Raw genomic sequence first — 144,179 nt, 5'->3', positions numbered from 1 at the left:
ACCACATTAAACATACATTTTGAATGGAATTATGTGGGAAACTGTTTAAAACTACATTAAAAAATACATCCGCTTACTACCACACACAAGCAAGACTTTACATTATTTCATAATTCAAATAAGGTTATATATAGCAAACAGGATTATTTTCTATACAGTGTTTCAAACATGTAAAATTACAAAGCAAACATTTGTTAAAAGTCAAACAAAATAAGAGTTAATAAAATAAATGTGCCGATTATGAGTCAAATATCCCTTTGACTGCATTTCTTACATTAAAAAAAAAAAATACTATTTTTTTGTGATGTGGGCAATACAAAAAAAGTATTTATTTGCAATATTTAACTTAAGGTTCAATATATTTTTTTGCCGTTGGTTAAGCAGTAAAATTGTAGATTATGCTAGCGCAGTGTACCTATAATCTTAATTTTATTAAGGACAGGAGGCGAGTATTTTGCATAATCTTTCTTTACTAAAACTCCAGCAGCACAGGTTTAACAATAAAGTTTAGTGAAAAAAAAACATTGCCATAGGGTATAAAAGGCCCTTCCTCTTGCATCATTTCCTCTTTCTTTGGTGCGAGATAATCATAAACATATCCTGCTATTACAATAAATAATGATAACGACGAAGAATCAGACTGTAAATGATCCAAATCCCAACTGGAAGATTGTCGTAGTGTGCGAAGACGATCCCATGTATTGATCCATGAAGAAGAATCAAACTGAAAAGAAACAAAAGACGTGAAAGGGATTTGGAAATGAACGGTTTGTCCTCATTATTATTATTATTAGCATAATCAATATTACTGTTTATAAAACGCCAGTTTATTCCGTAGTACTTTACGTAAAAGGAATTTATCAGATGAGACAAGAATATTTTAACCGAAATAGGTAGCTATGATAGAGACATTAATATAGTCAAATTGTATGTATTAGGAAATCATAACAGATAGCAGTCGTGATATGAAATAAACCACATAATAAAGAGATAACCATACCCCCTGAATTCAAATCTTTTATTGAAGTACAACCCAAGGAATGATAATTAGGGAGGGAAAAAGCAGGGTGGGAAAATACTCGCCTCCTGTCCTTAATAAAATTAAGATTATAGGTACACTGCGCTAGCATAATCTACAATTTTATAACAGGACAGGAGGCTTCATATTTTGCATTTTTAACGCTATGGAACAACACAGGGTGTGTGAAGAGTCCGAGGAAGTAGAACACCCTGAAATTCTCTTCTCGTGACCCGGCCAATGAACATCGGCGAAGGAAGATACGTCGTGGATGTCTAAGACGCATCCATGACCCGAATGACTGATAACCAATTGATCACCACAACCATATGAGCAATGGTCAACTCGGTAAGGTGGTGGCCATAACTGGTGTGAAAGGTATAGTATACAAAGGGGGAGAGAGAGGCTGTCTCGATTGTGAGATTCCTCGAGGGTTAGTTGGAGTGAGTATCCAAATACATAGGACAAACCCGTAGGAATAGAGAGAACCACAACTAAGACCCATAACCGAGTGTATTCCGATACTGGTTCTGGAGCGTATGACGCCTCGCAGCATACGAAAAGTCCTGTCGTGGAGTATGAGCCGCCAAAGTCTCCGATGGTATCTTGTGGGTTGTCCATAAAATGGGAGACGCGGAAGGGCAGTGGATAGCCCAGAATGGAGTCAATAGGATCGGGAGCCCCTTCGATTCTGCTGTAGTGGCAAGGTGCGTGTCACCCAGATCTCCATGATGCGATGGTGACCAAGGAGTCCCGTTGTCAGTTGTTGTCACGAAACCCAGTTCATGATATAGGTAATCTTCTGAGGGAACCCTAGTCGTAGGGTAACCTTGCGTGTAATTTAGAAATGGTAAATGTCCTCCGATATTATTAGAGTCCGATACCAGACTCCGTCCAGGTGTTTTGTGTAGTCGGTTGCCGAGATATTGTCCAAATGTAGGAGAATACAACTATCGGATCTGTCTTAGGCTAGCTGTAGGTTGTCGGTAATCTCGACGCCGGCCGTCTCTTCTCCAGATCATGGTTCTCTGGTAGGGGTATGTGCAGCGAGCCTTCCAGCCCTAGAGCAGAGAAATGGGATACGGCTATACAGTCTATAGAGGGAACATACAAAGAAAAAAATAGTGTGATACAGTATATACAGTGAATTGTGCGCTTAATTGGATGCACTCACGAGATTATAGAGATAGAAGAGCATTCAAGGTGCCTCCCCAGGAAATATGGGGGGATATTGGTATCCTTTGCCAATGTCGAGCAGCCAATGGGACACAGGACTCCAGGTGAGTAGTAGTAGAAAAATTCGAGATTTTATTCTTTTTTAAAAGGTGATACAACACCATAAAGATAAAATATAAAAGTGCAGCAATAGGGACGTCTGGAGCGAATGCCCAGCGCTTCTTGGAAATAAGTAAGTTTCCTCATATGTGAGATTTGTGGTCCTCCAGTATCCGTAGAGGGGTGGTATTGGAAGATGTGGACTTCGACCCCCAATGGTGGACCAGGTATCCAGATTAAGCATTAGTTCATGGAGTTACCTTAATGGGTCGTTTGGCCATCCGGAGTAATCTAGCCTACCTACTCGAGTAGAGGTAGCTTCCTTATTTCATAACAAGGTAGACCGCTGCCCATGGTTACACCATGAGAGCGTTGAAACCGGAGAAATGTAAGAGTATAGCTGTTTCTCAGTAATATTCTGTTGTTGGGGTGAAGTGAGTGAGGGCGTGCGACCCGGAGTCGAACACACAGTCTCCTTGTCCTCGGTTTTGTGGCTACAATTGTATGGATCGTGGATGAAGGCCTGGCAACCCCCATTTCGTCGATCTCTGTGTGTTGACTGACCGTGCAGCGGTCAAATCCGTGGAGTCTCCGGAGATTTCCTTAATATGTTGTTTGGATAACTTTCCGGCACATCGAGGTTCTGTTCCCAGGCTTGATGTAATTATTTGGAGGGTCCGTGATGGAATACTTGCACTTGTCCTTTGTATATGGGTGCTTGGCCCCGGGCCTAGTAGCTCATGAATTCATAGGCAGATGGGGTACCATGGTTCACAGTCTCTACAAGACCCTGACCCAGCCTATTGGTGATTGTTGTCTGCATTGAGGTTGCCACTGCAATTAACCTAGGCTGAAAGTCTTGAGTGAGAGGTCATATGTTGACCTTTCCGTCTGTTGAGTATATATATATATATATATATATATATATATATATATATATATATATATCTATATATATGGACTAGGTACATGTGTAAATGTGTTAGGACACCTAGAGCACCTCCGGCCATAGTTCCATGTGGAATGCGCATCTGCGAGTGGGGGAATAACCCCAGTAGTAAAGGGGTTCATCCCAATAATAAAGTGCACAGAAGTCCGCAGACGAGTGTTGGAGCCTGATTACTGCAACATTTTTCCCCTTCCTCAGTGAGGAGTATGTGGATCACCCTAGTCGTATTGTGGGTACCATGCATTGAGTCATATATACATATGATATAGCAGGGGGTGAGCCTGCATGCACTGCGACTCTTAATGATATAGCAGGGGATGAGCCTGCTTGCACTGTGACTCTTAATGATATAGCAGGGGATGAGCCTGCTTGCACTGTGACTCTTAATGATATAGCAGGGGATGAGCCTGCTTGCACTGTGACTCTTAATGATATAGCAGGGGATGAGCCTGCTTGCACTGTGACTCTTAATTGTATAGCAGGGGATGAGCCTGCTTGCACTGTGACTCTTAATGATGTAGCAGGGGATGAGCCTGCTTGCACTGTGACTCTTAATGATGTAGCAGGGGATGAGCCTGCTTGCACTGTGACTCTTAATGATATAGCAGGGGATGAGCCTGCTTGTACTGTGACTCTTAATTGTATAGCAGGGGATGAGCCTGCTTACACTGTGACACTTGAGCCTGTGGGGGTCGCCTCCTATAAAGGGGTCACCCCAATAAAAAAAAAAGTGCACAGTAATCCATTGGTGAATGCACATCTTTGAGTGTGGGGGTCACCCCAGTAGTAAGGGGAGTCGCCCCAATAATAAAGTGCACAGAAAATAACGTTTGGATAGTTTTATTCTGGGGACTTCTCTAAGGAAGTCAGTGTCTTCCGTTTCAGTGGCCGTTGCGGTGTCGGTGTCTGTTTTCGGGATCTGCACCAGTGGCAATAGCCTTCTCCACTGAGGCAGCCACCGCCGAATTTATCATTGATTGGAAGTCAGATGGTGGTGATTGTGGTGAGTCACTTAACATGAAGTAGTGGAGTATTCCTCTCTGTGAAAGACAGGAAAATGTCAGGTACTGAAGTACATGAGTAGTAGTACAGTCGGCTTCCACTAATGACTGGGGGTCACCCAGTGTTATCTGACCCGAGACCCTCAGGTCGCAGGGGTTCGAGTGGCCTGAAGAGGGGGTCACCCTCTGTGCGACCGGGATGAGCGGTCGTATAAGTGGGCCGCACCCGTCAAGGGTGGAGGGCCTGTTTGGTTTGGTTTGGGTTCACCCAACAATATATGAATTGTGGAGCCTGTACATTTGCAATTTCCTCACTCCTTGGTAAGGAGGTGCGTGGATCACCCCAGTCGTAGTGTGGGTGTCCGATATTCACTGCATAGAGTCATCTTGTTAGTGTATGGCAGGATGTTGAACCTGCATGCACTGTGTCTCTTTGAGCCTGTGGGGGGTCACCCCATCTGAAAGGGGGTCACCCCTGAATAAATCCTGCACCAAGTGCTGTATGGCTCCGCTTGGGGGTCACCCAGCATAGGGGGTCACTCCTGTTATGGTATTGGCAGGAGCGTGAGTGGGGTTCACCCCCAACTGAGAGGGGTCACCTCTGTATAGACACTCTGCAGCAGTGTAATGGTTAATGTACAGTGCAGTTTGTTATCAGCAATGTTCCACAGTAAATTATTGTTTAATGGAAATACTTAACTATACATATCCAACGTGTGAGTCATAACCGCTAGGGTCGCAAATGGCAGTCGTGGGTCTCGCAGGTGCGAGATCTAAGATGGCCACCGTTCGCGCCAAAACGACAGCGCGGCTAGCAGTTGCGGCCCGCCAGCGTGGATACGAAAAATACACAGAAATTAATAGATCACAAGATATAAAATCGTGAACACATTCTCTGGTTACCAAAATAGGTGATTCCTATTTTATCTAGTTCAGTGGGGATAGAACCTGTGAACCATAAGATATGGACAGTGTACTGCTAGTGTATTAGCCCATTGAGCTAACCTAATGCATGAAATACATTGTGAAACATCTATATATACACACACATACATACATACATACATACATATATATATATATACACACACACATACATATATATATACACATACATACATACATACATACACACATATACATACACACACACACACATATACATACATATATATATATACACACACACACACATATACACATGGTGCTTTGTATATCACAGCTCCTGACAGGCATTGAAAAACCCTGTAGGAGAAATGAGAGCATTCCAGACCGTGTGAATCACGGTCAGGGAAGGTGGCTGGCCTCACTGGATCTCGCGGTCTGCGATACCCAAAATGGCCGCCGTTCGCGTGCAAATCTTAATGCCGGTAACGCGGATTCCCACACTCCCCCTCCCGCTGACCCTAACCAATGCCCCAGTCCCTGGTTTGATAAGCGCGATCATGGTAACTTGCCGCGATCGCGAAATGAATACAGGGAGATAGTGAGAGGGAAGCAAAGGTAGTACAGGTGGGGATATAGGGGAGAAAGGGAAAAATTTAAGAAAATAAATAGTGATAATCAAATATAGAGACAATCCATCAAACCCAGTGTGAATGTAAAACCATAGTAAGAATGGGCAGAGAATACAAGATTCTGACAGAGTAAATATAAATTCCATAGTAAGAATAAGCAGAGAAAGGAAGCTCTGACAGAGTAAATGTAAATTCCATGGTAAGAATGAGGAGAGAAAGGAAGCTCTGACAGAGTAAATGTAAATTCCATAGTAAGAATGAGCAGAGAAAGGAAGCTCTGACAGTGTAAATGTAAATTCCATAGTAAGAATGAGCAGAGAAATGAAGCTCTGACAGTGTAAATGTAAATTCAGTAGTATGTATGAGCAGAGAAAGGAAGCTCTGACAGAGTAAATGTAAATTCAGTAGTAAGAATGAGCAGAGAAAAGAAGCTCTGACAGTGTAAATGTAAATTCAATAGTAAGTATGAGCAGAGAAAGGACACTCTGACAGAGTAAATGTAAATTCAATAGCAGAGAATAAAATACTCTGACCTGTCTGACTGGAGCAGCAAAGAAAGAGGAAATGATGCAAGAGGAAGGGCCTTTTATACCCTATGGCAATGTTTTTTTTCACTAAACTTTATTGTTAAACCTGTGCTGCTGGAGTTTTAGTAAAGAAAGATTATGCAAAATATGAAGCCTCCTGTCCTGTTATAAAATTGGGAGTTTGCAGCTGACTTGCAAAATCTAGACTGGAATAACCAAGGAAAAAATATATATAATTTTTTGATATTAGTTGGAAACATTTTTGCAATTTACCTATATTAGCCTATATTTTGAATACATTTTTTACATACTTACACAGTAATAAAGGCAGAAAAAAAAATCTTTATTGACTTCAAAAAGGCAGTTAGATTTATTACCAATTACATTACATAAACATAAGACAGACAGACAGAAAAATCAATGTATATACAGAGTAAACCAGATGACTGGAATGCAATACCCTATTCTACATGTTAGAATCATTTCATCATTATCATTTAAAGGGACACTATAGCCACCAGAACAACTACAGCTTAATGTAGTTGTTCTGGTAAGTATAGTCTTTACCTGCAGGTATTTTCATGCAAACAATGCATTTTCACAGCATGGAGCACTGCCATTCAGCGTGTCTCTACGCTCTGCTTGGAAACGCTGAACTTTCCTCATAGAGATTTATTGATTTATGCTTCTATTTGAGGAGGTGCAGTTTGGCCCCGCTCCCTTCCCATCTCCTTGCCGGTGTCAGCCAATCCAATGCTTTATCTGTTGGAAAGCATTGGATTGGCTGATATATTTTAATTCTGATGATGTCAGCAAGGAAGCGGACTGGGGGAGGGGCCAGCACCGGCAGACCTGCACAGCACCGGAAATAATACAATTTTCTGCCTTTGAAAGGGTTAGGGGGAGGGAGGGGGCAAGCCACCTGCATGGTTGGTTTAACACTATAGAGTCAGGAATACATGTTTGTGTTCCTGACCCTAAAGTGTTCCTTTATGCATCATATAGCTATTTCTGTGGATCAAGCTCACCCAGTAGTTAATGAATCTTGATGTATTATAAATCATTTTACATAATTAAAATTTAGTTTAAATGGGTATTACTACCATGTTGAATCTGAGCAAAAAAAAATTCTTAAAATAACATGTATATTTTACCCTAAAGTATATTTCATATCCTATACTGCATGCATAAAGTTAAATGTGAAATTTAGTCAGAAATGTTTCTCGTCATCACTATTATGAAGGTAATCAAAAGCAATGATAAAAAGAAGCTTCTGTCTTATCAGGCTAATGCTGCTGCTGGAGGTGGAGTTAAATCAGTAAAGGGGATAATCTCTATAGATGCAGCATTTCAAATGAAAAGACTGCACATAGAGTAATCCTGTAACTCAAATCACTTCAGGTATAAGTCATTTTAAGTATGCATTTTATTATTGGGGTATATCTAAAACCAGCTTGCAAAAGCTGTAGCACTCTGGTCTCCTGCCTTTGCAAGCCCTCCCCTCCTCTTCTTCCCCACCCCACATTTTATGTGCTGTCCATTCACAGACTTTCCAATGCAACTCAATGAGAAGTATTTGCAAGGCAAGTGCTCTGGGAAGTTGCTACCTATTTTGTTAACTAGGAAGTAACAGCCAGTGAGTGCAACCAGATTAATTTATACAAGTGTCAATTTCTATTGAATCTGCACTTTTGTATACTCTTAATACATGCTAAACTTCTTTAGGGGTCTGGAGTGTCCCTTTAAGATGGTACTCTCTGCTCCATCACCTATGCTTTTCACCTATAGAGATTGGAGTGGCATTTAAAGTATTTTCTTTTACCCAGAGTGCTTCCTAAGCAGGTTATCTGCTGACTTTGTCATATTTAATGATTCCATTAATTTGTTTAAATTTGTATTCTTCGACTAAAGTGTTCAACCAATGTCTAAGCAATGTTGAATGTTGACTAATTGACCTGTTTGAGATAAAACTTAATTCTTTGTGAATATTATCTGTAGACAGTGAATAGAATTTATTTAATAATTAGGTATGCTGTATTCAGTTCTTATGATTAGCTTGAAACACACTGATTACACATTCTTTCCATCTCTTTTGTAGTTTCTTGGATACAAAGAAAAATGGACTGGATTAACAAGTTTCATGGCAACAGCAAAGTAAAATATTAAGGCCTGTGGTCTTTTTTATTAAAATAATTTGGCTGCTCACATGTGTTGAAAGGCTCAAACTGTAATGTTTCATCTGTAGAAAAGTCAAATGTTCTTATTGCAAATGTTGACATTAAGAAATTATATCGCAACTTAAGTAAGCATGATTTGTTTTTTTCAAATATCTGAAACAAAAGAAAATAAAAAAAAATAATAGTAACTAAAAAAACCTAGAATGACAAGTTAAACAAAGCAACAAGTTTGTCTGGCTACCCTTTAGCACTTGCATCCCCAAGATTTTGGTAATCTAAGGAAAACAATAACAATGCAAACCAAACAATGTTACGGGCAGGGCTCGAGTCCTGCAGGAACGCGTGGGAACGGTGTTCCTGCACTTTTTTTTACAGCAAGAACACTGCTCCCGTTGCTCCTGCAGGCACTCAAATGCCCCCTCATGTTCCCTCTGTCATGGGAGGGCCCAAGAGGTGGCCTGATGGCCACCTGATGGACCCCCCCTGGCAGGCGCCTATCTCCCTGTTAGACATGGCGAGGGAGCTGTGTTCACCCAGCTCTGCTCCCTTGCGCGCTGTTTGCTGATGCCGGGAGCCGGAATATGACATCATCTCCCAGCATCAGTAGACAGCCCTTCACCGCATCTAACAGGGAGACAAGTGCCCGCCGCACTGAAGCCCCACTGGACCCCAGGGACAGGTCCACACCAGCTATCCAGGTAAGGAGGCTGAGTGGACATTTTTAAATTTTCAAAAATAATAATTGGTGTGTTTTTGTATGTCTGTGAGTGTGTGTGAGTATATGTGTGTGTGTCTGTCTGTGTGTGTGTATGTGTGTCTGTGAGTGTATGTGAGTGTGTGTATCTGTGTGAGTGTGTGTGTGTGTGTGTGTCTGTGAGTGTGTGTGTGTCTGTGAGTGTGTGTCTGTGAGTGTATGTGTGTCTCTGAGTGTGTGTGTGTGTGTGTGTGTGTGTTTATATATGCATACGAGTGTATATTATTTTTTTTGGGGGGGTGATCTTGGGTGAGTTCCCACACTTTATTCCCCATGACGTGACCCCTGGTTACGGGCATTGCTTTGACTAATTTACTGGTTTAGGATCTCCACCTCACCCTTATTAGGTATTCCTTATAAATCAGGTATTTTTATCTTAATGTTGCCAATTAATCTACTTGTCACAGCTCAGTCATTAAACCCCTTAGTGATGTATGAACACTTAAGTACACTATAAGAACAGTAGGTATAGCAAGTTTTCAGGTACTGGAATATATTTTTTGTCTTTGGTATAAGAGGTCTCGTGCAGCATTACGATGTAGTAGAGGCTATTTTTTTCATTACATTTATTGAAACACACTCAATACTGGCTTAATGTAATCAAACAATTGCTTCTTCAGCTTCTGCTATGCATTTGTTTTTCTACATGTAACTATTCATGGAAATCTTTAATTGCACATTCAAGGCCAGCGGCCATATATAGTCTACTTTTGTTCAACCTCATTTTACTGTAGTGGATGTGTATTGCTATGAATCTTTTAGGTTTGATTTTCCTGACCATCAATAAGAATGAATAAAAAAAAAAAAAAAAAAGTAAATTATCAATAAAATTTGCAGCCAATATATAAGTAAAATATTGATTTTTAACATTAACTTTTTAGTCACTTTGGAATAAATAAAAATATAAATATTGCAATGTTCATTTATTAAGTTGGTTTATAATGTGCACAGCATAATATGTAAAAAAATATTAGATGCATTTTATGTAGTGCTGCAATATTGGATAGAAAATATAAACATTCATAGCCCCAGCCTTAGGCCTGTTAGGCGATTGCCTAAGGCCTTGTGAAGTCTCACTCTGGATCAAGAACCGAGGGCCCTCGGGTGTTTGTGGTTGATGGAAGCGGCAGAAAATGTTATAATTTTGTCAGGAGCTTTTTTGGGAGGCTTTTATTCAGTGGGGGTTGCAGAAGCTTTGTAAATATCTGCTGATTCCTATGATACAGGAAAGAGTTGAGGGCTTTAGGGATCTTCTACTATCCACCTATATTCCCTCTTACTGAATAGAGGGCACTCATCACTGTATTTGCATTGGATCATTAACGCTGATAGGTACTTTTGATCCTAATAATAGTCAGAATTATCAGTTAAAGTCCAGATATATTATACAGGTTAAGTGACTGGGGTCTTCTGTTGGTACCGCAATTGGAGCTTATAACTTATAGATAAAACAATTTAGACTGGTTTCATTACAGTGCTTAACACAATCAGTCATATACGTAAGTAGAGAACTGATTATCGTTTTCTGGCAACATTGCATTAATAATGAGATGGCAGTCTCCTGCTGAAGCTAGTTTATTATTGCTTTTTGTGCTGTTTTGGCAACACTGTACAAATAGCAGTAACAGTGAAAACTAAGTTTTATTTGTCTCTCTGGGTTATGACATCCAGACATTGTAACTCACGTAGTGTGTAGCATCTACTGGAATAGCATTGAGAGTCTCTGCCAATTTACCATTTATCCAACCACTGCTTAAATAAATAGTTTAGTTGAGTTGGTAATTTTAATAAATAAGAATAAAACAATTTTTTTTAGTAATTAATATTTGACATCTACTTTGCTTAGTTTTGGAGGTGTGATGTTTTTATTTAGGGGTTAAGTTTATACCCCTGGTTTTGTCTGTATATGTGTCTGAAGCTTTTCTATTGTGCACCAAAAATAACAGTGGTTTAAATTGTTCATATACTGAGTCTGACCCCACACATGTCTTTAAATTTGGAATGTCACCACTATCATTCATGGAATGATAGCAAATTGAGCCCAGTGCATGCTTGCTTTTTCAACGGGTATTGTACCAGCAAATATTTTCCTCAGTGTCAATGAATATTTTTTCATTGCTTATTTTATAACTAGACAAAAAGATTATTCAGACGTCACTAATTCTAAGAGCCTCAAGGTTTTATTGAGCTAAGGTGACCTTGAATCTTGCTCAGACGTACAAACTTTGTAAACAGAGAAACAATTGTTGACTTGTGTAATTGAAAAACACATATATTCAGAACACATGGGAAATGCCATTAGGGGATTAAAATATTGTTTAAGAAAAGTCTGATGAGAGTGACAGTAGAAAGTCAGAATAAAATAAACTGCTACATAGAATACATTTAACATAGAATAAGCCAAGTCATTATGCCATATAATCGAAGATTTCTGACTAACCTGAAAACAAGACAAGTTTATTAACCCTTGTTTTTTTGTTTCTGTTTTTGTTTTATATTTAATTCAGAGCATGTTGTCTCAATGCCCATTTCCATTTTTTCATTATTTGTTTTCACAGAAAGACACACTGGTGACTGCCAACAAATATTAATGTGTTAGTACCTAATTTTATCAGAGAAAACAAATCTATGGTCTTTATTTATGGATACCAAATTTAAAGTTGTTGACTTTTTCTTCAGGATGAAGAGATTGAAATTGGATTGTAAATGACATGTTAATATTTTGTACATTTTATTTTACACTGGAGGATAGTTTATTTTCCCATAGATTAAACACATCAGTAGACTGCACCTGCAAAATTAAGGACACGGTACATTTGTTATAAGACAAATCTGCTGGGACTACTTCTGCATGTTACATGGAGACGTTCAAATCAACCACATCTAAATGTTTCCAATTTATACAATTCTCCTAAACTTAACAGCTGCACCATTTTAAAAATGAGTCTCCTAAGACCTATCAGTGAGCAAAAACTTAGGCTATCCATCCATTATCTATAGCAGAAACCTGGCATGAAATATTTTCACAAGACAGGCAAAAATAGATGAGTGTATGAAAATAATGTTTAAGATTGATATTACAATGATATTCTGTTGAGCTGCAAAAAGGCACTTTGCAGAAAAAGAGATATTAAACTCAAGGAAAGGATAGATACTCAAACTGTAAAAAAGGCCGTTCATTTAAGTAAATTGCAACATGGCTATTCTGTTTCATGACTGATAATATATCAGATAATAACAATTAGATTAATTTTCATTGCATCCTTGTTTTGGAATATCTTACTTTCATGGAACATTTTGAGAGAATTTAATTAATTTCTAAAAATAGTTTTTAAATCTCACAACTTGTACACTTGTAGGGACTTTTACTGCATATTTGTGTAGAAAATGTTAGTCATCAAATTGTCTACCAATTGACTTACATGAAGGGGGTAAATTATACTCTTTTCAGAAATGTTAATATTTTTTGCATGTTTCATTATATGGTATGCAAGGAAAGTCTGAAAAGAGATTCAAATCTAATTAATTTTAGGTCGTTTTCAGTCAAGTTCTAGCTACAGCAGGACAAAAGTAATCACAACCTTCTGTTCCGCCTTTTGTCTGAAAATGTTGTCGCTCTCTAGTCCTGAGCTTTGACTTCTCTGCATATTCCAATCACTGTGATTTGAAATTTCTGAGAAATTCACTCAAGTTCAACTTTGAACACTATTCATACACATTTTTATAGACAGAGTCTAAAATGTTTGTGATAAACATTTGGCAATCATGAGAAAATAGAAATGCTCATCTATAGTGAGCGTTTAAAAACTTTGCAAGAAGGCAGAGCAGCTTGACCGAGCATTGTGAGCTTTTTTTTTTGTGTGATTACCATACATAAATTATACATGCTTTAATATTCTGCATTGACAATAGGAACAAAAGAAATTAAAATAAACAAGTTCAGTCTATTATCTGTCTGAAGGGCTACCAGAGGTTATTCTCTACTTATTATTATTATTATTATTATTATTATTATTTATAAAGCGCCAACAAGTTCCATAACAATAACATTATACAAATATATCCGGGGCCAATACAAAACATTGTGTGAAAATCTAGTCCCCAACAAGGCTATACATAGGATAAGAGGTCATGTGTTTAGACTGGAAGAAAGAAGATTTAGTCTAAGGCAACGGAAAGGTTTTTTTTGTTACCATAAGAACTATAAGGATGTGGAATTCTCTGCCTGAAGAAGTGGTTTTATCTGAGACTGTACCGATGTTAAACAGCAACTAGATACATACTTGCAAAAACATAATTTTCAGTGATATAATTTTTCATTTGTAGGGTAATAGCTTCTTGAACCAAGGATAAAATTAACTGCCATTCTGGGTTGAAGAATTATTATTTTTTCCTAGTTTGTTGCAAAATTGGAAGTGCTTCAAACTGTTTTTTGGGTTTTTTTTTCCTTCTTTTGGATCAACAGCAAAAAACAGATGTGAGGAAGGCTGAACTTGATGGAAACGCGTCTCTTTTCAGCCTATGTCACTATGTAACAAAAAACAACTTAAAATATCAACTGCAAAGTCCAGATGGTAAAACACATTTTCAGAAATACCTCGAATTGTGTGAATGCAGCTGATCTGAATGCCCAACTTCTATTGCATTTCCAAGCATGACAGTAGGCTTCATATTTCCAAAGAAAGAAAAAAGTATTCACCTTTCATTATTAAAATTAAGATCATTTATACACCAAGGCTATAATAATCTACAATTTGCCACAGTTTGCCTGCAAATGTAATTCAGTTGCATTTACAAAATTCAGTAGAACTAAATTTGCAGGCAGATAGTTGCTAATTCTAGAACAAGCTAATAGATTACAAAAATCTAATTTGCACCATTTAGATACCTTTATACAGAGTGAATCTGGTTATGGTGTGTGATAAATATTCAAATCCTATGTTGTAAATATGATTTACAATTGAGAATTACTGATTTCTTGACCAAATTCATTTATTGGTGAATAACTCTGAACCTTTCAATTTTAATTTGTTAGCCATAATATTGTACAGTATCATGTTTTATGGAAGAGCAAAGTTGTAAAGAAGTTCTAGATATGAGAAACGAATATATATATATATATATATATATATATATATGTATATATATATATATATATATATATATATATATATATATATATTCCCGTCAGCTGTGACGTAAATACAGCAAGAAGGCAGATGGATTATTGTAACGCAGTCGTAAGAATAAAATCTTACCATGAACAATGCTTCTACGGTTTCTTTTGTGCTGATAATCATTGAATACATAGGGGAATTGAAAAGGAAGATTTAAGACTGCTGCCTGTGTATGTTGTTTCCTGAACTATGTCTAGAAGCAGATCAAATGTTCCTAGCAGTTAATCTGTGCTGCATCACCCTCTTAAAGTACAAGTCATTAAAAAAAGAATGGTGCTAGATCACTACTTCCACTTTATTTGCCCCATCTTTGCTTTTCTAAATGTATTGGGTTGTTTTCAGTAAGTTTCTCCATTAATAAAGAAAAGTTATTTAAAACAAACTAAAAATGTAGTCAATAATGATGCCTTCAGCAATGGAAACGACAGGGATAGTGATATTTTCACATAAAGATAGTTTGAGCAAAATGTCTAATAATCAGAAAATTGGAAAATGCACTTAATATAATTATTTTTTTTTATTATATTTTTACATTATTAGAAAAAAGAAGCTTCAAAATGTTGGTGATGTTAGTCATAGATAAAATTCACTTCTTTAGGTTCCAGGATTCTCTTAACCCCTTAAGGACACATGACATGTGGGACATATCACGATTCCCTTTTATTCCAGAAGTTTGGTCCTTAAGGGGTTAAAGAACATTAATGAAAATGACTTTGTATCTGAAAGATGGCAAAGATTCTCTGTTGCCATAGAACTCTTGTAGCATCCAGTGTCTGCAACTCTCATTTACAAAAAGTAATGTTACACAGATGAGGTAATTGGCCATAGTGGAGACCCATGGACAACTAACTACAAAATGTATGTGAATTATCATATTTTGCGATTGCTTCTAAAGAAACTAAAACAATGAACCGTGCTTTTCTGGCAAAACACAGATCCAATGCTTGTCCCAATGGAATTTACATTGTCTCTATTTTGCCTCATAGACATGAATAATCTAAGTATGATGGGCATAATAGTGAGAGTTATTTGATTTGACACACTGATATAATTTTCCATTGACTGTATGATGTTAGGTAGTGTTTAGATGTTTGATTGTATTTCACAGATTATGTTTTGTTTCAGGTGATATTGTTTCAGTAGAAATCACATTTTTGTATTCTTGTCAGTGTATTAATTTTTTCCCATTGCATCACTGTGCGATGTGGGATTCTTGGCATGTATTCACCGAATACGACTTTTTGTTAAATAGCATGATACTTTTTTCACAGAATCATTTCATCTTAACAGTTTGTACTGTTGATATTCCTGTTATAAGCTATGGTTTTCTGAGTAAAGCATTTATTTTGTTTATTTTTTTTGTATATCGTGTTTTCCATTAGCAGATCTTTGCAGTCTCTAGCATCAATGCAGAATTTATGTAGTTCAAAGAGGTCATTTCCAGTGTTCCAATCCATGATATAGCATCTTTGCAACTGCAGGCACTTCCAGCATTTGCTTTTCATGGTTTCACATGTCTTATGAATCTATCAAATCACAAAGCAGTGCATTATGATTGGAAAAAGAAAGATAGATAGACAGATGGATAGACAGACAAACGGATAGACAGAGAAACAGACGGATAGATAGACTAATCGATCAGTGGATTGATAGACAGAATGATTAATAGAGAAAACAAAAAACATCCATGATCAATCTTTCTGCTTTAATAAAAATAATAATTATAATGAAAAACAAAAAAAAAATACAGAAGTTAACAGTTAATGAGAAAATGGAATGGGGATAATAGATAGATAGATAGATAGATAGAATAAGAAATGACTAGATCACTCTGGATTTGATGAAAAATGTTTTCAGTGTATTCAAATTCGCATGAAAAAAGTAAATCAACCGACCACTATATGGTCTTTATCAAGATAGATAGGTAGGTAGGTAGATAGATAATAAGTAGATATGTAGGTTGGTAGTTCGATTGATCTTGTGGTTTTATATCTACCATTGATGAGCTTAATCTAATAAATACTTATCAAAACAGATCTAAACGATTTATCTGCATTATTTCCTGTTGTGCTGTAATATTTGCAACACTGACTATATAATTTAGTCATTATTACTACTAAACTTGGACATCTGTATGCTTTGAATTATGTTTCATAGAATGTCAAGGTCTTCTTGTCAGACCATTTCTGTGTGCCAGATGGTCACTTTATTAAAATGCATTTTGAGATGCATTCTAACAACATGGGAAGCAAAAGTTGCCAAGATGTTTAATTTTGTATGGAAATCTGGCAGGTGGTTCTAACATTGCATATGGGTTAAGAAATTGTCAGGGCAATTTATCATTGTGGCAGCTTGCAAACAGACTGCCTGAACACAAATACATTCTTATATGTAATAGAAAAAGCTACACCCTACAATCATATTTGACACTGGCACTGTAATATATGTTGGGTACATCATGCCAATCTCTCAATTCATAGAAATACAAGTTCATGCAAACAAGGTGTGTTCATTTGTTAACTAAAGCCACAGATTTTTTCAAACTGTTTAACACCATTGGTGTCTACCACCAATACTGGAGAGCTATGCATACATCTACAGTTATTTATTTAAGGAATAATTTAATGATGCTATCACTAAATATGTCCTCTTTCAATGCACACCACCCTAGACTTTTCCCTGGTTGTAGTCCTTTAAGAAATCTTTAAAATAACACTTCTTCAAGAAAACCTATCAAGTAATTGTTGACCTCTCTCCCATCCTTTTTCTCTCCATTTTTCACTAATCCTGGCTTAAACTTTTGCTGTTTTTTAAGTCACAAATGCTTAAAAACTCTTCTAAAAATTATTACATATAGCAATCTAAATTGGAACAGAATTGTTTTATCATGGGTGCGGGGCCTGGCTGCCAAACGGAATGGTAGCATGCAAAGTGTGCTACGCGCAAGCAACTCATGAAGTGCCTTAATCTGGACTTTTGCCTCACCAAACCCAGCCAACTATAAGCTGGCAATAATCTGCAGCCACTTCTGCTCCAATTTGAAGCTTCCCTGACGCACAATGTGCAGCCTGAGCCCGAAATGCAAATGTGGCCTACACGTGGGTGCCAGCATGCAGGAAGTGGCTGATCTTCCTGCTCGCGATCCTACTGGATTAAGTGGACACAGCAGGGTTTCCCATTCCCCTCCCTTGCCGGTGGGGGTTGTCCTGGCCCCAGCACTCACACTCTACTCATCAGCCCCTGGTGGCCCTGCGACCCAGCACGCGCTCCTGCTAGACGAATTGGTGGGAGCCAAGATGGTGGACGCAAGCCTAGGGCCAGTAGAGTGGTCCACTACCTGTTGTTTGGACTCAGTCACGATATGAGACTCTTGTAGCAAACATTGGTATAGGGTGAACCCAAAAAAGCCAAGTCGCATGTGGTGAATGAAGTTGCTTGATCCCTTGTATGCCCCCTATAACGTGCCATTGTTCATATGTAAACCTGCTCACTTACCAGTGATAACCTTTGCTGGGACAACATTATTACTGTCCACAGCCTAGTGTAAGCCTGAATATTATCTTGCAGGGAGCCGGTGTTTGCTATTAAACAGCTGGGAATAATCTCATATTGTATTTCCTAGCCACTCAGTGCATATGTTTTACTTGGTGCTTTTCCTTTTCACACACGAATGGCACTTACACGCACAATACAATTGTTGTGATACATTTTACTGTTTTGAAACACTAATATTTGTGTTCAGCAAAGTCTCCTGAGTATAACAGTCCCCGCATGTACAGGCTTTATGGTGTTTTCAAAAGTGTTTCAGCTTTTTCACATTGAAATTCACCAAATTGGTTACGTTGCCTTTGAGACTGGATAGTAGCCCAGGAATGAAAATTACCCCCATGATGGCATACCATTTGCAATAGTAGACAACCCAAGGTATTACAAATGATATATGTTCAGTCTTTTTTGGACCACCAGGGAGGAAGAGACACCCCCCTCCCCAGCATTCCCAAAGGTAAGGAGGCTGGTGGGGGGGGGTGTTAAATAAAAAAAAAATGTGTTAAAAATAAATTAAAAAAAACGTGTTAAAAAATAAATAAAAAATGTGTTAATGTGGGTGGGTAAGTGTGTGTCTGTGTCTGTTGGTGTGTGTGTCTGTTAGTGTGTGTCTGTGTCTGTGTCTGTTAGTGTGTGTGTCTGTTAGTGTGTGTGTCTGTTAGTGTGTGTGTCTGTGTCTGTTAGTGTGTGTGTCTGTGTCTGTTAGTGTGTGTGTCTGTGTCTGTTAGTGTGTGTGTGTGTGTGTGTCAGTGTGTGTGTCTGTTAGTGTGTGTGTGTGTGTGTGTGTGTCTGTTAGTGTGTGTGTGTGTGTGTGTCTGTTAGTGTGTGTGTGTGTCTGTGTCTGTTAGTGTGTGTGTGTGTCTGTGTCTGTTAGTGTGTGTGTCTGTTAGTGTGTGACTGTGTGTGTCTGTTAGTGTGTGTTTGCCTGTGAGTGTGTGTGTATGTCAGTGAGTGTGTGTGTCTGCTAGTTTGTGTCTGCTAGTGAGTGAGTGTGTGTCTGTTAGTGAGTGTGTTTGTCTGTTAGTGAGTGTGTCTATTAGTGTGTGTGTGTTTCTGTTAGCGAGTGTGTGTGTGTGTGTATTTAGAATGCGGGGCGGGGGGAAACCAGGATACACCACTGCTTATGAGTAAAATAATATTACATAGTTACATAGTTACATAGTTAGATAGCTGAAAAGAGACTTGCGTCCATCAAGTTCAGCCTTCCTCACATTTGTTTTTTGCTGTTGATCAAAAAGAAGGCAAAAAAAAAAACACCTAGCTTGAAGCACAATTTTGCAACAAGCAACAAAAAATTCCTTATTGACCCCAGAATGGCAGTCAGATTTATCCTTGGATCAAGCAGTTATTACCCTACATTGAAAGATTATATCCTTGAATATTATGACTTTGCAAGTATGCATCTAGTAGCTGTTTGAACATCTGTATGGACTCTGATAAAACCACTTCTTCAGGCAGAGAATTCCACATCCTGATTGTTCTTACAGTAAAAAAACCTTTCCTTTGCCTTAGACGAAATCTTCTTTCTTCTAGTCTAAACGCATGGCCTCGTGTCCTATGTAAAGTCCGGTTTGTGAATAGATTTCCACACAATGGTTTGTATTGGCCCCGAATATATTTGTATAATGTTATCATATCCCCTCTCAGGCGACGTTTTTCTAAACTAAATAGGTTTAAATTTGTTAACCTTTCTTCATAGCTGATATGTTCCATTCCTTTTATTAATTTTGTAGCCCGCCTCTGCACTTTTTCTAGTGCCATGATATCCTTCTTTAGAACAGGTGCCCAAAATTGCACAGCATATTCAATATGTGGTCTTACCAGTGATTTATAGAGAGTCAAAATGATATTCTCGTCCCGAGAATGAATGCCCTTTTTCATGCATGACAATACCTTACTGGCCTTGGCCACTGCTGATTGACATTGCACATTGTTGCAGAGTTTGTTATCTATAACAATTCCCAAGTCCTTTTCGTGTGTTGTTATCTCTAATTCACTTCCATTAAGGGTATACGTTGCTTGTGTATTCTTTACGCCGAAGTGCATAACTTTGCATTTTTCAACATTAAATTTCATCTGCCATTTGAGTGCCCAGTCCTCCAGTCTATCTAAATCCTTCTGCAGCAAAGTAATATCTTGCTCACATTGTATTATTTTACAAAGTTTTGTGTCATCTGCAAACACTGAAACATGACTTTCAATGCTGTCTTCAAGATCATTTATAAAAATGTTAAATAGAAGGGGTCCCAGAACAGACCCCTGAGGGACACCACTTGCCACCTCTGTCCAGCTTGAAAATTTACCATTAACGACAACTCTTTGTATTCTGTTTTTAAGCCAATGTTCTACCCAAGAACAAGCATTTTCATCGAGACCGATTTCCTTGAGTTTGAACACTAATCTTTTGTGTGGAACTGTATCAAATGCCTTGGCAAAATTCAAATAGATCACATCCACTGCAACACCCTGATCTATACTTCTACTTACTTCTTCGTAGAACGCAATCAAGTTAGTTTGACATGACCTGTGCTTCATAAAACCGTGCTGATTTTTGCTGATAACCATATTCTTCTCAAGGAATTCTTGAATATTATCCCTTAATAACCTTTCAAATATTTTACCAGCCACAGAAGTTAAGCTCACAGGTCTATAATTTCCAGGCAAGGATTTTTAACCCTTTTTGAATATAGGAACCACATCTGCCTTCCTCCAATCCTCCGGAACACTTCCTGAAAGAAAAGAATCTTGAAAGATTAAAAACAGAGGTTCACTTATTTCTACACTTAGTTCCTTAAGTACAAGTGGATGGATACTGTCAGGCCCTGGAGCTTTGTTTATATTAACTTTCTTTAGTTGCTGCAGCACATTGTCTTGAGATAACCAATTACAATTATTCTGCAAGTTTTTAGTAGCAATCATTTGCACATCTATTGCCATGGGTTCTTCTTTAATATATACCGAGGAGAAATAGTTATTTAGAATTCCTGCCTTTTCTTGGTCTTCATTAACTAACACCCCCGTTTCAGTTTTAAGTGCACCTATACTTAGATTTTTGGGTTTTTTAGAATTAATGTACTTAAAAAATGCTTTGGGGTTGGGTTTGCTCTCTTTAGCTATCATTTTTTCATTTTGAAGTTTAGCAAGTTTAATTGCCTTTTTGCACGCATTATTTGCTTTCTTATATCTTTTATAAGATGCATCTGATTTGTCTGATTTAAATGCTTTAAATGCCCTTTTCTTATTTTTAATCTCTTGTTTTACTTCTCTACTAAGCCACATTGGTTTTAATTAGTTTCTTTTATATTTATTTCCCAATGGTACATACTGAGAAATGTACCTTTCTAATATTTGTTGGAAGATGATCCATTTATCCTCAGTGTTCTTTTCACTAAAGAGTTTATGCCAGTCAATATGTTGTAAAGCTTCCCTTAACTTATTGAAATTGGCCTTTTTAAAATTATATGTTTTAGTATACCCCATGTGCTTTTGTTTTTTTGAGTTTATTTCAAAGGACACTATATTGTGATCACTATTTCCCAAGTGCTCACCTACTTGAATGTTGGTCAAAAGATCAACGTTGTTTGTTAAAACCAGGTCCAGACAAGCGTCCATTCTAGTTGGTGCTTGTACAAGTGCTTATATTCAATCAATATACATACAACTCAGCCATGAGCTGCAAAATTGTGAATTTATTGTGAATTTATTGTGAATAATGACAAGTCTGAATGGCCTTGTACATGATTGGTTTCGTCTTGTTCGGTACAGTACCATTCAGACTTTAGTGAATAATCCCATGAATGCAGATTCGCTTTGGCTGATGAACTTTCATCAGTATTTGGCTTTAGTAAATATGAGAATTGCCGTTACGATTGAAATTCAGTTATTTTCCCTTTTTTTTTTGTTCATATGGACAAAATATATTTTTTAATGACTCACAATATAATATCGAGGTCTAAGTTATTCCATTTCTCGTAATTACTGCTCTCGTGAGCTCTTTAGTGGTAGGGATTTTTACCTATCACTGCTACTAACTCCAACTTTTGAAATGGTGCTCTTACACCAGGCACTGTGCAATAATGCAATATGCTTACAGTGAGGGAAAAAAAGTATTCGTTCCCCTACTGATTTTGAACATTTGTCCACTAACATCGAAATGATCATTAATGGTATGTGTATTTTAACACTGAATAAAAATAAAAAAAATCCAGAACGCATGTCAAAAAAGTTATTAATTGATTTGCATGTCAATGACTTAAATAAGTATTTAATCAATCAGCATGATTTCGGGCTACCAGGTGTCTTTTATACAGGTAATGAGCTAAGATTAGGAGCACTCTCTTAAAGGGAGTGCACCTAATCTCAGCTTGTTACCTGTATAAAAGACACCTTTCCACAGAAGCAATAAATCAATCAGATTCCAAACTTTCCACCATGGCCAAGACCAAAGAGCTGTCCAAGGGATGTAAGGGACAAGATTGTAGACCTACACAAGGCTGGAATGGGCTATAAGACAATCTCCAAGAAGTTCGGTGACAACTTGTGGAGTTTCAATGATCATGAGAATGGTGAGGAATCAGCCCAGAACTACATGGGAGGATCTTGTTAATGATCTCAAGGCAGCTGGGACCATAGTCACCAAGAAAACAATTGGTAACACACTTCACTACGCTGTGAAGGACTGAAATCCTGTAGCGCCCGTAAGTTCCTCCTGCTCAAGAAAGCACATGTACAGGCCCGTCTGAAGTTTGCCAATGAACATCTGAATGATTCAGAGGAGAACTGGGTGAAAGTGTTGTAGTCAGATGAAACCTAAATCGAGCTCTTTGACATCAACTCAACACGCTGTGTTTGGAGGAGGAGGAATGCTGCCTATGACCGCAAGAACACCATCCCCACTGTCAAACATGGAGGTGGAAACATTATGCTTTGAGGGTGCACTGCATCAAAGGGACAATGGACGGGGACATGTATCGTCAAATCTTGTGTGAGAACCTCCTACCCTCAGCTAGGGCATTGAAAATGGGTATTCCAGCATGAGAATGACCCAAAACACACAGCCAGGGCAATAAAGGAGTGGCTCAAGAAGAAGCACATTAAGGTCCTGGAGTGGCCTAGCCAGTCTCCAGACCTTAATCCCATAGAAAATCTGTGGAGGGAGCTGAAGGTTCAAGTTGCCAAACTTCAGCCTCGATACCTTAATGACTTGGAGAGGATCTGTAATGACTTGGAGAGGAGTGGGAGAAAATTACTCCTGAGATGTGTGCACACCTTGTGACCAAATACAAGAAATGTCTGACCTGTGATTGTCAACAAGGGTTTTGCCACCAAGTACTAAGTCGAATGGGTCAAATAATGATTTCACTTATTGACATGCAAATCAATTTAGAACTTTTTTGACATGCGTTTTTCTGAATTTTTTTTTTTTTTATTCACTCTCTCTCACTGTTCAAATACACCTACTATTAAAATTATAGACGGAACATTTCTTTGCCATCATTGTACAAACGTTCAAAATCAGGGGAATATTTTTTCCCTCACTGTATGCTGCTTATATGGACCCTTTAAGTTATTAAATATTAAGTATTTAGATGCAGCCTCTAATAAAAGTAGTGGATGTAATCAAGCAAAACCCCAAATATTTTTTTCCATATTGTTTCCTTTTAAAAATATATTATATTCATATAACATTCTAAATATCTGTGTCACACTTTCATATTTCTCCCTCTAATATCTGATCAGTGACACCAAAGATGCACGAGGGCTGTGAGCTGTTTCATTTGCTAATAGGATTGAACTACCTAAGGATTTTTAAATGTCCCAGTCACATAGTCTGTATCTGGTGACCATCTGTCTGTTGGTTTGTTTATTATCACCTCTAGATATTCTTCAAATTTGATTATCTGCTTGAGCAATTCGATGGGTTCAATTTGTAAGGGTTCTCCAGTTGTGTTTCCCAGCAGGAGATATTATGACTCGTTGGTCAATGTTTTCAGTTCCTGAAAATCAAAATATCAGTATACTAAACCATGTGCAATGACTGCTACATTGTCGCTGTCCTCATATATTGAACATACCTTTTGAAAATGTGTTTCCTGTAAGAAATAATTCAACCTTTATGTTTCACTGAAGAGAACTAAAATTGATCACCCAAAATCACAACATATTAAGCATATGAAATCAATTAAAATTAATAATCAACGTTTACAAGATAACTATTTATGAAGTGTGTAATGTGTGATCGCAATAGCTCATAAATATTCATATAGCTTATAAAGAAACACCTTACTTAAAGCTACACTTTTTAATTATTGCAGTGTTATTGAAAAAAGTGAGAATTCAAAGTTAATTTCAACCTTAAGACCAAAGTAGCTGAACTGGAAGCATAGCTGACTTGGAGAATGTTTCCAGTTCAGCTATTTTGCTCTTGAATTTGAAATTCACTTTGAATTCTCAGTTTAGTGAATAATCCTGTTAAGATTTTAGGATGAATACATTAAGCAAGATGGGTGCTATCTTAAGAGGAGGTGGGAGAAGGTATAGGGAGATCAGGTGACTTATAAGAGAGATGGAGTAGCAAACCTTGCATCTACCCATCTATCCATTGACTGTCTGTCAGTCTGTCTGTCTGTCTAAGCTATTTATCTATTCCATTCTTTTTTGACCAATATGAAGTTGACACCTATTATATTATAAAAAATAGAGCGTATTCACTAAACAGTGAATTGTAGTAAAATAAAAACAGAATTTTAAAATGCAAGCTATCATAGTTAATCAGTAACGGTAACTGAGCTGAGACTGTTTCCAAATCAGTTCATTTGGCCTAAATTTTGCAATTCAATTGTCAATTTACTCCTTTACTGAATAATTCTTACAAATCTTCCATTTAAGAATTTTAGGGACATTTCTGAACATGCCTTCTATAGCATATGGTCCTTTGTCTGATCATCATGTTGTCTGCAATATGTCTAGTATTTTCTAATTCTTATTTGTCAGGTGTAATTGTTTTAGAACGTCTACTTGTTCTGCTGGAAAATTTGTCCTACCTGTCATGATGCTTTTAAAATTCAAAAGCAATCTGCAGTGGCTACCAATCTGTAGCTATGCTAAGGTGTGAAATCCCAATGCTAGCACTCAATGGTTACAACAGTAATTGTAACATATAGCTTCTAAAGGTCAACATAAATATTTCATGAAAGACTATTCACGACAGCTGTCATTTTTACTTCAATTTACAGAAAACTGTAGTCAAGGACACTGGGGAAATACATGGTACTTCAGCATCAAGGGTACACGTTGCTATTCTTATATGTCACTTCTATTTACAGAGTGGTAAATAGATAAATATTTACTTTATTTGAACTAAACTGACACCAACCAATACTTTTATTTAAAGTTTGAAACTCAATAACTTGTGATTAATGTAAGAGTGTTTCCTCAGCCTTTATACAGTAAGAAGCAAGGCCATACTTCTACAAAAGCATTCTGTTGTGTGATTAATTTCATTCAATGCCAAATGCAGGCTTTGTTACAATTCTGTTAGATGGGCAAATAATAAGATTCATTACTTTTGTATTTTAAAGTACTGATGTTCCAAAGTTTGCATATTTTTTTTTTACTTCAAACGTTCAAAAATGATTACTAACAAAATGTATTCTGTTTTTTTGTCAAAATTAAAAAAAAAAATCTTTTTATAATCCTAACTTTTAAAATTACAGTTTGCAAGTTTATAAATGTAAATGTACCTTTAGAATGTCCTTCGAATGGTATCCTTATGTAATCTTTTTTTTTAAATTCCTTAGTAACCAGACCATTTTTCAATTTTCTTTCCGTTAATTACCTGGGCGGTTTTTACATTTCTGCAGTGTTTGTGTTTAGCTGTAATTTTCCTCTTACTCATTTAGTGTACCCACACATATTATATACTGTTTTTTGCCATTAAATGGTCTTTCTAAAGATACCATTATTTTTTATCATATCATATAATTTACTATAAAAACAATTATAAAATATGATGATAACATTTGAAAAAAACCCAAAAAACTTTTTCTAACGCTGACCCCCAAAATCTGTTACGCATCTACATATGTGCTAAATAGTTTCTAAATGTTGTCATTAGTTTAGAAATAGCCAATGTTAACATGTGCCTAGCTTTTTTTTGCAAGTTAAAGGGCTATAAGTACAAGTAGGACATTGCTGTTTCAAAATATATTTTTTAAAATATATCAATAGAGACATTGTAACACTGCTATCTGTCATAAATCTCTGACTCACACATAACATGTACATATATTTTAAAGTAGAAAACCCAGGGTAATCAATATGGGTTATGTTCAGTCTTTTTTAGTAGCCACCTAGTCACAAACACTGGCCAAAGTTAGTATTTATATTTGTTTGTGTGTTAAAAATGCATTTTTTTTTATAAATGCTAACTTTGGCCAGTGTTTGTGACTAAGTGGCTACTAAAAAAGACTGAACATACCTATTTTGCAATACCTTGGATTGTCTTCTTTTGCAAATGGTATGTAATCATCTGGGTAATTATCATTCCTAGGCTACCATACGCTCTCAAAGGCAACATAACCAGTCTAGCAAATTTCAATGTGAAAAAAATGAAAATCAAGTATTATATTTGATCCTGTAACTTTCAAATACACTATAAATGGGGGGTACTGTACATGTTATACTCAGGATTTTTGCTCAACACAAATATTAGTGTTTCAAAACAGCAAAACGTATCACAACAATGATATCATCAGTGAGAGTGCCGTTTGTGTGTGAAAAATGCAATAAACTTCACTTTCACTGGCAATACCATTGCTTTGATAAGTTTTACTGTTTTGAAACACTAATATTTGTGTTCAGCAAAGTCACCTGAGTATAACAATACCCCCCACGTACAGGTTTTATGGTGATTTGGAAAGTTACAGGGTCATACATAAGATTTGCCAATTTCTATTTTTGTAAATTGCTATTTGCCAGATTGGCTATGTTGTCTTTGAGAAGGTATGGCAGCTCATAAATGAAAATTAACCCCACCATGACATACAATTTGAAAAAGTAGACAACCCAGGATATTCAAAATGGGGTATGTCCAGTCTTTTGTTGTAGCCAATTAGTCACAAACGCTGGTCAAAGTTAGCATTTTTTATTTGTTTTTTGCATTTTTATTTATTTAAAAACTGCATTTTTACTGGTGATATGATCGTAGTGATAAGTTTTACTTTTTAAAACACTCCTATTTGTGTTCAGCGAAGTCTCCCGAGTATAACAATACCCCCTATGTAAAGGTTTTTTGGTGTTTTGGAAAGTTACAGGGTTTAATATAGGGCTTGCCTATTAAATTCTCTGGGACTGAAACGTTGACATTACATGGCATCATAATTTGTACTTTTATGTGAGTAATAAAAGTTATGTTTTAACGGAGACAGTGAGTGCGGACCATTACTTTGATTTTTTGTATATGGATGACCTGGATCCGGCACCCGGATTTTAGTACACATCAAGACGTTAAGCCTGAAGTACAAGGAATCTTTGGATGTGTATCCAGCTTCCCGGCGTATCCATGACAACGTTAGGTTCGCCATATTCGTATTGTGGCTAATGGATGATTGCAGTCAGTGTTGTATCATAAAATAGTGATCTATTGAACAAAAAGAACATAGAATTAGATACCTTATACAAGATAGAAAGAAATTGCAACATATACAACGTGAATCTAACTAGAATTATAAAGTGCACAAAATATGATTATTAGAATGATATCCCAGTACGTACCAGGACTAGATTTAAAGTGCCAGTAAATGCTAGGGATATAAAGTGCTTTGTGTATATGCAAACTATGCATTATATAAAAGTGATTGCGTGCCAAAGTTCATATATAGGAGCCCACTCCTATATAAAAAAGTGTACAACTTCTATAAGCAACAAATTAGTCCTAAAGATGGGACACAAAATACATAGTAAATGTACCTTGATATTCCAAGTTGTAAATAAACATCAAATAGTAAAGGGGCGGGGCCTGACCACGGAGCCGAGCGGTTGACAATCTCCAGAGCTCCTGCAACGAACCGCATTAAATACCACCTTTCACCTCTTAAACGGCGACTAATCGGGCCACAAAGGCCGGCAAATGAAGGGGTACACTAAGCGGAACAGTAGGATACCTCCCAAGCGACAAAATGAGAGTCACCTCTCAGACAAGCGGACAGACGGCCGCGCTCCACTCACCACAACCAAGTGCCCCTGTGAAGAAAGGCCCTCGTTCCCCCCCTATGGACCGGCGGGGGTCATCCCGGTCTACCAGCCCATGGAGAACACTCACCTCTGGGACACCAGTGAAAGCAACTCCGACCAAACGGCCCTGCGAGGCCAAACCAAGATGGCCGACGGCAGCGCCGCGAACCCGCCACCTGAGACAGCCGAGGAATGGGCAGCGGCCTTCCAGGCCAAATTTGACGCCGTTTGCAGTAAATTCTGGGAGCAGCTAGAGAAGAGGGGCTTGCCTCCCACTCCAAAACCAGCCACAATGGCAGCACGGCACCGCGCTCCCGCTCACACACGCCCGTGGGGCACGATTAAAACATCAACTCCACGGGGGCGATTACCCGACACCACAACCAAGCGGAAGAAGCAACAAAGGGGCATTAATTGGCTGAAGTGGACAAGCAGCACCCAAACAAGTGCGATAAAGCCACCAACGAAAGGCTCATACAGACCCACCCCGACCCACAAGAGTCACCAAAGCTTACCACGAGTATGCCACCAAGGAGGCTCTACTGAGCACCATACTGCTATGCTGCCAGCTGCCCCTCCAGTTCCTGCCAAATCCACAATGGGACTCACCCCGCTGCAAAAGCCGCGACACAGGCGAACAGCACGGCACCGGAGACGCAGACCCCACCAGACACCCAAGCCTACTTGCTCTCTCCCGAACAGGAATATTGAGGCGCCTAGAGCTCTGCCAGCAAGCGGCAACATGAGACATACAGTCCCCCAGGTTTGGGAACGGGAGGTAGCAGCTCACCTACGACACAACAGCTGCAATCAACCAAGCTGGGGAACCTACAAACTGGGCTATCAAACAGACTATCTCTTGAAACACACCAAGGGCATCGGATGACGAGTTCCAGCTGCTCGCGTTCCTGCTATCAGTTCGCTCACAGTATGGGACTTAAATGGCTGAGCGCCAAGAACAACCGTACCTTCTCATTTAATTTGATATGTTCATTTGATGTGTTCACTTAATCTATTTCCAACACCCATATGTAGAATAGGCTTAGTTAGATTATTCTAATGATTACAACTATCTTAGTACTCCCACTAGCCATGTCTCCAGATAGCCGGTTACATACTGGCCTTAATACTGACCTGCTTGATTGCCTAACAATTACTCCCTCCCAACTCATATCTTATAAGCATGTTGCTAATCTAGTTTATTTCACCATTCACATGTCCAACTAACCCACACTGAGGGTAGAATCTATAGTACAATAAAACAGGACATACATGAATAGTCTGAACCCCAGTCACTTAACTAGAAATGTGTCCAATAACACTATACTGTTGCTTAAGCTAACATCTATATACTATACCTTAACACGCAGACTCACCCTGGATACTCACTTTGGCTACTCACTTCCATGCGGTCAGCTAGAGTTTTTAGAGCTTAGCCTATTGTCTTACTATTGTTTACTGACACATGTTTAATGTGTCATCTTCTCGCTATATACTTCAAAATTGTGTCAAGCCTGCTTCAACATAATAACTAAAAATGTGCAGATTCCAAGTGCCTATCTAAATGTTTATTACTTAATCTATGCGTGCTGTTGTGGCACTTCACAAATGCCTGTAAGTTTCTCGCACAGAAAAAATAAAGAATTAAAAAAAAAAACATCAAATAGTAAAAAATAAAAAAAAACAAATACTACATATTATATTGAAATGGAGACAAATAGGCGGGATAAAAAAATTAATCAAGACTATGGCTTCTTCCAAACATTGGGCTTACCAATACTAAACAGTGGTTCCATAGGGCCCAATATAGGACCTAACATAAAGGGAAACATAATATATTGAATGGAGCCTTAGAAATGGCAACTCTCTGATTACCAGAATGACTGTAAAGAATATGTTTTGCAAAATGGGACCATACTTTTCAGCCTAATGAAGCATACTAATTTTGGATCTTGAAAAAAACCTACTCTAGGGCCCAATGCATAAATCCAAAAAAGAGCTATATGTAAGCTTATAGTAAGCTATAGTATTAAGTTCATGGATCCAAAAGATTTAAAATATGCTTTGCTCTATCTCCAGCACGTCCTGATTCCGGAGCATGATCTAGATTCGTCACCGGCTTATCTGAGGTTCCATCACGTATGGCTAACCTGATGCTTGAACGATGTCCTCTAATACGCTCGCATAGCTGTGTCTCTGTTTTTCCAATATAAACCTGTTAACATGGACATGACAGTTTATATATATTAAAAGTGGATTTACAGGTGATGGTATATCGTATTTGGAATTCTTGCCTGTATAGGGATGATATAAGTAACGGCCTGGTGTCATATGTCCACAAGTTATGCGTCCAAGGCATTGTATACAGTCCCTGTTATGTGCTTCTGTCTTAAGAGGCATATAGCTCTTAATTGGGTCTGTGTGTACCAAGAGATCACATAGACTTTTCGCTTTCTTGAAGCACATTAGTGGAGGTTGTTTAAAAGATTGTGTCAATGTACCATCATGTTTCAACATGTTCCAATTCTTAGTTACAATTGTGGTCAACTTTGAAGATGCCACATTGTATATAGAAGGGAAAATTATTCTGTTTTGAGTTTTCTCAATGGAAGAGGATACATTCTGCCTTGCCATTAGTGAAGCCTTCTGTGGTAAATCCAATTGGTATCCTCTATTAATACATTTCTGGGTCAGAGCTTTAATTTGTTTTCTTCCATTACCTCTGGATTGCAATTGTTTCTAATATCTCGAATATATTGTGCCTTGGGGAGTGATTTTAAGAGTGCATCTGGATGTGCACTTGTGGCATGCAATATAGTGTTTTGATCACTAGGTTTAGTGTATAGGCTATACTGAATTGCACCATTTTTTATCGAGATCTCCAGATCCAAATAATGTACCTTATCCTTGCTTATAGTTGAAGTCATGCGGACCGGTGTGGGGAGGTGGTTAATGGTACTGATCATATCCAAGGCTTCTTGTTCCGTTCCTTGCCATAGAATTAATATGTCTTCAATATAGCGATAGTATCCCTTTATTAGGTGTCCATATTGTGACAAAATATTGTGTTGTTCATATTGGAACTGATGCTGGAGAAACTGACGGAAGCGAAGCACAGAGAGATGGACACAGGTTTCTTCAGGAAGGAAGAGATTCTTTATTGGATCACCGATCGGGACTCAGAGGGACTAACGTCACCAAAATACAGCAAGTTCTGAGCCCCGGACAATATTGCAGGCTCCTTATATAGGCACATAACTCCTCCCATATTAAGCTCCACCCACACATTCTCTTAACCAATCAACACAAATAAGAATTAACTTCCTGTTTGACCGCATGGCCTGTCCAGCACAATGGAGGAGGGGAATACTATATCCTGTATTCTTGCACATGCTCCGTACACTACTGATCGTATCTTGCCTCGTGCAACCAACTGATCGATACGTCAGCATATGCACGTACACATGCCACGTGGTAATCTCGGCCTACTAAATTTATTTTTACCGAGATTCCACCACATTCCCCCCTTTGATGCCTCTTGATATTTCACAATTACTTGAGGCATCACTTAACCTTAGTTTGCATACACCGCAAGTTACCTTGAACCAGACCAGACTTATCTTATGATGTGAATCTTCAACACTCATCTTCCTGCATTGGTTCTCCCTGATCTAGAGCCTCATATTTATAAATTGCCATTATCTGTGCAGCAGCCTTCCTCTCTGCTATATTTTCTATCAGGCTTTGCACAGACCTAACTACTAAGGGTATAAGACACGGCAGGAGTAGACACAACATTAAAATTAGTAGGACTCCTCCTACCACTGCCTTAAGCCCTCCAAACCACTCATACCAGCTACCAAACCAACTACTTGGATTGTACCCTTTCCATACCTGAGTAGGCACATGCGCTAGTTTAACCATATGGCTAGTAAGCTCAGCTATTGCTTGCCCTTTGTCATCTATTTGAAGACAGCAATTGCTCAGGTTAAACTTCCCACATACACCTCCCTCTACTGCCAAAAGGTAATCCAAGGCTAATCTATTCTGGTAGACTGCTGTCCTCATCCTGGTATTATGCTTCGCTAGAAGATTGAGCGCTTGTGATGTCTCGTTAGTAATAATCTCAACCACCGCCTGTAATCTTATAATACGGTTGAGCATATAAATAGGGGTTCTATAACCAAAGGTACCATCTTCTGCCCACGTGGCTGGCCCATAATAATCTATAATACGCTGGGGAGGCCATTCATTATCTTCCCAGGCGCCTATCTCTATGGGTCCCCTTTTCTTCCTATGATTCACATCATACACTTTAACACCTAAAGTCTCACCTGTTTCAATAGGTAACAAGAAGAAGGATGGTTTGAGCATACCCAACACACATGCCCCTTCCCAGTCCTGTGGCAACTCCGAATAGGCTTTCTTACCACAGATCCAGTACAAATTTGCTGGGGCTTTCCAGGTAGATGTGATGGATAGGTCAAACCACACATCTTTTAAATTGGCATATCTAGCAAACGGGTTAGATGGTTCTGAGACATTTGAAGCCGACCACCAAGTTGTATTCTTTGTATCATCATCATAAGCTTTTTGCCCTAGACAAGTTAATTCTCCTACAGAAGTATTATACATCATTCCTTTCCTTGCTATGCAAACATAACCTATGATGGAGGTCTTTAATCTCCACTCAGATTTACCTCTAACACTCATATGATAATCGGCTTGTGTAGATATTAGTTGGTCAACTGCCTCAGAACCGGACATTACCTCCTTTGCTTCCCAAGGCCATTGGTCTCCCATGTTAGTACCTCCACACACATAGCAGTTGGTAACATTAAGACTACCGGCAATACTTTCGGCTAAATCAATGAACAGGTTTTTAGCATTATGGGGGATCTTATTATCTATACTCATCTCTTCATAAAAGGAATGGTATACTTGATGAGTTTGGGAGGATACCGTATCAGTCTCTATCCCTATAAACAATACTGTCCCAGGATCTAAACCCGTCCCATATATTTGAAACCCAAATAAATTACCATACTTGTCTAAGAACTTGTCGGGGTTATTTATAAGTATATGGACTGGATTGCATTCCATAGACTTACAATATGGGCTGGTAGGCAACTTAGTCACTATCATGTCCTTGTCTACTGTCTGTCCCCAAGTTGCCCACCCCACACAAGACCAATATGGGCAAAAGTTATAATCTCTATTTGGGCATCTAGGACTCACATATTTATTTTTATTACTGGGACAAATATATTTATCGTTAGACCCATACGTCCTCTCCCATCTAAGATCCCCACATACATTCCACGGCTTTCTACCACTTGATATCGCCTTACATGCATCAAATAGCAGAACACCCGAAGAATGTACGGATTCTAACACTGTCTTGTTAATTAGGGTCCCCTGAGGATCTCCATTCCTGAGAGTCAACCAAATTGTACGAGGTTGATACTCCGGACTGAAGCACTTAGGTTCTCCTACTCCTAAATGGCACACACTATATTCTATATTAAGGTATCTACATCTGGATACATCTCCTTTACACTCGTATTGTGAATGCCAAATTAGGGTTTGGGAAATATGGTTACCTGTTCTCGTAGTCTTAATGCATACCTCACAGCTAGGAGTGTCGGTACCTCTACCTTCCTGAATATAAAAACACACATAAATAAACATTATCATAAACACATCTTTCGTCGTCATCCTCAGTCTTCGTCCGTGCGAAGGCACCTCAGCTTCCAGGTGGTAAGGGCTGCAGGGAATGGAGTTCTGCTCGTCTTCACAGGAGTCCCTTCGAGACTTTCCTGGCTTATATACTATATGTCGGTGAGCGGACAGGCTTTATTATGGCCGTCTAAACACTCACTTCACCAAATCTCTGTAACAATAAAATTTGTAATCCACAAAGTTCCTCGTTACTCCGACTGAGTAGTGCGTTTTAACCGGATCTTGCAGGGATTCTCTGGATCTGCTGTAACTTGCCAAGAATCGACTGCTGCTGGTTTAACCCTGGAGTGATGTATCCACGGAGTCACTTCGGCTACTTTTATCGCTGTAGGGGTAGACAAAAGAACAACATAAGGACCTCTCCACTTGGGCCCTAACGGTACATTATTCCACTCTTTAATCCACACTTGATCTCCTGGATGGTAACTATGAACTGGGGGATAAATATTCACAGGTAATCTATCTTGTACCCATTTCTGTACCTCCTCCATAGTCTTACCCAACTCTACAACCTGCTGCCGGGTAATTCCTTCTCCCAACTGACTCAAATCCCCCCTTAAGTTACCAAGTACGGGAGGTGGTCGCCCATACATGATTTCAAAAGGAGAGAGGCCCATCCTTCTGGTAGGGGTACTGCGGATTCGCAATAGAGCTATGGGTAAGAGAACGTTCCACTTAAGTTGGGTTTCCTGACACATTTTAGCCAACTGATTCTTAATAGTTCTATTCATTCTCCCTACCTTACCAGAGCTCTGGGGTCTATATGCAGTATGAAGCCTCCACTTTATACCAAGCATATGAGTCAGTTGTTGTAGGCACTGATGAACAAAAGCTGGACCATTGTCCGATCCTATAGAGCAGGGTAGTCCATATCGGGGTATTATTTCTCGTAGCAGGAATCTCACAACTTCTCCTGCTTTCTCTGTACGAGTAGGACATGCTTCTACCCAGCCTGAATAGGTGCACACAATTACCAGCAGGTAACGATGTCCACCCGATTTAGGCATCACTGTATAGTCAATTTGTAAATCGGACATGGGGAGTCCCCCCATAAACTGGACTCCTGGTGGCTTTACTGGTCCTTGTCTTGCATTATTTTTAGCACACGTTACACATCTTCGTACAATGGCCTGAGTCAAGTTGGACAATCTTGGTATGTAGAAATGTTTCCTGAGAGATTCTTCTGTGCTGTCTCTCCCAGAATGTGTCCCGTTGTGATAATTTTGGACAATTTCTACCGCTAGTGATGCTGGAATGACTATTCTTCCGTCTTCTAACTGATACCATTTGTTCTCCAAGTACTTTCCAGGTTCAGTCTTTAACCACTCCTCTTCTTGAGCTGTATAAACTGGAGTCCATTGAGACAGTGGAGTTGGTATAAGAGCAGCTATATGCCCCACATACTCCTGTCTTCCCGATTCAGCGGCACGCTTAGCTGTACTGTCTGCCATCCGATTTCCCTTGGTTACATCACCATCTCCTCTCAGATGCGCTCGACAATGTATAATACCGACTTCTTTCGGCTCCCACACTGCTTCCAATAGTTGTAGGATTTCAGCTGCATACTTGATTTCTTTGCCTTCTGAATTCAATAGTCCTCTTTCTTTATACAAAGCTCCGTGGGCATGAGTGGTTAAAAACGCATACTTGGAGTCCGTGTAGATGTTCACTCTTAAACCTTCAGCCAATTGTAACGCTCGTGTTAGTGCTATCAATTCTGCCTTTTGTGCTGATGTTCCTTTCGCCAGTGGCCGAGCTTCTATCACCTTGTCTATTGTTGTTACTGCATATCCTGCATAGCGGATCCCTTCTTTCACATAACTACTGCCGTCGGTGTAATATTGAACATCGGGGTTCTGGATGGGAAAATCACGAAGATCTGGTCTACTTGAAAATACTTAATCCATTACTTCCAAACAATCATGTTGACTTTCAGTAGGTTGTGGCAAAAGGGTAGCTGGATTTAAGGTGTTTACAGTCTCTAAATGCACTCTTGGGTTTTCACACAACATTGCTTGATACTTGGTCATACGGCTATTACTAAACCAATGATTTCCTTTGTAATCCAACAACGTCTGTACCGCATGTGGGACTCGTACATAAAGTTCTTGACCCAGAGTGAGTTTATCGGCTTCAGCTACTAGCAGGGCGGCTGCAGCTACAGCTCTTAGACAAGGTGGAAGTCCGCTGGCCACTGCATCCAGTTGCTTAGACATGTAGGCAACAGGTCTTTGCCATGATCCCAAGTACTGTGTCAATACTCCCACAGCCATTCTTCTTTGCTCATGTACATACAGGTAGAATGGTCGTGTGTGATCAGGTAGACCTAATGCTGGGGCACTCATCAAAGCCTTCTTCACATCTTCAAATGCCGTTTGCTGTTCTTGAGTCCATAAGAAGGGGTCGTGCTCTGTACCTTTGATAGCTGCATACAGAGGTTTTGCCAGTATCGCGTAGCTGGGAATCCATATCCTACAGAAGCCTGCTGCCCCCAAGAATTCTCGCACTTGTCTTCTATTCTTGGGTATCGGTATTTGGCACACAGCTTCTTTTCTCTCTGGCCCCATAATTCTTTGACCTTCAGAGATATGGAATCCCAGATATTTGACAGTTGGCAAACACAACTGAGCCTTCCTTCTAGACACCTTGTATCCTGCCTTCCAGAGAATGTGTAGTAGATCGTGCGTTGCTTGCTGACATATTTCCTTTGTAACTGCTGCTATCAACAAGTCATCTACATATTGTAACAATACACACTCTCCTGGGATAGACTCGAAATCCAGTAGATCTTGACTTAAAGCTGAACCAAATAGGGTAGGAACTTATCCAGATAAGATTGGATGTTCTTCTTAGCCTTCTGCGGGATGTGATATTGTCTTAGGCTCACTGGATAAACCCCAAGTTTTAGTTCAATTTTAATAGGTGGAATATTGCGGGCCAGTCCTGGTGGGTTGTTCTCTGCCCAAACTCCTGGTATGTTGAATAAGGACTCATCACTCCTAGGGTTTTGGCTAGTCAACGCTGTATAAAGTCGCCACTCTTCTTCCTTTGGTACGGATAATGTCATAATACCTGAAGGTCCATTAAACTTTAAGGATGTTGTTCCATTTGGTAGGAACGTAATCTGTGCTTGTAACTTAGATAGCATATCACGTCCCAGCAATTGGACTGGACATTCAGGCATATAAAGGAATTGATGTTTTACTACGTGGCCTCCCAATGTACAGAGTCGACTTTTAAGAACCGTTTTTTCAGCACTTCTTCCAGTTGCTCCTATCACAGTAATAGTCCTTCCAGATGGAGGAGCAACTAGGTTAGTCACCACTGAATGTTCAGCACCAGTGTCGATCATGAACGCACTCCTTTTTCCCCCTATTGATACATCGACCATAGGCTCCGCTCGACCAAGGGGGATGGAGCCCGGTCGGTATCAATAGTCCTCCATGACCGTGTCAGCCAATCCTACAAAGTCCCTACCTTCTCTATCGTGGGACCTTTGCGCTGCTGGGAAATACCTATCTTCCCTAACACTTCCTCTGTTCCCATTGCTCCCTCTATTACCATTACTCCCTCCGGGACCTCCTCTACCTCTCGCTCTGCCTCTAAAGTTCCCATAACCTGTCCTAGGTCTGTCTCTCTCATACTGTTCTCTTCGCGGACACTCATTTCTCCAATGCCCTTCTTCCCTACAGTAGGCGCACTGATTTCTACTTAGCGGTTCCTCATTCCACTTACTATCGCCTCTATCTGGGCCCCGTCTATCTACGCCTGCGATCGCTACCGCTAGCATATCTGCCTTTCTACGCATCTTGCGCTCTTCCTCTTTCTTACTTTCTGTTTCCCTGTTCATATATACTTTATTCGCTACCTCCATTAGTTGGGTGATTGACATACCTGCAAACCCTTCTAACTTTTGTAGCTTGCGCTTAATATGTCCGTAAGCTTGGCTGACAAAGGCGGAGTTCACCATTCGGGAATTACCTGCGTCTTCCGGATTAAAGGGGGTATACAAGCGGTATGCCTCCAATAATCGGTCATAAAAGACACTGGGCGCTTCATCACTTTTCTGAATCACCTCAACTATCTTCGACATATTAATGGCTTTCTTTCCTCCGGCTTTCATGCCAGCAATTATAGCGTCTCTATAGGCTCTGAGTTGAACCATATCAGCACCGTTTACATTCCAGTCGGGATCGGTGTTAGGATAATGTGTTGCGGCCCATGCTGATGGATTAGCTTGATTCAAAGCACGGGCTTTATCCTCTAGCGCTTTAATGGCTGCTTGATTAATTCTTGTCCTTTCCTCATTGTTAAACAAAGTCATTAATAGCTGCTGGCAATCAGCCCATGTCGGGTTATGTGTCTGAACTATTGAGGTGAACAGATCAGTCATAGCTTGTGGTTTCTCAGTATACGAGGAATTGTGGGTCTTCCAGTTTAAGAGATCGGTTGTCGTGAATGGGACATATACGAAGACTGGGTCAGCATGTGCCATTTGACCTGCGGCATCGATATAGGCTGACCCGGGATTCAGACGAAGAGGCATCTGGTAATGTTTTAATTGTTGGGTACCGGTCAGTTGTCGGGTTTGTATGGGGCTACGTGGTGGGGTGTCAGTCATGGGTTCCAGTCGGGGAGAGATAGGGCATGAGGATGTGGGAGCTTGGTTTTGGGAAAAGGTAGTGAATAAAACACTTTGAGTCGAGCTAGAAGAAGCTTGACCGGAAGTCTGAAGTGGCGCCAAATCAGGATATTCAGATCTAATGGGGGTTGGCTCTGATTCCGGAAGGGGAGATTTAGTACGAGAGGGGGTGGATTCTGTACTGGAGGAGGAAGCGGAAGTGGATGAGGGCAATGAGGGGAGGGTTGCAGGACTTCCTGCATTTGCGTCACTTCCTCTTAAAGGAAAGTAAGGGGCAAAGGGATCTCGGACTCAGGGGGCGTGTCCAAAATGGGCCTAACACCAGTCCTAGTGGACAAACAAGTCCTAGCCACCATGAGGCGACACTGCTCCTCGTGGCACGTCTGGATCCATTTTGGCGAGTCATTTACGGCCTGTCTCCAACAATCAATATAAGGAAACTGCCCGTAAAGTTCAGGCCTACCTGATACAGCCACGTGTAAGCGCTGTACCAGAGTTGGATCCAAACTGCCACGTGGCGGCCATGCCGCAACCAAAGTAGGCCACTCCCTAGTACACAAAGTGACCAAACGTACAGGAGACATTTTAACCCCAAAATCACATTTTGTAAATCCCTTTTTAAAATTCTTCACCATACAACCTAAGGGATCCGGAATCGTTGACTGCGACGCGCCCATACTTAACAATGGAACGTCGTCGACAACGAATACTATACACGCGTACTATTCAACAGTCACACCCGTTTCCTCTGGCAACAGCACCACGTGGTAGGTTACCAAGTGAAACGTACACAATAACACAATAAACACTCAGGGAATTCCCGTACACACACAGCTGTTACACCAGTCACTATATAATCAATATTATGCCCTTTGGCGAAACTATACAGTCACCCACGCTATAATTCTCTATATATGAATTACCCGTCTATAACACACCCCAGTAACATCGTCTTTTACAAATAGCGGTTACAGTACGGTTAGCATAGGTCAAAGCACAATTTAAGGTCACAATACAATTATTAGTGGTTATGGTGTTAAACATGCATTAGACGACAATGATTAGTACTTATATACAGTGTCAGTAAATATACAGGGTTATGGTACCGTGCACTATAATACAGCAACACACTATTAACACTCTCGCTAGACGGCTGAGCTCGCGCTATCTAACAAGATATACACTTTACTAACAATCTTTAACACATTTACAATTCCCAACTAAACTATTGGCCAGTACCTTGAATGGACTACCTAAAAACAATCTACATACGTTTTGGTTAGCCACACTGCCCAAGCACCACATATAGCGAGCTAGAGGACCGAATTTACACAGACGCCTCTTAGTCGATAACTATCAAAAATCTAGTGGGTTCCAAATTTACACGCCTTCCCACTTAGCCAAGATAGGTTGAGAGCTAGCGAACCGAATTTACACAGACGCCGCTTAGTCTCCTGGTCCCTCCGACCTAGCGAACAAAATATACACCCTAGAACGCTAGTCTAGACAAGACACCGGTGTCCGGCTAGGGCTATTTACACCAGAACCCCGCCTGACTAACAAAATCAAACGGTCTGACTAAATAGCGTTCGATCGAGCGGTGCGCCTTCGCTCCTTCCCTCCGACAGAGGGGGCAGATTCCATACACAAATAACCCCTTATGGGCCTACCGCACAATCGGTATACCCCTAGTGGGTCTGCCGTCTAAAACAGCAGTTGTCTTACCTCCTCGTTCCTGAACCTGAGTTCACACTCATCGACGGGGACACCCCAGCACTTCTTACGTAGAGGCCGATGATCTCCTGGACAACAGACCAGTGGCGCCGAGACGAAGGGAGGTCCACGCAGAAGTTCAGGGGTGCAGCCGTAGAGAACGTGGGCAAAGATAGACCGTCTCACGCCTCTGCCTCTCAGCTACCGTTGAACGATGAGTTTCCTGGCCAATGCACCAAATGATACCGGAGAAACTGACGGAAGCGAAGCACAGAGAGATGGACACAGGTTTCTTCAGGAAGGAAGAGATTCTTTATTGGATCACCGATCGGGACTCAGAGGGACTAACGTCACCAAAATACAGCAAGTTCTGAGCCCCGGACAATAGTGCAGGCTCCTTATATAGGCACATAACTCCTCCCATATTAAGCTCCACCCGCACATTCTCTTAACCAATCAACACAAATAAGAATTAACTTCCTGTTTGACCGCATGGCCTGTCCAGCACAATGGAGGAGGGGAATACTATATCCTGTATTCTTGCACATGCTCCGTACACTACTGATCGTATCTTGCCTCGTGCAACCAACTGATCGATACGTCAGCATATGCACGTACACATGCCACGTGGTAATCTCGGCCTACTAAATTTATTTTTACCGAGATTCCACCACAGAACATATAGGCATTGGCGTACATGGGCGCCATTGCTGCCCCCATAGATGTCCCTGATGATTGCTGATACCATTGGTTTTCGAACCTAAAGTAGTTATACTGTAGAGCCAGGGTTAAAAGTTCGAGTGTAAATTCCACGGGAAGTCCTTGATACAATGGGGAATGTGTGAGAATCTGTCTCATCGCTTCAATATCCTGATCATGGGGTATGATCGTATACAAGCTGCCAACATCCATGGTTATCAAAATCGGTTGATCCACGTCGAACTTTATTTCCTTAATTTTACTGAGTAACATTTTGGTGTCTTTGATGCACGTGGTGAGGCTTTCAATGGGATCCTTAACCCCTTAAGGACACATGACGTGTGTGACATGTCATGATTCAATTTTATTCCAGAAGTTTGGTCCTTAAGGGGTTAAATAGATGATCCAACCAACAAGCAAGCGGTTCAAGTACCCCCCTACAACTGAGGCTATAGGTCTCCCCGGTGGACATTCTGCATACTTGTGTATTTGTGGAATACTGTAAATGACTGGCGTCCTTGGATGTTGCTTTAAGAGGAACTGAGAAAGTGGTAGATCTATGTATCCAGACTTAACTCCAAAGCTCCCAATGTCCTCTATGATACCTAAAACAGCTTTTGTTGGATCATTGCTTAGAGGTGTATATACTGTACGGTCCTGTAATTGCATTTTTTTTGTTTTTTGTTTTTGAAATGGTACACAGTACAACATATACATATTTGATATTCCATTTTGTGTCTTCACGTATTGGTTCGTACAGACAATTCCTTATCATGGATAATGCATACATTCAGTCACTTATCATGGATAATTAACACACAGGTTTAGCAAACGAGTCTAACATTGTAACCGACTTTGGTATCTGACTGTATTTGCATCTTTAATTCATTGACATACGTTTGATAATCCATAATAACAATCCTGCCCCCTTTATCCGCGGGGTGAATGACTATACTGGAATAATTTGCCAGTTCCTTAATGATCTTTATTTCTCGTTTAGTGATATTTTGATATTTATTCTTATATTGTTGTATTGCCGTTCTGGTTTAATTTCCTGTTTTATTCAAAAAGGTTTTAATGGAAGCTTTCAAAGAAGGTGGATCAAATGTTGAAGGGACCCGAAATCTATGTTTATCATGAAAATAGGGTTCTTGTTGTAATGTATTCCTGCTTTCATAATGTTCCTTAAGTCTTAAGGACCTTCCCAGTCGGAAAAGTTCAGGTTTGTTCCTGGGGATATATGCGCCGCACCTTGTGGCTAGTGATGTTGCGAACATAAAATTTTCGGTTCGCGAACGGCGAACGCGAACTTCCGCAAATGTTCGCGAACGGGCTAACTGGGCGAACCGCCATAGACTTCAATAGGCAGGTGAATTTTAAAACCCACAGGGACTCTTTCTGGCCACAATAGTGATGGAAAAGTTGTTTCAAGGGGAATAACACCTGGACTGTGGCATGCCGGAGGGGGATCCATGGCAAAACTCCCATGGAAAATTACATAGTTGATGCAGAGTCTGGTTTTAATCCATGAAGGGCATAAATCACCTAACATTACTAAATTGTTTGGAATAACCTGCTTTAAAACATCAGGTATGATGTTGTATCGATCAGGTAGTGTAAGGGTTACGCCCGCTTCACAGTGACAGACCAAACTCCCCGTTTAACGCACCGCAAACAACCGCAAGCAGTCCATTTGCACAACCGCAATCTCCCCATTTGCACAAGGTTGGATATCAAGCTAGCCATGTCCCGTTCCTTGTCCTCACTGATGTCATTGAAGGTCTCTCTTCCTCCACCCAGGAAGCGGGAGATGGAAAAAGATGCTTGGTCGGTCCTCCTACTTCAAATTTGGGGCACTGCGCGTGCAATCTAATGTGCCAACAGATAGGAGTGGTGTGTTAAGTAGTACTATTCCTATCAGTTTAATCCCTGTTACGTCCCCTATCAGGGGATGTGCATATAAGGCATCGATTTTAGGAAGCGGGAGATGGAAAAACATGCTTGGTCGGTCCTCCTACTTGAAATTTGGGGCACTGCGCGTGCAATCTAATGTGCCACCAGATAGGAGTGGTGTGTTAAGTAGTAATATTCCTATCAGTTTTGTCACGATTTGGGGAACCCAACACGCTAACACACACACAGACACACACACAGAAAGTGTGCAGTACCGGTCCTTAGAGTGGCCGGGCTAAGCACACACAGAATAGTCAGGAGACAAGCCGAGTAAGGGGAACCAGAAAACAGAATAACGAGAAACAAGCCGAGGTCAAAGGGTAGGAGAAAGTCACAAAGTCAGTATAACAAGCCAGAGAGTACGTAACCAGAAATCACACGTTCAGAATCAATACTATAAAGCAAAGACCACAACAGGGCAGGGAGGAACAGGAAAGGTAAGTATTTAAACCATCAGGTTAATTCTGATTGGATAATTTCCAATCAGAATTAACAATCACACGTGGGAGATATCTAAACCTCCCACTGTGATTGAGGCACTGTGCCTTTAATGCCGGGTCAGGTGACTGACCCCGGCGTGACATATCTTGGGCAGTCTTCCAGCGTGCAGCGTCATGCATGCTGCCGCTGGGGGGCGTGGAGGAAGACGCGGACGGCATCCGAGGCTGGAGGGATGCCGCTCGCCGAGCCCACGTGGAGAAGGGGACCGCGGACGGCTGGAGGGTGAGTGCCGCGAGCGGACTGCAGCCTCCCCTTGCAGCCGCCCGCGGGATCCTGACAAGTTTAATCCCTGTTACGTCCCCTATCAGGGGACGTGTATAAGGCATCGATTTTAGGAAGTGGGAGATGGAAAAACATGCTTGGTCGGTCCTCCTACTTCAAATTTGGGGCACTGCGCGTGCAATCTAATGTGCCACCAGATAGGAGTGGTGTGTTAAGTAGTACTATTCCTATCAGTTTAATCCCTGTTATGTCCCCTATCAATGGACGTGTATATAAGGCATCGATTTTAGGAAGCGGGAGATGGAAAAAGATGCTTGGTCGGTCCTCCTACTTCAAATTTGGGGCACTGTGCGTGCAATCTAATGTGCCACCAGATAGGAGTGGTGTGTTAAGTAGTACTATTCCTATCAGTTTAATCCCTGTTATGTCCCCTATCAATGGACGTGTATATAAGGCATCGATTTTAGGAAGCGGGAGATGGAAAAAGATGCTTGGTCGGTCCTCCTACTTCAAATTTGGGGCACTGCGCATGCAATCTAATGTGCCACCAGATATGAGTGGTGGCACTGGGCAAGTGGGCACAGTATACGCTGCGAGCCTGACACACACGCTGGCAGACAACTAACTGCTATTCAATCTATTACAGTCAAATTTTTTTTTTTTTTTTAAATGTACACTGCTGTTACACCAGATATGAGTTGCACTGGTGTGACACTGTGCCCTGGCAGGCCCTGAAACGCACACGTGAAGGAAACTGACTGCTATTATATTACAGTCCAAAAAGTTTTTTTTTTTTTTAAATGCAAGCTATGGTGACACCAGTGAGTGAGTGGTGGCACTGGGCAGGCCCTGAAACGCACACTAGTGAAGGAAACTGACTGCTATTACATTACAGTAAAAAAAGTTTTGCTTTTGTTAAATGCAAGCTATTGGGACACCAGTGAGTGAGTGGTGGCACTAGGCACAGTATACGCTGTGAGCCTGACACACACGCTGGCAGACAACTAACTGCTATTCAATCTATTACAGTCAAAATTGTATTTTTTTTCTACACTACAAATGTACACTACTGTTACACCAGATATGAGTTGCACTGGTGTGAAACTGTGCCCTTGCAGGCCCTGAAACGCACACTAGTGAAGGAAACTGACTGCTATTATATTACAATCCAAAAAGTTTTTTTTCGTTAAATGCAAGCTATTGTGACACCAGATATTAGTGGTGGCAAGTGGGCACAGTATACGCTGTGAGCCTGACACACGCTGGCAGACAACTAACTGCTATTCAATCTATTACAGTCAAAATTTGATTATTATTTTTTTAAACTGTACACTACTGTTACACCAGATATGAGTTGCACTGGTGTGACACTGTGCCCTGGCATGCTATTATATTACAGTCCAAAAAGTTTTGTTTTTGTTAAATGCAAGCTATTGTGACACCAGTGAGTGAGTGGTGGCACTGGGCAGGCCCTGAAACGCACACTAGTGAAGGAAACTGACTGCTATTATATTACAGTCAAAAAAGTTTAGTTTTTTTTTAAAATGCAAGCCAGTGAGTGAGTTGCACTGGTGTGACACTGTGCCCTGGCAGACCCTGAAACGCACACTAGTGAAGGAAACTGACTGCTATTATATTACAGAAGTAGTTATGGTAGGGTGTGGAACTGCACTCTATCCCTTTAAGCAGTATGTAGCTGGGTGCAACTCAGACAGTCTCAGTACCAGAGACCAACATGCTGAAAAACAAAATAGAAGAAAAGTTGAGGCACTCCAAGGTACAAATCAGGCAATTTTATTGAACCCACTCCATCGCAACGTTTCGACCTACACAGTCTTTGTCAAGACCGTGTAGGTCGAAACGTTGCGATGGAGTGGGTTCAATAAAATTGCCTGATTTGTACCTTGGAGTGCCTCGACTTTCCTTCTATTTTGTTATTGCTATTATATTACAGTCCAAAAAGTTTTTTTGTTAAATGCAAGCTATTGTGACACCAGTGAGTGAGTGGTGGCACTGGGCAGGCCCTGAAACGTACACTAGTGAAGGAAACTGACTGCTATTATATTACAGTCAAAAAAGTTTTGTTTTTTTTAAATGCAAGCTATTGTGACACCAGTGAGTGAGTGGTGGCACTGGGCAAGTGGGCACAGTATATGCTGTGAGCCTGACACACAGACTGGCTGGCAGGCAGGCAACTGCAATTACATTACACAGAAAAAAAAAAGCAGACTGATGTTCTAGCCCTAAAAAGGGCTTTTTGGGGGTGCTGTCCTTACAGCAGAGATCAGATGAGTCCTTCAGGACTGTAGTGGACACTGAATACACTAGCCTAGCTATCAATTTCCCTATCAAATCAGCAGCAGCTACACTGTCCCTACTCTCACTAAGAATGCAGCTTCACAATGAATGTAAAATGGATGCTGTCCAGGAGGTGGGAGGGTCTGGGAGGGAGGGTCTGCTGCTGAATGGCTGGAATGTGTCTGCTGACTGTGAGGTACAGGCCAGGGTCAAAGTTTACTCAATGATGACAAATAGGGGGCGGACCGAACACCGCATGTGTTCGTCATCCGTGGCGAACGCGAACAAGCGATGTTCGCCAGGAACTATTCGCTAGCGAACAGTTCGGGACATCACTACTTGTGGCTTCTGTGAGTCCTCCGCTTTCTCCTTCTTTTTTCTTCTGTCGACTGCGTGTTAGTGTACCTGCTTGTGAGGTTCCTAAAAATAATCTTTCGGCTGTTCTCCCTGAGTTTCATTCTCAGGAGCTGATTCCCCAGAAGTAATATCAATAGTGGGATAGTGGGACGCTGAATCCTTCTCCTGGGTCTATGAGGTCTTTGCTTTGAATTCCCAAACAACCATCTATAATCCCGATGGTCCTGGTAGTCCTGTTTCACTCTTTCAAATGTTTGTCTTTTAAATTTTATAAACTCATCTTTATATTACAGTTCCCTCTTGTGTGGATAATAGTAATGCCTGTTCCTGCTCCAACTCCATGATTTTGCATTTGTGCATTTGGGGTCAATCAGGACTGATTTGATGTTCTTGATGATTATTAACATCAGGTCCAGTGAAGCACGATTTAGTACAAGTGTCCAATCCTTACATGCTGAGGGGTTTAGACGTCCAATGGTAGGGATATTAAGAATTCTAAACCCTCTTGGGATTTGTCTTGCCTTATAGTAGTCCGATAAATATATATATATATATATATATATATATATATATATATATATATATATATATATATATATATATATATATAGGGTGCTGCTGGGGGCCAATAAGTACAGTAAAAATAGAAATCCAGCGCACTCACTTATCCACTAAACAGCTACTTTGATGCTGACAGATTTGACTCGTTTTATTAAAAACACCTAATCTAGGCAAAAAATAATGGGGGTTTAGTTACACTATATGATCATACATTGCATAAGCCTGCCACAAACGTCAATGTACCTCATCTTTGGCAGGTCCTACTCTCACTGCCAACTGTCTACTAAATTAGCTACTCACTTGGGGAAATCCTTCCATCTCGAGTTCTCTGCAGTACAAGGCTTAAATAGGGTCCTGAGATGAGACATCTGTGACAGGGGGCGGTGCAAAAGCAAGGAGCTGGCTAGACTCCTAAATATATATGGGAAAACAAGGGACTGGCTGCACTCACCTAAACATGCTTAAATGGGGTGCTGCTGGGGGCCAATAAGTACAGTAAAAATAGAAATCCAGCGCACTCACTTAATAACTTAGTTTTAATAAAACTAGTCAAATCTGTCAGCATCAAAGTAGCTGTTTAGTGGATAAGTGAGTGCGCTGGATTTCTATTTTTACTGTACTTATTGGCCCCCAGCAGCACCCCATTTAAGCATGTTTAGGTGAGTGCAGCCAGTCCCTTGTTTTCCCATATATATTTAGGAGTCTAGCCAGCTCCTTGCTTTTGCACCGCCCCCTGTCACAGGTGTCTCATCTCAGGACCCTATTTAAGCCTTGTACTGCAGAGAACTCGAGATGGAAGGATTTCCCCAAGTGAGTAGCTCATTTAGTAGACAGTTGGCAGTGAGAGTAGGACCTGCCAAAGATGGGGTACATTGACGTTTGTGGCAGGCTTATGCAATGTATGATCATATAGTGTAACTAAACCCCCATTATTTTTTGCCTAGATTAGGTGTTTTTAATAAAACTAGTCAAATCTGTCAGCATCAAAGTAGCTGTTTAGTGGATAAGTGAGTGCGCTGGATTTCTATTTTTACTATATATATATATATATATATATATATATATATATATATATATATATATATCCAAAATAGAATGGCTTTTTCAAAACAAATTAAAAAAATTACCAACGTTTCAGTCCCTCTGACTTTCCTCAGAGTCAACAATAGGACAATAATCAATGTTGACCCTGAGGAAAGTCCCGAGCGGGGACTGAAACGTTGGTCGTTTTTTAAATTTGATTTAATAAAGTATTTGAGATTTTAAGACCAGAGAGCAGCCATTCTATTTTGGATTTCTATGCTTGGAGCTCAGGCTAATTCTTGCACCCAGCAGTGGAGAAGCTAAAGCGTTAAGTGCGGGGGATTTTTCCTTTTTTTAAATTTATATATATAATACGTGTGTACACTTTTATTTCCTATATATGTATAGTATATTATAAAATAATTAAAGCATTTTATAATATAGTATACATATATAATGCAAATATATAATTTCAATATGAGTGTATTTTGAGATATATGTGTATATATCTCAAGGTACACATATAATGCAATCATACATATGCATTATTTGTGTTCGGGGCCATTTCAGTACAGTATGAAATAGCTAGTGAGTTGAAACGGCTACCCAGGTAGTAAGGGGGTATCAGCCTTTGGAGAAGTCCTTTTCCTGACAAGCTGCTGTGTAGTAATGGAGCTCTTAATCCCATCCACGAAATCCAAGGGTAGAGTCAGGCATAACTGTAAACTGGAACAGAGTAATGGTACAATAGATCCCCTCCAAGAACGAGACAAGGCTATGTTTTGAAAGGTCAAGCAGAACTGAGATTTATTGACAGTGGTCTCTTTTTATGCAATACTGCCCTGGAAAGGGCTACACCTACATAATTACCACAATAACCAATCATATACATGGTACAACCCCCACGTCTCCTCCCCTCAGATAAACCTTTAACATAAATAACACACACACATTTTTACCCAAGTTCTGGATGTACCCCAAAAACAGGGGGTATCCCCAGATAGCCCTGGTTTAGGGGAACCACATATCCAAAATCCAGCTCATTCGGTTAAAGGGTTCGGGAGTTATGGATCTTTGAAGTTTTGACCGACCGCACAGACTTTCTAGCCGAAAATAGTTCCACAAGTTTTGGCCTTGCGGTCGGTCTCCATTCGTGCATTAAAACCCCACAAAACCCTTGCCATCCACAGCTATCTCGGTGTTCGCCGGAATCCCCATGTAAGGTGTAGTCTTTCTACCACCCGGCCGGTCAGTCGGTAGTTCCAGCACGAATCTACGTTGTCCTGGAGGTCTCAGCGGTGTTCGCCTGTTTGCGTATCCGTTTTTAGTTCCAGGTGATTGCTGGCAAACACCGCTGTTCGTGCGTAAGATGGCCGCGAGCAAGTCTAAAGTCCCGAAATGGCGGCCACCTATACTTAACACAAAGGATTCATGCTGAACCATACGAATGGTTGAAATAGAGCTGGGAGGTAAAATATCACTTAATTGCACACCAAGGTGGTCTGGTGTTCGGTGATTTGGATTCATTCTTGGGTAATAGTGATTCACATGTAACAAGCAATTCGGTCTTTTGTATGTCCAGCTGTATTATTATTAAGAGTGTCCAGGCAGAATCCATAGTTCCATCACATGAGTATACTTATTACAATAATAAAAAGTCGGTAGAGTTGTGCCGAAACCGACGTGTGTGGTAGGCCTGTAAAAAGTGGGCCTACCTTAAATAGTATATGAATAGAGGGAGAGGAGGGTCAGCCAAGAGTATGTCTGGACCAGTAGGTAAGTTGGGTAGGAGGGGGAGTCCCTTTTAAAGGGACATAGCCCCTCCCACAATTACAGGCCCCGCCTTCCAATTTGTGTTTGGGGTCATTTCAGTATAGTATGAAAGAGCTAGTGAATATTCTTATTACAATAACAAAAAGTCGGTAGAGGTGTGCCGAAACCGACGAGTGTGGTAGGCCTGTAAATAAGTGGGCACAAAGAAATACCCATATTGTGTTTATCAAAGATATTTATTAAGAAAACACAAGACATGGAGTTAGCGTATTACGATGACATTTCACCCATGCATTCTTTAATTCCTGTGTCGGCTGAGGTATGCGTTGTTGGTGGGGTAGTACTGAATAAGTACCTCGTGACACATCTGGCTGGTCTTAGTTGATGGTAAGCTTAATACGTAGTGATACTGTATTTGTACAGGTTAGAATACCATAGGCAAAGCATGGAATCGTGTTGCTCTGTGATGGTAAATTCTCTGGGTCATAGGAACCATCAAACCCAGTATATGGTGTTTCCTTAGAATGGTGTTTGTAACTGAAAACATGTGCTGTAAAAGGCCCGGGAGATATAACTTAATAGTGTTGTGTGATCTTTTATTGTGATATGGCAAAAAGTGGCGAAAGCCCCCAACGTTGTATTCTTGAACCAGTTTGTAAGGTGGTGATCTGACATGAACTTCGATATATGCAGTAAGCTCTGTCGTAGCAGTGTGCATATTCTTTGAGGGCCAACTGTGTGAATTCTTGCTGTGACTTAGCAACTCTTCTATTCCATCGGTAATTCTTGGTGATTGTGGCTTTTGGTAAGGCAGTTGTTAGGGATCGGAAATACACAATAGAAGGGAAAAGTGCGCTATACACAAAATAATACTGGTGCAGCTTAAAAACACCTCGGTGTACAGTCACTTATTACACCAAATGAGAGATATAGTGAACAGAAAAAAAGGTGAAAGCGCACAAACAGTGGAATATTTTACCTTTAAAATCTTGTATAGGTCCTATTTTCAGCAACAGATAGTAACTGTGGACCCTATATATTATATACAAGAAAACAACAAAGTGTATACTGTTAAAACCTATTTACAATATGTGGAAAATAAAAAAGGTTCACTCACACTTTCCAGAGCCACATAAGTGAGGCTCTGGACTGTAAAGGTATTTCATCCACCAAGGGATACACTGGATCTGACCCTCCTCTTTGATGTTTGCAATAAGTTTTTCTTAGCAGGAACTCAGGAACCAGGTAAGGTGAAGTGTTAAAATAAACATTTATTTGGTATAAAATAATAAAAGCAGAAATTGCTGACACAGCAGCTAGCACAACACGTTTCGACCCTCCAGGGTCTTTTTCAAGTGCAGTATATCCTCCCATATGCTGACCCACCTATATATGCCTCCAATTTACCATATTGGAGACTGGTGTAGCAGCAGGAAATGGTAATTGAATGTCCATATTTGGTCATTGCAGGAAACATCTCACCACCACTAAGATGGTGGTGCTTCCTGGTTTTGACATACATAAATAAAGAGAGGAAAAAAAATGCTTCCTGTTTTGACATATATAAATAAAGAGGGAAAAAAATAAAATAAAAAAAAATGCTTCCTGTTTTGACATATATAAATAAAGAGGGAAAAAATAAATAAATAAAAAAAATGCTTCCTGTTTTGACATATATAAATAAAGAGAGAAAAAAAAGCTTCCTGTTTTTACATATATAAATAAAGAGGAAAAAAAGGGAAGGGAAGGGGGGACGAAAGAAAACACATGTTCATTTATATGTGTTCATATATATGTTCATTTATATAATATGTGGGATTCCAAGATGGCGGTGACTTTACTTCCGGTGAGCATCTTCAGGTCGACTTGTTTTCCAAAAAAGCCATGCGCCTACTTCCGGTCGGCGTATTTTCATCACGTTTTTCCTAAGTAGTTGGCTCCTCCTTTCTTCAGACTCCACCTCTCCATAAATATTAGTTAAAAGAACGGCAGTCTTTTATGTAATATATATCTGCCAATGTGTATATCGTCCAGATCAAATGAATCTCCAATTAGATGCCAGATAGTCCACAGTATATGTTAATTTAACCATAAAAGAGAGAAAGAATATAGTAAAAATAATTTCATTAAAAAGACAATATATTAGCAGATACCTATTTTAATAAGAACTATATCCTTCACCCAAAATATGAAGTAAATAATAAATACATAAAAATATAAATACATAAAAAAAATCATAAAATACAGTTCATTTCAAAATCAATGTTGAGCCCTCTAGGTGTTAAAGTGCACATTTTGAAGATCCATTTGGTTTCTTGTAAACTTAATTTTTGGTTAAAATCCCCTCCTCTCCAATGCGTAGTAACTTTTTCTATAGCATGGCATTACAGTTTTTTTGGATCGGAGTTGTGTTTGTCAAGGAAGTGTTTGGATACACTATGGTTAATAAAACCCTTTTTAATATTTCTTATGTGCTCACTTATACGTATATTAAGTGCCCTAGTGGTTTTTCCTATATATTGTAATCCACATTTGCATATTAAAATATATATCACTCCTTTTGACTGGCACGTGATGGGGGTTTTTATCTTAAAAGATTTTCTAGTTACGTTTGATACAAAACTTTTTTTAGTTTTATTAGTGCAATCAGAGTTTTTGCATGCATTGCACATCCCACAATGGTAAAAACCTTTCTGTATTTCTGCCCAATTTGCTAAAAAAATATTTGGTTTCTCTTTATCAATATAGCTTTTTGTTAAGATCTGCTTAAAATTATTTGCTCCCCTAAAAACAAACCTAGGTTTTGACCCTATATGCTTTAAAATATCTTGGTCCTGTCTTAAAATATGCCAATTTTTCTTAATTATCCCATTTAAAGAGTTGACATTGGTCGCATAATTTAAAATAAGAGGTATTTCATCATTTGTTTTAGATGTATTTTTCTCTTTATATTTTAAAAGTTGGAACCTGTCTAAGTTTTGAACATAGTCAATATCTTTTAATAGAACTTTTTCAGAATATCCGTTTTCTTCAAATTGTTATTTTAAAACATTTGCTTGATCAGTAAAATATGTTAACTTTTAGCAGTTCCTACGCATTCTTAAAAATTTACCTTTCAGTATATTTTCTAACCAAGGATGATGGTGACAGCTATCCATTTGGATGTAGCTGTTCACGTCTACCTGTTTGAAATATGCTCTGGTCTTGATTGCGTTGTTTAAAATATATATTTCTAAATCTAAAAAATTAATATTCGTTTTACTGCTCTCTTTAGTCAGCGTGATACTCCATGTATTAGAATAAAAAAAAAAAAAAAAAAAAGTTCTATTGGTCCTCTCCAAATTAAAAAGATGTCATCAATATACCTCTTATAGAGGACCAAGTTCGCGCCGTATTCATGGTTATTATATATAAAGTGCTTTTCCCAAAAGGCCATAAAAAGGTTAGCGTAGCTTGGCGCGAACTTGGTCCCCATAGTAGTCCCTTTCACTGGAAGATAAAAATCACTCTCGAACCAAAAATAGTTATTGCTTAAAATCAGTTTAATCCCCTCCACAATATAATCAACCTGAAGTTCTAAAAAGGTTACCCCAATCGGGTTCTTAAAAAGGCATTAAACTCAGAGAAAGCCTACATCAGGACAAACCCCCATCGCCAAGTCATCAGATTCGATGCATTGGGACATATGATGCGGGGTGGCAAAAAATGCTATCTATCCTAGGTAGATACTGGCCAATCCTGACATCAGATGTTCATATAAAATCTGTCATTTCACCATTCCCTTCTGTCACGGCACGTAGAGGTAAGAATTTTCGAGACCTACTGGTACCCAGTCATTTTGGTCCTCCCAGTAGCTCTCCAGAATCATATTTACCCAAAGGCACATACAAATGTGGCCATTGTAGTGCCTGTCAATATATAGCTAGGGAAACTAGGGTATTCTATGACAGCGTGAACCAGGATTCCCACTCAGTACAGTCTTTTTTCCAACTGCCGTACAGAGGGTGTAATTTATCTCTTAATATGTTCCTGTGGAATTAAATACATCGGAAAGACATTTCGTCCTTTCAAATTCCGTATCAGAGAACGTTAATTCCGTTAGAAGGAAATTGGAAACTCTCATCTCAAGGCATCTCAAGACATACCATGCCAATTCATCCAGTAAGATACGCTTTATGGGCATTGAACTCATACCCCAAACCCAACGTAAAGGGGACTGGGATTGTAAGTTAAAGCAAAGAGAATCTTACTGGATATATAAACTTAAAACACTCTCACCACAGGGCTTAAATGAGGGCTTCTCATTTTCATCATTCTTATAGACTGTATAGGTATTTCCACCTACAGATTTTCACGCTAACTTACTTGTTGTTTCTTAGATGCTGTCTGTAAATATGTTCATATATAAATAATTATTATTTTTTTTCATTAATTAGGCTGCATAGATCCTTCCGACTTATACCTAATGATACAATATTGCTGACCTTTGTCATTATTTGTAATTCAGCACTAATAGCTATATTTAATCTCCAAAGGACATCGGTCTAATGCTTAATGCATGTATTTCATCATCTATACTATTCATAGGTCTATTGAGATATTGTATACTGATCTTAGTCTCGTTGTTTGTTCATTAACATTGAGAGACTAGAAATTAATTCCAATCTCACTCCTTTTTAGTAACATTAACTTTGCAATCTAGCAATACCCACGTGCTCACACTGTTCCAATATTTTAAATAGGTGGTAGACTATGAGTGTCAATCTATCCTTGCCTATACCTTAATGTGGATTCCAGTGTAAACTCGTATTCTGTGCTAATTGTAATACATACACTTTGATGGGGAATTTTATCCATCTCCTATCTTTGTGATTCTAATACAGTTGATCTACATCTTTATGCTGAGAGTAGGCGTGACGTTCTTTATTTAAAAAAAAAAATTGTCACCGGTCAATCACAGCAATAAGGTTAGGCGCGTTCCACCCTCTATACTGATTAATCCAGCCATAATCCAATGGCTCTAAGGTCTAATACGGTATACAACTCCCCCCAGCATATTGGAACAGCTGTAAAGGGATTCTCGCCGTAACATTAGGAGGTGACATGCCTGACCACTCCCTGTTCCGTGATTGACATTGCCACAACCCAGAATGCTATGACGCCATGAGAGGGAGTGGTGACTTTATGTCACTCTTCACTCCCCTCAAGCACGACGGGTCAGCTGAAAGGGGTTTCCCCTCATTAGCAAAGTATTTAAACTACAGCGGGGGACATGCACATTCATTAGCTCCTGACGACGGCGTGTATTCAAGCTGAAATGTGCGTTGAGCGTTTCTTAGTTCTTATTTATTTATTTTCTCACAAGGCAGGCCTTAGTTATTTATAGTTTGATTTTAGGTAGTTTCACCAGTCTATTTAGGCATCTCTAGTCAGGCAGTTGTAGTCCTGTGGGCAGTCAGACAAGTAGGACCTCTACCAGTTCACCTGACGAGGTTACCTGATGAGTGGGAAATTGGGCAACTATTCTTTTTGGGCTATTAGCTTTTTTGAGTACTTTCAGTATGGGCTCATAAGAGATTTAGGAGCTTTTAGGAGTTTTTGTTCTTTATTTTGAGAAGAGTATTTGTAGCCCTCTCTCCCCCTTCCTTTGTTTCTCTTTATATTACTCATTTCTGTGTACTCAGGGGAAGGATTAGTCCTCTCCCCAGTTAGCTAGCTGTTTATGGTTTTAAGGTGTAGATAGGGTTTCTTTTGTCTATTCCCCTCCACCTTTACCATTACCCATTCCATATGCTCCTATCCTTTCCACTACTATCTGGTTACTACATATGTGTGTTTTTCTGTGTGTTCAGAGCCACCACTAGGACCCCCTTGTTTCAAGGGTCTCCTTTATTTTATATACTGACACACACTCACAGGCACACCCATTCTCACTGAAAGACACACATTTTTACTCACTCACAGACACACACTGACAGCTACACTCACAGTAAGGTGGACAGCCCCAGAACATGAGGCAAACAAGGCCTTTTTTTCCTGTGAAATTGGGGTGGTGTTTGCTCTCTTGTGGTTTAAGGAGCCCCCGTCCGATAGTGTAACCTAGATATTTTACTTCTTCTAGCCCTAAAGAACACTTAGCAGGGTTAGCTGTCAAACCGGCAGCCCTTATGCTATCCACGACTGCCTGAACCTTCATCGAGTGGGTTTTCCAGTCCGCACTGTGAATCACCACATCATCTAGGTAGGCGGCTGCATACTCCCTGTAGGGGTGAAGTATCTTATCCATCATACGCTGTAACGTGGCTGGGGCACCATGCAACCCAAATGGCAGTACTTTATACTGGAACAACCCATCAGGGGTATAAAACACGGTTTTCTCTTTTGCTTCCTCTGTCAGGGGTACCTGCCAGTATCCCTTGGTGAGGTCCAAGGTGCTCAGGTATCTGGCCTTACCTAATTAGCTCATCCACACGAGGCATCGGGTAGGCATCAAACTTAGAGATATCATTTAGCTTACGGAAATCATTACAGAAACGTATTTCCCCATTTTGTTTGGGTACTAACACAATTGGGTTGTTCCACTCACTTTGTGATACTTCAATCACCCCCAACTCAAGCATCTTTTTAACCTCTGCACTAACCGCTTCACGTCTAGCCTCAGGTATTCTGTAGAGCTTCAGATTAATCTTCTTCCCAGGTTCAGTTAGGATATCATGCTTGATTATATGTGTTTTCCCTGGTATTGTGGAAAACACATCCCTATGTTTAGACACAAACTCCCTGACTTCCTGTTTCTGATGGGGGGCAAGAGTATCAGCGATATGCACCTCTGGACCCTGCTCACGAGTGGCTTGAGTAGGTTTATCTCTAGTCATGATGAGAACCTCTCGTTCTACCCATGGCTTCAATAGATTAATTTTTTTATATATATTTAAGAATTTTCTTTCTACCGTGGGAATGAGAACTAGAACCCTATCACCTGGTTTGAATACCCATAGCCTTGCATTTTGGTTATAACTTGCTTGTTGGGCTCTCTGTGCCTTTTCCATGTTTTCCCTAACTATGGGAATTACTGCCTCGATTCGTTCTTGCATTTGAGCTACATGCTCTATAAGACCAAGATGGGGGGTATGCTCTTGTTCCAATGTTTCCTTGGCAACATCCAGTATGCCTCTTGGATGCCTACCATACATTAATTCGAAAGGTGAAAACCCTGTGGAAGCTTGCGGGACTTGTCTAATAGAGAACATCAGGTAGGGTATGAGATAATCCCAGTTTTTTTCGTCATTGTCTATCACCTTCAGCAGCATAGCCTTTAGAGTTTTATTAAACCTCTCCACCAATCCACCAGTTTGCGGATGGTATACTGAGGTCTTCAGTTGCTTGATTCTGAGCAATTTGCACAAATCACGCATGATTTTTGACATAAAAGGTGTTCCCTGATCTGTGAGAATTTCCTTTGGTATACCCATCCTGCTAAACATCATCAGTAATTCCCTTGCAACACTTTTTGAGGTGGCATTCCGTAGAGGTACTGCCTCTGGATACCGTGTTGCATAATCAACAACAACTAAAATGTACTGATCTCCTCTAGTGGACCTAGGCAACGGCCCTATCAGGTTCATTGCTATTCTTTCAAATGGAACCTCTTTGATGGGAAGGGATACCAACCGACTACGAAAGCCCTTAAGCGAGCTTTCAGTTGGCATTCTGGGCAGGATTTACAGAACCTCTCTATTGCCGAAAATACCCCTGACCAATAGAATACCCCTCGTTTTTTCAAAACCAAGATGCCCACCTAACATATGGCTATGGGCTAGCTTTAAAACGGTGTTTCGGTGAGATTGGGGAACTAACAACTGTTCTACCTCCTCTTCCCCTTTCTTCTCTACTCGATACAGCAGATTATTTTTCACCATGAAATAAGAAAGCTTAAGGGCTTGTCAGGGTCCACCCTTGTACCCTCCACTACTTGCACATTCTCTCTTGCTGCTGTCAAGGACATATCTTCCCATTGGGCTGCTCGGAAGTTACCAGGGGGGACTCTGAGATCCTGAAACTCCACCTCTTCTATAGGGTCTTAGTATGGGGAGGTTCTACCTCATTACCCAGGCACACCAAGGGTGTCTCTTGCTCGGTACCCAATTCACATTCTATATTGGAGAAAGGAAAAATATTATCTATAAACTCTACCCCAGGTAGCTCCTCAGAATGCATCTTTGGATGAGCAGAGCGCTTTTCCCATAGGTGGCAGAAATGGGGAAAGTCCCTCCCTAATACCACATCATATGGTAGCAGGGGCACTACCCCTACAGAGCATTTTACCTGAGCTACCTCAGTGCCAAACTCAACCTCTGCCGTGGTGTATGTGTGGGTGTTACCATGTATACAAACAATGTCAATCACTTGTCTGGTATCTAATTTCCCTGGCTGGAGCAGAACACTTTATCAAGGTAACCTCACTCCCTGAATCAATCAGAGCTTGTACATTCTTTCCTTCCACCCTCACCATTATTAAATGCATTGCATTAACAGCACTAGTCACCACACACATCTTTGAGCAAGTCAATACAGTCCTATGCAGAGCCCTTGTTCCTACACCACACTGCATGGGCTCTTCACTCTCTGGACAGTTACATGCAAAATGTTCAGGCTCATGGCATTTAAAGCACCGGAGTTGTTCCTCAGCTTGGTCTAGTAGCCGTAATGGAGCTAATGGATCATATTGTCCAAGGTTCGGTACAAAGTTTTGTCCTTTGTTTCCCACTTTCCCACTTATCCGGTTGTTAGCCGATCTGGACTTATGCTGGGGGACAATACTGTGGGGCTCCTTGGCGACCAAATACCTCTCAATCAGGCACATCATTGCTTCTGGATCCTGAGGGTCCCCTTGGCTGATCCATTGTCGCAGTCCTGTTGGCAGGTGTCTGAGAAAACGGTCCATAACAAGCATCTCCATTATCTTGGTAGCAGGGTTGTGCTCTGGTTCCAACCATTTTTGAGCGAGCCTTAGCAATCCATACATCTGGGCTCTGGTGGGTTTACTCCTATCATAAATCCAGTTGTGAAACCTTTGGGCCCTAATGGCAGGTGTTATGCCTATACGCTTTAAGACTTCGGCTTTGAGGTGCTTATAATCCCGGGCCTGGTCAGAAGGCAAATCTTCATAGGCTTTCTGGCACTCCCCACTCAGACATGGAGCTAGAAGCCCCGCCCACTGGTCTGATGGACACTTTTCCTGGGCAGCAACCCTCTCGAAAGTGGTGAGGTAAGCCTCCACATCATCTGCCTCTGTCATCTTATGCAGGAAGTCAGTGGCACGGATCTGAGATCCCCTGTCCCCAAGGGGGCCCCCTGCGCATGGCAATAACACTCTCTGCAAAACCTCCATAAGGACAGCTCTATCCTCCTGCTGAGCGTCCCTTAGCTTCTCAACCTGTGCAGCCAATAAACGGTTGGTGTCTTGCTGTACAGCAGTTGCCTCTTGTTGTACAGCGGTTGCCTGTACCAGAGCCTTCAGTAGGTCCTCCATTATAGCACCAAGCAGGTAACAGTCTTAAACATATAAGTAGCGCTGTGCCTTTAAACAGGTCTGCCAAACAAAAGTCCTCAATAAGCAGGTTAACAGATGACTGGCACACCCACAGACCCTCTGTGTGCTAACATGCCCGCATTCTCCAACATATTGTGATCCTTGTCTGCAGTTAGCACGGTCCTTTTAGGTACAAACATGCACAGTCTTTAAAAGTAACTTAATTACAAGCACTTTATTGTTGAGCTTCACTACAGAGAAAGCAGCAAATGAATAAACAATAATGTAACACAAATCCCTATAAACAAAAACCTAGCTCGTCTGAGCACTAACTAACTTAAGATTCCCTGTCTCTCAGGGGTTAAACTATAACAAAACTTAATATTGGTTTCAACCAACCGTTCTCTGCACTCCAGTCTTTAGCCAGCCTGCTGCTTCTAGCCTTTCAGAGAGAAATGAACATTCTCCCCTACCTGCCTAGCAGGGAGGGGTTTATTCCCACTGCTGCAGCTGATTACCTGCAGCTGAGCAGTGGGTTGGAGACAGTCCAAACCCTGGTCTGGATCTATGTCTCCCTAGAAAACCGCTAAACTGCGGAGTGGAGCACTGGCCCACCCTGCTCTCCAAATGCTCCACCCCAGGGGCCCATAACTAAATATTAATTTAAGTTATATATTACACACACACACACTCCCCCTGGGGTTAAAGATCATATGCCTCTCTGAACAATGCATTTGAAATATAAACTCCCTCACAGACCACCCCATTCATCTTATCACACAACACTAAGACAGCTGTGCAACCTGGTAGCTCTAAAACTTTTAATGTAGCTTTGCAGAACTTCTGGTGCCCCTCTATGCATAAAGACATTAAAGAGTATGTGCAAGCTTGTAACACATGTGCCATCGTGAAATCCACCCGTAGGATTCCTTGTTGTGGGTTATTACCAATGCCTAATAAACCTTGGTCCAATTATTATTATTATTATTATTTTATTATTTATATTGCGCCATCAGATTCTGTAGCGCTGTACAATGGGTGGACTAACAGACATGTACTTTTAACCAGACAACTGGACGTACAGGAAGAGAGAGGTGGAGGGCCCTGCTTAATGAGCTTACATTTTAGAGGGAGTGGGGTATAGTGACACAAAGGGTAAAAGTAGGGGTACAAAGTAGGTTGTTAGAAAAGTATTCACTCAGAGCTTAGTAGGCAGGGCCGTCTTTAATATGGATTGGACCCTGGGCAAACATTTGCTTGGGCCCCCTGAACCCTGTCGTCCCATCCCTGGCATGCAATCATGCCCCCCCACCCCAACGCAGAGGCGGACGTAAAGTAGAGAGGGCTCTGGTGCATGAATTATTTTTGGCAAGAGGGGGCAAAATGTAGATCCCCATCTGTCATGCAACTCCAACAATGCTTTGACAGCTGGGGCGCTACCGTTTTCCCATGCATGCAGGGTTGTACTTAGCACTGAGCAGTATTTGTGTGTTTGAGTGTAAGCATGTTTTTGTATGGAGTATGTTTGTGTGAATGTAGGGGTGTGTTTGTATGTGGAGATGGCATTTAAATGCAAGTATGCATTTATGTGTAGTGTTGGTTTATGAATACACTGGTGTGTTTATATATCATTTTGTTGTTCAAAAAAAGAGGTGTGTTTATATGTAGTGTTAAAGTTTGAATGCAGGTGTGTATTTGCGTGTAGTGTTGAATGCTGAGATGTATGCACAAATACACATGCACTGTCACAAACACACACACTGTGATACACATACACACACAGAAACACTTGCAGATACACAGATATACACAATCATACAGATGCAGCTATACAGACACACATTTACACACACTGACACACACACATACAGACACACAACCTGGCACACATGCAAACACACAGATGCACACACTGACACACACGCAGATACACTGACAACATACAGATACACAGACACACAGATACATAACCTGACAAATGCAGATACAAACACTGACACACATGCAGATACACATATTGGCTACATACAGATACATGCACAGGTATACACACTGGCACACAAACAGATACATACATACTGACAACATACAGATACACACTGACACACACACACAGACACTGTGACAGACATACTGACACTGTGACAGACATACTGACACTGTGACAGACATACATACTGACACATACACAGACATACTGACTGGCACACCGACATACATACAGACACACAAACTGACACACACAGACATACTGACATACACACAGACATACATACTGACACACACACAGACATACAAACTGACACACATACATATACTGACTGACACATTCATACTGACACACACAGACATACATACATACTGAAACACACACAGACATACTGACACACACAAAGACATACAAACTGACACACAGACATATACTGACTGACATACATACTGACACACACAGACATACAAACATACAGACATACATACTGACACACCCACAGACATACTGACACACACAAAGACATACATACTGACACACACACAGACAGACATACTGACACACAGACAGACATACTGACACACAGACAGACATACTGACACACACACATACATACTGACACACAGACATACATACTGACACACACACACACACGCAGACATACTGACACACACACAGACATACATACTGACACACACATAGACATACTGATACACACACAGACATACTGACACACACACACACACAGACATACTGACACACACAGACATACATAATGACACACAGACAAACATACTGACACACACACACACACAGACATACTGACACACACACAGACATACTGACACACACAGACAGACATACTGACACACAGACAAACATACTGACACACACACACACACACAGACATACACTCTTCAGTTTCCTACCTTTGAAAGAGGCTTCCTTCCCTGGGGTCCAGTGTGCTGGCAGGGGTAGTTGGGAGTCTGGCTCTGCTTGCTCCCCCTCCTCACTGGATCTTGGCTCAACAGCCTCCCACGCGGCCCGATGTCTGTGAGGTGGGAGGAAGTGATTCGCGGACGTCACTTCCTCCCATGCAGCTGTTAAGCAAGGGCCCGGTTGTGCTGCTAAAGGGCCACAGCGCCGATTGGACCCCTGCTGGAACATGCTCACTGGGTGGCCCCGGTGCAGCCGCAATACTAGCACCACGGGCCCATTAGGTAGGGAAATATAAAAAAAAAATAATAATAATTATTGCAGGCAGCGGGGCCCACGGGGCAGCTGCTTTGGGCCCCCCATGAGTAACTGGGCCCAGGGCAGCTGCCCCGTTTGCCCCTCCTTAAAGACGGCCCTGTTAGTAGGTAATTTTGACAGTTGCAGGAGAGGAGTCATGGGGGTGGGGGATAAAAACCTTCTAACAGTTTAATTGATATGCTTTCTTGAAGCAGTGAGTTTTCAATGTTTTTTTTTTTTTTTTTAATGAGTGGAGACTGGGTGAAAGTATTATGGAGAAGATCATCCTCATGATAGTGATAGATTGTCCAAGGCACATTCGTGCTACCTGTCAAATTTCCCTCTTCCAAGCATTTGGCTATTATTTTCACCAGAGAGGTGTTTTGATTACATTGTATACCTGATTATATAGTTTTTGATAGGGCTAGTCAGTTCATTTACTGGTTCTGGAAAGCTTTTGCTCAGAGATGGGTATTACTTAATCATTTTACTCTGCCTACCACCCCAGACAAATGGAGATGCTGAAATGCCAACCATTAGAGTAACATCTTCACTGTTTTGTTTCCCACAACCTGAATAATTGTGCTGACCTGCTCCCTTGGGCTGAATTTACTCACAATTATGCTGCTCATAAGTCTTCCAGTAGCTGTCTATTTATGTTGTTTATGGCCAGCATCCTATTGTTCTCCTGTCTACATTCTCATCATAGGGAATGCCAGTTCTGGAAGAACATTTAGCTGGTTTAGTCCACTGAGCAAAGATATGGATGTTTTATTCTAGTGAAATAGGTTTCTTGCAGACACACCACATGGTCAACGAGACTTGTGCAAAAGAGCTGATGACGTTAAACTAGCATATTTAAACCCTTAGCATTTAAAGAGAAAACATTATGTCTCATTTAAGAAATAGAGAATAATTGATAATACAACCCACTAGAGATATTTTTTCTGGAATTCTCACATGATGCTAAGTGTACCTGCTAATTTCCCCAAACTCCCAGACCGGGGGCAAGACATAAAAATCAAAAAGTTTTACATAGTATGCAAAAAACAAAAGAAAATATATACAATAATGAACAATATTAACCTTCCATAATGTCACTCTATCACAACACTAAGACAGCTGTGCTGTTCAGGGGTTCGGGATTTCTATGGAAGTCATAATTCTGACTGACCGTGTACATGGTCCTATGATCAAAACAGTTCAATTAAATCAGTGCTAACGGTTGGTAAACATCGGTAGTCTTTTACAGGTTTTCCTGCAGGGCCCATAGTCTGTGGGTAGAAGGCTGGCAAGCAAGCTCATCCAGGAGCTTGTGGCAAACTCACGTGGGAAGAGGAGTTTGTCACAGTACCAAAGCGCAACATTGGCCTAGTGCTCTAAATACCCAAACCCTCCTTCCTGCACGAATCTCTTGCTGCCTTTCCACTGTAGCAAGTGATACAGTTAATATCACTACTATCTTAAAGGTCCTTTTCTTAAAGGGACACTCCAGGCACCCAGACCACTTCTGCTCATTGGAGTGGTCTGGGTGCCAACTCCCACTACTCTTAACCCTGCAAGTGTAATTATTGCAGTTTTTCATAAACTGCAATAATTACATTGCAGGGTTAACTCCACCTCTAGTGGCTGTCTACTAGACAGCCACTAGAGGGCACTTCCTGGGTTCTAGCTGTGTGAGGACCTCCAGCGACGCCCAAAACCCCATAGGAAAGCATTGAAATGATTTTTCAATGCTTTCCTATGGGGAGACGTAATGCGCATGTGCGGCATTTCCGCGCATGCGCATTACGTCTCCTCGGCCGGTGGGCGAGATCAGTCTCGCCCAACGGCCAACGCAATCACTGGGAGGAGCGTCGCGGAGGCGGAGACAGCGGCGAGGGACATCGCCGCTGTCCCAGGTAAGTGACTGAAGGGGTTTTCACCCCTTCAGTAACCGGGGATTGGGGGGTGGGAGGGAGAGGGACCCTCCAGTGCCAGAAAAACTGATCGTTTTTCTGGCACTGGAGTTTCCCTTTAAGTTTTCTACCTAATTCCCTGACATCATTTTTTAGTACATTTCATCTTCCTCTAACTTTTTCATTGGTACCAACATGGACTATGACCACTGGGTCATTCACAGCCCCTCCCAATAATCCATCCACTCTGTCAGAAACATGCAGGACCCGAGCACCTGGGAGGAAGCAACTGTATCCAATCAGAGCAGCAGATTACCCTATCTACTCTCCTAATAATAGAGTCCCCATATCACCACAACCTGTCTCGCATTCATTTACTTCTCCAGATCTCCAATCTGATCTTCCAGAGAAGCAACTCGCACACACCTGTCACAGAGGTATGGACCCTAGACGGGTGCATTCAGGCATGCATATATGCATCAAGATGTGCACTGAGTGAGACCAGCAATCTTGCTAACGTTCATTTCCTTGGTTACCAAATATAGGATAGTAAAACAATAATTACCATACTGGTTTAAACCCTCTGTAAGTTTCAACTCCTAATAGAGACTGTTTCCAAGCAAATGTGGTGTATTAAATGTCACACATTATGGGAAAAATATAATGCAATTAGTTTGTAGATAAAATTACATGTACTAAAATATACTATATCATTTGCGGGGTTCCTCAGTTATTCAAATTGAAACATGTCACAAATCTAGTTTTCCTTTTTTTTTTTTTTTTTTTTTTTTTTTTTTTTTACTAAACACCAAATTGTGGTGATATGCAAGCAAGATTGCAAAATTTGGGCAAACACAGCTGATTCGGGGAAGAAAATTACCATTTAGCCTGCATTTTGTGATTTATTTATTTGTTAAATCACTACATTTCTGTGTTTAGTTAATAAACTCCCATAAGCCCCACAAAAATGTTGTATGTAGCTTGGTTTGAAAAGAATCCATAGAGATGAAGCTAAGTGGATCCCTAGATCTGCGGGCCTTTCACAGTAAAATAAATAAACTTTTAGTCTATTGACCTGTGCCATTCTGATCGCCACTGTTTGTTAGTTACCTGGTACGTATTCTGATGTTTCAATGCATCTATCCTAGCCTGATCTATAGTCTGGAGGATATTAGTATATCCTATATTAGTATATCTAATAAAACATCATGTATCTGCATGCATATATTCAGTGCTTAATAAAAGCATTTTAACATTTTCTTCGGTTAAAAACACAAAAGTTAAAATACACATTTAAGGTCATTGTAATCATTGAATGATAAGGGTTTTAAACATTTGTGGAAGAGTTTTCTGGAATAATTATAAAAAGAGAAATTGCCAAAGAGAGATCTTTAACTTCTGACAAAGGTCAGCATACTTATTGGAACTGATAACTCAATGATCAGTGTAATACATTCAATGATTTTCTTTATGAATACTATTGCCTCACTAGTATGCTTCTTCTTCTTGTATTCAAATGTATGTGGCACCAACATTCTATGCAGCTCTTTTCAGATATCCAGTGAGGATATATAACAACAAGCAAGTGACAGACACATAATGTTGACAGGTATAAGAGATGCAAAAAGCCCTGATCAGACCAGCTTACAATATATAAAGAAAATAATGCACCTGTCCTGTGCTGATGCTTCGAGACTTGAATCTAATATTGTAAAGAACTAGAAATTGCCATAGACCTGACCTGATCGTGCATGTTATAATTCCTCAACCTAACAATTGTGTGACGAGACCACCAATTTTCTTAATTAATATTCTCAATTTTCTAATTAAGTCACATTTATTTACCTACTCTAAAAAATAGGACTTCTCATGTTTGTTCCAAAAAATGCAGGCACCTACTGCACCTTTATTTTATGCTTAAGTGTGGCAGAAGAATTCAGCTGCAACAAAAGTGGAGACATAAATTAATGAAGAGTGATCATCATACAAAAGTAATGAAGAGAGTTGCTCTTACTTGTATGCACACATCATGATTTTCAAACCCACATGTTGAGTATTTTAATAAAATATGTATGGTTTAAAAAAATCTAAGGAGATTAATTGAATTGTACACTGAATTGAAAAGTGTAAAAATTGATGAAATAACCACTTTAGAATGCATGCAGCACTTTAAGCCTGACAATGCAGCAGCTTATACAACAATTACTATTACTGTGTATGGTGCTATATATCATAAATTAAGAGGAAAAAAAGCATTATAATGATCACTTGCTTGCTTTTGTCCTTGCAAATCTTGCAACTTTTTACATTATTACCCTTGCAACAACACATTTATAGAGAATTATTTCATATCCCGTTAAAATACAGACGCAACATGAAAACGGTAAAATCTCCTTTGGAATAGTACAAACAAGTATTTAGCTATAGTTTTATTTTAGTGAATAGAGTTTTAAATGGTGGTCATGGGTGCGTTTTTTTTTCTCACTTGCAGCTTCAGGTTTAGAATTCCAAAGAAATCAACCTAGAGAAAAGTATCAACCGCAATCAACAGCGGACATCTGTTGGTGGTCTGCTGAGATTTGCAAGCAAAGTGACAAGAGAATTATAAAGCAATAGGTGGGTGAACAGGTCAAGCAGGAAAAAGCAATAAGTGGTGATCTTGCATTCCATCTCAAATTGGGCAGATGGGATATGAACCAGATGGTCACATCAGCTGCTGTCACACGGATGGTAAGTAGAGTAGGGACTGGGGAAAAATCCACTTTGCGTTGAGGAGGCAATAACACAATAATTAATCATCTACTTACATACTTTATTCTATGTTTAATCTTGTCAACAAAGGTTCATTTCCCACTGATCTTCACGAGGACTCAATTATTTCTTAGAATTATGTGTACATGAGAAATTCCAATAATCACTCTCATTTTTTAATAATTGGCAACTAAATTATAACACATTATCTAATAACTCTGAATCATTCTTCATTCTTCCCACTAGTTTATGGAATGGTTTTGGTGATCATTAAAAATATTTCCAAATAGAATTATAAAATAATGTTATCATCTGGAATATTATAAGCCATATACAGTATATTTTTCCATTCACTTCACTATTTTTTCAAAGAATTGTAAAACATTCCTTAGTTTTAGAGTACTTTGACATGGAGTACCTTACTTGCTTACTAATTTACTTTCTTTAACCCCTTAAGGACCAAACTTCTGGAATAAAAGGGAATCATGACGTGTCATACATGTCATGTGTCCTTAAGGGATTAAGCTCTCCATTGTCACTGATTAGAGTCTTGATGTAAAACTGGACTTAATCTGACTGACTGCTCATGCCCTGAATTTTTTTAGAACATCTCTAGCAATGTAATTTAGCAAACGTATATTGAGCATGTGCTTTTGGAAAATCTCTTCTCCGTGCAACATCCTGACAATGGTAGAAGAGAGGGAGTCAGATCAGTATGATCATGCAGAGCAGGCTCCGGTGTCAAATTTATCTCTCTCCTGTTGCTGCACAATGATTGAGTGTTTGTCATTGGTCTAAAACTGAGCAGGGTAGGTAAGAGGGGGGTGGGGCTGAATAAACTTCCCTAGCTGAGAGGCGTGCTCAATAATGCAATCTGACCAAGTTCATAATAAGTTTATAAATCTTTATTACACACTTTTCAAAGTTGTTCTTGCTTTTGTTGGCTTATATACAGCAGGGGGAGCTAGAGAACGTATATGTTTCTATATCTTCTCTAGAGTTTGGTACAACATTTGAACAATTGATCATGTATCTGAAACCCCCCTAATTATTGATCTAAGATGTTTCAGCCTCATCCATTGTCAACATATGAATAAAATCCAGCACATGAAATGTTAGTTTACAAATATTGGCAGTACATTGTCACAAGTCTGTTTATGAAATGTCTGTCCTTCTAAATCTACCCTATATAACTGTAAGTGCTACTACTGTGTAGTGGCAGCATCAAGGAGCAGCAGCCTAGCAACAAAGTGGTTGTTCATGCATACTCACAGAGTGGTATCACTCACTTAGAAGTTCTAAACTACCCCTTAAAGCAACATCAACACAAGAACTGTGCATTGAGAACTTTGTAAGCAGTTGTACATACGCCTCACTTTAACAGATGTAATGACAAGCTTTGGATGAACTAATGTAAAGCATGCTGTCTCTGGAGCAGTGAAATGATTCATACCTGCAATATCCAATATCTGATAGTGTAAAGGAAGAATCTTGGTGTGGTGGATGCCTGGAGAATGCCAGCTATCATTATGGGACTGTTTTCTAGGGTTCCTGTTCTAGGGTTTCTGTTCCAGTGAAGAGTCATCTTAATGTGACAAAACACAAGGGCATTTTATACAACTGGGTGCTTTAAAGTGACACTCCAGTCCCCTAAACCTTTGTGTGTGAACAGTGTGTCCTCTTTTTTTTCAATTTGGAAATAGTGCAGATGTCAATAGACATTTACACTTATATAAACTAACCTGGCTACACTCCCCTGGTTTTTCAAGCAGACAATGGGTCATTTAACCCCTTAAAGGACCACTCTAGTGCCAGGAAAACATACTCGTTTTCCTGGCACTAGAGTGCCCTGAGGGTGCCCCCACCCTCAGGGACCCACTCCCGCCGGGCTCTGAGGGGAGGAAGGGGTTAAACTTACCTCTTTCTCCAGCGCCGGGCGGGGAGCTTTCCTCCTCTTCTTCCTCGCGACGTCATCGGCTGAATGCGCATGCGCGGCAGGAGCCGCGCTCGCATTCAGCCGGTCGCATAGGAAAGCATTCATAATGCTTTCCTATGGACGCTTGCGTGCTCTCACTGTGATTTTTACAGTGAGAAGCACGCAAGCGCCTCTAGCGGCTGTCAATGAGACAGCCACTAGAGGCTCTGGAGGCTGGCTTAACCCTCAGTATAAACATAGCAGTTTCTCTGAAACTGCTATGTTTATAAAAAAAAAAGGGTAAAAGCTAACTGGACTGGCACCCAGACCACTTCATTAAGCTGAAGTGGTCTGGGTGCCTAGAGTGGTCCTTTAAGACCGCAGCCAAATGTACAAGTTGTGATCAAAACAAAATGTAAACAAACCACAGCATTTGGCTCTATGTCTGTTCAACCATAATTTACAGGGTTTTGGAAAGTTACAGGGTCAAATATACGGCTTGTCCATTATTATTTTTTTACATATACATTTGACAGATTGGTTTGCTGGGCCTAGGTTGCCTTTGAGACTGTATGGCAGCCAAAAAAAAAAAATTACCCCCATCATGGCATACAAAACGTAGACATCCCAGGGTATTAAAATGGGGTATGCCCAGTCTTTTGTAGTAGCCACTTGGGCACAAACCCTAGCCAAAGTTAGTGTTTGTGTTATTTTGTTTGCATTTTTCACATAAAAACTGTAATTTTACTGATAATATTATTGTCAGTATATAGTTTACTTCCCTGAAATACTCCTAGTTCTGTTCAGTGATGTCTCACGAGCGCCACATTACCCCCCCATGTATAGGTTTTATGGGTTTTTTGAACGTTACAGGGTCATACATGAGGCTTATCCATATATGCTTTGTCACATTCAAATTTGTCAGATTAGTCTGCTGTGACAAGGCCGCCTTTGAGACCGTATGGCGGCCACAAAATGAAATTTACCCCCATCATGGCATACCATTTGAAAAGGTAGACATCCCAGGGTATTGAAAATGGGGTATGCCCAGTCTTTTGTAGTGGCCACTTGAGCACAAACCCTAGCCAAAGTTAGTGTTTGTGTTTTTTTTTTTTTTTTGCATTTTTCACATAATAACGGTACTCTCACTGATAATATTATTGTCAGTATATAGTTTACTGCCCTGAAATACTCCTAGTTCTGTTCAGTGATGTCTCACGAGCGCCACAGTACCCCTCATGTATAGGTTTTATGTTTTTTTTGAAAGTTACAGGGTCATACATGAGGCTTATCCATATATGCTTTGTCACATTCAAATTTGTCAGATTAGTCTGCTGTGACAAGGCCGCCTTTGAGACCGTATGGCGGCCACAAAATGAAAATTAACCCCATCATGCCATACCATTTGAAAAAGTAGACATCCCAGGGTATTCAAAATGGGGTATGCCCAGTCTTTTGTAGTAGCCACTTGAGCACAAACCATAGCCAAAGTTAGTGTTTGTGTTTTTTTTTTTTGCATTTTTCACATAAACTCTTTAATTTTACTGATAATTTTATTGTCCGTAAGTAGTTTACTGCCCTGAAACACTCCTAGTTCTGTTCAGTGATGTCTCACAAGCGCCACGGTACCCCCATGTATAGGTTTTATGGGGTTTTGGAAAGTTACAGGGTCAAATATACGCCTGTCCATTTTTGGTTTTAAACATGGAAAATTGGCAAAGCGATTTTCTGGGCCTTTCTTGCCTTTGAGAGAGCATGGCAGCCTGGGAAAAATTATATTCACTATTATGGCATACCATTTTCAAAAGTAGGCAACCCAGAGTATTTCAAATGGTGCATTTTAAGATGTTTGGTCTAACCACTTTATCAGAAATGAAGGGCCCACATAGCGGTAATAGATTTATTTGTGCTTTTTTCCACACATGAACTCACTTTTCACAGGAAATTTCCTATTCCTGGTATGAGGTATTGCAACAAAGCCTCACTATTTTTTTTAACATTGTCTCCTGAATATAACAGTACCCCCATGTACCAGATTTTCTGTTTTTTTGGGGAAGTCACAGGGACAAATATATTAGATGTCCATTTCAAAGTTGGAATTTTGGCAAAGTGATTTTCTGGGCCTATCTCGCTTTTGAGAGAGCATGGCAGCCTGGGTAATAACATTATAACATTATTATAACATGATACTGGACTTTTTAACTATACCCATCACTAGGGTTAAAGCCCAAAACCACTTCATCTCTGCGACATCCGTGGGTCTCCACATATTCTTGCAATTATGATGGGACCCTGGATGTGCAGAGAGATACTGCATAGCAAACAAATTTGTTTGCTGAGCCATGAGCTCAAATACATCATCAGACATAAAGAGCTCAAAAAAACGAACTGGCTCGCAGTCGTCCACTGTTACAGTGATGCCAGGCGTAACAGTGAACGGCGGTATTTCTGGTGCCATCATGTTTGAAGGCACACAGTCTCCCTCTGGCATTGGGCATTCTGAGCATCCTCTTGTGAGTGGTGGTGGGGCACCATCACTTGAGGTCTCATTCAGAGGCTCAATGTCAGAGGCAGTGATAGTGTCACTGTCTTGCAGAGTGTCACTATCACTGCCTGCCAGAATGGCATACGCCTCCTTGGCTGACTAGCGACGTGCCATTCTAGGGGGAAAAATTAATTAAGTGAAAGGGGCTAACTAAGGGGCTAATTAATTAACTACCTGCCTAACACCCACTACCCACCCTCAAAAATAAAATAAATGTACTGATCACAGTATAGGCAGCTGCGATCAGTACTGAAAGGGCTATTTTTAAGTTATGAAAAAAATAACCCTAAAAAAAAAAAAGTCAGCCTGATCAGAGAGCCCTCTGATCACAGTGATCACTAATTTGGTACCGTACAGCAGATATACTGTACAGTACAGTGATCACGGCAGCGGGGAAAGGGTAATGGAGATTAGGGTTGCTGCAACTGACACAAAGGGTCAAAATAAAATTAGAAATTATTTTTTTTGACCCAAAACTTTTTTTAAATAAAGTACAAAAGTACTAGATGCCCTAGTCAGCTGATGACAGTAATAAGCTGTGATCAGCACTGAAAGGGTTAAATAAAATAAAAATTAAAAAACTTTTATAAAGTAATAAAACTTTTTTTCTTTTTACAGGAGCTGTAAAACAACGATGTCTCTTCCACTCTCTCTCAGTGATCATTGGCTGACACATAGTAATAGTGATCACAGTGACTGGCTGTCACTGTGATCACTTACTGCAGATTGGGTAATTGACCACAGGGGGGAGTGCCTGGGTGGTACAAGCACTCCCCCTACCAATCAGCAGGGGGATCATTGCGCCTGTTACATGTATCAGCCATTAGGCTGACACATGTAACACTGATCGCAGTGACAGGGTGTCACTGCGATCAGACAGTGCATATCGTGGTCACTGACCCCAGGGGGACTGCCTGCGGGGGCAGGTATGTCCCCCGACCGCGATCTGCACAGGGGAAAGCCGCCGGCCACGTGTGTCAGCCGATTTGAAATCCGCTGACACATGCTAAATACTGATCGCAGTGACAGCCTGTCACTGCGATCAGAGACTGCAGATCGCGGTCACCGGCCACAGGAGGAGTTGCCTGGGGGGCCAGGCATCACCCCCGACCGCGATTTTCAGCGGGCGATTAGCGCCGGCCACGTGGGCGGCCATTATAGCGAGGGCGTACTATTACGCAAGCCAGCGTTTAGAGCCGGCTCCTGCAGGGCGTAACAGTACGCCCACCGGATTTAATGGGTTAACTTACTGATTTGGTTAGCGTATTTACACTGAACTCAAGAGGCAGCAATTGCCCAGAGCACCTGCCTTGCAAAAACTTCTCCTTGCGCTGCATTGGGAGGTCTGTGAGTGAATAGTCACATAAAGTCTGGGCAGGGTTAGAAGAGAAGGGCTTGCAAAGGCAGCAGACAACAGATTTGCATTTTTTGCAAGCTGTTTTACTTATAACTCCAACAAAAATGTATAAGTAAATGCATGCATGTTTTCATTTGGGGCATATCTATTAAACAGTGTTTTTTATCTATTTATTTTGCATTTGGGCAGTTGAGTGTCCCTTTAAACCTTGAGGAAGACATATTCCTGTTTCATCATGACTGTGCTCCTGTGTACAAAAACCATTAAGACGGTTTACAAATTTGGTGTTGATGAACCTGAGTGGCATGTACATAGTCCTACCTCAACCTCGCTGATCACCTTTGGGATGAATTGAAATGATTGCAAGTCAGACCTTCTCATCCAACATCGGTGCCTGACCTCACAAATGCTCTTTCTGCTGAACAGGCACAAATGCCAAGACACAGAATCCAAACTTGTATGGTTCTACTTCAAAGGAAATAAAAAGAGACAAAGAAACAAATGACATATTAGATATAAAGTTTGCTGGGACAAAATAGAATAATGGAGTCAATCATTTGTTGAAATTCCAGCTATAAATGCTACTTTCCAAAAGTGAATTGTGGAGTGTGCTGCACAAAGGCAGGAGTGATAATAACCTGTCAGAATGGGGTGAATAAACAGACAAGTAAAAGCATTTGGGGTCCTGACACTAGAAGAATATCAGCAGAAATAAAATCAATGCAAAAAGTATGTAAAACCCATTACAAAACTACATTAATAACGGTAACGGTATTAAACGGTAACTTTAAACAAATAACGGTAACTTTTAAGAAAATTTTTCAAGATTACATTGGAAAATGATCAATAAATACTTTTACATTTAACTGTTGTGCTTGAAACTTTTAAAAAGCTTTGTTCAATTTGAAAATATATGAAGAATAGTCATGATTACTCAACAGAACATCCAGAAGGATGGTATGATGATTTGGATCACAGGTAACATGACAAATGATTCTTCACAGAAATGTACTTGACAGAAATTGTCACAGGTTGCTCAACTGTTTAGTTGGCAAACCCTCACCTGTTTTGTTACTCAATTGTACTGGCTCATATTGTCTTGATAGTGATTTGATTGTCGTAGGGGGTGGCTAGCAGAAGCTAGCCATCTATTATACAATTAACCATTGCATGAGCTAATAGAAGAGAAATCATATCACAGAGGTCTCACCAGAATGATAGGGGTCTGGCGGCATTTTGAACTAATTTCCTGCAAGCCCTTGTGTGCAACCAGCGGTCACACAGTTATCATGGCTTCACATTATTTTTCAGGCGAACTATCCTGGTGAAGAGCAGTTGATAAATCTTTTTCCCTACTCTTCAAAAGATCCATGTATCCAGAAAATGATGTATGTTCAGATCTGGCTTATCGCCAGCAATTTTATTGAGACATTTATCTCGATTTCCATAAGTGTCTATGGAGTAAAAGATTACCTGATACATGTATCCAGGTAACTATTTAACACATACAATAAACCCGTTTTACAATTACAACATAATGACAAAACAGCTAAGTTTGTATCAAATCGGCTTTTTTTTTTTTCTTTGTTGTTTAGTTGCAACAGTATTGACCTGAACGTGTAATTTATTTGTAGGAAACCGTATGACTTTCCTGTCTGGTGCTCTATGCAGTCTAAATAAATCTCAAAACCTTCTGTCACCCATTTTAACATTCATGTGAGCAATCAACTGTTTCCGGGCACATCCTGCTCATTCACAGCCATGAAGACCTACATTATTGAAAGTATCTGTCCAGCACTAGCAAGCATCCACACAGAAATGATGAGTGCATTGCAATTTACCCACTGCAAAAGATTCATCTCTGTTTCTGCTAATTATACCTTCGAGTTTCTCCTTGACCTGTCAATGTCTAACTTGCATTGAGCGAGTTATTTAATTTTTTAAATCAATGGAAGTACTGACGCAGATATTTTGGTGAGTGACTGTCTATTTACTGAACTGCAATATATCTTCTCAGAAATTACCAATTCATTCATGTGAACATTATTGAATCTAGAAGATAGAAAATTGGAGTTACAGTGTACTGAACCTTTCAGCTGTTTGACAGCTGATGCACTACAGACTTGAAGCATATGAATTCATTTTCTGTTATTAACCCTCATGGTTTAAGCTTCCATACGACATGTAAACTGTATAATAATAGAAATACATTCTTAGAAATAATGCAGTGCAAATGCTAAAAAAAATAATAATAAAAAAAAAAATCAATGATTTGCTTGCGGATGAGATAAATCTAAAAATACTGTGGCATTTCAAAGATGACATTCAAATTTCAACATGTCTTGCAGATATAATTGAATAAATGCAAAGTTTAGGAAATTAGTTAGGGTATGGAAGGCTTGGCAAGGGGAGAAAGGGGATATTGCTTCAATTGGGCCACCAGCTTGAAAGGGCTGGAAAGGAAAACTGTGGGCTGAAGCCTCACACCATGGTTCTTTAGGATAAAATAGCAAAATGTGCTATTTGTTGGCACATGACTGAAGGAATGAGGCTGCAGGTCCTTTGTAGACCTATGCTAGCACAGAATTGTGTAGATTTCTTACATGGGTTGGTAGCCTGCAATAACACCATACTCCAGGCCAGGATGGTATATTTGTCCAATGGTATATTTGTCATTGGACTGTAGGACCTGGATGTAACCAGGCTCCCACAAATGACTGCAGACTGAAATGAGACAGTGCTCATGACATTTATGAAATACTCCGGTTGCCATTGATGGCAATAAAATTGCAGAAAATAGTCTATCGCTCTTGGGCATGCAGAAATATTTGTAAATATTCGGTCATGCTACACAGGTCATACTGATGGAAGTTTTGGTGATAAATGATGTCACATTTAGCAATTACAGAAGCTTTCATTAATTAAATCAGTCGACTGTGTACTTAATATGATTGGGACCATGTATACTGATATCTGTGAATTTAACGCACTATTTATTGGTACTTGCCCCTGACCAAAACTTGTCAGTCCTCCCTGATCATAATATCATATATGTGGAAGGGCTCAGGCAGCATCATCTCCCCATTTTTGTGTTCAGGTTTATTGTGTAAAATACTATTGCCATACTCAGACATACTTGTTATGTATTTGCAAATGTGCTATAGCAGTGCATGGGCTGTTAGCAGGGTTGAACTTGGAGCAAAATTCTATTCCAGCCCAATAATGCAGACATAGACGGGGGGAAAGAAACTAAAAACTATTATTCTAATATGAATGGAAGCACTCATAGGGCTGTAAAATAAACAAAAAAGTGAGTTTATTTTAAGAATTGGCATATAATCAATGTTTCATTCCAACTACCTTGCCATATTCGGAAAAGTTTGGTAATGGAACTGAAATGGTGAATGTATGTGTTATGGTACTTTTTAGCAGTAAACCAAAATGTTTAAATGTCTATCTGTTCCTGTCCAAATTAATAAAATTGAATTGCGTATATACGCTGAAGTAATTAAGTCTGACACACAAGGTTCAGGTTAAAATAACTTCGAGAAAATTTATTGGCAAGTGATTAAAAAGCGGGCGCGCAGGCCCTTTTAAGAGGCATTTTACGTCATCACTGATTATTAGAATATCAGCAAATAAACATCATTAATTGGATTAATTGTTAAGTGTCGGGATTAGTGTCCTCCTATCAATATTATTAATTGGCTCAAAAACTAAGTGGTTAGTCCCGTGCCCACCCACCAAGAGGTGGGATTGTTCTGGACACGGGTGGGGACAAGGGGGTCTGAGCGTCATTTTACACAGTCGGTGATCTCAGGCCTCGTGGCCAGGTGCAAGGTCTCTTATGAATAGAACATTTCATTACTACTGTGTTCTCATGGCCTTCAAATTATACTATGTTGCAAGTTAAGGAAAAGTCAGCAATTCCTGTGTTAATCATGTCTTTGTTAGAACATACAGTCTTTGTCTTATTGTATTAGATGTGCTGGGAAATTCTGTCAAGTAAGGTAGTTTTAAAATGAACAAGTTAGGTTATGAGGACAAAATGGAGGAATGAAGAAGTCAGGTTAGGAGGACAAAATGGAGGATTCACAATATGAGGTTAAAATGGAGTTAGTGCAATAATTGAATATAAGTACAATAAGGATTTTTTTAATAATCCCACATCAGTCCCCCCTATGAAATGTTAGATTCTAAGAGATAAAACTTTATTAAGTTAGTACCAGGAAGACGTGTTAACCCAAAGGCACAGAAACCCCGTGGCCGCTAGCTAGGTGTTAATGCAAAGTGCAAGACTGTCCCTAGATCTGACCCTGATAGGCTAACTCATCCGTCAGTATGGCTCTCGAACACTTCACACCCATGGGTGTCCCATGGCAGCTAACCCACCACTTCTCCACACGGGGCCTTTACCATTCACTGACAGATGCTGTCCCTAAGCTAGTCCCTTCCTAGAATTCCTGCACTTTATCAACAAAAGGGATTGTTTGCAGCGGCAGACAGGGTGAGTTGATGTCTTGGAAATCTTGGTCATCAACTTCGAGATGGGTGAAAGTGGGTGCCGCTTGGTCAACAGTCTTCATGAGGGATTTTCTCAGACATGGGAGGATACAACAAAAGAGAAGAGCAAAGATAAAAAGAAAAATTAGTATAGCCATACCAATATGCATTAAAGCCTTTTGCCATCCTGTCATCCAACCAAACCATCTTTCCCAGGGATCTTTTATCCCAGAATTCCTTTTTAACTCTTCAGACAGGTCATTTAATTTCTCTATGGCTAATGTGACTTTACCATTAGGGCCTGTGTTTTCTGGGATATAGGTACAACATGTCATGGTGTCGGGCAAAATTTTACAAACCCCTCCTTTTTCGGCTAAGATCATGTCTAGGGCCATTCTATTCTGGAAAGCCATTTGGGATGTGGCCTGCAACTGTTCGGCCAACCCCTGGAGGGCGTCTCTGGTATAATTAACAAAACGCTGTTGATTATAATAAATGTAATTTATCCAATTTAAATTCTTGTTTGTGGTAACTATGGCAAAAAGTGATTCAAATCCTGCAGCAACTTCATCTCTTGCTTTAAACTCATTGGGCACCCCCCCTAGGCACTCCAATGGCATCAATATACACATGAGGATCAAAACTTCCTTTCACTGGGGCGTCACGCTTAACCTTAGTGTGCCTGGACTCATGGGTGACAAGGTGTGTGTCAGAGATGATATGTATAGGCATAATGGCTTTAGCCAGAGTACACTCCCCCCACCACTCTTTGTCCATTCTGGATCTTAGCTGTAAATCCCCACACAACCAGTAAATATCCCCTAATGACCTGGTGTGAAACTGCAACAAGTTCATAGAGACATTTCTGTAGGTAGCACAATACCCCTTAGAGAAGTTACCTAAGAATTTACCAATTCCATCATAATTAGCATAACAAGTGTAATTACCTTTATACACGGTAATACCATCTGGGGGTTTGACATCCTTGGTTAGGAGAGGATACTCCTTTGTCCATGCAATACATATGGACCTGTTAAAATTATAGTGATAGGCAAAAAGGCTTAAAACACATTCCTCTACATCTACTGGCAGGATTAGAGGTACAGTACCCAGGTGAGGCCGGGCACCGCCACACACATAGCATGCGGTCCTATTATGCTTATTAGCATTATATTTCATCCATTCTAACCATAAATTTACATCATTAAAACCTGTTTCAGCGGCCATGGTATCTTCAAAGGTGGGGTTAGCAATGGCCATCATGTCTTGAAAGGTCTGGATATGAGGTTTTAATGGGTTAGGGACCATATGGGTAGCCCCTTGCCACTCAGAAGAGTTACACATATCTTTGAGGTAGAAATGCCCTAATTTACGGTAGGAACCTTTTTTCCAATACATTCCCATCACATACTGGTCTGCATCTGTTGGGCTTGGATGCTCAATGTTAAGAATTAATTTCATTGGTGTACCCCCCCCAGGCTTTCTCAAAGTCATTCTCTGGAGAAGGGATCTACCATGATCATCTACTTTAGATAAGGCACTTTTTGGTTTGTAACCCCAGGCAGGCCCGGCATTCCATCCCGCCGCCCCCCAATGGTTACAATTGTGCCCCCATTGTTTGTCAACTACACAAACATATGGGTCTTTTGAATGAGGGATATCTCTATAGATACTCTGGATTTGTGATGTGGGAAATGGGCATTCTACAATATCACAGTAGTCAAAGGTGTAAGTAGCCACATGGGTGCATGATGAATTGTACCAAAAGGTATACCCACTAATATCTTTGGTGATGGCTACTTGCTGGGCCTTTATGAGGCTAATTAAGGAGAAGGTGTACCAGAGGTACATGCTTGTGCGGTATCTGCTTCCTCGGGGGCAGGAGATTTCTTGCAGTGGGAAGCGTGGATCCAATTTGGCCTACCGGCCAGTTTGACGGAGGTTGCGGTAATCAGGAGAACTTGGAATGGACCGTCAAATCTTGGTTCCAGGGTATTTTTCCGCACAAACTTCTTGACCAGAACCCAATCTCCGGGAAGCAGGTTATGGGTACCTGTATCCAAATCGGGATCTGGAATTGAAGAGAAAACTTGGGCATGTATTTTGTTTAAGGCACTTGCAAGTTCAGTTACATAGTCTACTAAAACATCTGATTGGAGCTGTAACTGCTGCGGATAATAACAACCTAGTCTGGGTGCTGTCCCAAATAGAATCTCATATGGGGACAGCGAATGCTTCCCTCTAGGTGTGTGCCTAACGCTAAATAAAGCTATTGACAGGCTTTCTGGCCAGGGCATTTTTGTTTCTTGTGACATTTTTAACATTCTGGCTTTTAGAGTGCCATTCATGCGCTCTACTTTACCACTACTTTGTGGGTGGTAAGGGGTGTGGAAGGCTAGGGTCACCCCTAGAGCAGTCCAGATTTCTTTAGTCACTGTTGCTGTAAAGGCTGGGCCTTGATCACTTTCAATGACTTCTGGGAGTCCGAACCTACATACTATCTCTGTAAGTAGGCGTCTTGCGGTTGTTTTTGCAGTGATATTGGCCACTGGGTAGGCCTCTGGCCATCCTGAGAACATGTCCACTATGACTAGTGCATATTCATGGGGCCCACTCTTGGGCATTTGGATGTGGTCAATTTGAATTCGCTGGAAGGGGTACATGGGCTTTGCCAGGTGTTTTGCAGGCACCTTGATTGGTCTTCCTGGATTGCATTTTGCACAAATGACACAGGCCTTACAGAAGCTGCTGATCAATGTTGTGATTCCGGGTGCTTCATAATACTTCTGTATGAGGGCGGCCATCAATTCCTTTGACAGGTGTGCAGGCCCATGTGCCCATTGGACAACTGCTGGATATAAATTTTTGGGAAGACAAAATTTGAAGTTGTTGTAATATACTCCGTCCTTTTGGACAGCTCCTTTCTTTTTCCATTTCTGGATTTCTTCAGGAGTGACTGCAGCTTGCTGTTCTCGCAAAATTCGCAAATCAGTAGGAAGAGTTTGCAGAGCAAAAATAGGGACTTCTTCTTCTTGTCCGGACACTTCTTCATCCACTTCCTGCAGATCCCTGGCCGCTAGCTTAGCAGCCTGATCAGCCAAATGGTTGCCCTTTGCTTCATCTGTATCCAATTTCCCATGGGCCTTTACCTTCAAAACGGCCACTTCTTTAGGGAGTAGGAGGGCATCCATTAGCTCCTTGATTGCAGTACTATGCTTGACTGGTGTACCGGCGGTGGTAAGAAATCCTCTTGTCTTCCAAATTAGGCCGAAGTCATGTGCCACACCCAGAGCATATCTTGAATCTGTATAGATGTTGGCACGTTTTCCTTCGGAAATTTTGCATGCTGAAGTCAGAGCCTGTAATTCAGCTTCTTGCGCAGACATTGCTGGCGGTAAGGGTGATGATTTGATAACTTCATCTGTTGTGGTTACGGCATATCCTGTATGATATCTTCCTTCTTCATCAGCATATCTTGAACCGTCCACAAAGAGGGTAAAATCTGGATCTGGTAACGGATTCTCATGCACAGTTGGTAGGTGCACTGTCTCCATTTTCATCTGTTCAAAACAGTCATGAGGTGTTTCAGGGTCATAATCATTCACTATGACCAGATCTTGAAATTCTTTTTCTAGGAAGTGGCGTGGCCATGCTTCCAGAAGGTCAGTTGTTGGGTATTTGACAATACCATTTTCCTATAGCTGTTCTTCATCCATGGTGGCCCATAGCTTCGCCATGGGCCCAAGATCATTCCATGACCTTGTCTTCAATTTGGTAACAGGAATATGTGGGATAGCAGTATCCCAATGGCGGTAGAGGTAGTTGAGTTGTTGAGGTAGTTGGACCAAGACCATGCTATTGCCTTCAGAGTCACAATAGAAATCTTGAGCAGTGAGCTTTACATCAGTCCAGTGGTAAAGCTCATCTTCATAGCAAGGTTCAGGGGTAATGTTTGGCTTGTACCACATGGTACAGAAGGCGTAATCCGGGCCTTCACAAAGAGGTGTCTCATCTTCATAAAATGTCAAATGTGGATGCATGACTTTCTTGATACATCCACAGAGCAGGTAAATGTAGGTTTCATCCGTGATAAATCCATAATAGATACCCCCCTCAGGGAGTGGAAGAAGAGTGGACGGGTTAAGAACTTGACATCTTTGGATGGAAATGTTGTCAGGCAGAAGAAGATGGCACTGTAGGCGTAGGTGTCTGGCTGGAGACACGTGCTTGAGCTGGACTTGGTTGATGATGGCAGAAATGTCATGAGGGGCCAAAACAACCAGAGGGTGGCCAAGGACCAGGTCTGAGGTTCTTTCTATGAGCTCTCTTGCAGCAAAAACAGCCCTGAGACAGGAGGGAGTCCCTCTGGCCACAATGTCCAGTTGACATGAGAAATATCCAATAGGCCTCTGGCGGCCTCTTAAGTCATTAGTTTGGGTGAGAACTCCTGTTGCATGGCCTTGTCTTTCGGAGACAAATAATTTGAAAGGTTTGGAGTAGTCAGGTAGGCCCAAGGCAGGAGCAGAAGCAATGGCACGTTTTAGAGCATTGAAATTGTCCAGAGCTTCATTGGTCAAACAGAATGGGTCAGACTTAAGAGCATCATAGAGAGGTTGCATAAGCAGAGAGGCTTCTGGGATCCATGCTCTGCAGTAGGAAATGAGGCCTAGGAAGGCATGAAGAGACTTTGAAGTCCTTGGAGGTGGAATGTCCAGTACAGCTCTTACCCGGTCCCGAGTAAGATGTCTGGTACCTTGAGATAGGCAATGTCCAAGGAAAATTACTGAAGGTTGGCAGAATTGGAGCTTGATGAGCGAAGCTTTACATCCTTGTTCTGCCAAATAGCAAAGGAGACTAATTGAGCAATTTTCAGTAGTGGGTATATCATCTCCACAGAGCAACAAATCATCCACATACTGGAGCAGAACAACTTCTGGGTGCTCGGCTTGCCATGGGTCAAGGATGGTGGCCATGGCCTTTGCAAATTGACTTGGAGAATTTTGTGCCCCTTGGGGCATGACAGTCCAGGTATACTGTTGCATCTCATGGGTGAAAGCAAACAGGTATTGGCAGGATGGGTCCAGTGGGACACTGAAAAAGGCATTGGCTAGGTCAATGACTGTGAAAAATTTTGCAGATGGTGGGACTCCAGAGAGCAGAGTATGGGGATTTGGTACAAGAGGGGTGTCCAGGACGGTAGCTTCATTGACAGCACGGAGATCCTGAACCATCCTGTACTTCTCTGGCTCACCTTTTGGAGTTTTCTTTTTCACAGGGAATAATGGGGTGTTGCATTCAGATTTACATTTTACCAGGGCACCCTTCTCCAAGAGTGCCTTGATGTGGATAGAAATGGCAGCAGCCTGTGCTGGTTTTAATGGATATTGTGGCTTTCTTGGTAACTTAGCTCCTGGAATAAGCTTTACCACCACAGGGGGAACATTTAGGTGACCTATGTCCTCTGGGCCTGAGGACCATAACTTGGCGGGCACCTGTGTTTTTAATACCTCTGGGAAATTGGACCTTAATTCTGCTGCTTCCTCACGGGGCTTTTCTAAATGCAGCATCAGAGGCAAGGAGCACAGGGCTGAGGTGTCTGATTCAGATAGAGGTGTAGACATTTCTACCTGCCCATCTGGGGTGAAGGTGATGGATGCTTGCAGGCGTGAGAGAACATCAGCACCTAACAGGTTAATTGGGCATGTGGAGGATACCACAAAGCGAGCAAGCAGGCTAGAGCCAACTCGTAGTGGAGTTGTTAAAGGGCTATGTCTTGGCTGGCCATCCACTCCAACACAAGAGACATCAATATTTGACAGGAAGGATGGGTCTGGCAGGTCTTGTTCTCGCAGAACACTACGGGCTGCACCTGTGTCAACTAGAAATGTGGTAGGGTGGCCTTCAATGGGCAAAGTCACTGTGGCAAGTGGCCCCCCCTTATCCCCTGTAGACACTGCCATGACAGGGGTTACGGACACAGGCTTGCCAACTTCCTATTCATCGGGTTCCTCAACTATTGGAACCTGTTTGGTGGCTTTGGGAGCCGGGGCAGGCTTGGATGGCTTTCTGGGCTCCCTTGGCTCCTTTTTTGGTTCTGGACAGTCACTTCTAAAGTGCCCCTTTGCTCCACAATTAAAGCAATGTCCCCCCTCCTCCGGTCTGGTACCTCTTGGGACTGGAGTGGAGCGGGATACCATGAGAGGAGCTGAAGTGGGTCTCCTTGGGGTCTGAGCAGATTCCAAACCTCTAGCAACTAAAAGCAGGGTATCCAGGGGAACAACCTTATATTCAGGGCGTGCAGCAATGATTCCCTTGCGTATAGAGTCTTTAACACCTTGGACAAACGCACCTGACAGCATTTGTGAATGAATCTTGTCAGTAAGATCAAACCCCAAATCTGTAAACATTTGATACAGTCTTGCATGAAACCTTTCCACTGATTCTCCTTTATCTTGAATAACATCAGTAAGGACAGCGGCCTGATCTGCAAGTTTGTCCTTAGCCCATTCTCTTAATTGGGTGCAAAAGGTTACCCCGGAGGGGTAATCAACATCACTGGAAAGCAGATCTGTACTGAGGTGACGGGCCATGCTTGGCCAATATGCATCCCCTGCTTTAATAGCACAAATGCTGAGTAGATCACGCCATGCGGCGGAATAAGTCTTTTGAATTTGAACTATCCCTCGGTAAAAGGGCATAGGCTGCTTTTCTGGGTCAGGGAGTGATTTCATTAGAGCACTAGCTTGAGTGGGGTTGAAAGCAACATACTTAGGAGGGGCCCGTTCTCCCCGACCCTTGTGGCCGAAGGGGTCATCGATAGAACGATGAGCTGAGGCTCCCGCAGCAACCTCCGATGAGACATGGGACACCCTGTCCTCCTCTTCGTCATCGAATTCTATGATATTGGCTCTCTTACGTGGTGCAGGGCCCGCGTGAGGTGAAAGGATCGGGGGATGGGAAAGAGCCCCAGATGCAGGGGTGGCTAGCGAGTCATAACCTGGGGACAGGTAGTCACCGGGGATTACCGGCATCAGGGCTGAACTGGGGGCCGCCATATTGGAGGCGGGAAAAGGAGTTGCATTAGGATTAAGGGAAGAAGTGGCGGCCATGTTTGATATGGGCACTTCCGGGGCAGACTGAGCCGGACTGGGCATGACCGGAACCTGGGGAGTGGCTTGGGGAAAGGGAGGGTAACCGGGGTAGGGCAGGGCCATGGGATATGGGAAGGGGTAGGGCCAGGCAGGGGAGGGCAGTAGAGTAGGGTGGGTAGGTACATTTAAGGAGGTAGGGTATTGGACTGGGGTGGAGCCGGTTATGGGAGGAGACAGGACGGGATTGGTAGGGATGGGTGCAGAAGGAGGAGTCGGAGCAAGGGAAGGAGGGGTAGTTAGTTGGGTGGATGCTGATGGGAGGGGATTAGCTACGGAGAGGGATTGCAGGGAGGAAATGGCAGATGAAATGTTAGGATTGGGCATGGAAGGTAGCGTGGGGATGGATGAGGATGATGGGACTGTTAGAGACGGGGAAGGGGTAAAGAAAGATCCATCAGAATTCAGGACCGGGCAGACAGGGGAGGTGATGGGATGGGATTCGGGAGGATTGGGAGTGGGGAACATAGTCAGCTGGCTATCACCTACTGCTGACTGAACCTTGGGGATAGACATCCCCTGGGCGCCATTTTGGGGCGCTGGCTGAGGGTAAACCCCAGCAACACAATTCTTATGATACACAAACAATTTCACACCTTTGTGATTTATCTCTTCCTCAACCCAACCTTCTAACTGAATAGCCTTCGCTACTCTGTACCATGCTTCAGCAGTCTTTAATAAATCATTATCTGTAAGCTTGCCTTTCATTTCTGCCAGTAACTTGCGCCAACTTTCTGGTTGCAATCTTCCACATGTCGGTACAGCAATTTAACATACTTTTGCAATCTTTTCAACACCTTTAACCATCTCCTCACCCTCTCTGTTTTCTACCAAATCACATGCTAACCAGCCCTTACTGGGCTTACCTAAATCCTGTCCCATAGTCCCTTTACCCCTATACCAGCGTCCTAGATATAGAGAGAGAGAGAAAATTGAACAGGAACGTCTACAATGCTCGACTGCCACCCGAGAACCGTGGGACTTTCCCAGGTGCGTCTTCCCAAAACGTAGACTAGTCACTGAATCCGCCTACCCGGGGTGGTAGACACGGATTGGAGCGAGGTGAGAAGTGTGTGACCAATCACTTCTCTTTTAAGAGAAATGGGAGTGGATAGTATAATAATATAGGAAGTGTAGAAAAGATGAAAGGCAAGGAAAATCCTTAGAGACAGACACAGGAGTTCATGAGACTCCTAAGTAAACAGACAAGACAACAATACAATTGAAATACAGTGCATGCATCACAGTTCAAATGAAATCAACAATAATCCCTTTCCTTTACTCGTGTGCTTACTCCAAAGTCACCTCCCTCAACCCCGTAATGTCTCCGCTCGGAGAACGACTTACATAAGTCTCACTACCAGCGGCCACGGAAAACAACTGACACCGGTCCGAATTCCGTCAGCCTCCCTCTACTCAGCAGTCCACAAGAATGTGGCCACCTCTATCCTCACTCCCGTAGTGCCCCTATAAAACCCACTTATAAGTCTCACTACCACGTGATGCGGAAAACAAGCAATGCCTACTTGAATCCCCCCAGGAAACAGAGTCCCCTGCCACAAGACTAAGTCCCCTACCACAAATAAACGGAAAACTGGAATTCCACCAACCCCAGCGCTCGAGGTTGTGGTTACCAAAAGAAAACTGGAATCCCCCCAGCCGAAGCTGAGGTTTACCAAAACTGGAATCCCCCCAGCCTCAGTACTCGGGGCAGTGGTTACCAAACTTGGAATTCCACTAGCCCCAGCACTCGAAGCTGTGGGTTACCACGTGCACAATGAGGCTAGCTGGGCTCTCAAAGTGTCACAAGAAGGATCACAGGAAATTATGAGTCTACACAAAATCCACAGTTCCAACAATCCCCTTTTTCCTTAGAGCCACAGCCACGAGGCTCCTAAAAGAGGTAAACAGGCAAAGAAGACCCCCAGGAACGCATCCACAGGTCAACCCCCCCTTTTCCCTACAACCACAGCACCGTGGTTCCTAAAAGGAGTAAAACAGGCAACAGAAGACCCCCAGGAACGCATCCACAGGTCCACCCCCCTTTATCCCAAAAGGGGTAAAATACAAACAGATAGACAGACAAACTGAAGACCCAGGCAAGTCCCCTCAGGTCCACCCCCCTTTATCCCAAAAAGGGGAAAACAAGCAAAACAGAGAACCCCAGGCAAATCCCCTGCAGGTCCGCCCCCCTTTATCTCAAAATGGGGAAACAGGCAAACAATTCAAACACACCCAGGCAACAGATAGACTAAAATGCAGGTAAACAAGTGAGTAACGAGACACCGGGCAAGATATTACCTGTCTTTGATGTCCTCCCGGGAAGCAGTCACAGACACGTGGACGGGTCAATCAAAGGGGCCGGAACATACCGGTGGCTCTGCAGAAGTCTCTACCGTGTACCTGGAGGTGATCAATCTCCTTTCCTTCCCCCTGGATTCCTCCGTCCACCCTTGTCTTCCTTAGGACGGCTCACCGGCCGGACATAGCCCGATGCCCCACGTTGGGCGCCAAGTTGTTATGGTACTTTTTAGCAGTAAACCAAAATGTTTAAATGTCTATCTGTTCCTGTCCAAATTAATAAAATTGAATTGCGTATATACGCTGAAGTAATTAAGTCTGACACACAAGGTTCAGGTTAAAATAACTTCGAGAAAATTTATTGGCAAGTGATTAAAAAGCGGGCGCGCAGGCCCTTTTAAGAGGCATTTTACGTCATCACTGATTATTAGAATATCAGCAAATAAACATCATTAATTGGATTAATTGTTAAGTGTCGGGATTAGTGTCCTCCTATCAATATTATTAATTGGCTCACAAACTAAGTGGTTAGTCCCGTGCCCACCCACCAAGATGTGGGTTTGTTCTGGACACGGGTGGGGACAAGGGGGTCTGAGCGTCATTTTACACAGTCGGTGATCTCAGGCCTCGTGGCCAGGTGCAAGGTCTCTTATGAATAGAACATTTCATTACTACTGTGTTCTCATGGCCTTCAAATTATACTATGTTGCAAGTTAAGGAAAAGTCAGCAATTCCTGTGTTAATCATGTCTTTGTTAGAACATACAGTCTTTGTCTTATTGTATTAGATGTGCTGGGAAATTCTGTCAAGTAAGGTAGTTTTAAAATGAACAAGTTAGGTTATGAGGACAAAATGGAGGAATGAAGAAGTCAGGTTAGGAGGACAAAATGGAGGATTCACAATATGAGGTTAAAATGGTTAGTGCAATAATTGAATATAAGTACAATAAGGATTTTTTTAATAATCCCACATCATATGCTGTTGCACAACTGTAAAAAAGAAAACAAGTTGTCTTATTTATAAGTCCTATGAGTGTGCTCTTCACTTTGGCTGAGATCATCAAACTTGAGGATATGAGCCAAACCAATTTTTTCCCAATGCAGGCTAGTGTGTATGTGTGGAAAAACGCTGTGCCATGCCAATCAGCATCTCCTCATAGTTACATAGTTACATAGCTGAAAAGAGACTTGTGTCCATCAAATTCAGCCTTCCTCACATTTGTTTTTTGCTGTTGATCCAAAAGAAGGCAAAACAACCCTGTTTGAAGCACTTCCAATTTTGCAACAAGCTAGGAAACAAATTCCTTCTTGACCCCAGAATGGCAGTCAGATTTATCCTTGGATCAAGCAGTTATTACCCTACATTGAAAGATTATATCCTTGAATATTCAGTTTTTGCAAGTATGCATCTAGTAGCTGTTTGAACATCTGTATGGACTCTGATAAAACCACTTCTTCAGGCAGAGAATTCCACATCCTGATTGTTCTTACAGTAAAAAAAACCTTTCCTTTGCCTTAGACGAAATCTTCTTTCTTCCTTTCTAAACGCATGACCTCGTGCCCTATGTAAAGTCCGGTTTGTGAATAGATTTCCACACAATGGTTTGTATTGGCCCCGAATATATTTGTATAATGTTATAATATCCCCTCTCAGGCGACGTTTTTCTAAACTAAATAGATTTAAATTTGTTAACCTTTCTACGTTCTATTCCTTTTATAAATTTTGTAGCCCGCCTCTGCACTTTTTCTAGTGCCATAATATCCTTCGTTAGAACAGGTGCCCAAAATAGCACAGCATATTCAATATGTGGTATTACCAGCGATTTATAAAGAGGCAAAATTATATTCTCATCCTGAGAATGAATGCCCCTTTTCATGCATGACAATACCTTACTGGCCACGGCTGATTGGAATTGCACATTGTTGCATAGTTTGTTGTCTATAACAATTTCCAAGTCCTTTTCGTGTGTTGTTATCTCTAATTCGCTTCCATTAAGGGTATACATTGCTTGTGCATTCTTTACGCCGAAGTGCATAACTTTGCATTTTTCAAAATTACATTTCATCTGCCATTTGAGTGCCCAGTCCCACAGTCTATCTAAATTCCTCTGCAGCAAAGTAATATCTTGCTCACATGGGAAGCTCATATTTGCAGAGTAGACTAGGAAACACCTCTAGTTGCCATGTGAGTGACTGCTACTAGAGGCGTTTCCCTGAAAAGGCAGCATTAACAGTGCTCAACTTGCAGGAACAGGCTATAGACACCAGAATCACTAAATTAAATTATAGTGGTTCTGGTGACTATAGTATTTCTTCAATAAGACGTCTTTGTCTTACCTGTTAATCAATTCTTTAGCATTAATTTCTTTGGAGATATCTGAAGGGGGAAGGAGAGGGTGTACATGAACAGACTGCCTATACTTGAGCAGCTCAAGGAGATTATCCATACAGAAATTTGAATGCTAGAGCCTCAAACATTGACTAATGTTATGAACAATACAACCAAAAGAGACTTTGCAATGCAGCAAATGGAGCTCATTTAAAAGATGTCACTAGTGATGTACCGAACTGTCCGCCGGCGAACAGTTCCCGGCGAACTTAGCGTGTTTACGTTCGCCGCGGCGGGGGGACACATGCGCAGTTCGATCCGCCCCCTATTCGTCATCATTGGGCAAACTTTGACCCTGTGCCTCTCGGTCAGCAGACCCATTCCAGCCAATCAGCAGCACTCCCTCCCTTCCACACCCTCCAACCTCCCTCCCAGCATCCATTTTCGATTCATTCGGAAGATGCATGCTTAGTGAGAGGAGGGAAAGTTTAGCTGCTGCTGATTAGATAGGGAAATTGATAGCTAGGCTAGGGTATTCAGTGTCCACTACAATCCTGAAGGACTCATCTGATCTCTGCTGTAAGGACAGCACCCCAAAAAGCCCTTTTTAGGGCTATAACATCAGGCTGCTTTTTTTTTTTTTTTTTTTTCCTGTGTAATGTAATTGCAGGTGCCTGCCTGCCAGCTTCTGTGTGAGGTTCACATTGGATACTGTGCCTATTTGCCCAGTGCCACCACTCATATCTGTTTTAACAATTGGTTAAGCTTTACATTTAAAATAAATATTTTTTTTCACTGTAATAGAAGAGCAGTTGCCTGCCTGCCAGCTTCTGTGTGAGGTTGGATGCCTTGCCCATTTGCACAGTCAGTGCCACCACTCATATCTGTTTTAACAATTGGTTAAGCTTTAGATTTAAAATAAATAAAACATTTTCACTGTAATAGAAGAGCAGTTGCCTGCCTGCCAGGTTCTGTGTCAGGTTGGATGCCTTGCCCATTTGCATAGTCAGTGCCACCACTCATATCTGTTTTAACAATTGGTTGAGCTTTAGATTTTAAATAAATCATTTTTTTCACTGTAATAAAAGAGCAGTTGCCTGCCTGCCAGCTTCTGTGTGAGGTTCACATTGGATACTGTGCCCACTAGCCCAGTGCCACCACTCATATCTGTTTTAACAATTGGTTAAGCTTTAGATTTAAAATAAATAATTTTTTTTTCACTGTAATAGAAGAGCAGTTGCCTGCCTGCCAGCTTCTGTGTCAGGTTGGATGGCTTGCCCATTTGCACAGTCAGTGCCACCACTCATATCTGTTTTAACAATAGCTTAAGCTTTAGATTTTAAAGAAATAATTTTTTTTCACTGTAATAGAAGATCAGTTAGTTGTCTGCAAGCGTCTGGGTGTCAGGCCTACTTCAGCGTGTGCTCTGCAGACCTGTGCCAGCGTGCTTTGACAGTTGCCAATCATATCTGGTGTCTCTTTAGCGTGCTTTTACAAAGAAAAAAGGTTTCCAGTGTAAGCTAATAGCAGACAGTCAGTGTCCTTCAAGCGGCTCTGTCAGGCCTTCCTTCAGCGTGTGCCCTGCACAACCCTGCCAGCGTGCTTTGACAGTTGCCACTCATATCTTGTGTCTCTATAGTGTGCTTTTACAACCAAAATTTTGTTTCCACTGTAATAGAAGAGCAGTTGCCTGCCAGCTTCTGTGTGAGGTTCACATTGGATACTGTGCCCACTAGCCCAGTGCCACCACTCATATCTGTTTTAACAATTTGTTAAGCTTTAGATTTAAAATATTTTTTTTTTTTTTCACTGTAATAGAAGAGCAGTTAGTTGTCTGCAAGCGTCTGTGTTTCAGGCCTACTTCAGCGTGTGCTCTGCAGACCTGTGTCAGCGTGCTTTGACAGTTGCCACTCATATCTTGTGTCTCTATAGCGTGCTTTTACAACCAAAATTTTGTTTCCATTTTAATAGAAGAGCAGTTGCCTGCCTGCCAGCTTCTGTGTGAGGTTCACATTGGATACTGTGCCCACTAGCCCAGTGCCACCACTCATATCTGTTTTAACAATTGGTTAAGCTTTAGATTTAAAATAAATATTTTTTTTTCACTGTAATAGAGGAGCAGTTAGTTGTCTGCAAGCGTCTGTGTTTCAGGCCTACTTCAGCGTGTGCTCTGCAGACCTGTGCCAGCGTGCTTTGACAGTTGCCACTCATATCTTGTGTCTCTATAGCGTGCTTTTACAACCAAAATTTTGTTTCCACTGTAATAGAAGAGCAGTTGCCTGCCTGCCAGCTTCTGTGTGAGGTTCACATTGGATACTGTGCCCACTAGCCCAGTGCCACCACTCATATCTGTTTTAACAATTGGTTAAGCTTTAGATTTAAAATAAATATTTTTTTTTCACTGTAATAGAAGAGCAGTTAGTTGTCTGCAAGCGTCTGGGTGTCAGGCCTACTTCAGCGTGTGCTCTGCAGACCTGTGCCAGCGTGCTTTGACAGTTGCCAATCATATCTGGTGTCTCTTTAGCGTGGTTTTACAAAGAAAAAAGGTTTCCAGTGTAAGCTAATAGCAGACAGTCAGTGTCCTTCAAGCGGCTCTGTCAGGCCTTCCTTCAGTGTGTGCCCTGCACAACACTGCCAGCGTGCTTTGACAGTTGCCACTCATATCTTGTGTCTCTATAGCGTGCTTTTACAACCAAAAATTTTTTTCCGCTGTAATAGAAGAGCAGTTGCCTGCCTGCCAGCTTCTGTGTGAGGTTCACATTGGATACTGTGCCCACTAGCCCAGTGCCACCACTCATATCTGTTTTAACAATTGGTTAAGCTTTAGATTTAAAATAAATATTTTTTTTTTCACTGTAATAGAAGAGCAGTTAGTTGTCTGCAAGCGTCTGTGTTTCAGGCCTACTTCAGCGTGTGCTCTGCAGACCTGTGCCAGCGTGCTTTGACAGTTGCCACTCATATCTTGTGTCTCTATAGCGTGCTTTTACAACCAAAATTTTGTTTCCACTGTAATAGAAGAGCAGTTGCCTGCCAGCTTCTGTGTGAGGTTCACATTGGATACTGTGCCTATTTGCCCAGTGCCACCACTCATATCTGTTTTGACAATTGGTTAAGCTTTACATTTAAAATAAATATTTTTTTTTCACTGTAATAGAAGAGCAGTTGCCTGCCTGCCAGCTTCTGTGTGAGTTTGGATGCCTTGCCCATTTGCACAGTCAGTGCCACCACTCATATCTGTTTTAACAATAGCTTAAGCTTTAGATTTTAAAGAAATCATTTTTTTTCACTGTAATAGAAGAGCAGTTAGTTGTCTGCAAGCGTCTGGGTGTCAGGCCTACTTCAGCGTGTGCTCTGCAGACCTGTGCCAGCGTGCTTTGACAGTTGCCAATCATATCTGGTGTCTCTTTAGCATGCTTTTACAAAGAAAAAAGGTTTTCAGTGTAAGCTAATAGCAGACAGTCAGTGTCCTTCAAGCGGCTCTGTCAGGCCTTCCTTCAGCGTGTGCCCTGCACAACCCTGCCAGCGTGCTTTGACAGTTGGCACTCATATCTTGTGTCTCTATAGCGTGCTTTTACAACCAAAATTTTGTTTCCGATGTAATAGAAGAGCAGTTGCCTGCCTGCCAGCTTCTGTGTGAGGTTCACATTGGATACTGTGCCCACTAGCCCAGTGCCACCACTCATATCTGTTTTAAAAATTGGTTAAGCTTTAGATTTAAAATAAATATTTATTTTTCACTGTAATAGAAGAGCAGTTAGTTGTCTGCAAGCGTCTGTGTTTCAGGCCTACTTCAGCGTGTGCTCTGCAGACCTGTGCCAGCGTGCTTTGACAGTTGCCACTCATATCTTGTGTCTCTATAGCGTGCTTTTACAACCAAAATTTTGTTTCCACTGTAATAGAAGAGCAGTTGCCTGCCTGCCAGCTTCTGTGTGAGGTTCACATTGGATACTGTGCCCACTAGCCCAGTGCCACCACTCATATCTGTTTTAACAATTGGTTAAGCTTTAGATTTAAAATAAATATTTTTTTTCACTGTAATAGAAGAGCAGTTAGTTGTCTGCAAGCGTCTGTGTTTCAGGCCTACTTCAGCGTGTGCTCTGCAGACCTGTGCCAGCGTGCTTTGACAGTTGCCACTCATATCTTGTGTCTCTATAGCGTGCTTTACAACCAAAATTTTGTTTCCACTGTAATAGAAGAGCAGTTGCCTGCCTGCCAGCTTCTGTGTGAGGTTCACATTGGATACTGTGCCCACTAGCCCAGTGCCACCACTCATATCTGTTTTAACAATTGGTTAAGCTTTAGATTTAAAATAAATATTTTTTTTTCACTGTAATAGAAGAGCAGTTAGTTGTCTGCAAGCGTCTGGGTGTCAGGCCTACTTCAGCGTGTGCTCTGCAGACCTGTGCCAGCGTGCTTTGACAGTTGCCAATCATATCTGGTGTCTCTTTAGCATGCTTTTACAAAGAAAAAAGGTTTCCAGTGTAAGCTAATAGCAGACAGTCAGTGTCCTTCAAGCGGCTCTGTCAGGCCTTCCTTCAGCGTGTGCCCTGCACAACCCTGCCAGCGTGCTTTGACAGTTGCCACTCATATCTTGTGTCTCTATAGCGTGCTTTTACAACCAAAATTTTGTTTCCACTGTAATAGAAGAGCAGTTGCCTGCCTGCCAGCTTCTGTGTGAGGTTCACATTGGATACTGTGCCTACTTGCCCAGTGCCACCACTCATATCTGTTTTAACAATTGGTTAAGCTTTACATTTAAAATAATTTTTTTTTTTTCACTGTAATAGAAGAGCAGTTAGTTGTCTGCAAGCGTCTGTGTTTCAGGCCTACTTCAGCGTGTGCTCTGTAGACCTGTTCCAGCGTGCTTTGACAGTTGCCAATCATATTTGGTGTCTCTATAGCGTGCTTTTAAAACCAAAATTTGTTTTTCACTGTTATAGATTGAATAGCAGTTACTTGTCTTCAAGCGGCTCTGTCAGTCCTTCCTTCAGCGTGTGCTCTGCAGAACTGTTCCAGTGCACATTGCCAATCATATCTGGTCTCACAGTAGCTTGCACGCATAGTACCACTAATCCCCAAAAAAATGACAGGCAGAGGCAGGCCACCCCGCAGGGGCCGTCGTGGTCGTGGTGCTGTGATTCCCATTTGCCCTAGAATAATGCCCAGTTTTCAGAAGCCACGTACCCTGAACTTGAAAAGTTCTGAGGACTTAGTTGACTGGCTAACACAGGACACCCAATCTTGTACAGCCTCCGCTCGGAACCTTGACGTACCATCCTCCTCCATCTTAGCTTCAGGCACCTCTCAAGATAGCACTCACCCGCCTGCCGCCACCACCAAAACTGGCACCACAGCCGCTTTACTTGGTATGTCAGAGGAGTTATTCACACACCCGTTTGAAGAAATGAGTGATGCGCAACCATTATTGCTAGAGGATGTAGATAACAGGGATATGTCTAAGGCAGGCAGCATTAAACACATGGAGGTACGGTGTGATGATGATGATGTTGTACCCGCTGCTGCTTCCTTTTCTGAGTTGTCAGACACAAGCGAAGCGGTTGATGATGACGATGCGTCCATGGATGTCACGTGGGTGCCCGCTAGAAGAGAAGAAGAACAGGGCGAAAGTTCAGATGGGGAGACAGAGAGGAGGAGGAGGAGACCAGTTGGAAGCAGGGGGGGGTCGTCGCAAGGAGCTAGTGGCACAGTCAGACAGCATGCATCGGCACCCGGGGTCAGCCCGACAGCACGCCAATCAACGCATGCTGTGTCCACCACCAGAATGCCGTCATTGCAGAGCTCAGCAGTGTGGCATTTTTTTTGTGTGTCTGCCTCTGACAACAGCGATGCCATTTGCAACCTGTGCCAAAGGAAACTGAGTCGTGGGAGGTCCAACACCCACCTAGGTACAACTGCTTTGCGTAGGCACATGATCTCACATCACAAACGCCTATGGGATCAACACATGAGTACAAGCAGCACGCCTACTCTAAGCCGCCATCCACCTCCTGGTCCAGCATCTTCAGCCACGTCAACCACTGCTGTCCTTCTTGCCCCCTCTCAACCATCCGCCACTCCGTCTCCCGCCTTGAGCAGTTCCCGTTCATCTGCCCACAGTCATGTGTCTGTCAAGGACATGTTTGAGCGTAAGAAGCCAATGTCACCAAGTCACCCCCTTGCCCAGCGTCTGACAGCTGGCTTCTCCGAACTATTAGCCCGCCAGCTTTTACCATACAATCCGGTTGAGTCTGAGGCGTTCAAAAAATTTGTAGCTATTGGGACACCGCAGTGGAAGGTACCCGGCCGGAATTTCTTTTCACAAAAGGCAATCCCCAACTTGTACTCGATTGTGCAAAAGGAAGTCATGGCATGTCTGGCACACAGTGTTGGGGCAAGGGTCCATCTGACCACTGATACCTGGTCTGCAAAGCATGGTCAGGGCAGGTATATCACCTACACTGCGCATTGGGTAAACCTGCTGACGGCTGACAAGCAAGGAATGCGTGGCATTGCAGAGGAGTTGGTGACACCGCCACGAATTGCAGGCAGTCCTGCTGCCACCTCCTCTACTCCTCCTACTCCATCCTCTTCCATAACCTCCTCGGCTGAGTCCTCTTGTGCCGCTGCTTCTTGCTCCACATCAACGGCACCCCCCCAGCTCCCCAGGTACTATTCCACATCCCGGATACGGCAGTGTCACGCCGTCTTGGGTTTGACTTGCTTGAAAGCAGAGAGTCACACCGGACAAGCACTCCTGTCCGCCCTGAACGCACAGGTGGAAAAGTGGCTGACTCTGCAGCAACTGGATATCGGCAAAGTGGTGTGTGACAACGGAAAAAATTTGATAGCGGCATTGAAGTTGGGCAAGTTGACACATGTGCCGTGCATGGCACATGTGTGTAATCTGATCGTACAAAGCTTTGTGCATAAGTACACAGGCTTACAGGACATCCTGAAGCAGGCCAGGAAGGTGTGTGGCCATTTCAGGCGTTCCTACACGGCCATGGCTCACTTTGCCGATATCCAGCGGCGAAACAACATGCCAGTGAGGCGCTTGATTTGCGACAGCCCTACACGTTGGAATTCAACACTCCTAATGTTCGACCGCCTGCTCCAACAAGAAAAAGCTGTTAATGAATATTTGTATGACCGGGGTGCTAGGACAGCCTCTGGGGAGCAGGGATTTTTTTTGCCACGTTACTGGACGCTCATGCGCAATGCCTGTAGGCTCATGCGTCCTTTTGAGGAGGTGACAAACCTAGTCAGTCGCAACGAAGGCACCATCAGCGACATCATACCATTTGTTTTCTTCATGGAGCGTGCCCTGCGAAGAGTGCTGGATCAGGCTGTAGATGAGCGTGAAGAGGAAGAGGAAGAGTTGTGGTCACCATCACCACCAGAAACAGCCTTATCAGCATCGCTTGCTGGACCTGCGGCAACGCTGGAAGAGGATTGTGAGGAAGAGGAGTCAGAGGAGGATTGTAGCTTTGAGGAGGAGGAGGAGGAGCAAGACCAAACACAACAGGCATCCCAGGGTGCTCGTTGTCACCTATCTGGTACCCGTGGTGTTGTACGTGGCTGGGGGGAAGAACATACCTTCAATGACATCAGTGAGGAGGAGGAGCGGGAAATGAGTAGCTCGGCATCCAACCTTGTGCAAATGGGGTCTTTCATGCTGTCCTGCCTGTTGAGGGACCCTCGTATAAAAAGGCTGAAGGAGAACGACCTGTACTGGGTGTCCACGCTACTAGACCCCCGGTATAAGCAGAAAGTGGCGGAAATGTTACCCAATTACAACAAGTCGGAAAGGATGCAGCATTTGCAAAATAAATTAAAAAGTATGCTTTACACAGCGTATAAGGGTGATGTCACAGCACAACGGGAATCTAACAGGGGGAGAGGTGGAAGTCATCCTCCTCCTCCTCCTCCCACGACCACGCCGGCAAGGACAGGACGCTTTAAAGACGTTTTGTTGATGGAGGACATGCGGACCTTTTTAAGTCCTATGCATCGCCACAGCCCTTCGGGATCCACCCTCAGAGAGCGACTCGACCGACAGGTAGCAGACTACCTCGCCTTAACTGCAGATATCGACACTCTGAGGAGCGATGAACCCCTTGACTACTGGGTGTGCAGGCTTGACCTGTGGCCTGAGCTATCCCAATTTGCGATAGAACTTCTGGCCTGCCCCGCTTCAAGTGTCCTGTCAGAAAGGACCTTCAGTGCAGCAGGAGGTATTGTCACTGAGAAGAGAAGTCGCCTAGGTCAAAAAAGTCTAGATTACCTCACCTTTACTAAGATGAATGAGGGATGGATCCCGAAGTGACTGACACTGGGCGATACATTTGCTTAAAAAAGGCCTGATGAGATGAGCTGCCTTGGGCTAAAAATGGTCCACACGCTGCTGTATTTTAGCTCTGAATGACGTTTGACTTGCGTGACTTATCCGCCATCAACTAGGGTTCAAGCCGCCATGTTTTAGGGCACTTTCTGCCTGTGAAACAAACATCAATTTTTCTGGCCGCTGCTACAGTAGCGGCTGCAACAATACCAAATTTTTCAGGCATGTGTACATGCCTAATTTTTAGGCCCACTGGTGCAGCACTGTGGCTTCAAAAACCAAACCAAAAATTAAAATCCTCCAAGATGGCACCAATATACCAGTGGTCTAAGCATCTTCCCACCTTGGCCTAAAAAGGGGAGGTGATTCAACAATTAAAAATCTCTGCCATTTACATGTCCACTGATAGGAGACGCGTAAGGTATTAAACTTATATGAACAATACTCCACTCCTATCAGTAGGTCCGTCCCATTGTGATTTATGCCCCCCACCCACCGCGCAGGGATGGGGGCCGGGGGGAGGAAAGTAGGCCGCCCCATTGTGATTTATGCCCCCCACCCACCGCGAAGGGGTAGGGGGCCGAGGGGGGGAGGACAGTATGTCACCCCATTGTGATTTATGGCCCCCACCCACCGCGCAGGGGTTGGGGAGGACAGTAGCTCCCCCCAGTGTGTATCAGGGGCTTTGAGGACAGGTGTCAATCCATACCTGCCAAGTAGTGTTGTCGCGAACCCGAAATTTTAAAAACAACAGGGACTCTTTCTGGCCACAATAGTGATGGAAAAGTTGTTTCAAGGGGACTAACACCTGGACTGTGGCATGCCAGAGGGGGATCCATGGTAAAACTCCCATGGAAAATTGCACAGTTGATGCAGAGTCTGCTTTTAATCCATAAAGGGCAGAAATCACCTAACATTGACACCTGTCCTCAAAGCCCAGCCCTGATACACACTGACACAGAGCAGAATAGAGACTGTTCCCCCTACATAGGGTCACTTGGCAGATATGGATTGACACCTATCCTAATGATCCCTGATACACACTGACACAGAGCAGAATAGGGACTGTTCCTCCTACATAGGGTCACTTGGCAGATATGGATTGACACCTGTCCTCAAAACCCCTGATACGCACTGACACAGAGCAGAATAGGGACTGTTCCCCCTACATAGGGTCACTTGGCAGATATGGATTGACACCTGTCCTCAAAACCCCTGATACACACTGACACAGAGCAGAATAGAGACTGTTCCCTGTCCACAGAGACCATGATACACACTGACACAGAGCAGAATAGAGACTGTTCACCGTCCACAGAGACCATGATACACACTGACACAGAGCAGAATAGAGACTGTTCCCCCTACATAGGGTCACTTGGCAGGTATGGATTGACACCTGTCCTCAAAGCCCCTGATACACACTGGGGGGAGCTACTGTCCTCCCCAACCCCTGCGCGGTGGGTGGGGGCCATAAATCACAATGGGGTGACCTACTGTCCTCCCCCCTCGGCCCCCACCCCTGCGCGGTGGGTGGGGGGCATAAATCACAATGGGGGGGCCTACTTTCCTCCCCCCCGGCCCCCATCCCTGCGCGGTGGGTGGGGGGCATAAATCACAATGGGACGGACCTACTGATAGGAGTGGAGTATTGTTCATATCAGTTTAATACCTTCCGCGTCTCCTATCAGTGGACGTGTAAATGGCAGAGATTTTTAATTGTTGAATCACCTCCCCTTTTTAGGCCAAGGTGGGAAGATGCTTAGACCACTGGTATATTGGTGCCATCTTGGAGGATTTTAATTTTTGGTTTGGTTTTTGAAGCCACAGTGCTGCACCAGTGGGCCTAAAAATTAGGCATGTACACATGCCTGAAAAAGCAGCGGCCAGAAAAATTGATGTTTGTTTCACAGGCAGAAAGTGCCCTAAAACATGGCGGCTTGAACCCTAGTTGATGGCGGATAAGTCACGCAAGTCAAACGTCATTCAGAGCTAAAATACAGCAGCGTGTGGACCATTTTTAGCCCAAGGCAGCTCATCTCATCAGGCCTTTTTTAAGCGAATGTATCGCTCAGTGTCAGTCCCTTCGGGATCCATACCTCATTCATCTTAATAAAGGTGAGGTAATCTAGACTTTTTTGACCTAGGCGACTTCTCTTCTCAGTGACAATACCTCCTGCTGCACTGAAGGTCCTTTCTGACAGGACGCTTGAAGCGGGGCAGGCCAGAAGTTCTATCGCAAATTGGGATAGCTCAGGCCACAGGTCAAGCCTGCACACCCAGTAGTCAAGGGGTTCATCGCTCCTCAGAGTGTCGATATCTGCAGTTAAGGCGAGGTAGTCTGCTACCTGTCGGTCGAGTCGCTCTCTGAGGGTGGATCCCGAAGGGCTGTGGCGATGTATAGGACTTAAAAAGGTCCGCATGTCCTCCATCAACAACACGTCTTTAAAGCGTCCTGTCCTTGCCGGCGTGGTCGTGGGAGGAGGAGGAGGAGGATGACTTCCACCTCTCCCCCTGTTAGATTCCCGTTGTGCTGTGACATCACCCTTATACGCTGTGTAAAGCATACTTTTTAATTTATTTTGCAAATGCTGCATCCTTTCCGACTTGTTGTAATTGGGTAACATTTCCGCCACTTTCTGCTTATACCGGGGGTCTAGTAGCGTGGACACCCAGTACAGGTCGTTCTCCTTCAGCCTTTTTATACGAGGGTCCCTCAACAGGCAGGACAGCATGAAAGACCCCATTTGCACAAGGTTGGATGCCGAAGGTATGTTCTTCCCCCCAGCCACGTACAACACCACGAGTACCAGATAGGTGACAACGAGCACCCTGGGATGCCTGTTGTGTTTGGTCTTGCTCCTCCTCCTCCTCCTCCTCAAAGCTACAATCCTCCTCTGACTCCTCTTCCTCACAATCCTCTTCCAGCGTTGCCGCAGGTCCAGCAAGCGATGCTGATAAGGCTGTTTCTGGTGGTGATGGTGACCACAACTCTTCCTCTTCCTCTTCACGCTCATCTACAGCCTGATCCAGCACTCTTCGCAGGGCACGCACCATGAATAAAACAAATGGTATGATGTCGCTGATGGTGCCTTCGTTGCGACTGACTAGGTTTGTCACCTCCTCAAAAGGACGCATGAGCCTACAGGCATTGCGCATGAGCGTCCAGTAACGTGGCAAAAAAATTCCCAGCTCCCCAGAGGCTGTCCTAGCACTCCGGTCATACAAATATTCATTAACAGCTTTTTCTTGTTGGAGCAGGCGGTCGAACATTAGGAGTGTTGAATTCCAACGTGTAGGGCTGTCGCAAATCAAGCGCCTCACTGGCATGTTGTTTCGCCGCTGGATATCGGCAAAGTGAGCCATGGCCGTGTAGGAACGCCTGAAATGGCCGCACACCTTCCTGGACTGCTTCAGGATGTCCTGTAAGCCTTTGTACTTATGCACAAAGCTTTGTACGATCAGATTACACACATGTGCCATGCACGGCACATGTGTCAACTTGCCCAACTTCAATGCCGCTATCAAATTTTTTCCGTTGTCACACACCACTTTGCCGATATCCAGTTGCTGCGGAGTCAGCCACTTTTCCACCTGTGCGTTCAGGGCGGACAGGAGTGCTTGTCCGGTGTGACTCTCTGCTTTCAAGCAAGTCAAACCCAAGACGGCGTGACACTGCCGTATCCGGGATGTGGAATAGTACCTGGAGAGCTGGGGGGGTGCCGTTGATGTGGAGCAAGAAGCAGCGGAACACAAGAGGACTCAGCAGAGGAGGTTATGGAAGAGGATGGAGTAGGAGGAGTAGAGGAGGTGGCAGCAGGACTGCCTGCAATTCGTGGCGGTGTCACCAACTCCTCTGCAATGCCACGCATTCCTTGCTTGTCAGCCGTCAGCAGGTTTACCCAATGCGCAGTGTAGGTGATATACCTGCCCTGACCATGCTTTGCAGACCAGGTATCAGTGGTCAGATGGACCCTTGCCCCAACACTGTGTGCCAGACATGCCATGACTTCCTTTTGCACAATCGAGTACAAGTTGGGGATTGCCTTTTGTGAAAAAAAATTCCGGCCGGGTACCTTCCACTGCGGTGTCCCAATAGCTACAAATTTTTTGAACGCCTCAGACTCAACCGGATTGTATGGTAAAAGCTGGCGGGCTAATAGTTCGGAGAAGCCAGCTGTCAGATGCTGGGCAAGGGGGTGACTTGGTGACATTGGCTTCTTATGCTCAAACATGTCCTTGACAGACACATGACTGTGGGCAGATGAACGGGAACTGCTCAAGGCGGGAGACGGAGTGGCGGATGGTTGAGAGGGGGCAAGAAGGACAGCAGTGGTTGACGTGGCTGAAGATGCTGGACCAGGAGGAGGATGGCGGCTTAGAGTAGGCGTGCTGCTTGTACTCATGTGTTGATCCCATAGGCGTTTGTGATGTGAGATCATGTGCCTACGCAAAGCAGTTGTACCTAGGTGGGTGTTGGACCTCCCACGACTCAGTTTCCTTTGGCACAGGTTGCAAATGGCATCGCTGTTGTCAGAGGCAGACACACAAAAAAAATGCCACACTGCTGAGCTCTGCAATGACGGCATTCTGGTGGTGGACACAGCATGCATTGATTGGCGTGCTGTCGGGCTGACCCCGGGTGCCGATGCATGCTGTCTGACTGTGCCACTAGCTCCTTGCGACGACCCCTCCCTGCTTCCAACTGGTCTTCTCCTCCTCCTCTCTGTCTCCCCATCTGAACTTTCGCCCTGATCTTCTTCTATTCTAGCGGGCACCCACGTGACATCCATGGACGCATCGTCATCATCAACCGCTTCGCTTGTGTCTGACAACTCAGAAAAGGAAGCAGCAGCGGGTACAACATCATCATCATCACACCGTACCTCCATGTGTTTAATGCTGCCTGCCTGAGACATATCCCTGTCATCTACATCCTCTAGCAATAATGGTTGCGCATCACTCATTTCTTTAAACGGGTGTGTGAATAACTCCTCTGACATACCAAGTAAAGCGGCTGTGGTGCTAGTTTTGGTGGTGGCGGCAGGCGGGTGAGTGCTATCTTAAGAGGTGCCTGAAGCTAAGCTGGAGGAGGATGGTGCGTCAAGGTTCCGAGCGGAGGCTGTACAAGATTGGGTGTCTTGTGTTAGCCAGTCAACTAAGTCCTCAGAACTTTTCAAGTTCAGGGTACGTGGCTTCTGAAAACTGGGCATTATTCTAGGGCAAAAGGGAATCACAGCACCACGACCACGACGGCCCCTGCGGGGTGGCCTGCCTCTGCCTGTCATTTTTTGGGGGATTAGTGGTACTATGCGTGCAAGCTACTGTGAGACCAGATATGATTGGCAATGTGCACTGGAACAGTTCTGCAGAGCACACGCTGAAGGAAGGACTGACAGAGCCGCTTGAAGACAAGTAACTGCTATTCAATCTGTAACAGTGAAAAACAAATTTTGGTTTTAAAAGCACGCTATAGAGACACCAGATATGATTGGCAATGTACACTGGAACAGTTCTGCAGAGCACACACTGTAGCCCTGAGACACCCGCTTGAAGACAAGTAACTGCTATTCAATCTATAACAGTGAAAAACAAATTTTGGTTTTAAAAGCACGCTATAGAGACACCAAATATGATTGGCAACTGTCAAAGCACGCTGGAACAGGTCTACAGAGCACACGCTGAAGTAGGCCTGACACCCAGACGCTTGCAGACAACTAACTGATCTTCTATTACAGTGAAAAAAAAATATTTATTTTAAATCTAAAGCTTAACCAATTAATAAAACAGATATGAGTGGTGGCACTGGGCAAATAGGCACAATATCCAATGTGAACCTCACACAGAAGCTGGCAGGCAGGCAACTGCTCTTCTATTACAGTGGAAACAAAATTTTGGTTGTAAAAGCACCCTATAGAGACACAAGATATGAGTGGCAACTGTCAAAGCACGCTGGCACAGGTCTGCAGAGCACACGCTGAAGTAGGCCTGAAACACAGACGCTTGCAGACAACTAAATGCTCTTCTATTACAGTGAAAAAAAAAATGTATTTTAAATGTAAAGCTTAACCTATTGTTAAAACAGATATGAGTGGTGGCACTGGGCAAATAGGCACAGTATCCAATGTGAACCTCACACAGAAGCTGGCAGGCAGGCAACTGCTCTTCTATTACAGTGGAAACAAAATTTTGGTTGTAAAAGCACGCTATAGAGACACAAGATATGAGTGGCAACTGTCAAAGCACGCTGGCACAGGTCTGCAGAGCACACGCTGAAGTAGGCCTGAAACACAGACGCTTGCAGACAACTAACTGCTCTTCTATTACAGTGAAAAAAAAATATTTATTTTAAATCTAAAGCTTAACCAATTGTTAAAACAGATATGAGTGGTGGCACTGGGCTAGTGGGCACAGTATCCAATGTGAACCTCACACAGAAGCTGGCAGGCAGGCAACTGCTCTTCTATTACAGTGGAAACAAAATTTTGGTTGTAAAAGCACGCTATAGAGACACAAGATATGAGTGGCAACTGTCAAAGCACGCTGGCACAGGTCTGCAGAGCACACGCTGAAGTAGGCCTGAAACACAGACGCTTGCAGACAACTAACTGCTCTTCTATTACACTGAAAAAAAAATATTTATTTTAAATGTAAAGCTTAACCTATTGTTAAAACAGATATGAGTGGTGGCACTGGGCAAATAGGCACAGTATCCAATGTGAACCTCACACAGAAGCTGGCAGGCAGGCAACTGCTCTTCTATTACAGTGGAAACAAAATTTTGGTTGTAAAAGCACGCTATAGAGACACAAGATATGAGTGGCAACTGTCAAAGCACGCTGGCACAGGTCTGCAGAGCACACGCTGAAGTAGGCCTGAAACACAGATGCTTGCAGACAACTAACTGCTCTTCTATTACAGTGAAAAAAAAATATTTATTTTAAATCTAAAGCTTAACCTATTGTTAAAACAGATATGAGTGGTGGCACTGGGCAAATAGGCACAGTATCCAATGTGAACCTCACACAGAAGCTGGCAGGCAGGCAACTGCTCTTCTATTACAGTGGAAACAAAATTTTGGTTGTAAAAGCACGCTATAGAGACACAAGATATGAGTGGCAACTGTCAAAGCACGCTGGCACAGGTCTGCAGAGCACACGCTGAAGTAGGCCTGAAACACAGACGCTTGCAGACAACTAACTGCTCTTCTATTACAGTGAAAAAAAAATATTTATTTTAAATCTAAAGCTTAACCAATTGTTAAAACAGATATGAGTGGTGGCACTGGGCTAGTGGGCACAGTATCCAATGTGAACCTCACACAGAAGCTGGCAGGCAGGCAACTGCTCTTCTATTACAGTGGAAACAACATTTTGGTTGTAAAAGCACGCTATAGAGACACAAGATATGAGTGGCAACTGTTAAAGCACGCTGGCACAGGTCTGCAGAGCACACGCTGAAGTAGGCCTGAAACACAGACGCTTGCAGACAACTAACTGCTCTTCTATTACAGTGAAAAAAAAATATTTATTTTAAATGTAAAGCTTAACCTATTGTTAAAACAGATATGAGTGGTGGCACTGGGCAAATAGGCACAGTATCCAATGTGAACCTCACACAGAAGCTGGCAGGCAGGCAACTGCTCTTCTATTACAGTGGAAACAAAATTTTGGTTGTAAAAGCACGCTATAGAGACACAAGATATGAGTGGCAACTGTCAAAGCACGCTGGCACAGGTCTGCAGAGCACACGCTGAAGTAGGCCTGAAACACAGACGCTTGCAGACAACTAACTGCTCTTCTATTACAGTGAAAAAAAAATATTTATTTTAAATGTAAAGCTTAACCTATTGTTAAAACAGATATTAGTGGTGGCACTGGGCAAATAGGCACAGTATCCAATGTGAACCTCACACAGAAGCTGGCAGGCAGGCAACTGCTCTTCTATTACAGTGGAAACAAAATTTTGGTTGTAAAAGCACGCTATAGAGACACAAGATATGAGTGGCAACTGTCAAAGCACGCTGGCACAGGTCTGCAGAGCACACGCTGAAGTAGACCTGAAACACAGACGCTTGCAGACAACTAACTGCTCTTCTATTACAGTGAAAAAAAAATATTTATTTTAAATCTAAAGCTTAACCTATTGTTAAAACAGATATGAGTGGTGGCACTGGGCAAATAGGCACAGTATCCAATGTGAACCTCACACAGAAGCTGGCAGGCAGGCAGGCAACTGCTCTTCTATTACAGTGGAAACAAAATTTTGGTTGTAAAAGCACGCTATAGAGACACAAGATATGAGTGGCAACTGTCAAAGCACGCTGGCACAGGTCTGCAGAGCACACGCTGAAGTAGGCCTGAAACACAGACGCTTGCAGACAACTAACTGCTCTTCTATTACAGTGAAAAAAAAATATTTATTTTAAATGTAAAGCTTAACCTATTGTTAAAACAGATATTAGTGGTGGCACTGGGCAAATAGGCACAGTATCCAATGTGAACCTCACACAGAAGCTGGCAGGCAGGCAACTGCTCTTCTATTACAGTGGAAACAAAATTTTGGTTGTAAAAGCACGCTATAGAGACACAAGATATGAGTGGCAACTGTCAAAGCACGCTGGCACAGGTCTGCAGAGCACACGCTGAAGTAGACCTGAAACACAGACGCTTGCAGACAACTAACTGCTCTTCTATTACAGTGAAAAAAAAATATTTATTTTAAATCTAAAGCTTAACCTATTGTTAAAACAGATATGAGTGGTGGCACTGGGCAAATAGGCACAGTATCCAATGTGAACCTCACACAGAAGCTGGCAGGCAGGCAGGCAACTGCTCTTCTATTACAGTGGAAACAAAATTTTGGTTGTAAAAGCACGCTATAGAGACACAAGATATGAGTGGCAACTGTCAAAGCACGCTGGCACAGGTCTGCAGAGCACACGCTGAAGTAGGCCTGAAACACAGACGCTTGCCGACAACTAACTGCTCTTCTATTACAGTGAAAAAAAAATATTTATTTTAAATGTAAAGCTTAACCTATTGTTAAAACAGATATGAGTGGTGGCACTGGGCAAATAGGCACAGTATCCAATGTGAACCTCACACAGAAGCTGGCAGGCAGGCAACTGCTCTTCTATTACAGTGGAAACAAAATTTTGGTTGTAAAAGCACGCTATAGAGACACAAGATATGAGTGGCAACTGTCAAAGCACGCTGGCACAGGTCTGCAGAGCACACGCTGAAGTAGGCCTGAAACACAGACGCTTGCAGACAACTAACTGCTCTTCTATTACAGTGAAAAAAAAATATTTATTTTAAATCTAAAGCTTAACCAATTGTTAAAACAGATATGAGTGGTGGCACTGGGCTAGTGGGCACAGTATCCAATGTGAACCTCACACAGAAGCTGGCAGGCAGGCAACTGCTCTTCTATTACAGTGGAAACAAAATTTTGGTTGTAAAAGCACGCTATAGAGACACAAGATATGAGTGGCAACTGTCAAAGCACGCTGGCACAGGTCTGCAGAGCACACGCTGAAGTAGGCCTGAAACACAGACGCTTGCAGACAACTAACTGCTCTTCTATTACAGTGAAAAAAAAATATTTATTTTAAATGTAAAGCTTAACCTATTGTTAAAACAGATATGAGTGGTGGCACTGGGCAAATAGGCACAGTATCCAATGTGAACCTCACACAGAAGCTGGCAGGCAGGCAACTGCTCTTCTATTACAGTGGAAACAAAATTTTGGTTGTAAAAGCACGCTATAGAGACACAAGATATGAGTGGCAACTGTCAAAGCACGCTGGCACAGGTCTGCAGAGCACACGCTGAAGTAGGCCTGAAACACAGACGCTTGCAGACAACTAACTGCTCTTCTATTACAGTGAAAAAAAAATATTTATTTTAAATCTAAAGCTTAACCTATTGTTAAAACAGATATTAGTGGTGGCACTGGGCAAATAGGCACAGTATCCAATGTGAACCTCACACAGAAGCTGGCAGGCAGGCAACTGCTCTTCTATTACAGTGGAAACAAAATTTTGGTTGTAAAAGCACGCTATAGAGACACAAGATATGAGTGGCAACTGTCAAAGCACGCTGGCACAGGTCTGCAGAGCACACGCTGAAGTAGGCCTGAAACACAGACGCTTGCAGACAACTAACTGCTCTTCTATTACAGTGAAAAAAAAATATTTATTTTAAATCTAAAGCTTAACCAATTGTTAAAACAGATATGAGTGGTGGCACTGGGCTAGTGGGCACAGTATCCAATGTGAACCTCACACAGAAGCTGGCAGGCAGGCAACTGCTCTTCTATTACAGTGGAAACAAAATTTTGGTTGTAAAAGCACGCTATAGAGACACAAGATATGAGTGGCAACTGTCAAAGCACGCTGGCACAGGTCTGCAGAGCACACGCTGAAGTAGGCCTGAAACACAGACGCTTGCAGACAACTAACTGCTCTTCTATTACAGTGAAAAAAAAATATTTATTTTAAATGTAAAGCTTAACCTATTGTTAAAACAGATATGAGTGGTGGCACTGGGCAAATAGGCACAGTATCCAATGTGAACCTCACACAGAAGCTGGCAGGCAGGCAACTGCTCTTCTATTACAGTGGAAACAAAATTTTGGTTGTAAAAGCACGCTATAGAGACACAAGATATGAGTGGCAACTGTCAAAGCACGCTGGCACAGGTCTGCAGAGCACACGCTGAAGTAGGCCTGAAACACAGACGCTTGCAGACAACTAACTGCTCTTCTATTACAGTGAAAAAAAAATATTTATTTTAAATGTAAAGCTTAACCTATTGTTAAAACAGATATTAGTGGTGGCACTGGGCAAATAGGCACAGTATCCAATGTGAACCTCACACAGAAGCTGGCAGGCAGGCAACTGCTCTTCTATTACAGTGGAAACAAAATTTTGGTTGTAAAAGCACGCTATAGAGACACAAGATATGAGTGGCAACTGTCAAAGCACGCTGGCACAGGTCTGCAGAGCACACGCTGAAGTAGACCTGAAACACAGACGCTTGCAGACAACTAACTGCTCTTCTATTACAGTGAAAAAAAAATATTTATTTTAAATCTAAAGCTTAACCTATTGTTAAAACAGATATGAGTGGTGGCACTGGGCAAATAGGCACAGTATCCAATGTGAACCTCACACAGAAGCTGGCAGGCAGGCAGGCAACTGCTCTTCTATTACAGTGGAAACAAAATTTTGGTTGTAAAAGCACGCTATAGAGACACAAGATATGAGTGGCAACTGTCAAAGCACGCTGGCACAGGTCTGCAGAGCACACGCTGAAGTAGGCCTGAAACACAGACGCTTGCAGACAACTAACTGCTCTTCTATTACAGTGAAAAAAAAATATTTATTTTAAATGTAAAGCTTAACCTATTGTTAAAACAGATATTAGTGGTGGCACTGGGCAAATAGGCACAGTATCCAATGTGAACCTCACACAGAAGCTGGCAGGCAGGCAACTGCTCTTCTATTACAGTGGAAACAAAATTTTGGTTGTAAAAGCACGCTATAGAGACACAAGATATGAGTGGCAACTGTCAAAGCACGCTGGCACAGGTCTGCAGAGCACACGCTGAAGTAGACCTGAAACACAGACGCTTGCAGACAACTAACTGCTCTTCTATTACAGTGAAAAAAAAATATTTATTTTAAATCTAAAGCTTAACCTATTGTTAAAACAGATATGAGTGGTGGCACTGGGCAAATAGGCACAGTATCCAATGTGAACCTCACACAGAAGCTGGCAGGCAGGCAGGCAACTGCTCTTCTATTACAGTGGAAACAAAATTTTGGTTGTAAAAGCACGCTATAGAGACACAAGATATGAGTGGCAACTGTCAAAGCACGCTGGCACAGGTCTGCAGAGCACACGCTGAAGTAGGCCTGAAACACAGACGCTTGCAGACAACTAACTGCTCTTCTATTACAGTGAAAAAAAAATATTTATTTTAAATCTAAAGCTTAACCTATTGTTAAAACAGATATGAGTGGTGGCACTGGGCAAATAGGCACAGTATCCAATGTGAACCTCACACAGAAGCTGGCAGGCAGGCAACTGCTCTTCTATTACAGTGGAAACAAAATTTTGGTTGTAAAAGCACGCTATAGAGACACAAGATATGAGTGGCAACTGTCAAAGCACGCTGGCACAGGTCTGCAGAGCACACGCTGAAGTAGGCCTGAAACACAGACGCTTGCAGACAACTAACTGCTCTTCTATTACAGTGAAAAAAAAATATTTATTTTAAATGTAAAGCTTAACCTATTGTTAAAACAGATATGAGTGGTGGCACTGGGCAAAAAGGCACAGTATCCAATGTGAACCTCACACAGAAGCTGGCAGGCAGGCAACTGCTCTTCTATTACAGTGGAAACAAAATTTTGGTTGTAAAAGCACGCTATAGAGACACAAGATATGAGTGGCAACTGTCAAAGCACGCTGGCACAGGTCTGCAGAGCACACGCTGAAGTAGGCCTGAAACACAGACGCTTGCAGACAACTAACTGCTCTTCTATTACAGTGAAAAAAAAATATTTATTTTAAATGTAAAGCTTAACCTATTGTTAAAACAGATATTAGTGGTGGCACTGGGCAAATAGGCACAGTATCCAATGTGAACCTCACACAGAAGCTGGCAGGCAGGCAACTGCTCTTCTATTACAGTGGAAACAAAATTTTGGTTGTAAAAGCACGCTATAGAGACACAAAATATGAGTGGCAACTGTCAAAGCACGCTGGCACAGGTCTGCAGAGCACACGCTGAAGTAGGCCTGAAACACAGACGCTTGCAGACAACTAACTGCTCTTCTATTACAGTGAAAAAAAAATATTTATTTTAAATCTAAAGCTTAACCTATTGTTAAAACAGATATGAGTGGTGGCACTGGGCAAATAGGCACAGTATCCAATGTGAACCTCACACAGAAGCTGGCAGGCAGGCAACTGCTCTTCTATTACAGTGGAAACAAAATTTTGGTTGTAAAAGCACGCTATAGAGACACAAGATATGAGTGGCAACTGTCAAAGCACGCTGGCACAGGTCTGCAGAGCACACGCTGAAGTAGGCCTTAAACACAGACGCTTGCAGACAACTAACTGCTCTTCTATTACAGTGAAAAAAAAATATTTATTTTAAATCTAAAGCTTAACCTATTGTTAAAACAGATATGAGTGGTGGCACTGGGCAAATAGGCACAGTATCCAATGTGAACCTCACACAGAAGCTGGCAGGCAGGCAACTGCTCTTCTATTACAGTGGAAACAAAACTTTGGTTGTAAAAGCAAGCTATAGAGACACAAGATATGAGTGGCAACTGTCAAAGCACGCTGGCACAGGTCTGCAGAGCACACGCTGAAGTAGGCCTGAAACACAGACGCTTGCAGACAACTAACTGCTCTTCTATTACAGTGAAAAAAAAATATTTATTTTAAATGTAAAGCTTAACCTATTGTTAAAACAGATATGAGTGGTGGCACTGGGCAAATAGGCACAGTATCCAATGTGAACCTCACACAGAAGCTGGCAGGCAGGCAACTGCTCTTCTATTACAGTGGAAACAAAATTTTGGTTGTAAAAGCACGCTATAGAGACACAAGATATGAGTGGCAACTGTCAAAGCACGCTGGCACAGGTCTGCAGAGCACACGCTGAAGTAGGCCTGAAACACAGACGCTTGCAGACAACTAACTGCTTTTCTATTACAGTGAAAAAAAAATATTTATTTTAAATGTAAAGCTTAACCTATTGTTAAAACAGATATTAGTGGTGGCACTGGGCAAATAGGCACAGTATCCAATGTGAACCTCACACAGAAGCTGGCAGGCAGGCAACTGCTCTTCTATTACAGTGGAAACAAAATTTTGGTTGTAAAAGCACGCTATAGAGACACAAGATATGAGTGGCAACTGTCAAAGCACGCTGGCACAGGTCTGCAGAGCACACGCTGAAGTAGGCCTGAAACACAGACGCTTGCAGACAACTAACTGCTCTTCTATTACAGTGAAAAAAAAATATTTATTTTAAATGTAAAGCTTAACCTATTGTTAAAACAGATATTAGTGGTGGCACTGGGCAAATAGGCACAGTATCCAATGTGAACCTCACACAGAAGCTGGCAGGCAGGCAACTGCTCTTCTATTACAGTGGAAACAAAATTTTGGTTGTAAAAGCACGCTATAGAGACACAAGATATGAGTGGCAACTGTCAAAGCACGCTGGCACAGGTCTGCAGAGCACACGCTGAAGTAGGCCTGAAACACAGACGCTTGCAGACAACTAACTGCTCTTCTATTACAGTGAAAAACAAATATTTATTTTAAATGTAAAGCTTAACCTATTGTTAAAACAGATATTAGTGGTGGCACTGGGCAAATAGGCACAGTATCCAATGTGAACCTCACACAGAAGCTGGCAGGCAGGCAACTGCTCTTCTATTACAGTGGAAACAAAATTTTGGTTGTAAAAGCACGCTATAGAGACACAAGATATGAGTGGCAACTGTCAAAGCACGCTGGCACAGGTCTGCAGAGCACACGCTGAAGTAGGCCTGAAACACAGACGCTTGCAGACAACTAACTGCTCTTCTATTACAGTGAAAAAAAAATATTTATTTTAAATGTAAAGCTTAACCTATTGTTAAAACAGATATTAGTGGTGGCACTGGGCAAATAGGCACAGTATCCAATGTGAACCTCACACAGAAGCTGGCAGGCAGGCAACTGCTCTTCTATTACAGTGGAAACAAAATTTTGGTTGTAAAAGCACGCTATAGAGACACAAGATATGAGTGGCAACTGTCAAAGCACGCTGGCACAAGTCTGCAGAGCACACGCTGAAGTAGGCCTGAAACACAGACGCTTGCAGACAACTAACTGCTTTTCTATTACAGTGAAAAAAAAATATTTATTTTAAATGTAAAGCTTAACCTATTGTTAAAACAGATATTAGTGGTGGCACTGGGCAAATAGGCACAGTATCCAATGTGAACCTCACACAGAAGCTGGCAGGCAGGCAACTGCTCTTCTATTACAGTGGAAACAAAATTTTGGTTGTAAAAGCACGCTATAGAGACACAAGATATGAGTGGCAACTGTCAAAGCACGCTGGCACAGGTCTGCAGAGCACACGCTGAAGTAGGCCTGAAACACAGACGCTTGCAGACAACTAACTGCTCTTCTATTACAGTGAAAAAAAAATATTTATTTTAAATGTAAAGCTTAACCTATTGTTAAAACAGATATTAGTGGTGGCACTGGGCAAATAGGCACAGTATCCAATGTGAACCTCACACAGAAGCTGGCAGGCAGGCAACTGCTCTTCTATTACAGTGGAAACAAAATTTTGGTTGTAAAAGCACGCTATAGAGACACAAGATATGATTGGCAACTGTCAAAGCACGCTGGCACAGGTCTGCAGAGCACAGGCTGAAGTAGACCTGAAACACAGACGCTTGCAGACAACTAACTGCTCTTCTATTACAGTGAAAAAAAATATTTATTTTAAATCTAAAGCTTAACCTATTGTTAAAACAGATATGAGTGGTGGCACTGGGCAAATAGGCACAGTATCCAATGTGAACCTCACACAGAAGCTGGCAGGCAGGCAGGCAACTGCTCTTCTATTACAGTGGAAACAAAATTTTGGTTGTAAAAGCACGCTATAGAGACACAAGATATGAGTGGCAACTGTCAAAGCACGCTGGCACAGGTCTGCAGAGCACACGCTGAAGTAGGCCTGAAACACAGACGCTTGCAGACAACTAACTGCTCTTCTATTACAGTGAAAAAAATATATTTATTTTAAATGTAAAGCTTAACCTATTGTTAAAACAGATATGAGTGGTGGCACTGGGCAAATAGGCACAGTATCCAATGTGAACCTCACACAGAAGCTGGCAGGCAGGCAACTGCTCTTCTATTACAGTGGAAACAAAATTTTGGTTGTAAAAGCACGCTATAGAGACACAAGATATGAGTGGCAACTGTCAAAGCACGCTGGCACAGGTCTGCAGAGCACACGCTGAAGTAGGCCTGAAACACAGACGCTTGCAGACAACTAACTGCTCTTCTATTACAGTGAAAAAAAAATATTTATTTTAAATGTAAAGCTTAACCTATTGTTAAAACAGATATTAGTGTTGGCACTGGGCAAATAGGCACAGTATCCAATGTGAACCTCACACAGAAGCTGGCAGGCAGGCAACTGCTCTTCTATTACAGTGGAAACAAAATTTTGGTTGTAAAAGCACACTATAGAGACACAAGATATGAGTGGCAACTGTCAAAGCACGCTGGCACAGGTCTGCAGAGCACACGCTGAAGTAGGCCTGAAACACAGACGCTTGCAGACAACTAACTGCTCTTCTATTACAGTGAAAAAAAAATATTTATTTTAAATGTAAAGCTTAACCTATTGTTAAAACAGATATTAGTGGTGGCACTGGGCAAATAGGCACAGTATCCAATGTGAACCTCAGACAGAAGCTGGCAGGCAGGCAACTGCTCTTCTATTACAGTGGAAACAAAATTTTGGTTGTAAAAGCACGCTATAGAGACACAAGATATGAGTGGCAACTGTCAAAGCACGCTGGCACAGGTCTGCAGAGCACACGCTGAAGTAGGCCTGAAACACAGACGCTTGCAGACAACTAACTGCTCTTCTATTACAGTGAAAAAAAAATATTTATTTTAAATCTAAAGCTTAACCTATTGTTAAAACAGATATGAGTGGTGGCACTGGGCAAATAGGCACAGTATCCAATGTGAACCTCACACAGAAGCTGGCAGGCAGGCAACTGCTCTTCTATTACAGTGGAAACAAAAATTTGGTTGTAAAAGCACGCTATAGAGACACAAGATATGAGTGGCAACTGTCAAAGCACGCTGGCACAGGTCTGCAGAGCACACGCTGAAGTAGGCCTGAAACACAGACGCTTGCAGACAACTAACTGCTCTTCTATTACAGTGAAAATAAAATATTTATTTTAAATGTAAAGCTTAACCTATTGTTAAAACAGATATGAGTGGTGGCACTGGGCAAATAGGCACAGTATCCAATGTGAACCTCACACAGAAGCTGGCAGGCAGGCAGGCAACTGCTCTTCTATTACAGTGGAAACAAAATTTTGGTTGTAAAAGCACGCTATAGAGACACAAGATATGAGTGGCAACTGTCAAAGCACGCTGGCACAGGTCTGCAGAGCACACGCTGAAGTAGGCCTGAAACACAGACGCTTGCAGACAACTAACTGCTCTTCTATTACAGTGAAAAAAAAATATTTATTTTAAATGTAAAGCTTAACCTATTGTTAAAACAGATATTAGTGGTGGCACTGGGCAAATAGGCACAGTATCCAATGTGAACCTCACACAGAAGCTGGCAGGCAGGCAACTGCTCTTCTATTACAGTGGAAACAAAATTTTGGTTGTAAAAGCACGCTATAGAGACACAAGATATGAGTGGCAACTGTCAAAGCACGCTGGCACAGGTCTGCAGAGCACACGCTGAAGTAGACCTGAAACACAGACGCTTGCAGACAACTAACTGCTCTTCTATTACAGTGAAAAAAAAATATTTATTTTAAATGTAAAGCTTAACCTATTGTTAAAACAGATATGAGTGGTGGCACTGGGCAAATAGGCACAGTATCCAATGTGAACCTCACACAGAAGCTGGCAGGCAGGCAGGCAACTGCTCTTCTATTACAGTGGAAACAAAATTTTGGTTGTAAAAGCACGCTATAGAGACACAAGATATGAGTGGCAACTGTCAAAGCACGCTGGCACAGGTCTGCAGAGCACACGCTGAAGTAGGCCTGAAACACAGACGCTTGCAGACAACTAACTGCTCTTCTATTACAGTGAAAAAAAAATATTTATTTTAAATGTAAAGCTTAACCTATTGTTAAAACAGATATGAGTGGTGGCACTGGGCAAATAGGCACAGTATCCAATGTGAACCTCACACAGAAGCTGGCAGGCAGGCAACTGCTCTTCTATTACAGTGGAAACAAAATTTTGGTTGTAAAAGCACGCTATAGAGACACAAGATATGAGTGGCAACTGTCAAAGCACGCTGGCACAGGTCTGCAGAGCACACGCTGAAGTAGGCCTGAAACACAGACGCTTGCAGACAACTAACTGCTCTTCTATTACAGTGAAAAAAAAATATTTATTTTAAATGTAAAGCTTAACCTATTGTTAAAACAGATATTAGTGGTGGCACTGGGCAAATAGGCACAGTATCCAATGTGAACCTCACACAGAAGCTGGCAGGCAGGCAACTGCTCTTCTATTACAGTGGAAACAAAATTTTGGTTGTAAAAGCACGCTATAGAGACACAAGATATGAGTGGCAACTGTCAAAGCACGCTGGCACAGGTCTGCAGAGCACACGCTGAAGTAGGCCTGAAACACAGACGCTTGCAGACAACTAACTGCTCTTCTATTACAGTGAAAAAAAAATATTTATTTTAAATCTAAAGCTTAACCTATTGTTAAAACAGATATGAGTGGTGGCACTGGGCAAATAGGCACAGTATCCAATGTGAACCTCACACAGAAGCTGGCAGGCAGGCAACTGCTCTTCTATTACAGTGGAAACAAAACTTTGGTTGTAAAAGCACGCTATAGAGACACAAGATATGAGTGGCAACTGTCAAAGCACGCTGGCACAGGTCTGCAGAGCACACGCTGAAGTAGGCCTGAAACACAGACGCTTGCAGACAACTAACTGCTCTTCTATTACAGTGAAAAAAAAATATTTATTTTAAATGTAAAGCTTAACCTATTGTTAAAACAGATATGAGTGGTGGCACTGGGCAAATAGGCACAGTATCCAATGTGAACCTCACACAGAAGCTGGCAGGCAGGCAACTGCTCTTCTATTACAGTGGAAACAAAATTTTGGTTGTAAAAGCACGCTATAGAGACACAAGATATGAGTGGCAACTGTCAAAGCACGCTGGCACAGGTCTGCAGAGCACACGCTGAAGTAGGCCTGAAACACAGACGCTTGCAGACAACTAACTGCTCTTCTATTACAGTGAAAAAAAAATATTTATTTTAAATGTAAAGCTTAACCTATTGTTAAAACAGATATTAGTGGTGGCACTGGGCAAATAGGCACAGTATCCAATGTGAACCTCACACAGAAGCTGGCAGGCAGGCAACTGCTCTTCTATTACAGTGGAAACAAAATTTTGGTTGTAAAAGCACGCTATAGAGACACAAGATATGAGTGGCAACTGTCAAAGCACGCTGGCACAGGTCTGCAGAGCACACGCTGAAGTAGGCCTGAAACACAGACGCTTGCAGACAACTAACTGCTTTTCTATTACAGTGAAAAAAAAATATTTATTTTAAATGTAAAGCTTAACCTATTGTTAAAACAGATATTAGTGGTGGCACTGGGCAAATAGGCACAGTATCCAATGTGAACCTCACACAGAAGCTGGCAGGCAGGCAACTGCTCTTCTATTACAGTGGAAACAAAATTTTGGTTGTAAAAGCACGCTATAGAGACACAAGATATGAGTGGCAACTGTCAAAGCACGCTGGCACAGGTCTGCAGAGCACACGCTGAAGTAGGCCTGAAACACAGACGCTTGCAGACAACTAACTGCTCTTCTATTACAGTGAAAAAAAAATATTTATTTTAAATGTAAAGCTTAACCTATTGTTAAAACAGATATTAGTGGTGGCACTGGGCAAATAGGCACAGTATCCAATGTGAACCTCACACAGAAGCTGGCAGAGAGGCAACTGCTCTTCTATTACAGTGGAAACAAAATTTTGGTTGTAAAAGCACGCTATAGAGACACAAGATATGATTGGCAACTGTCAAAGCACGCTGGCACAGGTCTGCAGAGCACACGCTGAAGTAGACCTGAAACACAGACGCTTGCAGACAACTAACTGCTCTTCTATTACAGTGAAAAAAAAATATTTATTTTAAATCTAAAGCTTAACCTATTGTTAAAACAGATATGAGTGGTGGCACTGGGCAAATAGGCACAGTATCCAATGTGAACCTCACACAGAAGCTGGCAGGCAGGCAGGCAACTGCTCTTCTATTACAGTGGAAACAAAATTTTGGTTGTAAAAGCACGCTATAGAGACACAAGATATGAGTGGCAACTGTCAAAGCACGCTGGCACAGGTCTGCAGAGCACACGCTGAAGTAGGCCTGAAACACAGACGCTTGCAGACAAATAACTGCTCTTCTACTACAGTGAAAAAAATATATTTATTTTAAATGTAAAGCTTAACCTATTGTTAAAACAGATATGAGTGGTGGCACTGGGCAAATAGGCACAGTATCCATTGTGAACCTCACACAGAAGCTGGCAGGCAGGCAACTGCTCTTCTATTACAGTGGAAACAAAATTTTGGTTGTAAAAGCACGCTATAGAGACACAAGATATGAGTGGCAACTGTCAAAGCACGCTGGCACAGGTCTGCAGAGCACACGCTGAAGTAGGCCTGAAACACAGACGCTTGCAGACAACTAACTGCTCTTCTATTACAGTGAAAAAAAAATATTTATTTTAAATGTAAAGCTTAACCTATTGTTAAAACAGATATTAGTGTTGGCACTGGGCAAATAGGCACAGTATCCAATGTGAACCTCACACAGAAGCTGGCAGGCAGGCAACTGCTCTTCTATTACAGTGGAAACAAAATTTTGGTTGTAAAAGCACGCTATAGAGACACAAGATATGAGTGGCAACTGTCAAAGCACGCTGGCACAGGTCTGCAGAGCACACGCTGAAGTAGGCCTGAAACACAGACGCTTGCAGACAACTAACTGCTCTTCTATTACAGTGAAAAAAAAATATTTATTTTAAATGTAAAGCTTAACCTATTGTTAAAACAGATATTAGTGGTGGCACTGGGCAAATAGGCACAGTATCCAATGTGAACCTCACACAGAAGCTGGCAGGCAGGCAACTGCTCTTCTATTACAGTGGAAACAAAATTTTGGTTGTAAAAGCACGCTATAGAGACACAAGATATGAGTGGCAACTGTCAAAGCACGTTGGCACAGGTCTGCAGAGCACACGCTGAAGTAGGCCTGAAACACAGACGCTTGCAGACAACTAACTGCTCTTCTATTACAGTGAAAAAAAAATATTTATTTTAAATCTAAAGCTTAACCTATTGTTAAAACAGATATGAGTGGTGGCACTGGGCAAATAGGCACAGTATCCAATGTGAACCTCACACAGAAGCTGGCAGGCAGGCAACTGCTCTTCTATTACAGTGGAAACAAAATTTTGGTTGTAAAAGCACGCTATAGAGACACAAGATATGAGTGGCAACTGTCAAAGCACGCTGGCACAGGTCTGCAGAGCACACGCTGAAGTAGGCCTGAAACACAGACGCTTGCAGACAACTAACTGCTCTTCTATTACAGTGAAAAAAAAATATTTATTTTAAATCTAAAGCTTAACCTATTGTTAAAACAGATATGAGTGGTGGCACTGGGCAAATAGGCACAGTACACAATGTGAACCTCACACAGAAGCTGGCAGGCAGGCAACTGCTCTTCTATTACAGTGGAAACAAAATTTTGGTTGTAAAAGCACGCTATAGAGACACAAGATATGAGTGGCAACTGTCAAAGCACGCTGGCACAGGTCTGCAGAGCACACGCTGAAGTAGGCCTGAAACACAGACGCTTGCAGACAACTAACTGCTCTTCTATTACAGTGAAAAAAAATATTTATTTTAAATGTAAAGCTTAACCTATTGTTAAAACAGATATTAGTGGTGGCACTGGGCAAATAGGCACAGTATCCAATGTGAACCTCACACAGAAGCTGGCAGGCAGGCAACTGCTCTTCTATTACAGTGGAAACAAAATTTTGGTTGTAAAAGCACGCTATAGAGACACAAGATATGAGTGGCAACTGTCAAAGCACGCTGGCACAGGTCTGCAGAGCACACGCTGAAGTAGGCCTGAAACACAGACACTTGCAGACAACTAACTGCTCTTCTATTACAGTGAAAAAAAAATATTTATTTTAAATCTAAAGCTTAACCTTTTGTTAAAACAGATATGAGTGGTGGCACTGGGCAAATAGGCACAGTATCCAATGTGAACCTCACACAGAAGCTGGCAGGCAGGCAACTGCTCTTCTATTACAGTGGAAACAAAATTTTGGTTGTAAAAGCACGCTATAGAGACACAAGATATGAGTGGCAACTGTCAAAGCACGCTGGCACAGGTCTGCAGAGCACACGCTGAAGTAGGCCTGAAACACAGACGCTTGCAGACAACTAACTGCTCTTCTATTACAGTGGAAAAAAAAATATTTATTTTAAATGTAAAGCTTAACCTATTGTTAAAACAGATATGAGTGGTGGCACTGGGCAAATAGGCACAGTATCCAATGTGAACCTCACACAGAAGCTGGCAGGCAGGCAACTGCTCTTCTATTACAGTGAAAAAAAAAATATTTTAAATGTAAAGCTTAACCTATTGTTAAAACAGATATGAGTGGTGGCACTGGGCAAATAGGCACAGTATCCAATGTGAACCTCACACAGAAGCTGGCAGGCAGGCAACTGCTCTTCTATTACAGTGGAAACAAAATTTTGGTTGTAAAAGCACGCTATAGAGACACAAGATATGAGTGGCAACTGTCAAAGCACGCTGGCACAGGTCTGCAGAGCACACGCTGAAGTAGGCCTGAAACACAGACGCTTGCAGACAACTAACTGCTCTTCTATTACAGTGAAAAAAAATATTTATTTTAAATGTAAAGCTTAACCTATTGTTAAAACAGATATGAGTGGTGGCACTGGGCAAATAGGCACAGTATCCAATGTGAACCTCACACAGAAGCTGGCAGGCAGGCAACTGCTCTTCTATTACAGTGGAAACAAAATTTTGGTTGTAAAAGCACGCTATAGAGACACAAGATATGAGTGGCAACTGAGTGGCAAAGGTCTGCAGAGCACACGCTGAAGTAGGCCTGAAACACAGACGCTTGCAGACAACTAACTGCTCTTCTATTACAGTGAAAAAAAAAATATTTATTTTAAATGTAAAGCTTAACCTATTGTTAAAACAGATATGAGTGGTGGCACTGGGCAAATAGGCACAGTATCCATTGTGAACCTCACACAGAAGCTGGCAGGCAGGCAACTGCTCTTCTATTACAGTGGAAACAAAATTTTGGTTGTAAAAGCACGCTATAGAGACACAAGATATGAGTGGCAACTGTCAAAGCACGCTGGCACAGGTCTGCAGAGCACACGCTGAAGTAGGCCTGAAACACAGACGCTTGCAGACAACTAACTGCTCTTCTATTACAGTGAAAAAAAAATATTTATTTTAAATGTAAAGCTTAACCTATTGTTAAAACAGATATTAGTGTTGGCACTGGGCAAATAGGCACAGTATCCAATGTGAACCTCACACAGAAGCTGGCAGGCAGGCAACTGCTCTTCTATTACAGTGGAAACAAAATTTTGGTTGTAAAAGCACGCTATAGAGACACAAGATATGAGTGGCAACTGTCAAAGCACGCTGGCACAGGTCTGCAGAGCACACGCTGAAGTAGGCCTGAAACACAGACGCTTGCAGACAACTAACTGCTCTTCTATTACAGTGAAAAAAAAATATTTATTTTAAATGTAAAGCTTAACCTATTGTTAAAACAGATATTAGTGGTGGCACTGGGCAAATAGGCACAGTATCCAATGTGAACCTCACACAGAAGCTGGCAGGCAGGCAACTGCTCTTCTATTACAGTGGAAACAAAATTTTGGTTGTAAAAGCACGCTATAGAGACACAAGATATGAGTGGCAACTGTCAAAGCACGTTGGCACAGGTCTGCAGAGCACACGCTGAAGTAGGCCTGAAACACAGACGCTTGCAGACAACTAACTGCTCTTCTATTACAGTGAAAAAAAAATATTTATTTTAAATCTAAAGCTTAACCTATTGTTAAAACAGATATGAGTGGTGGCACTGGGCAAATAGGCACAGTATCCAATGTGAACCTCACACAGAAGCTGGCAGGCAGGCAACTGCTCTTCTATTACAGTGGAAACAAAATTTTGGTTGTAAAAGCACGCTATAGAGACACAAGATATGAGTGGCAACTGTCAAAGCACGCTGGCACAGGTCTGCAGAGCACACGCTGAAGTAGGCCTGAAACACAGACGCTTGCAGACAACTAACTGCTCTTCTATTACAGTGAAAAAAAAATATTTATTTTAAATCTAAAGCTTAACCTATTGTTAAAACAGATATGAGTGGTGGCACTGGGCAAATAGGCACAGTACACAATGTGAACCTCACACAGAAGCTGGCAGGCAGGCAACTGCTCTTCTATTACAGTGGAAACAAAATTTTGGTTGTAAAAGCACGCTATAGAGACACAAGATATGAGTGGCAACTGTCAAAGCACGCTGGCACAGGTCTGCAGAGCACACGCTGAAGTAGGCCTGAAACACAGACGCTTGCAGACAACTAACTGCTCTTCTATTACAGTGAAAAAAAATATTTATTTTAAATGTAAAGCTTAACCTATTGTTAAAACAGATATTAGTGGTGGCACTGGGCAAATAGGCACAGTATCCAATGTGAACCTCACACAGAAGCTGGCAGGCAGGCAACTGCTCTTCTATTACAGTGGAAACAAAATTTTGGTTGTAAAAGCACGCTATAGAGACACAAGATATGAGTGGCAACTGTCAAAGCACGCTGGCACAGGTCTGCAGAGCACACGCTGAAGTAGGCCTGAAACACAGACACTTGCAGACAACTAACTGCTCTTCTATTACAGTGAAAAAAAAATATTTATTTTAAATCTAAAGCTTAACCTTTTGTTAAAACAGATATGAGTGGTGGCACTGGGCAAATAGGCACAGTATCCAATGTGAACCTCACACAGAAGCTGGCAGGCAGGCAACTGCTCTTCTATTACAGTGGAAACAAAATTTTGGTTGTAAAAGCACGCTATAGAGACACAAGATATGAGTGGCAACTGTCAAAGCACGCTGGCACAGGTCTGCAGAGCACACGCTGAAGTAGGCCTGAAACACAGACGCTTGCAGACAACTAACTGCTCTTCTATTACAGTGGAAAAAAAAATATTTATTTTAAATGTAAAGCTTAACCTATTGTTAAAACAGATATGAGTGGTGGCACTGGGCAAATAGGCACAGTATCCAATGTGAACCTCACACAGAAGCTGGCAGGCAGGCAACTGCTCTTCTATTACAGTGAAAAAAAAAATATTTTAAATGTAAAGCTTAACCTATTGTTAAAACAGATATGAGTGGTGGCACTGGGCAAATAGGCACAGTATCCAATGTGAACCTCACACAGAAGCTGGCAGGCAGGCAACTGCTCTTCTATTACAGTGGAAACAAAATTTTGGTTGTAAAAGCACGCTATAGAGACACAAGATATGAGTGGCAACTGTCAAAGCACGCTGGCACAGGTCTGCAGAGCACACGCTGAAGTAGGCCTGAAACACAGACGCTTGCAGACAACTAACTGCTCTTCTATTACAGTGAAAAAAAATATTTATTTTAAATGTAAAGCTTAACCTATTGTTAAAACAGATATGAGTGGTGGCACTGGGCAAATAGGCACAGTATCCAATGTGAACCTCACACAGAAGCTGGCAGGCAGGCAACTGCTCTTCTATTACAGTGGAAACAAAATTTTGGTTGTAAAAGCACGCTATAGAGACACAAGATATGAGTGGCAACTGAGTGGCAAAGGTCTGCAGAGCACACGCTGAAGTAGGCCTGAAACACAGACGCTTGCAGACAACTAACTGCTCTTCTATTACAGTGAAAAAAAAAATATTTATTTTAAATGTAAAGCTTAACCTATTGTTAAAACAGATATGAGTGGTGGCACTGGGCAAATAGGCACAGTATCCAATGTGAACCTCACACAGAAGCTGGCAGGCAGGCAACTGCTCTTCTATTACAGTGAAAAAAATATATTTATTTTAAATGTAAAGCTTAACCTATTGTAAATCGATTGTGGTGTGCCTGAAACCGATGTTCAGGTAGGCCTGTAAAAAGAGGGCAAAAAGTTTAACAGTTTAATACTTTAATACATATTGACATTATATAACTATATAACAATACTTTAAATGCCTGCCTCAATTCCCTCTCCGCTTGATGGATGCAAATGGTGTATGCAGAGGATTACCCTCGCCCCAGTGGTCGATGATGTGTACTGGAATATTCCACTAGAGACTGGAGAAGCAGCGCCAATACTAAAACAATGATCTTAAAATGCTGAATGTTGTAACCAAGTGGTTTAAAGGGACTCTTTAGTCAACATATAAAAGCAAGAAAGACAGGTCCCCCAGCCTTCCTTCTTGCTTTTATATGAACTTTCATTGATTAAAAATAATTTTCGGAGCGTTTTTATATTAAAAACTTACCTCCGTTCCAGCGCCGAGCTGCCAGCCATGCCGCGCCCCCTTTTTCGTCAAAATGACGAAATAGCGGGGCCCAATAGGACGCTTCTCACAGAGAAGCGTCATCACGATGTGGTGCGCATGCACGGCTTCGCGCTGCACCAATCGCGTTCTTCATAGAGCGGCATTTACAGCCGCCCTATGAAGAAACTCAGCGCTTTACCGCGCATGTGCGCAGTATGCGCGTTCGCGAGCTGAGCTGTCTGACTGACAGCTCAGCTCGCTTTCTAAAACTAACAATAAGGGGGGGGACCTGCTGTCCCCCCTGGCCCCCACCCCTGAGCGGTGGGTCGGGGCCCTAAAACTAAAAATAAGGGGGAACCACCCAGAGTATGTATAGTGAACAAAATATAAAAGGACAACCTGATATAGGTCAAATATCCTCAAATGGAATCTGTGTAAGAATAGAAAGCACTTTCATAGCGTAAAAAAGTTAATCCAAGTAGTGTTTAAAGTGAGATTAGAAATACACTCACAAACAAACGAATATTCAGGCCTTTCACCCTCTCAGGGGTAATGTGATGAGCAGAGAGGTCCTCCAACACGATATATGTGAATGTAAAAAATGCAATATAGTGAAGTTTGTTTATAAATATATAAATTCACATTTATTCATTGCACTTACAAATTAGCAGCATAAAACAGGCATCTCTCCATACATATATGGAACTCCTGGTGATGATAATCGAGTATCCACAGTCCAGAGACAGGGAGAAGATACAGCATTCAAATACAAATAAAAATAAATAAAAACAAATATAAGTATGTAGAAGTAGAGTTATCCAACGCGTTTCGTCCTATTTGGATGTCGGACTTCTTCAGGGATAGTTGTGGATCCACTTCTACGGGTTTTTATACCCATCAGCAACCTCTTCTTAATCCAATACACATGTGAGCGAACCTGCGTTTCATTGTGGAACGCATAAATCCAGCGTGGAGTGCAGAGAGCTTGTCAAACAGTTCCGGGTTGTAGTGCGCATGCGCGTGAAAATCGCGCATGCGTCAACTGAAAAGACCATTGCCTGTAGGGGACAAAAGGCATAGAAAGGCGAAAACGCCTGAGAACAAAACCGATCATGTTTGGCTACAGATTTCAATAGAGTGGGAGAATTCCCAATAACATTACAGCAAATAATTTAGATATGTCTCCATATCCTGGTATGAATACACATATCTGTACATAGGCACAAAATTAACTCCGTAATGTAAATTACACATATATATATACACCACCATATGCAAGTGTAAATTCATAGAAAAGAAAGGAATTGAACTTCAATTAATATGGATCAAGTAAGGGCATGTAGCCCCATTTATAAGAAATTGGTGTGCAGAAATATTAGATTGGAAACTTATTATGCGTGAAAATAGAAAGTTTAGATTTAATTAAAGGGTCAATATACCTATAATATATTTTATTAATTGTATGGAACTGTGAGTGTCAATTAGTAAGTTAAAGAGCTTCCTACAAATGAGTTGGGAAATAAAACTATAGTAAGGGATAAAAATAGAATTTAAGTATAAAAATAGAGACTGTGCAAGTTGAAAGGAGTTAAACTCAATTGAAGGGTTATGTATACCCATCATATATTGAACTATAGGTGTCAATTGAATTGATTAAAGAGCTTCCTGTAAATGAATTGATAAATTGAACCATAATAAGGGGTCGAAAAAAATTCCTATAAAATACAAAAATTATATATATAAAGGAATATATATATATATAAAAATAATATGATAGTATAATAACAAAAATATTTATACCCTTACATATAGGTTATATATACATGTGAAGACAAAGAAAAAACCATAGCATCCAGTTATAGAGACTATAACAGCAAAGGGAACCTTTAGAAGATGATTAGATGAGACCCTGTAGATCTATTTCTTGGTTGAGCCCCATATTCAAGGTATTTAGATTAAAAATCCACCAGGCCTCCTTCCTAATTAATTCCTGTAGTTTATCACCCCCTCTCCATCCTAGTTGGACCGAGTCTATTCCATAAACCTGCAGAGTGTTCCAGGTGAATGAGGGGCAGGAATTGCAGTGTCTTGGTACACTATGGTCAGTTTTATTTTTGCGTATGTTGTTATGGTGTTCCAATGTTCTGATGTGTAACTTTCTGGATGTACGTCCGACATATTGGGCACCGCAGCCGCATTGCAATAAATAGATTACAAAAGTAGAAGAACAGTGGATATAGTTTTTTATTTTATATGTTTTTTTCGTGTATGTGCCAGTGAACTCTTGGATTTTCCTTTTGAGGTGTGTGCAAGTAGAACAATGGCCGCAGCTGTAAAACCCTTGTACTTGGGTCTTGGAAAGGTTATTGTAAGAAGGAGTGATAGGTAATAGACTGGGTGCCAATTTGTTTTTTAAATTGCTGGATTTTTTATAAATTACTGTAGGAAAGTCTGGTAACACATCTTTTAAGATCTCGTCTCTCTTTAGGATGTACCAGTGCTTCCTGAGGATTTTTTCTACCTGTCTAGCTTGGGAATTATATTGAGTAACAAACGCAAATTCAAATTTGAGTCGGGTGAAGGAACTGCACAGACGACCATATGTTCCTAGAACAGTCTAAGATTGTACAACAAAGATACACTGATAAAGGGTATAATGTGAAAAAAATGGAGACATCGAAATCTGAAATACTAAATTCTGACAGATCATTGTTACTGACTAACAAAAGTGAAGAGGGTCTGGAACTATTAACAGCTGAGCAAAAAATAAAAAATAGATTCAGATGGAAAAATAAAAATAAGGAGAAGAGTGATAATACAGATAAGGGAAAAAATAACAGCAATAAAATTAGCAAATTTGAATTTGCGTTTGTTACTCAATATAATTCCCAAGCTAGACAGGTAGAAAAAATCCTCAGGAAGCACTGGTACATCCTAAAGAGAGACGAGATCTTAAAAGATGTGTTACCAGACTTTCCTACAGTAATTTATAAAAAATCCAGCAATTTAAAAAACAAATTGGCACCCAGTCTATTACCTATCACTCCTTCTTACAATAACCTTTCCAAGACCCAAGTACAAGGGTTTTACAGCTGCGGCCATTGTTCTACTTGCACACACCTCAAAAGGAAAATCCAAGAGTTCACTGGCACATACACGAAAAAAACATATAAAATAAAAAACTATATCCACTGTTCTTCTACTTTTGTAATCTATTTATTGCAATGCGGCTGCGGTGCCCAATATGTCGGACGTACATCCAGAAAGTTACACATCAGAACATTGGAACACCATAACAACATACGCAAAAATAAAACTGACCATAGTGTACCAAGACACTGCAATTCCTGCCCCTCATTCACCTGGAACACTCTGCAGGTTTATGGAATAGACTCGGTCCAACTAGGATGGAGAGGGGGTGATAAACTACAGGAATTAATTAGGAAGGAGGCCTGGTGGATTTTTAATCTAAATACCTTGAATATGGGGCTCAACCAAGAAATAGATCTACAGGGTCTCATCTAATCATCTTCTAAAGGTTCCCTTTGCTGTTATAGTCTCTATAACTGGATGCTATGGTTTTTTCTTTGTCTTCACATGTATATATAACCTATATGTAAGGGTATAAATATTTTTGTTATTATACTATCATATTATTTTTATATATATATATTCCTTTATATATATAATTTTTGTATTTTATAGGAATTTTTTTCGACCCCTTATTATGGTTCAATTTATCAATTCATTTACAGGAAGCTCTTTAATCAATTCAATTGACACCTATAGTTCAATATATGATGGGTATACATAACCCTTCAATTGAGTTTAACTCCTTTCAACTTGCACAGTCTCTATTTTTATACTTAAATTCTATTTTTATCCCTTACTATAGTTTTATTTCCCAACTCATTTGTAGGAAGCTCTTTAACTTACTAATTGACACTCACAGTTCCATACAATTAATAAAATATATTATAGGTATATTGACCCTTTAATTAAATCTAAACTTTCTATTTTCACGCATAATAAGTTTCCAATCTAATATTTCTGCACACCAATTTCTTATAAATGGGGCTACATGCCCTTACTTGATCCATATTAATTGAAGTTCAATTCCTTTCTTTTCTATGAATTTACACTTGCATATGGTGGTGTATATATATATGTGTAATTTACATTACGGAGTTAATTTTGTGCCTATGTACAGATATGTGTATTCATACCAGGATATGGAGACATATCTAAATTATTTGCTGTAATGTTATTGGGAATTCTCCCACTCTATTGAAATCTGTAGCCAAACATGATCGGTTTTGTTCTCAGGCGTTTTCGCCTTTCTATGCCTTTTGTCCCCTACAGGCAATGGTCTTTTCAGTTGACGCATGCGCGATTTTCACGCGCATGCGCACTACAACCCGGAACTGTTTGACAAGCTCTCTGCACTCCACGCTGGATTTATGCGTTCCACAATGAAACGCAGGTTCGCTCACATGTGTATTTGATTAAGAAGAGGTTGCTGATGGGTATAAAAACCCGTAGAAGTGGATCCACAACTATCCCTGAAGAAGTCCGACATCCAAATAGGATGAAACGCGTTGGATAACTCTACTTCTACATACTTATATTTGTTTTTATTTATTTTTATTTGTATTTGAATGCTGTATCTTCTCCCTGTCTCTGGACTGTGGATACTCGATTATCATCACCAGGAGTTCCATATATGTATGGAGAGATGCCTGTTTTATGCTGCTAATTTGTAAGTGCAATGAATAAATGTGAATTTATATATTTATAAACAAACTTCACTATATTGCATTTTTTACATTCACATATATCGTGTTGGAGGACCTCTCTGCTCATCACATTACCCCTGAGAGGGTGAAAGGCCTGAATATTCGTTTGTTTGTGAGTGTATTTCTAATCTCACTTTAAACACTACTTGGATTAACTTTTTTACGCTATGAAAGTGCTTTCTATTCTTACACAGATTCCATTTGAGGATATTTGACCTATATCAGGTTGTCCTTTTATATTTTGTTCACTATACATACTCTGGGTGGTTTCCACTTTTGTTCTCTTGTTACATATTTCCACAGGTGGTTGTGAAGTTCACCTGAAACCATCTCAGTATATGTGTATTTTCCTAGTGTATATACTTTATTTCTCTGTTTCATAAAAATAAGGGGGGACCTACTGTCCTCCCCGGCCCCCACCCCATAGCCGGTGGGTGGGTGGGGGCCCTAAAACTAACAATAAGGGGGGGGACCTTCTGTCCCCCACCGGCCCCCACCCCTGAGCGGTGGGTGGGGGCCCTAAAACTAACAGTAAGGGGGGGACCTATTGTCCCCCCCCGGCCCCCACCCCTAAGCGGTGGGTGGGGGCCCTAAATAAGAAAGGGGGGGACCCTAGTTAACCCTTCCCCCCCCCCAAAAAAAATATCTCCCTACCTACCCCCCTCACCCTAAAAATAATGAGGGGGGGACCTTTAACTAAAAACCTGTAAAAAAAAAAATGAGATAAAAACAACTTACCATTCAATGTTTTCTTTCTTCTAAAATCTTCTTTCTTCAGCCCCAAAAAAGGCCAAATAAAAAGCCATAATAACCGACGCAATAAAAAAAAAAAAGAGCGCAAAAAAACCAATCCATGTTCACCCATGGAGGGCTCCACGCAGACTGAGCTTTGCAGGGCGGGGGAAGGCTTATAAAGCCTTGCCACGCCCTGCAATTAGGCTAAGAACACTCTGATTGGCTGGTTTAAGCCAATCAGAGTGCTCTCTGTAATTTTACACAGCGTGAGAAAATTCCAAAGAATTTTCCCACGCTGTGTAAAATGACACAGAGCACTGTGATTAGATGGATTTCAAGCCATCCAATCACAGTGCTCTATGTAATTTTACAAGCGTGGGAAAGTTCTTTGGAATTTTCCCACGCTTGTAAAATGACACAGAGCACTGTGATTGGATGGCTTGAAATCCATCCAATCACAGTGCTCTGTGTCATTTTACAAGTGTGGGAAAATTCCAAAGAACTTTCCCACGCTTGTAAAATGACACAGAGCACTGTGATTGGATGGCTTGAAATCAATCCAATCACAGTGCTCTGTGTCATTTTACACAGCGTGGGAAAGTTCTTTGGAATTTTCCCACGCTGTGCAAAATGACACAGAGCACTGTGATTGGATGGATTTCAAGCCATCCAATCACAGTGCTCTATGTAATTTTACAAGCGTGGGAAAGTTCTTTGGAATTTTCCCACGCTTGTAAAATGACACAGAGCACTGTGATTGGATGGCTTGAAATCCATCCAATCACAGTGCTCTGTGTCATTTTACAAGCGTGGGAAAATTCCAAAGAACTTTCCCACGCTTGTAAAATGACACAGAGCACTGTGATTGGATGGCTTGAAATCAATCCAATCACAGTGCTCTGTTTCATTTTACACAGCGTGGGAAAGTTCTTTGGAATTTTCCCACGCTGTGCAAAATGACACAGAGCACTGTGATTGGATGGATTTCAAGCCATCCAATCACAGCGCTCTGTGTCATTTTACAAGCGTGGGAAAGTTCTTTGGAATTTTCCCACGCTTGTAAAATGACACAGAGCACTGTGATTGGATTGCTTGAAATCCATCCAATCACAGTGCTCTGTGTCATTATACAAGCGTGGGAAAATTCCAAAGAACTTTCCCACGCTTGTAAAATGACACAGAGCACTGTGATTGGATGGCTTGAAATCAATCCAATCACAGTGCTCTGTGTCATTTTACACAGCGTGGGAAAGTTCTTTGGAATTTTCCCACGCTGTGCAAAATGACACAGAGCACTGTGATTGGATGGATTTCAAGCCATCCAATCACAGTGCTCTGTGTCATTTTACAAGCGTGGGAAAGTTATTTTGGAAGATGACAGCAGGGCCAGCAACACCACTGGACCCCAGGGAATCCCCTCAGCTCTCCCACAGGTAAGGAGGCTGGGGGATTAAAAAAAACATGTTAGTGTGTGTGAGAGTGTATGTTAGTGTATGTGAGTGTGTGTGAGTGTGTGTTAGAGTGTGTGTGTGTGAGTTTGTGAGTGTGAGTGTATGTGAGTGTGTGTTAGTGTGTGTGTGTGTGAGAGTGTGTGTTTGTGAGTGTGAGTGTATGTTAGTGTGTGTGAGTGTGTGTTAGAGTGTGAGTGTGTGTGAGTGTGTGTTAGAGTGTGTGTTAGAGTGTGAGTGTGTGAGTGTGTGAGTGTGTGTGTGTGTGTGAGTGTGTGTGTGTGTGTGTGAGTGTGTGTATGTGAGTGTGTGTGAGTGTGTGTTAGTGAGTGTGTTAGTGTTATAGTGTGTGTTAGAGTGTGAGTGTGTGTTAGAGTGTGTGTGAGTGTGTGTTAGTGAGTGTGTTAGAGTGTGTGTGTGTTAGTATGTGTGTGTGTGTGTGTTAGTCTTATAGTGTGTGTGTGTGTGTGTGAGAGTGTATGTTAATGTGTGAGTGTGTGTTAGTGTGGGTGTTAGTGAGTGTGTTAGTGAGTGTGTTAGTGTGTGTGTGTGTGTGTGTGTGTGTGTGTGTGTGTGTTAGTGTGTGTGTCTGTTACTGAGTATGTTTGTGTGCGTCTGTTAGTGAGTGTGTATGTATGTCTGTCACTGAATGTGTGTCTGTCAGTAAATGTGTGCATCTGTTCATGAGAGTGTGTGTGTGTGTCTTAAGCACTTACCTTTCTCCAGTGCTGGACTCCCTTGGCGCTGGGAATCTCTCCGCCCCGATCCGCCTCTCAGCTCCGAATGCGCATGCGTGGCAAGAGCCACGCGCGCATTCAAACCGCCCATAGGAAAGCATTACTCAATGCTTTCCTATAGACGTTCAGCGTCTTCTCACTGTGATTTTCACAGTGAGAATCGCAGAAAATCCTCTAGCGGCTGTCAATGAGACAGCCAGTAGAGGCTGGATTAACCCTCAGTTTCAGCTGCAGGGTTAAAACTAGAGACCTGGCACCCAGACCACTTAATTGAGCTGATGTGATCTGGGTGTCTGTAGTAGTCCTTTAAGTGTATGTGTTTATGCATGCACTGGTGTACATACCGCGGTCGCACAGGTCGCAGCCCTGCGACCCGGTGCCCGCCGCCATGTGTGGCGGCCCCAGCCCGCGCAGAGTAAGCGCGCGCGCGCGGGGGGGCCCACGGATCAGTTTTCGCACCGGGGCCCCATGGGTTGTGTGTACGCCACTGGCTGTATCTAATTTAGAGTTCCCACTGTGCATGCTTCCACAAGAAGGACCTGAAGTATGTATGAAAAACATGGGAATATCTCTAGTTTACTAACAGGAAGAGAAATATGTGAGAGTAAGTGCCCGTGACAGGAGTTGTGGATAATACTAGGATTAGGTAAAACCATGACAGACAGAGGGGGCTTGAATGGTTACATGAGTAATGAGCGGTTCTAGGTTCTTGGGAGAGCAGGAAGAGGGTCATATAGGAAGGAATTACATGGGCCTAACTAGGCAGTGTCACGACACTCCTTAGTTGATTTGCCCTCGTGCAGTACCCACATTCACCACTATCTTTGTTTGGCACTGTTCCTAATTTCTTTTTGTTAAGCACTTCACCTGGTCCTTGTTTAGCACCCATATAGTTTGGTTTCTCCCCTCACTCCTTGCCAGATAATTGTCTCTTGTCTCCTGTTTCCCTGGTTCCCTGTTCCCTGTGATTCTGGCTCCTGGCTTATGGCTCCTTGATCCTGCTAGTGTTCCTTGGTCCTGTGTCCTGCGCCTCCTGGTCTTTGTTCCTGTGTTCTCCTGGTCTTCATCCTGTGTCCTCCTGATCCTGCGTTACTGTGTCCTCCTGATCCTGCGTTACTGTGTCCTCCTAGTCCTTTGTTGCTTTATTACCAGTTATCCTGACCCTGCAGCCTTGGCCATTTATTCTGCTTCTAATCTTGCTTCCTGGTGTCACTATATTAGTTTTGTAACTCTGGATCTGTGCCCTACCTGCTACTCGTGGTAACTGCACAATCCTGCCCTTATACCAAAGGACTGTTTCGTTATATATTGCCTGCACGATTAGTGCTTATTCTGATTTATTGTATATATTTTGTGTGTGTGTGTGTGTATATATATATATATATATATATATATATATATATAGAAACATATGCATACATTACAACAGCGTACACATGCATAGAAACAAGTGGAATAATGGTACAAATAATGAGCATTAGTGTCTTTTGATCATTTGATATTCGTCAAGCTTCATAACAGTAGTCATTAAGATGTAGATAGGTTTAACAATTGTAGGTGTGTGCATACTTTTGAAGCAGAAGCAATTGTAATAATGAAAGGCTGAGTAGAAACGAGAGGTTATACCAAAAATATGTGGTACATAGAGCAATAAAGCATTTGCATCAATAATTAGAGACACTCGACCCATAGGCTATGAAGCTCAGTATAGGGAATTATTCGCTTAACTAATTCTATTGTTATGTAATTAATAATTCTGGTTCCAATTTCGTACACGTCACTGTTGAGATGGCGACTCCCCTATCTTAGTTTTAACTTGGGGTCTCCTATAGAAAGTGGCTCCAAAGGTAAATTGTGTAGTAAATGTGAGCTTGATTGTGTCGGTGTCACGGTAATATACCCCAACACGCAGGAATAGTTCAGATAGTCAAGAGACAAGAAACCAGGGTTCGTCTTACCGGACCTTAGAATGGCCGGACTTGGACGAGTATAAGAAAGACAGAGTCTAGAACAAGCCGAGGTCAAGGGAACTGAGAGACAGCGTAACGTAGAACAAGCCGAGGACTGGTACACAGAGGACAAAACAGCGGATAAGCAAGCAAGGATAAAGAGAGAGCGGAGTCAGGAACAAAGCCAAGGTCAAGCACCAAAAAACCAACTGAACGATACAAGCACTAAAGGGAACTGGACAGAAACCACGATAGGGCAAGGAGCAAAGGAAACAGGTGAGTATAAATACCCTAATGTTCACTTTGATTGGCCCCTGTCATATCCACGCCCCCAAAATGTGAGTGTATGGGGAACGTGGCATGACAGGGGCCAATGGGAGACTGATTCTAATTTAGTCTCCCACTGTCCCTTTAAGAGCGCGCCCGAGACGCGCGGCGCGCTCTTAGTGCCGGGCGGGACACGTGACCGCTTCTCGCGGTCACTGCCCGCCTGACTGATCTTATCGTTGGCTGAGCCGCGCGCGGCTCGTGCAGGAGCAAGACCGCGCGCGGCGAGAAGAGAGGCCCCCGGCCGGCCCCTGGAGAGGGTAAGTACTGCTACAGTACCCCCCCCTGAAGACACGCCCACCGGGCAGGGAGGAGCAGGCCTGGCAGGAAAACGAGCGTGGAAAGAACGCACAAGGCGAGGAGCGTGAACAGCTTTAGTATTACGATCACCTGGTCTGTATGTGATTATGTAATTAAAACGAGACAAAAACAGAGACCACCTGGCCTGCCTAGAAGACAATCTTTTTGCTTCACTGAGATAGGAGAGGTTTTTGTGATCTGTTAAAATGAGGATGGGATCCCTAGTACCCTCTAGCAGATGTCTCCATTCCTTGAGCACCAAAATGATAGCAAGGAGTTCACGATTGCCTACATCATAATTCTTCTCTGCTTTGGACATCTGTCTGGAAAAGAAGCCACAAGGGTGTAACGGCTTTTCAGGTGAATCTCTTTGAGACAAGATAGCACCTACCCCAATCTCAGAAGCATCAACTTCAAGAATAAAGGGCAGTGAAGGGACAGGATGCTGTAAAATAGGAGCAGAGGCAAATGAAGCCTTCAGGAATTCAAAGGCCTCGAGTGCTTCTGGTTTCCAGACATGAGTATTACCATCCTTCTTGGTCATTCTGGTTATAGGTGCTACAATGGCGGAAAACCCTTTAATAAAACGCCTATAATAATTTGAGAACCCCAGAAAATGCTGAATGGCTTTCAAACCCTGAGGTAGAGGCCATTCCATAATGGCAGAAAGTTTCTTGGGATCCATACGAAAACCCTTGGCCGAGATTATATAACCCAAGAATTGGACTTCAGATTGATCAAATGAACATTTTTCGAGTTTGCAATAGAGACCGTTAACCAGAAGAGTTCTCAACACTAATTTAACATGCATGTGATGAGTCTGTAAATCAGTAGAATAAATTAATATGTCGTCCAAGTATACTATAACGAATGTATGTATATATTGACGTAGGACATCATTAATAAATTCTTGAAAACTGCTGGGGCGTTACAAAGGCCAAAGGGCATCACAGTATATTCGTAGTGGCCACTCCTGGTATTGAATGCGGTCTTCCATTCGTGATCCTTTTTGATACGTATGAGATTGTAAGCACCCCTAAGGTCCAATTTAGTAAAAACTGTGGCCTGTTTAAGCCTATCAAATAGTTCTGTGATCAAAGGTATGGGGTACGCATTTTTGACGGTGATTTTATTTAGGCCCCTATAGTCAATACAAGGCCTTAATTCGCCATCTTTCTTAGATACAAAGAAGAAACCAGCCCCTGCCGGGGAAGAGGATCTTCTTATAAATCCCTTCTCTAAAGAATCCTTAATATATTCCTCCATAACCAGATTCTCCTGAGGAGATAAAGGATATATTCTCCCTTTGGGAGGCATCGTACCAGGTAGTAAATTAATAGCACAGTCGTAAGGCCTGTGAGGTGGCAATTTTTCAGCCTCCCTTTTATCAAAAACAGATTTAAGAGACAGGTACTGAGGGGGTATGACCGTAGGCACGGGAGGAATATTAGTAGAATTCAAAGGGGTGATTTTAACAATACAAGACTCTTGGCAAGAATCACTCCAAGAAACTATTTGTCCTGACTCCCAATCAATGGTGGGATTATGAGTACGCAACCAAGGATACCCTAACACGAGGTGAGAGGAAGGAGAAGTAATGATCTGAAACCGAATGGTCTCAGAGTGTAACACCCCTGTAGACATATGTAGTGGAACAGTTTCATGTGTGATAACTGGAGAGCATAATGGTCTACCATCTATGGCCTCAACGGCCAAGGGTGTCTCCTTCTCTCTGGTGGGTATGTTATTCTCCTTGACAAAACTGGAATCAATAAAGTTTTCGGCCGCTCCGGAATCAACCAGGGCTAGTATATTCCCTACTATGCAGTTACTACCAAGGTGCAGGGAAACAGGGAGAAGTAATTTATTAAGAGGCAAATGTGAGGACTGTGATGTCACACCCAAGGCCAGTCCTCTATACGGTCTTAGGTGCGATAGTTTCCCGGACGCACGGGACATTCTTGTCTCATATGACCCCTCCTACCACAATAAAGACAAAGTCCCTCCTTTCTCCTATAAAGCTTTTCAGCGTCAGTAAGTTTGGCAACCCCTAACTGCATAGGTTCCTCCTCTGACCCTTTAGATCCCTCGGGAGTCTCAGCTCTAGGTGAGTTAACGGGAACAAAGCGTCTATTTCTGGACCTGGTATATAACCTGTCACGGATCCTGTTATCTATATCAATAAGATAGTCAATCAGGTCCTCCAGGGGTACAGGGAGGTCCTTAGCTGCTACCTCATCCAACATAGTTTCAGACAGACCTTCCATAAACGCAGTAGTAAGCCCATTATTAGTCCAATCTACCTGTGAGGCAAGGGTATGGAACTGAATAGCATAATCGGCTACAGATTTAGATCCTTGCTTTATTCTCATTAATGCCCTGGCGGCATTTTTTGACCTTTTAGTCGTGTCAAATGTTCTACGAAACGCTGTGAGGAAGCTATTGAAGTCGTGTACCATAGGCCCATTAGCCTCCCAAATAGGATTTGCCCATTCTAGTGCCTTATACGTAAGCTGGTGCATAAGAAAACCCACCTTAGATCTATCAGTGGGAAATGAACGTGGGTACATTTCAAAGTGGAATTCCACTTGATTAAGGAATCCCCTACATGTCTTAGCGTCCCCTCCATACCTAGGAGGCGGGGTTAGATGTGCTGAAGCATTAGGCATATTAGCTGTGTCTGGTATAGGGTTTACAGGAGGCGCAGGTACAGGTACCGGAGCTGATCTGGATAACAGTGTCTGGATGGCTTGAGCCATTTGATCCATACGGTGATCCTGTTCTGCGAATCTAGCCTCATGAGTGGCCATCTGTTGTCCTAAACCTGCGGGGTCCATGGCCCTATCGTAATGTCACGGTAATATACCCCAACACGCAGGAATAGTTCAGATAGTCAAGAGACAAGAAACCAGGGTTCGTCTTACCGGACCTTAGAATGGCCGGACTTGGACGAGTATAAGAAAGACAGAGTCTAGAACAAGCCGAGGTCAAGGGAACTGAGAGACAGCGTAACGTAGAACAAGCCGAGGACTGGTACACAGAGGACAAAACAGCGGATAAGCAAGCAAGGATAAAGAGAGAGCGGAGTCAGGAACAAAGCCAAGGTCAAGCACCAAAAAAACAACTGAACGATACAAGCACTAAAGGGAACTGGACAGAAACCACGATAGGGCAAGGAGCAAAGGAAACAGGTGAGTATAAATACCCTAATGTTCACTTTGATTGGCCCCTGTCATATCCACGCCCCCAAAACGTGAGTGTATGGGGAACGTGGCATGACAGGGGCCAATGGGAGACTGATTCTAATTTAGTCTCCCACTGTCCCTTTAAGAGCGCGCCCGAGACGCGCGGCGCGCTCTTAGTGTCGGGCGGGACACGTGACCGCTTCTCGCGGTCACTGCCCGCCTGACTGATCTTATCGTTGGCTGAGCCGCGCGCGGCTCGTGCAGGAGCAGGACCGCGCACGGCGAGAAGAGAGGCCCCCGGACGGCCCCTGGAGAGGGTAAGTACTGCTACAGTCGGTTTGTTAGTATATCCCTCTGGTCAGTTGTATGTTATGACTGCATCCAGTTGCCCTAATATGTCATGGAGCGGGTGTTTAGTTCCTATCCTCCCGTCAGTTAATTGTGTCTTATTTTTGGGTACTAGTTCTCTATGTGTCTGGTCCCCTTCTACCTCTATCAGTCAGCTGTTATTTGAGTCAATGACTCGTATCTACTGAGGTTGCTTCGTGTTATGGCTATATATCGTGCAATGGCTCGCTCGGGTCCTCTCGGCTCCGGCCTCCTCGGGCGCAGCTCAAGCCGCTTCTGCGAAGACCCTCAGAGAAGTTTCATGGATTTGATTAGATACAGTGGGTAAAAGGGGGAGGGGGAGAGTAAGGGAGGGGGGAGAGGGAGGAAGGGAGGTTTGAGGGATAGCATGTGTCGGGGTACGCCCGGGCACCCTCAAACCTCAGGTGTTATGGTGTGTGCTATGTCCCTCCAGTTTCTGGTCGTGAAAGGTAGACATACCATGGAGTCCAGATGTCGACGTGTTTGTGGCTTCTCCCCAGTAGTTACCGCGCTTCAGCTGTGTGTATTTCCTTCACTCTCTGTAGCCACTCTGTAACGGTCGGTGGTTGGGTCTGTTTCCATCTGGCTGGAATAGATGCTTTCGCTGCGTTAAGCAGGTGCCTTAATATCGATCGCTTGTATTGGGCTATGGGGCTTTCCGTGTAATGCAGTAGGGCCATTTCTATGCTGAAGTCCGGTAGGTCTCCCAGGATTTTCGTCATTTCCCTCCGTATGTCCTCCCAATATGGCTTAATCAGCGCGTAGTCCCACCAGATGTGCCGCAGGGTGCCTGTGTGGGATTCACACCTCCAGCATGTATCTGCGGTTCCCCTGAATATTCTGTGCAGTAGAGATGGGGTCCTGTACCATTGAGAGATTAGCTTAAAGTTGATCTCCTGATACCTGGTGCTTATGGAGCTCTTGTGCTGTAATATTAATATCTGTTCCCATTGTGCCTCAGTGTATGTCCTAGCCGTCAGCTCTTCCCATTGCCTCTTAAACGCATTTTTCCGCGTGTGGTCCCCCATTATCAATTGTTGGTAGATGAGCGATACTCTACCGTCTGTGTCGGTGTTGTTCATGCAGAGGAGTTCGAACCACATTTGCTCTCTGTGTATCGCTACCCTGTTGGGGAGGTTGCAGTAGAAATGCCGCAGTTGTGCGTAGCGAAATCGTTGCATTAGCGTTTGCTGTGGCGCCGCACTCTATTCTCATAAGTTTCTCAATCCTGTATTGCTCAGGACCTCTGACATCGGGATATAATCTCAATCTCCTTCTATCGGCCAGGCAGATCGGTGCATCCCCCCACCTATCGCAGTATTGTGTGTTATCGGGATCAAGGGGCTCGGTTGTGGGGAGATATGTTGGTTCCGTCTCAAGGATGACCACGTCTTTAGCGTTTGTACAATGGGTGATTCATTGCCTAATTTAGACGCCGCGTCTGCTGAGCCTTGCCATGTATACATGCGGAGGGCTTTGTTTGTGCTCTCCCTATCTAGTGCAGCCCACAGTTTGTTGTCGGAAGCTGCGTGCCAGTCTCTGATCCGCTGTAAAACCGCGGCCTGGAAATATTTGCGGATATCGGGTAACGCTAGTCCGCCCCAATTCTTAGGTAAGCATAGTTTGTCATAGCTGAGGCGTGCTCTCTCTCCTTTCCAGACGTATTTTATTACTGCCGATTTAAGAGTTGCAAAAAATTCCGGTGGTATGTGCCAGGGAATGGTGTGAAAGTAGTAAAGCAGCCATGGTAGGATATTCATTTTAATCACCACTATGCGTCCCTGCCAGGATATGTGGTCATAGTTCCAATTTTTTAGGTCTAGCAGTATTGTGCGTAGAAGGGTGATGTAGTTCCTGGTATATAGCTCTTTTGGGTTGCTGGGTATCCAAATTCCCAGGTATTGCATCTGGTCTGAGCACCAGTGGAAGGGATATTCGCGTTGATCCGCTCTCGCACACCTGATGGAGTCGATACATTCAGCAGTTCGCATTTAGTTTGATTAAGCTTCAGTCCCGATATCTGGCCATAGGTGTCAAATTCCTTCATCAGGGCTGGCATGGAGTCGACAGGGCTGTCCACAAAAAAGAGCATATCGTCTGCATATGCGGCTACGTTATGTCTAAACCCTCGGATCTCTGGGGTTTGCGGCGATAATGGATAGCCCTGTCGGGTGCCGTTGTGGATGGTAAAGGTGTTCGTGAGTGCGCCATTCACCCTTACTCTGGCACTGGGGTCAGCATAGAGCGCCTCTATCCAGGCTATCATTCCTCTCCCAAGGCCAACTTTACGTAGCGTTGCCATCATGAAGCTCCAGGTCACCCGATCAAATGCCTTTTTGGAGTCTGTGGAGAGCATTAGTAGTTCCGTTCTCTCTTTAAGCGCCAATGCCTGTATAGAAAACGCTCGAAGTGTGCAGTCTCTGGCTTCCCTGCCTGGCACGAAACCTGTTTGGTCAGGGTGGATTAAGCGCGGCACATATGTTTGTAATCTTGTGGCGATGATATTGGTGAAGAGTTTCACATCCGCGTTAAGGAGCGAAATCGGCCGGTAACTACTGCAGTTTTCAGGGTTCTTGCCAGGCTTGGGTAGCACCGTGATTGTGGCTGCTAAAGTTTCCTGGTGGAATTTGTCACCCTGTTGGAGTCAGTTGAGGGCTGCCGTTAAGTGTGGGGTCAGAATGTCCCTAAACAGTTTGTAGTACCCCGCCGAGAGTCCATCCGGTCCCGGCGCTTTCCCCTTCTTCGCTGCCTTAATTGCCGCTTGTACCTCTTCCGCGGTTATTGGGACTTCCAGTAGTTCTGCTTCCTCCGGTGTTAGGGCGTCTGGTCGGAATCTTTGTAAGTAGCGTGTTGTTGCTTCCTGCAGTTTGGCTCGTTGAGCATCGGAAGTCATTGGCGAGGTATTATACAGTCGTTGGTAATACGTACGGAATTCATTTGCTATTGCCTCTGGGAATTGTGTGAGGGTGCCGTCGGTTGTTCGTAGTATATGTACTTGCGCTCTGGCCTGCTGGGTTCGGATCATACGGGCTAGGAGTCTCCCACTTTTGTTAGCGTGGATGTAGAAGAAGGCCTTGGATTGCTGTGTCGCTCTGTGGTGTTTGCGGGCCACCAGTTAGGCCAGCTGTCGGCGGGTGTCCAGCAGCGAGCGATAGTGCTCCTTGAGTTGTGACCGCTTGTGTTGTGTTTCTAGTTTTGATATCTGGTCGGTGAGTTCCAGCATGTGTTGCTGCGCTTCCCTCTTTTTGCGTGATGCAATCCTCATGAGATGCCCCCTGAGCACGCTCTTGTGTGCTTCCCAAAGCGTCACTTTCGACACGTCTTCTGTATCGTTTTCAGTAAAGTAGTTGTTTAGATGTTCTGTCAGAAGTGACTTCACTTCCGGATCTGATAAGAGCGACTCATTCAGTCTCCATGCCGTCTTAGTGGGCCTGAATAGAGGGGAGTCCAGATTGATGGACACTGCGCTGTGGTCCGACCACGGTGTCGGTACAATTTCAGCTGACTGCAAACGTTGTAGCCCTTCTTGCTGTATGAGAACGTAGTCAATATGCGAATATCTCCTGTGTATGGCCGAGTAGTGTGTATAGTCCCGGACTGTCGGGTGTAGGGTTCGCCATGCGTCCACTAGTCTCAGGTCTCGCAGGGTCTTCTTTATTGCCCTGATCGCGGTTTGTGGTATACTGCTGTGTCCAGTCGATGAGTCGACTAGTGGGTCAAGCGGTGCGTTGAAGTCCCCCCCTATGACGAGTGATCCTTCCGTAAACGTTGCCAGTTGGCGGATCGTTTTGCTCAGGAACGTCGCCTGCTGTACATTTGGCGCATAGATAGAGGCAAAGGTGTAATTTTTTCCCGAAATTGTGCCTTTGATAAAAAGAAATCTGCCATTAGGGTCCGCGAGTTGGTCCATCAGGGTGAATTGGATATTAGCGGCTACCAGTATCGCTACTCCTGCCTTCCGGGCATCAGGGTGGGTGCTGTGGTAGTTGGTTGGGTATCCTCTGTTCTGAGGTGCGTTTCTTGTAGCATCGCTACCGAGACCCGTTTACGGTGAAGTTCTCGCAGGAGATGTGAGCGCTTCTCAGGCGTGTTAAGGCCTCGGCAGTTCTGCGTTAAGACGTGAAGGGGCGCGGCCGTGTAAGCCATGGAGTGAGTGCGATTGCGTGTGCATTTCTTATGTCGGTCTTGTTCTGGTGTCCTAGGTCTAGATGCCCGTGCGCACCCCCACCGCTATGGGGGGGGGAAGGAAGGGTGGGTAGAGGAGAGGTTTTTTGGGGGGGGGTAGAGGGTGTGCGATTACAGAAAAGTAAGAGAAGGGTTATGACACCAAAGAGTTAGGACACCCAGGAATTGGGCACAGCTCGATCCGCGCCCGATTCGGCCCGACCCGAGAGGTCTCCGATATGAGGCCACAGAAGTGTGACCTCAGTAGTGAAATTTCCACTCAATATGAGGGGGTCCTGTGTAGCTGGGTGGATTTCAAGACCGTACCATCTCCTAGTTGAGCTAGGGCAGCCGCGGAGTTGGGTCCCCCATTAGTTGTGTCTACACAGGTCTAGTCAGGGGTGGTGAAACCAGAGTCCAGTGTGTTCGCCTGCAGAGTTGCAGGAGCTCAGTGTCTAGGGTTTGTAGTAGTGTGTGTGGCATACTCAGTGAGATGTCCGCGTCCCACATGTTTCCAATCTAATGTTGGTAGCTAGATCTCCTAGACTAACGATCTATATGGTCACGTTATAACGGGGCGCGGGCTAATGTCCAGTTGTCTAATGCAGTGTAAGTGGTTATTGGTGTGTCTTATGTCGACAATTCTTTCGTCCCCCAGGGATCTTTCCTTGCGTCTGTGTGGTTAGCGTAGTGTGAGGTTGACCTGCTGCGTGTTGTGGGTCGTGGTGGGCGGGGTTGGGTGAGGGAGTGTTTATCATGGGATCCCGTGACCCACAGAGAGGTCCTTGGCAAGTGCCCCCAGGGTCAGGAGGCTGGCGTTGAGTGGCCTGTCAGTGGGGGGAGAGGTCCTGTGGGCAGACGAGTGCCCGGCTACAGTGTAGGTGTATGCACTTGTAGGCGGTGATAGTGCTGTATTGGGGAATCATGTTTCTATACAGAGTACGGTACATCAAATATACAGTGCATCTCATCACTTTCCGGTTTCCCATCTCCGCCCTCACCTAGCCAAACTGGACTTCAATGTTTTATCTACTTGAAAAGAGTAAAGCCTAGGACAGTATAGTTTGAGTGCCATCCCGTCCCTCCCCACATCCCACCATCCCCTTAGCTCTTGGTCAGCCTACTATCATAACCTGGCTCCCTTTCGTAAGACCGTCACACCCAGCATAACCCAGTAAAACATTTTCAGCAAAATAATTTCCTATGTATATGTTCCTCTAGGTGCCTCCCACCTCCCTCCAACCACCCCCCAGACAATTCTCCAGGTAGCCTTTAGAATAGTGTTGTGGCACGACAAGAGCACTCCCGCAGTACCAAAAGTACTTCGCTGCATTATGAGTTCGAGTGTCCTGGAAACGTCCAGCAGTCTTATGTAGCGCCTCAGTGTGTATTCTGCAGGCACATACTGATTTGTCCCTCCAAGGGCCGCAGCGTGCGTGCATGATGGTGTACCCCTCCCCCATCAGGTCCCCCAACCCAATCGACCTGGAGGAGCTTTCCATCCCAAGGGATATGCTACTATTGTGCTGCTATGCCCAGCCATGGGTGTTCATGTAAATGTCCCCGCTAGTGTATGTGTGCAAGCAGTACTTATCTGTGTTCCGTGGTATACAGGATGACTCAGGTGTCCGTAAGGGTCTGCAAGCTCGGGAAGGGTGCATGTGTCGTGGTCGGCCTTTCTTGCCCGGAGGGTGTAGGAGGGATTCCTATCCTCACTCCTCCGGATCCGTGGGCATCAGTTGCCTGCGAGTCTGCGGGTGCCGTGGTGTGTTGTCTCGTCTTCTGCGCTGTTGGCCTGGAGTTTGGGGCCCCTGCCTCTGATCTGTCGGCCCCAGGATCCAGTCGGTGACTTCTGTGGGTGGGAGGTTGAGGCGCTGTAGAAATCTGGGCACCTCTTCTGGCCACCTTAGTGGGAACCATTCATCTTGATGTCTGGCTAAAAGCATAAAGGGGAAACCCCATTTATATGGGATCCCTCTGTCCCTCACTCCTCCAGATCCGTGGGCATCAGTTGCCTGCGAGTCTGCGGGTGCCGTGGTGTGTTGTCTCGTCTTCTGCGCTGTTGGCCTGGAGTTTGGGGCCCCTGCCTCTGATCTGTCGGCCCCAGGATCCAGTCGGTGACTTCTGTCGGTGGGAGGTTGAGGCGCTGTAGAAATCTGGGCACCTCTTCTGGCCACCTTAGTGGGAACCATTCATCTTGA

Source organism: Pelobates fuscus, chromosome 1 (assembly GCF_036172605.1).
Source record: "Pelobates fuscus isolate aPelFus1 chromosome 1, aPelFus1.pri, whole genome shotgun sequence".
Classification (NCBI taxonomy): Eukaryota; Metazoa; Chordata; class Amphibia; order Anura; family Pelobatidae; genus Pelobates; species Pelobates fuscus.
The sequence above is the reverse complement of the archived record's forward strand: the minus strand, read 5'-3'. Positions refer to the sequence as shown.